The sequence below is a fragment of the Humulus lupulus genome, chromosome 1, assembly GCF_963169125.1.
Source record: "Humulus lupulus chromosome 1, drHumLupu1.1, whole genome shotgun sequence".
NCBI classification, from domain to species: Eukaryota; Viridiplantae; Streptophyta; class Magnoliopsida; order Rosales; family Cannabaceae; genus Humulus; species Humulus lupulus.
The window spans coordinates 49,070,062-49,214,240 of NC_084793.1; the positions used below are offsets into that span (position 1 = coordinate 49,070,062).

General features: G+C 40.6%; 3 protein-coding genes and 1 non-coding gene across 11 annotated transcripts; all 4 read right to left on the reverse strand.

Moving 5' to 3' along the window:
- Positions 1 to 406: 406 nt before the first annotated feature.
- On the reverse strand, positions 407 to 5,257 carry LOC133825785 (uncharacterized). Its single transcript, XM_062258706.1, has 2 exons — positions 3,487 to 5,257; positions 407 to 2,748 (listed from the first exon to the last, which is right to left on the reverse strand). The coding sequence occupies exon 2, from the start codon at positions 1,583 to 1,585 to the stop codon at positions 665 to 667; it is 921 nt and encodes a 306-aa protein (XP_062114690.1). The 5' UTR covers positions 1,586 to 2,748; positions 3,487 to 5,257; the 3' UTR covers positions 407 to 664.
- A 24,578-nt stretch (positions 5,258 to 29,835) lies between these two features.
- LOC133792066 (F-box protein At2g27310-like) lies at positions 29,836 to 119,298 on the reverse strand. 8 transcript variants are annotated; one of them, XM_062229989.1, is made up of 3 exons: positions 118,929 to 119,291; positions 116,166 to 117,238; positions 29,836 to 29,854 (listed from the first exon to the last, which is right to left on the reverse strand). In XM_062229989.1, the coding sequence occupies exons 2-3, from the start codon at positions 117,236 to 117,238 to the stop codon at positions 29,851 to 29,853; spliced, it is 1,077 nt and encodes a 358-aa protein (XP_062085973.1). In that variant the 5' UTR covers positions 118,929 to 119,291; the 3' UTR covers positions 29,836 to 29,850. The 8 variants fall into 8 exon arrangements, with proteins under 8 accessions (XP_062085973.1, XP_062085958.1, XP_062085987.1 ...); XM_062229974.1 differs by lacking the exon at positions 29,836 to 29,854 and adding an exon at positions 34,899 to 35,061 and having other exon boundaries at positions 118,929 to 119,298; XM_062230003.1 differs by lacking the exon at positions 29,836 to 29,854 and adding an exon at positions 57,293 to 57,311.
- LOC133813551 (small nucleolar RNA R71) lies at positions 55,580 to 55,686 on the reverse strand. Its single transcript, XR_009884561.1, has one exon. It is a non-coding gene; the product is annotated as a small nucleolar RNA R71 (small nucleolar RNA).
- A 2,768-nt stretch (positions 119,299 to 122,066) lies between the features above and the next one.
- Positions 122,067 to 122,995, reverse strand: LOC133792109 (outer envelope membrane protein 7-like). Its single transcript, XM_062230025.1, has one exon. It carries the CDS (start codon positions 122,600 to 122,602, stop codon positions 122,384 to 122,386), a length of 219 nt encoding a protein of 72 aa, XP_062086009.1. The 5' UTR covers positions 122,603 to 122,995; the 3' UTR covers positions 122,067 to 122,383.
- Positions 122,996 to 144,179: the final 21,184 nt, after the last annotated feature.

Below are 144,179 nucleotides of genomic sequence, written 5' to 3' on the forward strand. Positions count from 1 at the left end.
TGCTTGTGCTCTGCTTCTGTCCGAGAGTATATTAATATATCGTCAATAAAGATGATCACAAACTGGTCCAGGTAGTCCTTGAACACTCCGTTCATCAAATCCATAAATGTTGTCAGGGCATTAGTCAATCCAAATGACATCACCAAAAACTCATAATGCCCGTACCTGGTGCAAAAAGTTGTCTTCGGTATATCCTCCTCTTCGATCCTCAACTGGTGATAACCAAATAGATCTATCTTAGAGAACACCATTCTACCCTGCAATTGATCAAACAAATCATCAATCCTTTGCAGAGGATATTTGTTCTTGATAGTCAACTTGTTCAGTTCTCTGTAATCGATACACATCTTTAGAGAACCATCATTTTTCTTCACAAAAAAATACCGGTGCGCCCTATGGCGAGAAACTGGGCTTGATAAAACCCAAGTCTAGTAACTCCTGTAGTTGAACCTTCAGTTCCTTCAGCTCAGCTGGAGCCATCCTGTAAGGTGCCCTAGACAATGGCTCTGTCCTTGGCACTAATTCAATTACAAACTCAGTCTCCCTATGTAGAGGTAGCCCTGGCAGATCTTCTGGAAACACGTCCAGAAACTCACAGACTAATCGGGTTGTTCTGGTCCCACTGGCACGACCTGACTGGTATCCACCACGCTAGCTAAGAGCTTTATGCTTCCCCCTGCAATAAGTCTCTAGCTCTAAGCACCGATATAATAGGTATACGAGGTCCATGCATAGTGCCAACAAAAACAAAAGGATCCTCACCCTCTGGCTCAAAGTTTACCATCTTCTTCTTGCAGTCTATCATTGCCCCACACTTCTCTAACCAATCCATACCAAGAATTATGTCAAAATTGGTCATCTTCAGCTCAACCAAGTCAACTGATAACTCCCTGACATCCACTGTAATTGGTAGTGATCTAACCCATCTCTTGGAAACCACAAACTCCCCAGTAGGCAACATCCTACCAAACCCCACAGGATAAAAGTCACACGGTCTACACAGCCCATCTATAATTCTACTAGCAAAAAAAGAGTGTGTAGCACCCGAATCAATAAGGACAGTACAAAAGGTTCCAGCACTAGAAAGCTGACCTATAACTACCGAGGGACTAGCCTCGGCCTTTTCCTTAGTCAAGGTGAACACCCGAGCTGACATCAAGCTATCCACCTTCTTTGGCTCCTCCTTGCTGGCTCTCGGGCAGTCTTTCTTTAAGTGTGTTGTACTACCACAAATGAAACAGGCCTTCGCCCGACACTCCCCAACATGGCGCCTCCTGCACCAAGCACACTCTGGAAATTCCCTCCATGTCTCACCGCCACTCTGGCGGCCCATCTGTGTGCACCGTGGCCTCCTATCTGGCCTTGGAGCTGAAACTGTGTTCGGAGTCTTCCTCTTCTGATCACTGGGGCCTCCGCCCCTACCAAAACCTGAGAATGGAGGTCCCGGCCTCCTAGAATCCCTTCTGGCTGCATTGTCATGCCAAAACTTGTTCTCTGCGCTCTCAACTGTAAGTGCCTTCTCCACAGCCTGTGCATAGGTAGTCACTCCTGGCATAGTAGTAATACGAAAGTCCCAGGCTATCATAAGTTGTAGCCCCTAAAGAAATCTATCTCTTCTGGTCCTATCAGTAGGCACCAGATCTCCAGCAAACTTTGCCAACCTATCAAACTTCAAGGCGTAATCAGTCACTGTCATATTACCCTGAAGTAGCTTGTTGAATTCCTCAGCCTTTACTGCTTTAACTACGTCATTGTAGTACTTCTCATTGAATAAGGTCTTGAACTCTTCCCACTCCATGGTGGTAACTGCTTTGGTATGGGATACCACCTCCCACCATATTCGGGCATCCTCCGGAAAAATATAAGTGTCATAGGCCACTCTCTCGTTACCACCTTCCCTTATAAAATCCAAGATTGTGGGTATTATGGTCATCCACTGCTCAACCTTCAGTGGATCTGCCTTCCTAATAAGCACTTCCTGATATCCATCAACAATTAATAATGCACATAAACATATCCAAGTATTTTCACAAGTCTAACATAGCTAATAAGCATGTTCTTTCATTCCCTGCCAGTGTTAACAGTGTTAATAAGCATTTCTTGGCATATATACAAATAATAGTGCCAATAAGTGGTTCCCTTGCATTCACAAGAAGTAATGATGCTAATAAGCATGTTCTTTATCATTCATAGAACAGTCAAGGGCCAGGCCCTACCACACTATCTCATGTTTCCTAAACAGGCATGCAGATAAGGCATTCGTATCATGTTTAAGCATTTAAACATATAAACACATAATAATTACCGAATCGTGAGTCGAGCTTGTCTTTAGTGGCGAGTGTACATGATTGGCCAGTCTTCAGGAACCCTTAAACCTTGGCAGCTCTGATCCAGGACCGTTACACTGTGTACTTAAAATTGTGTCATACTTGCTAACCAAGTCATTTGGTTTAAAATGTGTAACTAAAGTTAATGTCAAGGGTTAGGGTTAATTTTTTTGGTCAAATGAACCATTGACTTTTATGTAAAAAGTTTCATACAAACATAGGATCCTAAAACATTACAACTAATTTATTAAAAAGGTGAATATTCATCAAAAATTACATTCAGTCGGCCTAAGTGGCAAAAACAAGGCTATAACCCTAGTTCCTCTGAGATAACCCCGATTGTGGTGGTCGAGCAGCCTATGTACACGCCCCCGTCGAAGCTCTCCAACTCATGGATGGTCAAGCTTTCCTTTCCCCTTACCTGCACACAAAGCACCAGTGAGCCAAGGCTCAGTAAGAAAACACAACATGTGCATAAATAGATAGTATAAACTTCCAGATACTTATTTAGCATGTCCAGCAGTAATAACCTACAGATAACATCATTCAGTTACAAACAAGTGGTCATTGGACCAATTTGGGGCCGCTGCCGTAAACAATTGACTATAGGGTCAATCCCGGGGCCCTATGCCCAAGCTACGTGACCATAGAGTCACCTGGGGCCTTTGCCCTTAGCCTTAAGTAACTAGCCATAGAGCTAGTCCAACGTACCTGGAGGTTTAATATTTCATCGACCATAGGGTCGGCCAACATAATAATACGTTGCTAGTTCAGGCATAAGCCTTTAGACCAGCGCGCAATGCGCTATTGCCGTCCTTGACTAATAAGTCCAGCCCTGATCTAGGAATACAAACCTTAATACAAAAATAGATATGGATAGGCATATCCCAATAGAATAACACGTATGCATGTTAATCACATAACACCATCGAATAACCATTCTTGTGATGCTGATCATACTTATTTAACGGGGCCTTATGCCCTAACCACGAAATGCATACAATAATAATAATAAAGCACTTAAGTAGATATCAACCAACATATGAAGCATTAGCTTAAATATAAATGTTCTTATGGCCCAAGCCTTAATCATGATAATTGATAGCAATCGGGCCAAGCCCTAATCATATATAACACGTATTGGGTGCAGTTTTGTTACCTCAGGTCCGAGTAAAGCGTAGATAAGAAGGACCCTCGAGCACGATCACGGTTTCAAGCCCCTAGCGGTAACCTAATCACAACTATAAATAGAATTCCATAAAATATGATCGAATAAAGGCTTTCGGACTGAGTCCTAGCCTCCGGGGCCATGAGTTCCACTAAAACGGGTAGTGGAATCGATCCCATGGCCTAAGAAAAAGGTTCCCTTTTAAAATAAACTCCCCAAGTCCAAAATTCCCAGGCGGACTGCGACGGGCTCAGAGGGTCACGACGCGCCCTTCATATCAGCAAGCCTCATCCTCTATATCAAGTGCACAGGCTGCGACTTGCCCTAACGGGTTGCAGCGCACCCCCAAGGTAGAGGCTTCCCCAAGGCCCTAGGCTCAAGCTAAGTCGCGACTTGGCCCCTTGAACCCAGGTTTTCATCATTTTCAGCAGCTAAATCCACTCCATACTAACCTAAATTCAATCCAAAGCTATAATTCAATTACCACAATAGTTCTAACATGTTCCCAACAACAAAACCCGATAAAAATTCAGTCCGAAAACTCCTTATATCACCAATTCAATTCATAAGCTAGATGGTTCAAGAGCACCTCAAGAACACACTAAAACAACCATGGAAACATAGAATTTCAATGGTAAAAACATGGCCTAGATCTTACCTCCACTGATAATTATTCCCAAAAACTGCATCAGAATTAATCCCCCAAGTTTAAGCTTCAATTCTCTGATTTCTTGCCCAAAAATTCCTTAGTTCCTCAATGGTTTGCTTGGGAAAGCTTTGAGATCACAAAAGTTAAAGAGAAGAAGAGAGAGTCGGTTTAGTGGGAGCTTCTAAGTGTTTCCTTTTTGTTTCCTTAAGCTTAAATGACTTAAAGCTAATCCCGACACTCGGGGTACTGAAAACGTCCCCGAGGGAAAACTGGTCAAATTCCCCAATACTACCTCCTAAACTCACTAATTTCAAATATATTTCCAATTATTCATTTCCATAACTCGATAATCCAATTAAATGCCTAATACCTAAAATACCCCTCGACTCACCCCAAGTCAGGTATTAAGTACAATTATGATTTTCCCTCTAACTTGCTCCCTAGGATCGCCTCGTGCCGAGTAACCCACATAATAATGTGGTCTCCCTCATATATCACATAGATAAATAATTATGCCCGCAACGGGGCAAATTATCATAATTGCCCTTTTCATAAGAAGCGGTCCCACATGCATATTTAATATATCTAAACATGCACAAGTAGTCATATTATCACATATTCCACATAATTACAATTAAATATAACACTTAAGCATATAATTACCTATATTACCATAATGGCCCCCTAATCAAGGCCCTAAGCGTTATTAGGAAATTTTGGGACGTAACAACTTTCTTTGAGCAAATCCTTCAAGCAAATAATAACTACAAAACCAAGGCTTATACACGTTGAGAAACAGTTTCCTAATACTCTATTTCCCAGCCACCATTGACGCTTAAGGCCTTCTCTTGAGGAAATTAGGATTTAAATTGAACAAGCCTTCAACTCTCTAAGTCAAGCACTTTCTTGGAGAGTTCTTGGAGAAAACTAGAGATTCTTGGAGCTAGAGAGAAAGAGAGGGTAGAGAGAGATTGGAGAGAGTGATCAAGTCTCTCAAATCACTATTTTTGACCCATATATAGAGTAGACACCATCATTAGGTCCAACCAATAGGATTAGACTTGTAAAACGTGTAATTTAAAGCATTTACGTAAATCCACATAATACAGGAGGCGATGCATCGTTTGCTAGGGTTTCTGGAAACCCTAGCCTTCAGAAAATGTGACACCTCTTGGGTGGCGACGTATCGCCACCCCTTTTGACTTTGGACACTTCCAAAAGTCCCAAAACGCTCCAAATGCCACCAGACCTTTTGGGAACCCTTAGATACTTGTGTGTATCACTTTGGACCCAAATTTGCATTTTATTAGTGCTTACAATTTGAAACTCAAATTTACATTTTCTCTATTGGAATTCTACTAAGTGTTTATACCTTGCTTTTATTTTAACACTTATCATTTATATTTAACCAATCATAACGATCCCCCACTTGGTTAAATACAAGCCACATTCTCTACCTTAAACAATTTGGTGCATAAAATAAAGTTCCTTTCGATTTGAACTTTATCTTAGTGAAAATACCACAAAGTATTATCGAAATCATTAGTAGCTTAATGCTTGAACCAAGTATTCCATATGATAACACTGGTGATACTTCACACACCTCCACAACATCTTTTGTTTTCCCACTTTCTCACTTAGCACTATCATGGCCATGTGCTCATCTCTTCATAGACTTTCCAGGGAGAAACTCCAACTCCAACGAGAGGCGGCACCACCTCTAAGTCCACATTGGTGAAGTTCTTACAACATCTTTGCTACCTTTATAGATGCTTGTTGCTCTCAACTAAACTTCATTAAAATCCATAGGCTTAACCCTAACTCGGTTGCAACCAACACTAACCATCTCGGATGGAACTCATCATAAATCTTAATTTTGAAACTATTCACTTATCAATGACTTGTTCTTACATGTTTTACTCTTTCCCTTGAATTGTACAAGTCGAGAGTTGGGTTTCCCACACTTTAAGATAACCAATGTTTGGTTTCTTTCCTTTCCATAACTCATATGGAGGTATATTATTTTTCTTCATGGTAATACGATTCAAAATATGACAAGCGGATAGCAAGGCTTCACCCCACAAACGAAAATTCAATTTAAAATGTAATAGCATAGCATGAGTCATCTCAATAAATGTTCTATTCTTTCTTTCTGCTATACCATTTTGTTGTGGAGTATAAGGGGTTGTACGTTCATGAATTATTCCATGTTCTTCACAAAACAATATAATTTCATTTGAAAAATATTCACCACCCCAATCCCTTCTAAGTATTTTAATTTTCCTTTCAAGTTAATTTTCAACTTTCACTTTATACACTTTAAAGACATCAAATGCTTCATCTTTATTTTAAAGCAAATATACATATGAACCTAGAGCAATCATCAATGAAAGTAATAAAATATCTATTTCCTCCTCTAGTCAACATTCCACTAAATTCACATAAATCACTATGCATCAAATCTAACAACTTAGATTTCTTTCAACACTAGGAAAATGTTTCTTTACCATTTTAGATTTAACACATAATTCACACTTTTCATGCTCAACATTATCACAATCAACAAATCCTTATTTGACCGCCCTTTTAATTGTACTAAATCTTATATGTGCAAGTCTAACATGCAACAAAGTAATAGAATTTGAATCAAGCATATAACAAGAAGAAGAAACTTTATTGTTCACATGGTCAATGAAAGTACAAAGTTTGAACTTGCCATCACAAGCATATCCCTTTCCAACAAAACATCGTCTTTAGATATAATAAGCTTGTCAGAATCTATCATAACCTTGATTCTTGATATGCCAAGTAAATTTCCACTCACAAGGTTTCTACTCATTTCCGATACATACAAAACATTGGTGAGTAGAAACTTCTTGTCGGATGTGAAGAACAAGTCAATAGTTCCATTTCCTTCAACCTTGGACCTTTTTTACATTGCCCATGTAGATTTCATGCCATTCCTTTGAAGATTCAAAGGTCTTGAATAAAGATCTATCATAGGTTACATGAATGGTGGCACAAGTATCATACCCCTACCCACTCACCTTTCCATGTATGACATTAACCTCACTTATTGTTGCCACTAGTTCCTCTTGGGCTAAGTTGACTTTTGCCTCATTGTTATGACTCCTCTTGAACCTACAATCTCTAGCAAAGTGGCCATTCTTGCCACACACAAATCAAGGTCCCATGGAACTTTCCAAATTGCCCCTCATTCTTCTTGGGCCCCATGGGTTTTTGGCCCTTGCCCTTGTTCTTTCCATTTCTTATGCTCTTGTTAGGAGGATTTTACACTACATTGGCCTTAGAAGTCTCTCCATTGCACTTCTCATCATTCAAATCTCTAGAACGAGATTCCTCCTCAATTCTCAATTGTTGGAGAATTTCCTCCAAAGAAATCTCTTCATTTTTTTATGGAGCATATTTTTCCTATAGCCTCTCCATTAAGGAGGTAACTTGGCTATAATGGCACAAACAAGAAATTTTTCCTGCAATACAATTTTAAGAGTAGACAATTTATTCACAATAATTTGCAGCTCATGAATTTGAGCGAGAAGGGGTTTATCATCATAAAATTTAAATTCCATATATTGAGTAATAAGGAATTTCTTTGTACCTTCCTCTTCCACTTTGTACTTCTTTTCTAAGACCTCCCAAATTTCCTTGGCAGTCTTGGTGTTGGTGTAGAGATCATAGAGCCTATCTAATAGAGCATTGAGGATGTGACCCCTACAAATAAATTCATCTTCTTCGCGCTTCTTCCTGTCTTTGACAATTTCTTGAGTTTCATCTTCCTCGGGCTCTTCCAAGGCTTTTAGGTCTTTGTCCAACACATAGAAAACATTCAAAGTGGTGAGCAAAAATCTAATTTTGTCTTGCCAAAGAACAAAGTTAGTCCCATCAAATCTATCTAATCTAACAAAGTCTTGTGTCATGAATCTCAAAGCCGAAAGAGAGTTAGATTCTTCCATGATATGTTATCTCAGATTATAGAGTATTAGAATGTTGGAGAGAGTGAAATAACACCACCACAAAAAATAGAATCTACACAAAATTTGGATTGACAGAGACTTAAAAAAGATTGAGAAAGAACTTGCAAACCCAAATAGATCAATGGAGTTCTTCAATCTTTGATTGAACTTTACAACCCTCGGCTAGACCACCACTTTCTTTGAGCAAATCCTTCAAGAAAATCAAAACTACAAAACCAAGCCTTATACATGTTGAGAAACGATGTCCTAATACTCTATTTCCCAGCCACCATTGATGCTTGAGGCCTTCTCTTAAGGGAATGAGGATTGAGATTGAATAAGCCTTCAACTCTCTAAGTCAAGCACTTTCTTGGAGAGTTCTTGGAGAAAACTAGAGATTCTTGGAGCTAGAGAGAGAGAGAGAGAGAGAGGATAGAGAGAGATTGGAGAGAGTGATCAAGTCTCCCAAATCATTGTTTTTGACCCATATATAGAGTATGCACCATCATTAGGTCCTACCAACATGATTAGACTTGTAAAACACATAATTTAGAGCATTTATGTAAATCCATGTAATACGACAGGTGATGCGTCGCCTGCTAGGGTTTCTGGAAACCCTAGCCTTCAGAAAATGTGTCGCCTCTTGGGTGGCGATGTATCGCTAGCCCCTCTGACTTTAGACACTTCCAAAGGTCCCAAAATGCTCCAAATGTCACCAAACATTTTTGGAACCCCTAGATACTTTTATGTATAACTTTGGACCCAAATTTGCATTTTATTAGTGCTTACAATTTGAAACTTAAATTCTTATCTTACTAAGTGTTTATACCTTGCTTGTATTTTAGCACTTATCATTTGTATTTAACCAATCATAACACAAAGTATGTCCAAAAGATTGTTTCCGCTGCCTCGAATTGATCACTCGTGGATGTAACCTCGGGTCATGACATCATGTCATTCATCTACACATATTCTAGATATAACCAGATAGCCAAGCATGCACTCGACCAGAAGCATACAAGCTTCATGACCGATAAAGGTTTGTATTTTTACAACATGATTCCCTTCGAGCTCAAAAATGTTGGGGCTACGTATAAGAGACTGGTAAATAGAATGTTTTTCGAATGGATAGGAAAAAACTTGGAAGTGTATGTGGAAGATATGTTGGTCAAGTCCAAGCACAATAATAACCATGTCGATGATCTCGCAGAGTGTTTCGCTATACTTCGAAAGTACAACATGAGAATTAACCCACAAAAGTGCTCATGTGGAGTATTTGCGGGAAAGTTTCTTGGATTTATAGTAAACGCTCGAGGCATAGAGGCAAACCTGGATAAGATAAAGGCCATAATTGACATGCTTTCACCTCAAAATCATAAAGATGTCCAGAGTCTAATTGGATGAATGGCGAATTTAAGTAGATTCATCTCAAAATCTACGGGTAAGTGCCTACCATTCTTTAATCTTTTGAGAGGGGGGAAAAGTTCGAATGGTCAGACAAGTGCGAGCTCACTTTTCAGGCTCTCAAAAAGCGTCTCGTTGAGCCACCTATCTTATCCAAACCAGTCACAAGGAAAATATTGTACTTATACCTCACTATGACTGAGCATGCAATTAGTGCAATACTTACTTGGGAGGATAATAAAGTACAAAAACCTATCTATTATGTCAACAAAAGGTTACTGGGGGCATAATCGAGGTATCCATTGATGAAAAAACTTGCATTGTGTTTAATACATGCGTCCTGAAAACTTTGACCTTACTTCCAAGCACACCCCATACACGTTCTGACTGATCAGTCTTTGAGACAAATATTGTCGAAACCTGAAGCATTCAGAAGACTATTGAAATGGGCGAACGAACTTGGGCAGTTTGAGATAACATATCACTCAAGCACATCGATAAAGGGATAGTCCTTAGCTGATTTCATAGTCAAATGTATAGGAATAACCAACAAAGACGTCGTAACCCCAACCCACGAGCTATGGAGACTATATGTTGATGGATCTTCTAATGAGAACGGATCAAGGGTAGGCATTATCCTAATAACCCCACCAGGAAACAAGTTTCATTCAGCCCTAAGATTTGGTTTTGAGGCCTCCAATAATGAGGTCGAATATGAGTCATTATTAGCAGGGCTACGAATAGCTTCTGAGCTAAAGGCAAAAGCCATTCACTGCTATAGTGACTCTCAATTGGTCGTCAACAAAGTTCTAGGATAATACCAGGCTCAAGGCACTAAGATGGAAGCATACTTGAAAAAAGTCAAAGAGGCACTTGGAAAATTCAAGTTCTACGCGATTCAACAAGTTCCACAGAAGCAGAACTCGAATGCAGACATTCTAGCCTGACTCGCAACAACAAAAGAAGTCGATACACTTAATGTGGTACTAGCGAAATTCACCAAAACCGAGTATAACCAAGCCTGACGAAGTCGACGTCGACATGATAGACTCACAACCTACTTGGATGACACCAATAATTGAATACCTCGAGACCGGGTGCCTCCCAGAAGACCAGAACGAGGCTAGAAAACTGATTTACAAAGTACCAAGAAACACTATCCTGGAAGGGAGATTGTACAAAAGAGGATATTCCATGCCATTACTAAGATGTGTAATTCCACCTGAGGCTAAAAATATCCTAGAAGAAATCCATGAGGGATTTTGTGGAGATCACACCGGAGGGCATAGTCTCTCAAATAAAGTAATTAGGCAAGGATATTTTTGGCCTACAGTAAAGGCAGATTCGTTCGAATATGTTAAATGTTGCGACAAATGTAAAGGATTTACCTCAATCTCGCAAGCTCCACCAACCGAAATCACCATGATGAGCTCCCCGTGGCCATTCGTAGTATGGAGAATCGACCTCATAGGATCCTTACCAACAGAAAAAGGGGGAGTCAAATATGTTGTAGGTGTTGTCGATTACTTCACCAAATGGACTGAGGCCAAACCTATAGCTACGATGACCTCGAAGAAAGTCTTGGACTTTGTGTTAAAAACCATAATTTGCAGATATGGGATACCTAGGAAAATTGTCTCAGACAATGGAACCCAGTTCGATAGCGAACTGTTCACACAGTTCTGCGAGAAAAATGGGATAATTAAGAGTTTCTCCTTAGTAGCTCATCCACAAGAAAATGGCCAAGTCGAAGTCATAAACAAGACTATAAAGAGCTTCATTAAGAAAAGGCTCGAAGAGACTAAAGGCAAGTGGCCAGAATAATTACCACAAGTCTTATGGGCTTACAGAACAACATCTCGGACCTCAACTGGACATACACCCTCCTGCCTAGCCTATGGCTGCAAAGCAATGTTGCCCATTGAGGTCAAAGTTCCTAAAATCATACGTGAAACATACAATCAAGACTCAAACCAATCTCGTCTTGAAGAAACCCTAGATTTAATTGAAGAGAAGTGAGAAGAAGCTCAACTTAAAAACGTTGCATATCAGCAAATGGCTACAAGATACTTCAATAAAAGGGTTCGGGACAGACATTTTGGATTAGGGGACTTGGTGATTAGGCACATAATTTTGGCCACACGAGACCCCTCTGCAAGCATGCTCGGGCCTAATTGGGAGGGGCCTTACCAAATCGAATCCATCATTTGACCTGGAGTACACAAACTAGCGAGATTGAATGAAGAGTTGGTTCCACGACCTTGGAACCGTGAACATCTATAACCTTATTATCAGTAATGTAAGAATGATGTTTATTTAGTTGTAACAAATCTTGTACTCGCTGTATGCTTTTCATTAATAAAGCGCTATTTCTTATTCCAAATTTATTTTTAATTGTTATATATTTTGCAAGCTCACAAAATTCAATAACCTAAGTGTTGACTGCCTTTTTTGCAACCAACTCTAAAAGGAGAGATTAAAGAAATAAATGAATAGAACATAATGGGTTTTACATGGTTCAGGTTATAAAAGAACCCTAGTCCGCGAGTCTCTGGTATTAAGAGGATTGAAAGCTTGTGAGGGTAAGCTCAAATTGAGTATTCTCAGGCAACGTTTAGATTGCTCTGAGTACAAGGTGTTTTTTTCTCTAAAAAACTGAACCCTTTACAATGAGACTCCCAGCCTTATTTGTAGAGGTTGGGGTCATTAATACTAATCATAAGTAATTAATGCACATTCTTCCCATTATCGGGGGATCAATACCAATTCAATGCATTGGGCTGGATTGAATAGAGACCATGGCCAAACGAGATTTACGGGGACCACTAATGAAAAGCACCTACTTTATAGGAAACATGCCCTAGGTACTGTCAGGGCATCCTGTAAGTACCTCCAAGTCAGGCGGCGTAGTGGGTGTGTGAATTGTCGAGTCGTACACTCGACAACACTGCTGACGGATCGCCCATAAAGGTTGTCAAATGATCCTTTGGCTTTGAAAACCCGCATTTGCTGACACGTTGCGCCTTATCTTAGGTTCGAGAACTAGAACCTTGGACCTGGGAGACGACTGGGAGACGAGAGCCCTCACTTTAAATGCTCGAGCTGGAGAATCTCCATCTCTGAGAATGAACATCGAAGAGTAATCTACTAAGGCACCCACGTCCCATTGTCAAAGACAAGGTTTCACCAAAGAGAACCCTTGCTCCGTCTAGAGGCCTCAGGCAGTAACATGCCCTGATGATGTATATGAACATCTGAGCTAGTCACTGGGGGTCACCACATGTCGAAGGTGAAAATACGGACAACATTTTCCCGCCAAGTCTCTACTCGTCCTCGGACAGTGGAGACTTAAAACTGAGGAAGACTTCGAAAAGTCCTCGGATAGGAAACGTTTGGACTTCTGTTGATGTCACTCTGAAAAGAAAAACCACGTGCCCGAGCACAAAATGTTTCCACAATCAATGTAAGGACGAGGACCCAAGAGCCGACCAGGGAGCTTGTCATTCGTCCCTACCTACAAGTGGCGGTAAGGCCTGAATTCCAGAAGATTGGGGGCTCACTATGGAGGAGGTAAACAGGGCCCCCACTCCACACCCTACGCAAAAATACAAGGGTGATGTGTTCAAAGAAGAGGATTACCACTCTCTTCTTTGACACCTCGATGCCCTCGAGGCGATCATGAGGTATTACTCGGTCAGAAACAGATGTCTCATCCGCTTCTGTCGGGAGTCCGAGAGAGTGCATCGCAGCGTCTACGGCCTGGGCACTTGGAGCCAGGCCCACCTGATGGCAGGGGCTACCCTATCCCTCAAGCAATACTTGGTGAACTTCCTGAAGTTCATGGGGATAGCCCCCTTCCAGCTTTCCCCTAATGGCTATAGAGTGCATGCGGGGATGTACATTCTATACTGGAAGCATAAATGGCCTGAGACCTCACCAGTAGAGATTCTTTATTTCTACAGTTTTAAAACCACTCCTCAGAAGAAAGGCTCCAAGCGAGATGGATATTATGCCCTGACGAAGTACCCAGCTTTGTCACTCAGCTACAGCGCTCCCCACCATAACGAGAGTCACTCTCCAGACTACAAGGATGCCTTCTTTTTTACAGATGGCTTCCCGACCCGTAGCAACCCGACCTTGATTCTTGACTTCGCCTAAGTATGTGAGTATCTTTCTGAACGCGCTAATTCTTTGCCTCACTAGGGCCTTTCTGTATTTGATACTTAGTTATTTCCTTTTGAATATGTCCTTTCCATCGAACTCCCTATGTCCAGCTCTTCGAGGATCATCTCCAGGCAATGAGGGTTCTCCCCAACTGGGACTTGGACCTTAGCGTCCTGGTAACAGATTTGAACCTTATTAGGTTGGGAATTCTCTACGTCAAATAACGAATAAGCAACCTGGAGCTGACCAAATACCGTCTGTCCAAAAAGTCTCAGGAGTTGGCGTCCCATCATATCAATTACATAGAAGGGCGGGCCAAGAAAGCGTTTCATAAACAGCAAGCAAAGGAAGGTTGGTGAACGTGCGTATTGTACAAGAGGCCCAAGAGGCACAAGAGGATCAAGAGCTCGAGGAAGAGCTTCAAGCCAAGATGGAAGCTTCCCACATGGACTCAGGTAAATCACCTCTCACTCTGACTTCTACTTCCCGAGTAGGTGATAGGATAAGTCCCAAGCATGTTTGGGCTTCCCCAGCACTCCTTCGTTGTGGTCGAATCTCACATTGGCATTGGACTAGGGAAGAATTCCAGGATTACCTAGATCTCATAGACAATTATCTCCACCACCCTAGAAGGCAGTCCACTTCTCATAGATTCACACCCTTAGACCGAGTGACATCCTTCCCCTCGAGCTGGTTTTTCCAATATGGTACCAACTTTATTTGTTAGGCCGAGAATAGGATAATACACCCTCAATGTTTTCACCAAGGCTCAACTCATGGTGGGCCTCCAAGTAGCTTATTTTATTGCTTTATCCAATTGTGTAGAATGTATGCTAACTATCTGATTTGTTCCTCTATCTCACACGGGATTGGCGGACATTGCCCGATCTGCGCTAAGGTTAGGAGTGCCCCCCAACTCTTCGGCAGGAGAAGGGTCGTCGCATCCTCGGGAGCAAACCGAGCCTTCTCCTTCTACCAAGAGGCGGAGAGTCTCCATTCCCTCCGTGGATGTTCTTATAGTTGATTTGCCCCCGGTGGTGGAGATCCCTTCCTCACCCGGGTCAGACGAGGCGATACAAGAGCCAAGTTAGGAGGAGGTCCCAGCATTGGATCAAGGGTATGTTCAAGACTCGAAGAAAGAGGTGGCACCACCCCAGGTCTTTCTCCTTATGTACCCCAAGAAGTATGAGGGGGCCTTACTGGAGCAGTATGAGAAGATGCTCTGACACTTCGATGCGAGGCTAGAAGATGGCAACACAGCCTTGAATGAGATGGTCGAGGCCCTACATCAACTAGAGCCACCCCGAGAGAGGCCCCCCATCCCTCTAATTGGTCGGGCGGAACAAGAGACCTTGTTCTCTGACAAGTTAAGGGAGGACGTTGCTCCACTCATCGCTGAACTCCTCCAGGGGGTCAGTTCCACCATGTGTGAGCTGACCACCCAAAGCTTAACCCAACTTGGTGAAAGTGATGAGGCTTCTCTCGTGGCCTCATGTCGGTATGCCCCCGTCTGGGTAAGATAATCATTCTGTGTTTTAATTTAACTCAACAAGGTGTTATCAAGCTATCACTTTTATAAATTGTAACGACCCAAATTTAGTAATAAGGCTTAAGGGCCTTGCTTAGTGTGCCTGAAGGGCATAAATAGATTATATATGATTTAAATGATTAAAAGCATGTTTATATGACTATTTGGATATCTGCGATGCATGACTATGTCTATTAGTATGCATGTAGGCCCTGATTAGGTTAGAAGGGCATATTCATAATTTTGGCCCGTTGATGGCATAAATGTAAATATCTGCGATAATTTGTTGAGACCACATTATTATGTGGATATATTTGTAGCTTATGACTCGAGGCGATCCTAGTGAGCGGTTAAGTGAAAAAGTAAAGACGGGGATTTATACCCGGCTCGGGGCGAGCCTGGGGGTATTTATGGGAATTTAGGAAATATATTGGAGATTAGTTGATATTAAGGATTATAGTTGGTGATTAACTAGGTGTCGGGAAGTAAGCGGTAAATATTAGAGACATTCGAGGAATTAGCGGGAATTGGGCGTAATGACCAAAATGCCCCTAGAATGATTTAATGACTTAGGATTTATGGGAGGGCAAACTGGCCATTTGAGTTAAAAGTAGGGATAAGTGTTATTTTTCTTTATTACCTTAGTGGAATGTGTAGAAAGCAGTGGAAGTCTGAAAGAAGGATTGAGACAAAGGAAAAGAAAGAAGGAAAAACAAAAGTCTTCTTTTCTCTCTATCGATTTGTTTTTTCTCTCATCCTTTCTGCTGGAAATTGAGGCTGAAATTAAGAGGAGTTTAGGCTAAGAATTCATAATTGGCCCCTTGATTTGGCTTGAGGAGTTAGCAAGAGTAATCCAGTCCATTTGAGGTAAGTTTCAAGGTTGTTTTTCAGTTCATGGTTTTTGGTGTTGAACTGGTTTTCTAAGTTGAGTTTCTGTGGGAATTCTAGGGAATTAAGCCTAAGTATTTGAGGAGGTGAAAGCTAAGGAAGTGTGGAAGATATCCTAGGTCGAATTCATCCATCAAAGGTAAGAAGTTCTAGCTTTAAGTTCTGAGATTTCTGTTGTTCTGCTGAGTTTTGAGCTTTGAGCTCAACCATGGTGATTTCTTTATTTTGGGGTGCATGTGATTGAATTTCATATGGTTAGTTCATTTGGGGTGAGTTGGAGATGTTGATAGGTTTACTTTGGGGTATGGTTGAGGTTTGGTTGAGTTTTGGCTTGGGGAAGTTCGAAGGAAGGAAAACTGAAGTTGGGTTGTGCTGTGACTAGCGCTGTAGCGCTAGTCATTGGGCGCTACATCGCTAGGCCCTGATGCTTCAGAGCTTTTTGGCTCTGCATGTAGTGCTATAGTGCCCTCCTTATGGCGCTGTAGTGCTACCTTGTTTCCAGAAGGAGGTTTTTGGGATATCTCTTAGAGTTTTTTCCTGGGGGCTTGGGGTTTGATTCCACCCCCCCCCCCCATTTGGTGGAATTAGGGCTTCTTGAGAGCTCGGGATTGGTCCCGAGGCTAGGTTTTGGAATTGAAGTTTGGTGTTGGTTCTAACCTGTGACCGTGACTAGTTATAGGCTAGGGCTTGGAGGGGATCGTTCTTGAGGGTTGTCATCATCGATCAAAGCTACCGGAATCCAAAGTTAAGAATCTACACCCGGTTATGTGTTAATGATGGGACTAAGAGCTCCCTATACATATATTGTGTCATAGATGGTATTATGCCATGGGACATGTGATAAACGACCTAAGAGTGTCAGAATCAATATTCGCGCACAGGGCACGACTCGGTCACTGGTAGCTGAGGACAACTTAATATTCACTAAGCTCAGCTTAAGCGGGCGGGAGTCAGTGGGGTAAATAGAAGATGCGGCCTAAGGGCGTCGACCCTATGTATTATGTGAATTGGTTATAAATGTTTAATGATGAGTTTGGTATGTTGAATATCTAATTATATGAACATTATGGATTGTTGGGTATATGGCTATGCAATATGAGTTAATTAATTGCTGATTTGCAACTTGATTGGTTAATGATTATGCTCTGTTATCTCTGGTTTCTTGCTGGGCCTTGGCTCACGGGTGCTACGTGGTACATGTAAAGGCAAGGGAAAAGTGGACCAGTTCTGAGATGGAGAGCTTTGGGGCTGATGTACATAGCCAGCTGATCGGCCGCCACGACCGAGGCGTAGTACAGGACGGGAAAAAGCCTAAATGTCTGTTTTGCCCTTAGAGTTGCTAGTAGCTGTACTTTTATCCTGAAATTTTGTAAACTGTCTTTTAACGTTATTACTTTTGGGATCCCATGTAAAAATGTTTGATTATAAGAAATGTAGCTTTTGTGGCCGAAATATTTTAACCTTAGTTCAACTACAGATTTAGTAACACATTTCTAACTAAATGACTTGATTAGCAAGTCTTGCACCTTAATAAACACACAGTGCAATAATCTTAGTTATCTAGGGTGTTACAACTTGGGATCAGAGCGTCCTAGGTTTAAGGGTTCCTAAAGACTGGCTGGTCATGTACATTCATCGTTAAAGACAAGCTCGACTCAGGGTTTGGTAATTGTGTATACATGATTATATGCTTTAATAATTAGAATGGAATATGAATGCTGATATTTACTTGATTAATAGGTAGCATAAGACACTGATAGGGCCTGGCCCTTGACTATTGCGTGATGATATTGAGGCGTGCTTATTAGCATTGTTATGCATGTGAATGAAAATATTTGAATACTTGGATAAATTTTTATATCTTGATTGTTTGTGAATGTTTGAGTTCCAATGGTGGATCATGGAAGGATTATTACCCTGTCATCATAGTCTGACTGCCAAGTCATTGATTGCAAATTAAATTGGATAACTATGCGTCCAAGGAAATCTACGCGACTAGCCGGCACCAGGTTTGAGACTAGAGATGATGACCAGGGCCAGACCCCTCCGCCAGTCCCTGAGAACTGGCAGCAACTTATGGTAGACATGCAAGCACGGCTACAGAGCCAGGATGAGCAGATCCCCATTCTACAACAGCAGGCTCCATCAGGGAATGCTGCCTCTATTGTGCCACCTGCAGTGGTACCAGTTGTACAGCCAGTAGAGGTTGGGAATAGATGGGACCCATTGTATGAGAGGTTCAGGAAGCAGCAACCCCCAATCTTTGAGGGAGGACCTGACCCACTGAAGGCTCAATAGTGGATGACCATGATTACTACTGTCCTAGATTTCATGAGGGTAGAAGGACATGACAGAGTGGCCTGTGCCACATATATGCTGAGAGAGGATGCCCGTATCTGGTGGAAAGTGGCATCAGAGACCGGAGATGTTACTACACCGAGTTGGGAAGGATTCAAGGATCTATTCAGTCAGAAATACTATAATGTTGCCATCAGGGCAGCGAAGGTAAATGAGTTTGTGGGGTTGGTTCAGGGCAGCATGACAGTTACAGAATATGCCCTAAAGTTTGACAGACTTGCAAAGTTTGCACCAGATCTTGTGCCTACTGATGCAGCTAGGCAAGACAGATTTATCAGAAAGCTTACTGCTATGATAGCCCGAGATGTGAGGATTACAACGGTTCCTGGGGGGACAACTTATGCCCAGGCTGTAGAGAAGGCTCTTGCTGTTGAGGAAGTGGAGAATAAGGTATGGAGGGAGAGTGCAGCAATGCGGGAGGGCCATAGGGCGGTGCCTCCATATTCTGGGTCTGGTAGGGGTGGAGGCCCCAGTGATCTAAAGAGAAAGACAGCTTATGCTTCGACTACTCCTGTTCCTGATAGGAGAGGGCGTGGTACTCAAGGTGGTCGTCAGGCAGTGATACATGGAGGACCTATCCTAAGTGCACGAGGTGCAGAAGACGCCATCCGGGTGAGTGTCGGGCTAGGGCTTGTTATGTGTGTGGGGTGGTGGGACACCTCAAGAAGGACTGCCCAGCAGTGAAGAAAGGAGATGCAGGGAAGATGGACAGCTTGACTCCAGCTCGAGTGTTCACCCTAACGCAGGCGGAGGCCGAGGCTAGTCTTTTAGTAGTGACATGTCAGCTTTCTAGCGCTGGCTCTCCTTTTACTGTATTGATTAACTCTGGTGCTACACATTCATTTGTTTCTAGTAAGGTAATTGATAGACTGTGTATACCTAGTGAGTATTATACTTCATGGTTTGGGACTATTTTGCCTATAGGAGAACTGGTAATTTCTAAGAGGTGGATTAGAGCACTGCCAGTGATGGTTGATGGTAGGGAGTTGTTAGTAGAATTGATTGAGTTGGGTATGGAGAACTTTGATATGATTTTAGGCATGGATTGGCTGGTTAGATACGGAGCTACTATTGACTGTAGAAAGAAGATGGTGACCTTTGAGCCGGAGGGCGAGGATCCCTTTGTCTTTGTGGGAGTGGTGCATGGACCCCGCATACCCATGATATCAGCGCTGAGAGCCATAGATCTGTTACAGGGAGGATGTATAGGTTTCCTCGCTAGTGTGGTAGATACCACTAGGGTTTCGCCAACAAGACTGGAGGAGACCATATTGGTTTGTGAGTTCTTGGATGTGTTTCCTGGGGACTTACCTGGATTGTCACCACGTAGGGAGATTCAGTTTGTTATTGAGTTGGCGTTAGGGACAGAGCCAGTGTCAAGGGCACCATATAGAATGGCACCGGCAAAACTGAAGGAATTGGAGTTCATCCGGCCTAGTTACTCACCATGGGGTGCTCCAGTTCTGTTTGTGAAGAAGAAGGACATGACTCTGAGAATGTGTATAGATTACAGGGAATTGAACAAGTTGACTATCAAGAATAAGTATCCCTTACCAAGGATTAACGACTTGTTTGTTCTGCTGCAGGGTAAAATGGTGTTCTCGAACATTGATCTTCGATCTGGTTATCCCTTGCTGAGGATCAAGGACGAGGACATATCGAAGATGGCATTCTGAACGAGGTATGGGCACTATGAGTTTCTGGTCATGTCATTTGGTTTGACCAATGCCCATGCAACCTTTATGGATCTAATGAACAGAGTGTTCAAGGACTTTCTGGATCAGTTCGTTATTGTCTTCATCGACGACATCTTAGTGTACTCCAGTTCAGAGGCGGAGCATGAGCAACATCTACGATAGGTTCTACAGAGATTGAGGGAGCATCAGTTGTATGCCAAGTTTAAGAAATGTGAATTTTGGCTACCAGAAGTGACATTCCTTGGACATATTGTTGGTGCAGATGGGATTAAGGTGGATCCATCTAAGGTGGAGGCAGTTAGGGATTGGCCAAGGAACACCTCGGAGGTGTGGAGTTTTCTTGGTCTAGCGGGTTACTACCGACGGTTTGTGGAAGGGTTCTCGAAGATAGCGGCATCGATGACAAAATTGACATGAAAGAATTTGAAGTTTATATGGTCAGAAAAGTGTGAGAACAGTTTCCAAGAATGAAGCGATGATTTATTACCGCGCCTGTGTTGAGTCTTCCTTCGGGGGAAGGGAAGTTTTTTGTCTACTACGATGCGTCGAGGTTGGGTTTAGGTTGTGTGTTGATGCAGAACGAGAAGGTCATAGCTTATGCATCACGACAGCTGAAGGAGTATGAGTAGCGGTATCCTACCCATGATTTGGAGTTAGCAACGATGGTATTCGCACTGAAGGTTTGGCGGCATTACCTATATGGGGAGAAGTACGAGATATACACCGATCACAAGAGCTTGAAGTACTTCTTCACACAGAAGGACCTGAACAAGAGGCAGAGACGTTGGCTAAAGTTGGTGAAAGACTATGATTGTGATATTCTTTACCATCTGGGGAAAGCCAATGTAATGGCAGATGCATTGAGCCGGAGAGGCCCAGGACAGTTATATAGTTCCACCCAGATCTCGAGAGAGTTAGCTGATGAGATGGTCAGAGCGGGGATGGAATTGGTGGTGGGCCGGTTGGCCAATATTACTCTACAGTCGACCCTGCTAGAGTGGATTAAAGAAGGTCAATCGGTACACGCTCAATTACAGGAGGTTAGAGGGAATGTCTTAGCAGGAGTAGCTAAGGACTATTCTATTTCTGAGGTTGGTTTGTTTTGATATCAGGGGCAGATTTTTGTTCCTGCTGATGAGGGGATCAAACGAGAGATATTGGATGAGTCACATACGATGCCGTACTCACTTCATCTGGGTACCACGAAGATGTACCAAGATCTACAAATGTTATATTGGTGGCTTGGGATGAAGAAGGATGTGGTGGAGTACGTAGCCAGATGTTTAACCTGTCAGCAGGTGAAGGCTGAGCATCAACGACCAGCATGGTTGCTTCAGCCTTTGGGTATTCCTGAGTGGAAATGGGAGGATATTACGATGGATTTTGTGGGAGGTTTACCTAGAACATTAGGGCTTCATGACTCGGTGTGGGTGATAGTCGAAAGATACACCAAGTCAGCCCATTTTCTTCCAGTGAGGTCAACATATACTGTGGATCAGTATGCAGAGTTGTATGTGAGGGAGATCGTACATCTCCATGAGGTTCCTTAGTCTATAGTGTCAGACCAGGATCCTATCCTTACCCCCAAGTTTTGGGGTAGTTTGCAGAAGGCTATGGGAACTCAGTTGAAGTTTAGCACAGCCTTTCATCCTCAGACTGATGGACAGTCTGAGAGGACGATTCAGGTATTGGAGGATATGCTTCGAGCGTGTGTGAATGATTTTGAGGGATCTTGGAGTAAGTATCTTCTGTTGATGGAGTTTTCATACAACAACAGTTACCAATCAATGATTGGAGTGACTCCCTACGAGATGTTATATGGGAGGAAATGTAGATCACCCATTCAATGGGGTGAAATGGGTGAGATGAAGTATTTGGGGCCGGACATGGTTCAGAAGACAAATGAAGCTATAAAGAAGATCCGAGCTAGGATGCTCACCTCATAGAGCAGATAGAAAAGCTACGCTGATCCCAAGCATAAAGATGTGGAGTTCTAGGTTGGGGACCACGTATTTCTCCGAGTATCACCACTGCGAGGGGTGAGGAGGTTTGGAAAGAAGGGCAAGCTAAGCCCTAGGTTCATCAGACCTTTTGAGATCCTAGAAAGGACCGGTCAGGTGGCTTACAGGTTAGCTTTTCCACCATCATTGTCAAGAGTCCATGACGTATTCCATGTTTCTATGCTCCGGAAGTACGTCTCAGATGCGACACATGTGTTGAGGTATGAAGACTTGGAATTGCATATAGATTTAGCTAATGAGGAGCAACCGGTTCAGATTTTGAATCGGAAGGAAAAAGTACTATGGAATAAGACAATTCCTCTAGTTAAAGTATTGTGGAGGAATAGTAGGGTCGAAGAAGTGACCTGGGAGCTTGAGTCAACGATGCGGGATCAGTATCCTGAATTATTCAGGGACATTTCAAGGATGAAATTCTCATTAGGAGGGGATAGTTGTAACGACCCAAATTTACTAATAAGGCTTAAGGGCCTTGATTAGTGTGCCGGGAGGGCATAACTGGATTATATGTGATTTAAATAATTAAAAGCATGTTTATATGACTATTTGGATATCTGTGATGCATGACTATGCGTATTAGTATGCATGTAGACCTTGATTAGGTTAGAAGGGCATATTCGTAATTTTAGCCCGTTGAGGGCATAAATGTAAATATCTGTGATAAATTTTTGAGACCACATTATTAGGTGGATATATTTGTAGCTTGTGACTCGAGGCGATCCTAGTGAGCAGTTAAGCGAAAAAGTCATGGCGGGGGTTTATACCCGGCTCGATGCGAGCTTGGGGGTATTAATGGGAATTTAGGAAATATATTGGAGATTATTTGATATTGAGGAATATAGTTGGTGATTAACTAGGTGTCGGGAAGTAAGCGGTAAATATTAGAGACATTCGAGGAATTAGCCGGAATTGGGCGTAATGACCAAAATGCCCTTAGAATGATTTAAGGGCTTAGGATTTATGGGAGGGCAAACTGGTCATTTGAGTTAAAAGCAGGGATAAGTGTTATTTTTCTTTATTGCCTTAGTGGAATGTGTAGAAAGCAGTGGAAGTCTGAAAGAAGGATTGAGACAAAGGAAAAGAAAATAAAAAGAAAGAAGGAAAAATAGAAGTCTTCTTCTCTCTCTATCGATTTGTTTTTTCTCTCATCCTTTCTGCTGGAAATTGAGGCTGAAATTAAGAGGAGTTTAGGCTAAGACTTCATAAATGGCCCCTTGATTTGGCTTGAGGAGTTAGGAAGAGTAATCCAGTCCATTTGAGGTAAGTTTCAAGGTTGTTTTTCAGTTCATGGTTTTTGGTGTTGAACTGGTTTTCTAAGTTGAGTTTCTGTGGGAATTCTAGGGAATTAAGCCTAAGGATTTGAGGAGGTTAAATCTAAGGAACTGTGGAAGATAACCTAGGTCAAATTCATCCATCAAAGGTAAGAAGTTCTAGCTTTAAGTTCTGAGATTTCTGTTGTTCTGCTGAGTTTTGAGCTTTGAGCTCAACCATGGTGATTTCTTTATTTTTGGGTGCATGTGATTGAATTTCATATGGTTAGGTCATTTACGGTTAGTTGGAGATGTTGATAGGACTGCTTTAGGGTATGGTTGCGGTTTGGTTGAGTTTTGGCTCGGGGAAGTTCGAAGGAAGGGAACTTGAAGTTGGGTTGTGATGTGACTAGCATTGTAGAGCTAGTCATTGGGCGCTACAGCGCTAGGCCTTGATGCTTCAGAGCTTTTTGGCTCTGCTTGTAGCGCTATAGCGCCCTCCTTATGGCGCTGTAGCGCTACCCTGTTTCTAGAAGTAGGTTTTTGGGATATCTCTTAGAGTTTTTGCTCGGGGGCTTGGGGTTTGATTCCACCACCCCGTTCGGTGGAATTAGGGCTTCCCGAGGGCTCGGGATTGGTCTCGAGGCTAGGTTTTGGCATTGAAGTTTGGTGTTGGTTCTAACTTGTGACCATGACTAGGTGTACGCTAGGGCTCGGAAGGGATCGTGCTTGAGGGTTGTCGTCATTGATCAAAGCTACTGGAATCCAAAGGTAAGAATCTGCACACGGTTATGTGTTAATGATGGGACTAAGAGCTCCCTTTACATGAATTGTGTCATAGATGGTATTATGCCATGGGACATGTGATAAATGGCCTAAGAGTGCCGGAATCAATATTTGCGCATAGGGCGCGGCTCGGCCACTGGTAGCTGAGGACAGCTTAATATTCACTGAGTTCGGCTTAAGCGGGCCAGAGTCAGTGGGGTAAATAGGGGGTGCGGCCTAAGGGCTTCAACCCTATTTATTATGTGAATTGGTTATAAATGTTGAATGATTAGTTTGGTATGTTGAATATCTAATTATATGAACATTATGGATTGTTGGGTATATGGCTATGCAATATGAGTTGCTTGATTGCTGATTGGCAAATTGATTGCTTATTGATTATGCTCTGTTATCTGGTTTCTTGCTGGGCCTTGGCTCACGGGTGCTATGTTGTGTAGGTAAAGAGAAGGGCAAAGTGGACCAGTCCTGAGATGGAGAGCTTTGGGGCTGACTGTACATATCCAGCTGATCGGCCGCCACGGTCGAGGAGTAGTACAGGACGGGAAAAAGCCAAAATGTTTGTTTTGCCCTTAGAGTGGCTAGTAGTTGTACTTTTATCCTGAAATTTTGTAAACTGTCTTTTAATGTTATTACTTTTGGGATCCCATGTAAAAATGTTTGATTATTAGAAATGTAGTTTTTGTGGCCGAAATATTTTAACCCTAGTTCAACCACAGTTTTAGTAACACATTTCTAACTAAATGACTTGATTAGCAAGTCTTACACCTTAATAAACACATAGTGTAACGGTCTTCACTATCAAGGGTGTTACATATATTTTTTTTGTAGTCCGTGTTGGCCTGCCAACACCTATGTGACATCATGATGGAGAAGTCATACGAACTTCAGAAGTCCCAGGGGAAGATTTTCTCCCTTAAGGAGAAAATGAAAGGCTCTCGGGAAGAAGTTGCCTGAGCCAAGGCTGCCCTCGAGGCCAAGTGAAAACACTCTCAAGAGCTTGATGAAACCGTCCAGAAGGCCTTCGAGGATATGCAGCAAGCTAAAGGGGATACGAAGGCAGTCGTTGAGGGCGTGCAGCGAGCCTTGGAGGAGGCTAAGAAAGACATAGTCGAGATCGCCCGAGTGGTCCTGGAGACCTCCCAGCTTCAGGAGCAGGCTAAGGAGGCTATCAACCAGGTTGAGCTAGCCGAGAGGAAGGCTCTCCAAGTGATGGAGATGAACAACTTTGCTCGATGCCAGGTGGAGAAGCTCCAACGGGAAACCGAGACTATTGCTGAGGACGCCTTCTATGTGGCTCGGTATCATAACCAAGACATGGACTTGGACTTCACTAGGGAGTCCGAGAAGTATAGACTCCTCTTCAACGAGCACCTCTAAGCTTCCCAAGCTGCCGAGGCGACCAAAGTGGCTCCAGCTGCCGAGGCAACTCTATCTGTCGAGGCAACCCAGCCCATTGAATTGACCCCAGCTGCTAAAATGGCCCAGGAAGGGGGTGCCCCGAGTGGAGATCCAATCATCGAACTGGTGGTGGAAGTCCCCAAGGATTAATTGTAATTTTCACATATAGGCCCGCGTGCCATAAACTTATTGGGGTATAGACAAACAACAACTTGAGCCCCCGAGCATAGTTGTATTTATTTACCCGTTTAAGAATTATGTAGCTTGCCCTGCTTTTTACTTGGTTTGGTTCTATGAATTCATCGTAACTTAAATTTCCACGGGAATAAGCACTCAAACTGTTTTATACATTTGGTTCTATAAACTAAACATACAAGAATGTTACGAGAACAAGAACTCAAACTGTTTCAAACACTTGGTTCTATAAACTCAATGCAACACGAATGTCGCGAGAAGAAGAACTCAAACCGTTTCAAACACTTGGTTCTATAAATTCAACGCAACACGAATGTCACGAGAACAAGAAATCAAACAGTTTCAAACACTAGGTCCTATAAATTCAACGTAACATGAATGTCAAGTCGCATGTTTTAAATAGTTGGTTCTGTAAATTCAACGTAACACTGATGTCACGAAAACAAGAACTCTAACTATTTTACTGGTGGCTCCCATGTTTAGTCCCTTGTAGGCGCATAGTCCTAGAAGTAACTTTGACACATAATTTATCGTTGGTCTTCACTCAGCGTCTTATGCCCCACAATCCAAAGATTTGGGATTTTAGGGGTCTTAGCATGTGAAACCACCTGCTCTTGAGTATACACTACTCGAGAGGTTGCGGGTTTGAACACTGCTCTCTGAGTGCATATCTTATCACTTCCATACCATCTTACACCACCCCGGGGGTAATGTTAACGAGGCGCCCAGGCGTAGGCTACCTGGGCATCCATTTGTATCGCATATATTTGGATTTGGTTATTACTCTCCGGGCACGCGCTGTCCTTGAGAGGTAACCTAAATTCTTAGTGTGTGTTACACTGAGTTTTCTGGATATGGGATAGTGACATTAGGGGTGCTTTGCTCGTCAACTTGCCAAGCTCCCCATGTCACAGATTTCCCGAGGCAAAGTATGAGGTACTCGGCCTTCCGTTCGCATCTCGAGACCAAGAGACTTGGTCAGAGCTCCTCGGGCCCGATTTCCACGGGAGGTGACAATAGTTTAATCTCGCACTACTTGGGTTATCTAGCTTCTGGATGCAAAGCTTATTTATTCCAGGAACAAGCCGCCTTCTAGGCTAGACTTAACTAGTTTCTGAGGATTTTCTTTGTGAGGCGTAGTGCGGCCCTAACACCATGCCCCTAAGTGATCGGGGACTAGTCTGCGGTCACTTGTCCCGGAGAGCAGGCGTTCTTACACAATATTAACAGAATATAAAGGAAAACTAAGAGCATAAGCAAAACAAAACTAAAATTCTTACCACGTTTTATATACACGGTTTCCATTACATGTGCCCGAAGGATACAGGGGTATTACAGAAACAGACAATGTTTTACTGCTCATATTACTGGTAATACCAACGAAGATGCTCGGCATTCCAGACGTGAGGAATCAATTCTCTACTAAGTCAGGTTAATTTGTATGTTCTAGGACATACAACCCTCTCGACTTGGTATGGGCCCTCCCAGTTGGGTCCCAACACTCCTGTACCGGGGTCTTGGGTGGCTAAGAAGACTCTTCGCAACACTAGATCTTCAACCCCAAACTTCCTATCTTTCACGTTGGAGTTAAAATATCTAGCTACCTTCTGTTGGTAGGACTCTAATCAAAGATGAGAGGCTTTGCGTAGCTCGTTCACGAGGTCCAGGAACTCCCGGAGTAAAGCATGGTTTGTGGTCTAATCATACGTATCCTGTCCGTGTGTGGAGATTGCTACTTCAGCTGGGAGCATAGCCTCATACATGTAGGCCATCGAGAAGGGAGAATGGCCAATGTAGCTCCTCAATGCCCTAGGCAGCTCCTCGGGTCAAGAGCCTTTTGCCTACTCTAGCCTTTTCTTCAAAGTGGACTTGAGTGTTTTGTTAATTGCTTCAACTTGGCTATTGACCCACGGATGGGCCACGGAAGAGAAGCTCTTGATGATACCATGGCATTGACAGAAGTTCGTGAACACTTCACTATCAAATTGCAATCCGTTGTCGGAGACTATCTTCCTCGGAACCCCATACCGACAAACGATATTTTTTATGACGAAATCCAAAGCCATTTTGGAGGTGACCATGGTGAGCGGCTCGACCTCAACCCATTTCGTGAATTATTCGATGACCACTATGGCATATTTCACCTCTCCCTTCCCTGTAGGCAGGGACCCTATAATTTCGATGCCCTAGACAGCAAAAGCCCATGGGCTGGTCATCTGAGTAAGCTCGTTTGGAGGCAATCGGGGGATGTTGATGAAGCGCTGACATTTGTCGCATTTCTTGACATAGTCCATCGCGTCTCCATTCAAGGTGGGCCAAAAATACCCTTGTCTTAAGATTTTCCTGGATATGCCCCCCAACGTGATCTCCGTAGAAACCTTCATGTACCACTCGCAATATTTACCTGGCCTCTTGCTTGGATACGCACCAAAGCAAAGGCAAAGAATAACCTCGCCTATAAAGCCTACCATCTATAATTATGTACCTCAGTACTTGGTATAGTAAATTCCAAGCAGCCTTCTTATCATGGGGCAACTCCCCGGAGACAAGGTATTTAACTATTGGCTCCATCCACCCATCTTGGGGGTGTACTGACTCCACCTCTTCTGGAGCTGAGATACCTGGAGATTGCAAGTAGTCGATGGGGACCACATTGATTAATTCAGCATCTTTGGTCGTGGCCAACTTAGCTAGGGTGTCTGCATTGGAATTTTGCTCCTGCAACACTTTCCAAATAGTGAAATTTAAGAAGTTATGCAATATTTCTTGAACTCTTGCCAAATACGTTGTCATCTTTGTTCCCTGGGCCTGGTACTCTCTGAGAACTTGGTTCACCACGAGTTGGGAATCGCTAAATACTTTGAGTCCTTTGAACTTGAGCTCCAGTGCCACGTGGAGACCAATGATCAAGGTCTTGTACTCTGCTTCGTTGTTAGAGGCATTAAATCTAAAACGGAGGGCACTATGCACCCTATGCCCCTTGGGAGACACCAAAATAAGTCATGCCCTGGCTCCATTTTTGTTGGAAGACCCATCCACGAACAAATTCCATGTCGGTTTGACCACTGGGGGGCACACATTCCTTCCCTGATTCCCAGTGCACTCGGTAATGAAATCAGCAAGTGCCTGACCTTTTATGGAATTCCTCGGATGATAGGTGATGTCAAACTAACTCAGCTCCATTGACCACTTTAAGAGCCTTCCCGATGACTTAGGCTTCTGAAGGACTTGTCTGAGTGGATGGTTTGTGAGGACTTTAATTGGATAGGCCTGGAAGTAGGATATTAACTTGCGAGAGGCAACCACCAAGCAAAAGGTTAACTTTTCCATCAACGAGTACCTAGACTCTTCCCCTAGGAGTCTTTTGCTGACATAATAGATGGGGTGTTGAACACGAATTTTTTCTCTTATCAACGTGACACTGATGGCGTCTTCCGAAACAGCCATTTAGAGCAAGAGAGGTTCTCCGTCTCTTGGCTTGGACAGGATCAGAGGGTTTTCCATGTGCGCCTTGAGTTGTTGGAATGCCTGTTCGCACTCCTCCATCCATTAAAACTCTGACTCCCTCGGAGAACATTGAAGAAAGGGATGCACTTGTTCACTTCCTTGGAGACAAAATGACTCAAAGTTGTAATCCTTCCTGTCAAGCTTTGAACATCTTTATGTTTCCATGGAGATTGTAATGCCCTGGATAACCAAGACCGTTATACTTTGTATTTGAAATAATGCAGGACTTGCTAGTCAAGTCATTTGAGTAAAAATGTGATCCTAAAGTCAATAATCAGGTTAGTGTTAAAAGGTTTTGATCGTAAATGGTTAATTTTTATTATAATATATGTTTAGTACATGGGATTCCAAAAACAGGGTTTAAGAGACAATTTACAATTTTCAAAAGTTATATACAATCAGTGACCACTCTAATGGAAAAATACAATTTTAGGCTTTGTCCCTGTACTTTCCCTCGACCGTGGCAGACAAGCAGCTGATAATGTACACCTCGCCCCCAGAGCTCTCCAACTCATGGTTGGTCCAACTTACCCTTGCCTTTACCTGCACCACGTAGCACCCATCAGCCAAGGCCCATCAAGGAAATCATAATAGCAAATACATGTAGCAACAGTAATATTTAACACTCAACTAGTTCAATCATGTTGACGGTGAGAACTCATCAACGATATAAGGTTATAAAACTCAAACTATATTGCAGCAGGTATGTGAGAAGAAGATGGAAATAACTTCAAGGAACAAAAAATGCAGAACTACAATGGAGCAAAAATTGTATATTCCTCAATTATCTTTGTGTACAAAGAATTTTCCAGCCCCTTAACTTGAAGGGCCGAAGCCTATTTATAGATGGGCTCTGTTGGCCCCTGATAAAAGGGGGTACCATGGGACAAGAACGTACGCAGGTCCATTGTCAGGGTAGTGGCGCAGGACATTGTGGTGTCGACTCTGGCATTGTCAGGGTGGTGGCGCAGGACATCATGGTGTCACTCTGGCATACAGTCGAGGGTGCTCAGGTAGTGCCTCCACTCTCCGTATGGGTTCGCACTGCCACTATTTTTCAGACGCAGATGTCAGGGCCATGCCCCTTTCCTCCTCAGGGCTGTACACCCCATACTCATGTACGTACCTTGTACCTAATGCTCCTTTTATATATCCGAGACACATCATCTCTCCAAGATTTCTCCCATTTTGCTAAGTGTCGTTGATCTTGGAAATTCATCTCTATGGTATAGTGGGTTTCCCCTGGATGTTTAGCCATATAGTGGATGCCATGTCCTCATAGGTGTGCTCTATACATATATAAACGAACCACCATATCCACCTCATGAGTAATTAACGTGCCATGTGAGGGGTTCGTAACATCGGGAATGCACATGTGTACAGGCCAATCCATAGGCAGGTGACATTGGTGCCCACGAGGCCTAGCCCAGATCTTGCATAGCTAGACTGGCCCTCAGGAGTGCCTTCATCGAAAGACCCCAACGCATGTCGCATGGGGAGCCTTGTGAGGGTCTCGCACAGTGAGACCTTCCTTCGGGTGTTCTCTGCAAGACACCCTTAGCAATTGACTCCATGTGCGGCTGTCCCTTGTGCCTCGACTTCTCGTGCAGCGAGCCTCCCTTACGTCTCGGCCCCTCGCACAGTGAGCCTCCCTATGCGTCTCGGCCCCTCACGCAGTGGGCCTCCCTTGCATCTCGGCCCCTCGTGCAATGAGCTTCCCTCGCATCTCGGCCCCTCACGCATTGAGGCTCCCTCGCGTCTCAGCCCCTCACACAGCGAGCCTCCCTGCACGTCTCGGCCCCTCGCGTAGCAAGCCACCCTCGCATCTCGGCCCCTCGCATCTCGTCCCCTCATGCAACGAGCTTCCCTCGCATCTCGGCCCTTTGTGAAGAGAGCCTCCCTCGCGTCTCGGCCCTGTAGATAGGTTAGGCCTCGCATAGCGAGACCCTCTATAGCATTGGCCTCACATGGAGGCATCTAGGAAGGTAACTCTCTACATAGCGTGAGGCCTCCATACACAAGGCCTTCCTCCCAGTGGACCAACTAATGGAAGGCTTCTCTTACGTGAGGGGCTACGTCCATGACCCCTAACATAGCGGTCCCTGTGGCTTCAATCTTGTTATGCGAGCCAGGGGCGTCATGGCACCTACGTATCCTTGATTCTCATATAGCGAGGCTATTTCATCCTTCATCATGAAGGCTTGTGAGATAGTTTACAAATGGCTAAGCATATGATCCTTCGATGATGATCTCTACATTAAATTCTTCCTGGGAAATTATCCAACATTCACACTTGCCCCCGAGAATACAAGTACACTTTTATGTGTTCTTGTAGACTTTTTCTTCTTCTCTTGTTTGATATGGATGGCAAGTTTTGGGAGGCTCAACCTTGGTGCGTTATCCAATGTTGCTTGAAGAAACACAAAGTGCATTTAGATGGTGTGTTTATTTATAGTGTCCAAAGAAACACAAAAGCCAACCAACTTTTATGATGATCCAAGTGTGTCCCTAAGATTGAATATGGGCCAACCATTTCCAATTGCGAATCCCAAGGTTGCCAATGCTCTTTATCTCCACCATTCATGTAGATTTGATCCAATGGCTAGGAAGCCTTGAATTTCCTTATAAATACCCCAAGACTAGAACCCACTTCTCCACACCAAATTTATTTTAGCATAGTGGTATTCCTTCTAAGTCATTTCCAAGAGCTCCAAGGTTCTATCCTCCATAGAAACATTCTTGTGGTAATTTTAGCCCCTTTTAATTTATTCATCATATTTTTTTACTTATTTCTTTTCATATCGGGTTTGTGTTGTAGTGGTGCTAGGCGTTCTCTTGCAGCTAAGGACCCGCCCTCGCTTGTCGCTTGGCCGACCTTAGGCCCCCAAAAGTCTGTCCTCACACACTTTCGGATCCATACATACACCCCCAGGTGTACCTTCTTCCTCCAATGATACGCATGTTTCCTTTATCAATTATACGGGGGTAAGGTCATTGGCAATAATGCACTCATTCTTTAGAGGTTGTCATTCTTTTTTCTTATGGACCTTCAAGTACATATGCGTAGGTCCTTTTCTTATACCCCTCATACTCTTTTTGTAGATATAGGGTTATCTTTATGCACATACATCTTCGAGTCTTAGCTGGCCCATCGCGTCTAGGCGATGTCCCGAAGGTTCATCTAATGTTGAATTAATCGAGCTGTCATCCTCTGATTCTGAGGCCAACGTTCACAGTCCCTCCAACCGTGAGGGCGTGTGAATGCTCTACCTACATAGACTTTCCTACCTCAAGCAGAAGGCGCCGGCCTGGAGAAGGAACTAGAATCTATTACTAGTGACGAGGGTTTAGGTTTCTCCCCATGGCATGAGACTTATGTTTCCCAGCTACAATCAGCCTTTTCAGGATTGCCTTTATGAAATCGCCTACCTAAAGGAAAACTTGCCCCCCGAGCCTTTTTCCTTCTGTGGTGACGAGTCTTCCAGTCATAGGGGTCCCCTCCCTGAGGGCGTTAACTGTGAATCTATTGAACTTGAGTTTCTTTCTATGATCCCACCCATGCTTCCTCCCCTGCCCCCGGTCTTACGTCCTAGGGTCAAGCAGAGTGCTGGTAGATGTAAGACGTGTGGGGGATCTTCCAGGGCCTTGAGAAAGTCTATAGCTCACAAATTGCCTGTCTCTGTCCAGGTACACAAGATGCCAAAGAGGACCTCCGACACTTGCGAAGACGTGCGCAGGTCTACCCTTACTAGCGTTAAACTTGTCAACATGCTAAAGGCCCATCAGCTATCGTCAAATCTCAAGTTCATAATCCTAAAGCGCAAGGACCGTGCGTCGGAGCCGCCCAAAGGGCTCGTGGCCTTCAATGACTCCATAATCAAATCTAGTGGGGCTCTGCCGCTTCACCCCTTCTTCATCAAAGTACTTATCTATTTCGAGCTGGCGCCTCTACAACCGTCCCCCAACTCTTGGGTGATGCTTAGATGCTTATACGTGTTGTACCAACAGGTGCACTCCAGAGGCCATTCCATGAGTGAGGTCCATTACCTCTACACCCTTAGGGCGAATTCATTTGCTCCCGGCTTCTATCATCTCCAGAAAGTCGTGGCCCATAAAGGGTCTCCCCTCGTGGAGGGCTCTATTTCAAACAGGGGATCGTGAAAAACTGACTACTTCTTCACCCATAGCGTGTCCACCCAACACACTCACTTCAATGGTTCACGTAAGACAATTCTCACCTTGAGTTCGTATATGAGAGATTTCTCTTTTACTCCGCTTTTGTTTTGTTTATCTAACTACAGTTATTTTTTTTCTCTTGACTGCAGGTCTCGTAGGGGTTGTTGGTCCTACCTTGAAATTGGCGGCTCGTGATTGAGTGATGAAGATCCTGGACTTGCCAGCTGAATGCAGACTAGCTTGTGCCCTTTTCACTGAGGGCAATCTTCACTCGTACAAGCTACTGTACCCGGACCAAGTTGTCTCTTTATGTTCTGTCTCATATGAATCCACAAGTCTATGGCTATATGGCCATGATGAAGGTAATTACGATGAGGCAGCTGATACGGACTATGTTAACCCGTCAGGAGATCATATGGAAACAGAGGAAGCACTGGAGTCTGAGAACTACTCGTGCCTGCACTCTTTGGCAGGTGGGGCTAGGGACGTGGCAGACGACAGACATACCGACGTTGTTACTTCTTGCGTGCAACCATCGATGCCCGGCGACAAGTTTGCCTTCAACGCCCCTATCCCCCACCCTTCTATGCCTAAAAGGAATTTTGTTATTCCTTTTTTTGGTGAGGCTCCTCCACCCTCGGGGGGGTGTTCTAGGTGGGCGTCCTCGGGCGCCTCTTTACCTAAAAAGATGACTCCGCGCTCCTCTTCCCCCATGCACCTCTGCAGATGGATCAAGACCTTCTCGGTCCCCTTCCCTGTCAAAGCGTGTCTCGGCTGGTGCACACACTTCCCCTTGTCGAGCTTTTGCTTCCGCTTCTCGAGGCCATTCTCTGGCAAGCCAGTATGGGGAAGCCATGAGCCATTATCTGGGAAACATTCTTGAAGGCGAGTGGGGATCCATGCATGGCATTCCCGACGCTAATCTGGAAGAGGCTTATATGCGAGCCTCCTTGTAGGTATTTTCCAAAACATTCGATGTATGTTTCTTTTATTTTTGGTTTTGATATCGCTTGACCCTATGTTTTTGTCCTTACTTAGGCTTCTATCCTGGGTCACCAACTTATCGCCTCGAGCTCTTCATCGACCCAATGGCTACAACACAAGCTCGAGGAGGCAATGGGGAATCTCTCGATGGCTGAGGCAGAGAAGGATAGTTTGTCCATATGGGTCCGTGACTTGGAGGGTCAATTGGCCGAGGCGGTTCGCCAGAGAGATGTTGCTTTATGTAATGACCCACCTACTCTAGACTTTTGGACCATTAACGAACTATACATACAAATCCTTAATAAAACTTACATTTTGCGAAAATACCATAACTTTATTAGAAACTTATAGAAATAAAAGTTACTTTCATAAAATATCAAGTAGGATATGGGATCCCATTGTTTGAAAAACAAAACATAACATGATTTATAATAAAAAGGGATTACATAATAAGTGCGGAAAATACATATAAAGACCATAAAAACAAGACTACATCCTCGAAAATCGAACTCTCGACTCCTTGAATCCATTCACCACCGATACACATTCCCCAAGCATCCACGAACCTTACCGCCACTATAGCTATTTTCCTGCACATATAAACAAAAAGGAATGAGCCTAATGCCCAGCAAGGAAAAATCTAACACATAGTTCATATACATAAATTTCATAAGAAACATAAAAACTTAACATAAGACTTATATCATGCACATACTATAATGGCCATTATTACTTGGGGTCCCATAGACTAATCAAGTCATATGCCCATTAGATTAGTGGGGTCCTACTAGCTAAGTAGGTCATATGCCCATAATCTATTTGGGGCTTGTTAGTCAAATGGGTCATATGCCCAAGCCTACAAACATACATATTTCATAACATATTTTATAACATATTTCATAGCATAAAACATAAGATAACATAAGCATATAACATATAGATTCTATCCTATTTTCCTTACCAAAGTTACCGGGAGGTGAGGACAGAGTTGGGACTTTTGGAACACTCCTAAAACCATATATAACAGGGTGAGTAGATTTGAAGAAAAAGAAATGAAAGGAATGGAAGGACTAAAACTTTGAGAAACATACTTACCAAAACCTTTTTGCTCAAGAACTTAGATTTCCTAACCAAATTACAATTAAGGTTAGAGGCTGAGTAGAAGACTATGAGAACTTGAAAGAAAAGTACAGAATTGAACTAGAGTTTTGGGTTACCTTGAAGACTTGTAAGACCAATCTACACCTCAAACTGAAATACTATAAAACCTTACTTCCCCAAGTGTTTGATAAGCTTATGATGATCAAGCTTATGATTTTCCCACCCAGTGTTTAACTCTCACACTCACCTAGCAACTTGCAGCCTCTGAACTTAGAGTAAAAGGTGAATAATGGCTGGGTACTAGGTCCTATTTATAGAGTTTAGGAATGAAAGGATCTTAATTTTTACATGAATAAAAATAATGGCTTTTTAGGTGAAAATAATTTGAATAATCGTTCAGCAGAGGCTGAAGACTCGTTCAAAAAGGTGCTGCACTTATCAAGAGGTTGAATGGCTGAATGGAAAAAGAATTAAAAAACTTTCAAAATAATCTGAGAGGGGTGATATATCGCCCCTTGTAGGCGATATATCGCCTGGGCCAGTATGCCCGAGGCTGTCGTGCATCGTTTTGTGTTTTCCGTATCTATGTGCTGCGATATATCGCCCCCTATAGCTGCGATATATCGGCACACGCTGATTATTTAAACACGAAATTACACATTTTTAGCTAAGTTTGAATGGAGTAAACAGTCTTGACTAAGCCCTTAAACGTATTCAAAGATGCTGACTGACCTTAGAGCATTCAAACTATACCCTTATTAAATTTAATCCTTAAAATACCTAATCCTTAATCACCCATTCATAACATGTGCTTAAAATCCTATTGGTTGTTATCTAAACCTTATAGTATAATAAATATTATCCTTAATATCAGTCATATTAATCAAACCTTAGATTAACATCAATATTCTTAAACTATAGGTTAAACTTAGAAAATCTACAAGTACTACTATGAGTGTCCAAATAATTCCCGGTCTGAACCAAAAATCCACAGTTATAAAGATAATACTATAAATACTATAATACTACTATCTAACTAGCTAAGTAAAGTTCTTGGACTCTACACTTTAGCCCAAGCTGCGTCGACTTTTCACTCCAACAGCAGGCTGGAAGCTACCATCCATACCTTAAATGAGAGGATTACTGCGCTCGAGGCTGAGCTTGTGTAACAACCCAAAATTACTAATAAGGCTTAACTGCCTTGAATAGTGTGCTGGGAGGGCATAATTGGTTTATGTGTGATTAAAACGATTAAATGCATGATTATGTGATAAGCATGCTTACATGATTATATGGATATATGATATGCATGATTATGAGTATTAGTATGCATATAGGCCCTGTTTAGATTATAAGGGCATATTCGTAATTTTGGCCTGTTGAGGGCATAAATGTAATTATTTGCGATAAATTTTTGAGACCACATTATTATGTGGATATATTTGCAGCTTGTGGCTTGAGGCGATCCTAGTGAGCGGTTTAGCGTTATAGTCACGATGGGGATTTATACCCAGCTCGGGGGAGCCTGGGGGTATTTTCCGGAATTTGGAAAATATATTGGAGATTATTAGGAATTGGGGAAAATAATTAGAGATTAGTTAGATGATGGGATTTAAGAGGTAACGTTATGGACACTCAAGGAATTAGCGGGAATTAAGAGCAAAAGACCAAAATGCCCTTAAAATGTTTAAAGGCTTAGGTTTTAATGGGAGGGCAAAATGGGCATTTGATGGTTAAAAAGAGGATAAGGGTCTTTCTGCCTTTTAGACTTAGTGGGATTTGTAGAATATGTTAGAAGCTGAAGGAAAGAAAAGGAAGAAAGAAAGAAGAAAAACAAAGAGACTCATTTTTCTCTCCCTATCGATCACTTCCTCTCTCACTCTCCTTGAGGATTTTTGAAGCTGTAACTCAAAGGAAGCTTAGGCTAGAGTTTGGAGCTTAGGTTCTTGGTGAAGCTAGTAGATTTAGCAGGAATTAGCTACCCAATTAAGGTAAAGTTTAAAATTTTGATGAGTTTTCTGAGTTTTGTTGGATTTGATTTCTGAACTTGAACTTTGGATGGAATTAAGGGATTTGACCTTTGGGAACTGAGGAGCTAAAGGCTGGAAGGGCATAGAGGGCAACCTAGGGTCGAATTCTCCATTAAACGTAACAATTCTGGACTTGATCATTTGAGTTTCTGGGTTATTTCTGGTTTTTCTGTTGAGTTTTTTAGCTTCAAACTCAATTCTTGTTTTTCTGTGTTTAATGATGCATGTGGCCAAGTTTGATGTTGTTGGGCCATGTGGTATGAGATGTAGTGGATGGTAGGCTTGGTTTGAAGTGTGTTTGAGGTTTGGAGGGGATTTGTGGAGGTTTGGCTAGGGGAAATTCGAAGGAAGAACTCAGAGGACTGATGGTGCTGTTTGTAGCACTGTATCTCTAGTCTTAGAGCGCTATAGCGCTATGCTTGGTTCTGGGGGGCATTTTTGCTTCTGCTTGTAGCGCTATAGCGCCCACCTTGTGGTGCTGTAGCGCTACCCTGCCTCTAGAAGAGGGTTATGGGTATTTTTCTTAGGGTTTTTGCTTGGGGGCTCGGGGGTTGATTCCACCACCCCGTTTGGTGGAATTATGCTTCCCGAGGGCTTGGGATTGGTCCCGAGGTTGGGTTATGGTATTGCAGTTTAATGATGGTTCTATTATGCGGTTGTGACTAGGTGTACGCTAGGGCTCGGACAAGATCGTGCTTGAAGGTCATTTTCATTAATCAAAGCAATCAGAATCAAAGGTAAGAAACTGCACCCAATTATGTGATTATGTTGGGACTAAGGGTTCCCTTTATTTGTATGTGATGTCATAAGATGGTATTATGCCATGGGGACATGCGATAAATAGCCTAACAGTGCCGAAATCAATATTTGTGCACAGGACACGACTCGACCATTAGTAGCTGAGGTTAAGTACATAGTCACTGAGCTCGATCTAAGCGAGCCGGAGTCAGTGGGATAATCAAAGGGTGCGACCTAAGGGCGCCGACCCTGGATATAGTGTGATATGTTTATTGTTGTTTAATTGATGATTGTGACAAGTTTGTTATCTAGATGATTGATTATTATCTTGTAGATTGATATCTTTGATTATGTGGGTAGTATGACCTACTGTATATCTGATTAATGATTTGTGAAATATCTGACTGTAGAATATCATTTATGCTCTGTATTATGGATTTCTTGTTGGGCCTTGGCTCACGGGTGCTACGTGGTGCAGGTAAAGGCAAGGGAAAAGTGGACCAGTCCTGAGTTTGAGAGCTTTGGGGCTGAATGTACATAGTGAACTGATCGAATGCCACAGTCGAGGTTTGGTAGAGGGACAGGAGAACCTAAAGTGCCTATTTTTCCATTAGAGTGGCTTTCGGTTGTACTTAAATGTTGAAATTTTGTAAACGTTTATTTTAATGAGGAATTTTCTGTTTATGATCAAATTCTTTTAACCCTAACCTAATTACGACATTAGGATCACGTTTTCAATTATATGACTTGATTAGCAAGTCTTGCACCTTTATAATCACAAAGTGTAACGATCTTTGCTACCCAGGGCGTTACAACATGGTATCAGTGCGTCCTAGGTTTAAGGGTTCCTGAAGACTAACTGGACATGTACATTCGCTGCAAATGACAAGCTTAACTCAGGGTTTGGTAACTGTGCATACATGTTTATATGCTTAAATGATTGGAAAGGAATATGAATGCTGATATCTATTTGATTAATAGGGAGCATGAGATAATGATAGGCCCTGGCCCTTGACTGTTGTGTGATGATATTGAGGCATGCTTATTAGCACTGCTGCTGAATGTGAATGACTATTTGAATAAACTGTTATATCTTGATTGCTTGTGATTGATTGAGTTCCAAGGGTGGATTATGGAAGGATTATTACCCTGTCATCATAGTCTGATCGTCAAGTCGTTGATTGCAGATTAACTTGGATAGCTATGCGTCCAAGATGATCTACACGACTGGTTGGCAATAGATCTGAGACTAGAGAAGATGACCAGGGCCAGAACCCTCCACCAATCCCTGGGAACTGGCAGCAGGTTATGGAAGATATGCAAGCCCAGCTTCAGAGCCAAGATGATTAGATCCGACTTCTGAGGCAACAGGCTCCATTAGGGAGTGTTGCCCCTATTGTTCCACCTACAGTGGTACCAGTTATACATCCCGTAGAGGTTGGGAATTAATGGGAGTCGTTGTATGAGCGGTTCAGGAGATAGCATCCTCCAACTTTTGAAGGGGGACCAGATCCACTGAAGGCTGAGCAGTGGATGAGTATGATTACTGTTATTTTGGATTTCATAAAGGTAGAGGGTCATGATAGAGTGGCCTGTACCGCATATATGTTGAGAGAGGATGCCCGCATCTGTTGGGAAGTGGCGTCACAGACCAGGGATGTTACTACTTTGAGTTGGGATGGATTCAAGGATCTGTTCAGCCAGAAGTACTACAATGTTGCCATCAGGGCAGCGAAGGTTAATGAATTTGTGGGATTGGTTCAGGGGAACATGACAGTGACAGAATATGCCCTGAAGTTTGATAGACTCGCAAAGTTTGCACCGGATCTTGTGCCTACTGATGCAACTAGGCAAGACAGATTTGTCAGAGGGCTTAATGCTATGATAGCCCGAGATGTGAGGATTACAACAGTTCGTGGGGGGACAACTTATGCCCAGGCTGTTTAGAAGGCTCTTACCGCTGAGGAAGTGGAGAACAAGATCTAGAGGGAGTGTGCGGAAAGATGGGAGGGCCACAGGGCGGTGCCTCCATACTCTAGGTCTGGTAGAGGCGGAGGCCCCAGTGATCTAAAGAGGAAGACCCATATGCTTTGACCGCTCCTAGTCCTGATAGGAGAGGTTGGGGTACTCAAGGTGGCCGTCAGGGAGGCGGTGATACATGGAGGAGCTAACCAGAGTGCACGAGGTGCAGAAGACGCCATTCGGCCGAATGTCGGGCTAAGGCTTGTTATGTATGCGGGGTGGTAGGACACCTCAGGAAAGACTGCCCAACAATGAAGAAAGGGGAAGTAGGAAAAGTTGACAACTTGACTCCAGCTCGAGTGTTCACCCTGACGCAGGCAGAGGCCGAGGCTAGTCCCTCAGTGGTGACAGGTCAGCTTTCTAGTGCTGGCTCTCCTTTTACTATGTTTATTGAATTTGGTGCTATGCGTTCATTTGTTTCTAGTAAGGTGATTGATAGATTGTGTAGATCTGGTGAGTACCGTACTGCAAGGTTTGGGACTATATTTCCTACAGGGGAACTGGTAGTTTCTAGGTGATGGATTAGAGCACTGTCAATGATAGTTGACGGTAGAGAACTTTCAGTAGATTTGATTGAGCTAGATATGGAGGACTTTGACATGATTATAGGAATGGATTGGCTGCTTAGATATGGGGCTACTATTGATTGTAGAAAGAAGATGGTGACCTTTGAACCAGAGGGAGAGGATCCTTTTGTTTTCATGGGTGCAGTATGTGGACCCCGCATACCCATGATATCAGCACTGAGAGTCAGTGACTTATTACAGGGTGGATGTATGGGCTTCCTGGCTAGCGTGGTGGATACTACCAGGGTGTTGCTAGCAGGGCCAGAGGGGACCAGATTGATTTGTGAGTTCTTGGATGTATTCCCTGAGGATTTACCCGAAGACGGCCTTCCGAACGAGGTATGGACACTATGAGTTTCTGGTCATAACGTTTCATTTGACCAATGCCCCAGCAACCTTCATGCACTTAATGAATCGGGTGTTCGAGGACTTTTTGGATTAGTTCTTCATTGTCTTCATCAACGATATTTTAGTATATTCCAGTTCAGAGGCAGAGCACAAGCTACATCTTCGACAGATCTTGCAGAGGTTAAGAGAGCACCAGTTGTATGCCAAGTTTAAGAATTGTGAGTTTTGGTTACCAGAAGTGACATTCCTTGGACATATTGTTGGTGAAGATGGGATTAAGGTGGATCCATCTAAGGTGGAGGTAGTTAGGGATTGGTCGAGGCCAAGGAACGCCTCAGAGGTTTGAAGTTTCCTCAGGTTAGCGGGTTATTACAGATGGTTTGTAGAAGGGTTCTCAAACATTGCGGCACCGATGACAGAATTGACACGGGAGAATTTGAAGTTCATCTGTTCAGACAAGTGTGAGAACCATTTTCAAGAATTGAAGCGGTGACTTATTACTGCACCTGTTCTGAGTCTTCCCTCGGAAGGAGGAAATTTTGTGGTTTATTGCGATGCATCGAGGTTGGGTTTGGGCTGTGTGTTGATGCAGAACAAGAAGGTTATAGTTTATGCGTCACGACAGCTGAAGGAGTGTGAGCAGCGGTATCCCACCCATGATTTGGAGCTAGCAGCAGTGGTATTCGTATTGAAGGTCTGGCAACATTGTCTGTACGGGGAGAAGTGCAAAATATACACCGATCACAAGAGTTTGAAGTACTTCTTCACGCTGAAGGGCCTGAACAGGAGGCAAAGGCGTTGACCAGAGTTTGTAAAAGACTATGACTGTGATAATCTTTACCATCTGGGGAAAGCCAATGTAGTGGCAGATGCATTGAGCCGAAGGTGCCTGGGTCAGTCATATAGTTCCACTCAGATTTCGAGAGAGTTAGCTGATAAGATGGCCAGAGCAAGGATAGAATTGGTGGTGGGCCAGTTGGCTAACATTACTCTATAGTCGACCTTGTAAGAGCGGATTAAGAAAGGTCAGCTAATGGATGCTCAATTACAGGAGGTTAGAGAGAATGTCTTAGCGAGAGTAGCTAAGGACTATTCTATTTTTGAGGTTGGTCTGCTACGGTATAAGGGTCGGATTTGTGTTCTGACTGATGCGGGAATTAGACGAGAGATATTGGATGAATTGCATACCACGCTGTACTCACTTCATCTGGGTACCACGAAGATGTATCAAGATCTATGAATGTTGTATTGGTGGCCCAGGATGAAGAAGGATGTGATGGAGTATGTGGCCAGATGTTTAACCTATCAGCAAGTGAAAGTTGAGCATCAGCAACCAGCGGGGTGCTTCAGCCTTTCGGTATTCCCAAGTGGAATGGGAGGATATTATGATGGAATTTGTGGGAGGTTTACCCAGGACAGTAGGGCTTCATGACTCGATGTGGGTGATAGTGGACAGATACACCAAGTCAGCTCATTTCCTTTCAGTGAAGATGACTTATACGATGGATCAGTATGCAGAGTTGTATGTGAAGGAGATCGTACGTCTTCATGGGTTCCTAAGTCTATAGAGTCAGACTGAGACCCTATATTTACCTTCAAGTTTTGGGGTAGTTTGCAGAAGGCTATGGGGACTCAGTTGAAGTTCAGCACGGCCTTTCATCCTCAGAGTGATGGATAGACTGAGAGGACGATTTAGGTGTTGGAGGATATGCTTAGGGCATGCATGATTGATTTTGAGGGATCGTGGAGTAAGTATCTCCCGTTGATTGATTTTTCATACAACAACAGTTACCAATCAACGTTTGGAGTGGCTCCATATGAGAAGTTATATGGGAGGAGATGTATATCACCCATTCATTGGGATGAAATGGGTGAGAGGAAGTGTTTGGGGCCAGACATGGTTTAGAAGACAAATGTAGCTGTTGAGAAGATCTGAGCTCGAATGCTCGCCTCACAGAGCAGACAGAAAAGCTACGCTGATCCTAAGCGTAGAGACGTGGAGTTCCAGGTTGGGGACCACGTGTTTTTGCGAGTTTCACCATTGCAAGGGGTGATGAGGTTTGGGAAGAAGGGCAAGTTGAGCCCTAGATTCGTCGGACCTTTTTGAGATCCTGGAAAAGATCAGACACGTGGCTTACAGGTTAGCTTTGCCACCGTTGTTGTCGGGAGTTCATGACATATTCCATTTTTCCATGCTCCGAAAGTACGTCTCAGATACGACACATGTGTTGAAGTATGAAGACTTGGAATTGTAGACAGATTTTTCTTATGAGGAACGAGTAATTCAGATTTTAGATTAGAAGGCTTAAGTCAATTCCTCTAGTCAAGGTATTATGGAGGAAGAGTAGGGTCAAGGAGGCAACTTGGGAGCTTGAGTCAGAGATATGGCATCAATATCCCAAGTTATTTATGTAAATTTCGAGGACGAAATTCTCTGTAGGACGGGATAGTTGTAACAGCCCAAAATTACTAATAAGGCTTAAGGGCCTTGATTAGTGTGCTGGGAGGGCATAATTCGTTTATGTGTGATTTATACGATTAAGTGCATGATTATGTGATAAGCATGCTTACATGATTATATGGATATATGAGATGCATGATTATGAGTATTAGTATGCATGTAGGCCCTGTTTAGATTATAAGGGCATATTCGTAATTTTGGCATGTTGAGGGCATAAATGTAATTATTTGCGATAAATTGTTGAGACTACATTATTATGTGGATATATTTGCAGCTTGTGGCTCGAGGCAATCCTAGTGAGCGGTTTAGCGTTATAGTCACGATGGGGATTTATACCAAGCTCGGGGGAGCCTGAGGGTATTTCTAGGAATTTGGAAAATATATTGGAGATTAATAGAAATTGGGGAAAATAATTGGTGATTAGTTAGATGACAAGGTTTAAGTGGTAACGTTAGGGACACTCGAGGAATTAGCGGGAATTAAGAGCAAATGACCAAAATGCCCTTAAAATGAGTAAAGGCTTAGGTTTTAATGGGAGGGCAATGGTTAAAAAGAGGATAAGGGTCTTTCTGCCTTTTTAGACTTAGTGGGATTTGTAGAATATGTTAGAAGCTGAAGGAAAGAAAGAAGAAAAACAGAGAGACTCATTTTTCTCTCCCTATTTTGGGATTGGTCCCGAGGTTTTAGATATTTTTCTTAGGGTTTTCGCTTGGGGGCTCGGGGGTCGATTCCACCACCCTGTTTTGTGGAATTAGGCTTCTCAAGGGCTTGGGATTGGTCCCGAGGTTGGGTTATGGTATTGAGGTGGTTCTATTCTACGGTTGTGACTAGGTGTACGGTAGAGCTTGGACGGGATTGTGCTTGAAGGTCATTTTCATTAATCAAAGCAATCAGAATCAAAGGTAAGAAACTGCACTCGATTATGTTATTATCTTGGGACTAAGGGTTCCCTATATTTGTATGTGATGTCATAAGATGGTATTATTCCATGTGGACATGCGATAAACAGCCTAAGAGTGTCGGAATCAATATTTGCACATAAGACTCGGCTCGACCATTGGTAGCTGACGTTAAGTACATAGTCACTAAGCTCGGCCTAAGCGAGCCGGAGTCAGTGGGATAATCAGAGAGTATGGCATAAGGGCGCCGACCCTGGATATTGTGTGATATGTTTATTGTTGTTTAATTGATGATTGTGACAAGTTTGTTATCTAGATGATTAATTATTGGCTTGTAGATTGATATCTTTGATTAAGTGGGCAGTATGACCTATTGTATATCTGATTAATGATTTGTTAAACATCTGACTGTAGAATATCATTTATGCTATGTATTATGGATTTCTTGCTGGGCCTTGGTTCACGGGTGCTTAGTGGTGCAGGTAAAGGCAAGGGAAAATTGGACCAGTCCTGAGTTGGAGAGCTCTGGGGCTGAATGTATATAGTCAGCTGATTGGCCCCACGGTCGAGGTTTGGTACAGGGACATGAGAACCTAAAGTGCCTATTTTGCCATAAGAGTGGCTTCCGGTTGTACTTAAACGTTGAAATTTTGTAAACTGTCCTTTAAAACCTATTTTGTGATGCCATGTATTAAACGTTTATTTTAATGAGGAATTTTCTGTTTATGACCAAAATCTTTTAACCCTAACCTAATTACGACATTAGGATCACGTTTTCAACTATATGACTTGATTAGCAAGTCTTGCACCTTTATAATCACAAAGTGTAACGTTCTTGGCTACCCAGGGTGTTACAGCTTGTGAATGCCGAGAACAACATAGTTGAGCGTACGATGCATGCCGTATGGAGGACCAACCCTGTCGTTGACCTGTCTCCCTTAGGAGATTATGTAGTTAAGAAAATCTCTGAGTGGAAGGGTCGGGGTGGAAACTTGCAGATCCCTCTGCATCCGGCTTATCTGTACACATATATGTTGTCGCAATGTAATCCCCCATATTATTCCCCATTTTTTGTGTTTATCAAACTTAAGGGACTTTGGTAAGTCCCTCTTATGATTATTATTCGTGGATTACATATCCCTTCCTTGATCTAATGATGATAATCTTTTTGGTGCACCTTGACTATACTTGTAAGGACATGTTAACCCATTGGGTTCTTGGGGTCCTTTTATATTCTTTGTGCGTGCTTGTTACTTTTTGCAAGAAGCGTCGTTCTCATCATTATACATAGTACTATTTCTTCAAGGGTCTCTTTTAGGATCCTTTTTGGCTAGCCGGCTTAGTGTCCGTTCTAGACTTATTGGGAGATTCCTTCCTTACGGCCTCACCCCCTGTGGGGGCTTCAGCATTTGGTCGGAGGTCATCTCTTTTGTTACTATTCCCTTGATATTCATAATGGTAGCTAATCCTTTTGAATATAAGAGAAAGGAATTTATTTATTTATTTTTCCGATACGCGTGCCTCCTGTCCTACCCCCCAAGTGCCTCCTGTCCTAAAAGCGAAATTGACAATTTAATTAATTAAATAAGCTTAACTTTTATTCATAATAATTTTTTAGATTTATTTTTATTGTGCAATTTTTGAGAAAATCCTTGTTATATCACCAATAAAAAAAATGTGTGTGTTTTAATTTTTCTTTTGCTTGAGGACTAGCAAAACTTTAAGTTTTGGGGTGAGATAACTCTACCAAATAGAGTTATTTTACCATATTTTTATACTAATTGTTGTTGTAATGCCCCAAATTTCCTAATAAGGTTTAGAACCTTGATTAGGAGGCCGGGAGGGCCATAATTGATTTATTATGCTATTTAATGATAATATGCATGTTTATGTGTATTAAATATGCATGTGAACCCATTTCTGATTAAATGGGTGATTTTCATATTTTGGTCATTTCGGGCATATTTGGCATATATGTGATATGTGTATGGTGCTTTATTATTATTTTGGTTATGTCAGGGTTACTCAGCACGAGACGATCCTAGGAGGTAAGTTAGTGGAATATTCACAACGGGATTCATTCTTGGCTCGGAGTAAGTCAAGGGGTATTTAGCATTACCAGGTTATTGGGTAATGGAAATAAATATTTGATGATAAATTAGGAGTTAGTAAGATCAGGGGGAAATTCTGGAGGTTTTGACTATTTTGTCGCCGGGGGTGTTTTCGGGACCCGGAGCATTAGGATTTTTTTTAGCTACTTAAGCTTGAAGTTACCTTTTAAAGGAATAAATAGAACGTTCAGTAAGTTCTCTCTTCCTCTAAGTTCCATTTTCGTCTCCCAATCGCATTTTCGAAGGAAACTTGAGTTCTAAGACTCGGATTCAAGCGAGGATCGAGGCATAGCAATCCTAGGGAAGATTAGAAGCTTATTAGCCGGAGGATTTAGTTGGGAATAACTCAATTTGAGGTAATTCATGTTTTAAGTTCTAAGTTTTTTAAAGTTTTTAAGCTTGAATTGGACTTTGTGTTTTGATGAGTTTTGTTAGGTTTGAGGCTTAGGTTTTATGGGTTTTTGATCATGGGGATGTTTGGGAACATTGATTTTTGAGTTTGGAGATGTTTGGATAGGTTTTTGGAAGGATTGAAAATGGAGAAATCGGAGAAAAATGGCTGGTCCGAGGTTGGGCCACGGCCCAGGCTCAAAGAAGCAGGTGGAGAGTTTTCAAAGGGCTAGGGGCCGCGGTGCTTGGATAGGGGGTCACGGCGCTTGGTGCCGTTTATGGCAAAATTGATGTTTTTTTTCAGTGGAACTCAAACCTTAGGCCCCGGGATCGTTCCTACTACCTGATTTAGTGGAATTCGATGTCTCGGAGGCTAGGTCTTGATTCTGGGATTGGTTTTAGAAATTGAACTTATTGGATCACCGTTTATGGTTGTGACTAGGTTATCACTAGAGGCTTGGAATCAGGATCGTGCTTGGACCAAAGGTAAGAAAAATGCACCCTATATCTATGACATGCATGGCTATTATTGAGGCATGTCGAGTGTTTAAATGTGATGCATGTGATGCACAAGAAACATGTGGTTAGGGCATGCCATGGATGTTAAATGTGAGATTGATCAGAGCTTGAGTCTCTATGTTTGTGCATGATCCTAATTATGCTAGCAATTTTTAAGTAAGTATGTTGAATGCCTTGTATTCGGATATTTGACATATGATATATGCCTGGTAGCATTGCTTACTTGTGTGTGGCACTGACTAACTAGTCAGAATCGGCAATGGTGTCAAATCCGTCTGTGAAGCTGTGATTTACTAGTCAAGTTCACAACGGTTTGAACACTGGTCGCGTGTTACTGACCTAAGAGTCAGAAATGGCATAAGCGTCATGAACACAGAGCCGAAAAAAGATTAGATCTAATCGACATCTGCATTGGATGACTCAATATGAGCATTAATGTCGGACCGACCCTAAGTTCTATGAAAACTAAAAGCGCTTGTCTAGTCTATGACTAGTTACTCAGAGCCAGGGCCAAAGGCCTAGGTGACTATTTTATCACATGGCTAAGGGAGTGGTACCCATGATTGTGACTCTATGGTCACTCGGTAGGTTTATGTTGGTGACTATTTCATCAAATTCCTACCTTGTATAAGCTAGTGAAAGGATCGCTTATTTGTAAAGCCCAGGTGACCCTATCGTCACATGGCTAATGGGAACAGAACCCACCTTAGTGACTATTACAACTATCACTCTTCTATTTGGGGCTAACAGCGCTGGATGATTATTATGATCATCGGTTGATGTTTTATACCCATCATTACGTGAACTTATTTGCATGCGTGACTAAGATTGTTATTGCTAGGCACGCACTTTATGATTTGTTGACATGATATTATTGATCATGAGCATATTGAGTTTTCTTGCTAGGCTTCGACTCACGAGTGCTATGTGGTGCAGGTAAAGGCAAAAGAAAGCTGGACAATCCTTGAGTTGGAGAGCTTAGGTGACAATGTGTACATATGCGGCTGCTCGACCGCCACGGCTGAGGGTTGAAGGAGAAACTAGGGTTAAACCCTGTTTTGCTGCTTAGATAGGCTGATTGTAAATATTTTCTTGTAATAGACCTATAAATTATATTTTTGGGATCCCAATGTATACAGTTTACATTCTAATGAAACGTTATCTCTTAACCAAAATTTGTAATCCCTAAACCGCTAATCATACTTAGCTACACATTTATGGCCAAATGACTCGATTAGCGAGTTTAACACTGTTTATAATGCGCACCGTAACGGTCCCTGGAGTTTAGGGCGTTACAACTTGGTATCAGAGTGAGCCAAGGTTTATGGTTCCTGAAGACAAGCTGGGCATGTACACTCGTCACTGAAGATAGCTTCACTCAAGGAATGGTAACCATTTCTGTAGTTATGTGTTTAACTGCTTAAATAGAATGTAAATGCTTTACCTGCACATTGTATTAGGGAGCATGAGATTCTGATAGAGCCTGGCTCTTGACTATATGATTGTATGCTCCGTGAATATATATATATATATATATATGAATGTGATCATATGATTACCTGCTCCATGAACATATATAATTGTGATATTTGTATGCTGGAGTTGGAGGCATGGTATGAATGTAGGAAAAGCAGGGATTATGATTGATGTATGAATGTCATGGGCATGTTTATAGCACTACAAGTGGTTTGTGAATGTGGTGTGGTAAGATTGTTCCCGTAGGGAAGACTCTTGATGTGCTCATCATGTTCAATGGGTCAAGTTATTGACTGCAGATTCAATCAGCAAGTTTATATCCAAGCTAGATAATGAGGCCTGGTTGTGGTTATATAGAGGCTGGGAGTTACAGCCAGGGTTTTAGTTCTTCATCTGCTCCTATGAATTTTCAGGAGATGTTCACAGATTTGCAATCAAGATTGCAAAGGCATGAGGAAGAGATCAGGTGTCTGAACTAACAGCGGAAGCTGTCGTGAAACACTTCTTCCTTTGTTTTTCCAGGAGTGGCACTAGTTTTGGCTCAGCCTAGGGTTGAGAGTAGGTGGGAACTTCTCTGTGGAAGATTCCAGGAGTATTACCCTCCAGTCTTCGAGGGAGGCCTAGATCCATTCAGAGCTGAGCAATGGATAGGGATGATCAGTTTCATTATTGACAGTATAGGGCTGGTGGGGCACGATAGGGTGATCTGTGCGACATTTGTATTGCGGGATGATGCCCGGACATGGTGGGAAGTAGTACCCCAGACACGAGACACAGCTGTGATGGATTGGAAAGAATTTAGGCAGCTGTTCAATGAAAGGTATTACTGTGATGAAGCCAAGACTACTAAGGTGAATGAGTTTTTGAATCTCGTTCAGGGAAATGCAATAGTAATCAAGTATGTTAATAGATTTGATGATTTGGCCAAGTTCTCTTTTGACATGGTACCCACAGATGTAGCTCGGAAGGAAAGGTTTGTTCAGGGATTGAATTCCAAAATAGCTCAGGGCATTAGAGTTGCCCCAGTGCATGAAATCTCTACCTATCTCAGGTGGTAGAGAAGGCTCTTATTGTTGAGAGCATAAGAAATGAGAAGAAGAGTGCTAGAGATCACGGAGCTTAGATAGTGGTACCTCCACTTATTGGAGAAAGCAAGAATGAAAGCTGGAAGACTCGTCCAGTATGCACTCGGTGCAAGAGGCGTCGTCTGGGAGAATGCCGAGCAAAGGCATGTTTTTTATGTGACATGGTTGGGCATATCAAGAAGGATTGGCCAAGGCTAAGAGAGGATGAGAAAAAGGGCTCCAGCTCAAGTGTTCGTTCCGATGCAATCAGAATTTGAGACTGAGACTAGTTCCTCAGGGGTGGCAGGTCAGCTTTCTAGTTCTGACTTTTGTATTATGCTGATTGGTTTTAGTGCCATGTTGTTCTTTGCTTGTTGCATATAGAGGGGCATAATGATGATATGCAGATCACATGGTTATGTTATGATGGGAATGCAATACTGTACTGGTAATTTAAGAGATGAGGTGAATTATTATGGAAAGGACTCATCAGTTGATATGATAAGGTTGGTTATGATTGATTTTAAGATGATCCTGGATTTGGATTGGTTAGCCAAGTGTGGGGCAATGCTAAATTGTAAGGAAAGGATAGTAACTTTTGGGCTTGAGAGTGGGAAGCCTTGAGACAGTTGGATAGTGTATGGATTCTGTATGCTTATGATATCTGTATTGAGAGCTAGAGTTTTATGGCAGGGAGATGCATGGAACTCTTAACTAGTGTGGTGGATACCACTTAGATTGTGCCAGTGGGATCAGGACAGACTGGATTAGTCTGTGAGTTTCTGGATGTGCTTCCAAGGGATCTTTCAGGGTTATGTTTGCATAAAAGGATAGAATGGTGATTGGATTGGTGCCAGGAATGGATTCAGGTCTAGGGCACTGTTTTGAATGGTTTAGCAGAGTTGTAACAACTTAAGGTTCAACTATTGAGTAAGATGGAATTCTCAAAAGTGGATCTTTGATCTTGTTAGTACCAGCTAGAGATAGGGAAGAGAATATGCAGAAGTCTGCTGTTATATTAGATACGGGCACTGGGAGTGCTGGGTTATGATTTGAGAGGGTAATTAATGTTGATTTATCTTGATGAATTAGATGGACAGAGTATTCAAAGGATTATTTGAATGGGATTTGTGATCGTCTTGGACAATGATATTGTGATGTATTCTCTGCGGAGATTTGCCAAGGTCAAGGAACACCTTAGGGACAGGAGTTTCCTTGGGTAGTGAGGATATTACATGTACCTTGGGAAAGGGTTCTGAGACATCTTGCAGATCAAAATCAGTTAGTAGGTGGTTATGACATTTCAGTAGCAGGGAGAAGTGATTGCTTATGCAACATGTTGGTTAAAGGATCTGACCAGAACTAGAGTAATGTTTCTGGTGGGCCAGGTGGCCAGTTGTATGCTTGAGATTACTATCTCAGAGAAGATCAAAAGGAAAGACGATTGAGTGGACCATAGATGGGAAAGATTGAGTGGAAAGTCTTAGCTGGATTAGCTAAGGGTTTTGCAGTTTCAGGTATGAATTTATTGAGGTATAAGGATCGGATTTGAAATCCGATGGACACTTAGATTAATTGGGAGATTCTAGATGAATCTTATGATACTCTTCTTATTCTCTTCATTCAGGCATCGTGACAGTATACTAGGGTTTGAAATGTTTATATTGATGGCCTGGGATGGAGAGGGACATAATGGAATGCGTGGTAAAGTTCTTAACCTGTTAGCAGGTCAAGATAAAGCATCAGAAATCAATGGGGCCATTGCAGCCTTCAAGTATTTTATAATGGAAATAAGAAAGCATCGCGATGGGTTTCGCGGTGGGATTGGCCAGGTTAGTGGGTTAGTATGAGTTGGCATTGGGTCATTATGGACCAGTTTTTTTTAAGTGAGCCACTCCTATCAGCAAGGATGAATAATACAGTTGATCAGTATTCAGATCTCTATGTGAAATAGATAGTGCGCCTTCTTGAGAATTCAAGGTCTATCTTATCAGATGAAGACTCTATTGTTATTTCCAGGTTTTGAAAGGGTTAAAGAAGGCGATAAGTATATAGATGGAATTCAGTACAGTTCATTATTCTCAGAGTGATGGTAAATCAGAGAGAGAGAGAGAGTTATCTAGTGTTGGAAAGGTACCTTATGAGACAAGGTATGATAGAGAATGTTTATCACCTGTTCATTGGAATAAGATGGGTGAGATGTTGATTTTGGATCCTGAGGTAGTTCAGGGGACCATTGAGGTTATTTGAGGTTAGAGCTTGGATGCTCACTTCTCAGAGTAAATGGAAAAGTGTTACTGAATTGAAAAGTAGGGACATGGAATTCTATGCAGAAGATTGTATCTTCCCTAAAGTATCGCCATGAAAAGGGTGAGGAGTTAAGGGTAAGTTGAGCCCTAGATTATTTTGACAGCTTGAGTCCTGGATTGACCTTATCTTTGGCACTGCCACTTGTATACAGTGTATTTTGTATTTCCATGCTGAGGACATGGGTTAAAAGAAACTCATGAGTTGAGTGGTCAGAATCTGGGGATTTGAGGCTAAGTTATCCTATAAGGAATAGCCAGTCAAGATATGAGACAGAAAGAGTAAGGTATTGAGGAACAAAGTGTACCTTGAGTTAAGGTAATGTTGCAGAAACAGTGAGGTCGAGGGAACGACCTGGGAAACTGGAATCAGTTATGCGGAATTTATATTACTGGTTGTTCAGATAATTTCGAGGACGAAATTTCTGTAAGGAGGGGATAGTTGTAATGCCCCAAATTTCCTAATAAGGTTTAGGACCTTCATTAGGAGGCCGAGAAGGCCATAACTTATTTATTATGCTATTTAATGATAATATGCATGTTTAGGTGTATTAAATATGCATGTGAACCCATTTCTGATTAAATGGGTGATTTTCATATTTTGGCCATTTCGGGCATATTTGGCATATGTGTGATATGTGTGTGGTGCTATATTATTATTTTGGTTATGCCAGGGTTACTCAGCACGAGACGATCCTAGGAGGTAAGTTAGTGGAATAGTCACAACGGGATTTATTCTTGGCTCGGATTGAGTCAAGGGGTATTTAGCATTGCTGGGTTATTGGATAATGGAAATAAATATTTGATGATAAATTGGGAGTTAGTAAGATCAGGGGAAATTCTAGAGGTTTTGACTATTTTGTCGCCGAGGGTGTTTTCGGGACCCCGAGCATTAGGATTTGTTAGAGGCTACTTAAGCTTAAAGTAACATTTTAAAGGAATAAAAAGAACGTTCAGTAAGTTCTCTCTTTCTGTAAGTTCCATTTTCGTCTCCCAATCGCATTTTCGAAGAAAACTTGAATTCTAGGACTCGGATTCAAGCGAGTATCGAGGCATAGCAATCCTAGGGAAGATTAGAAGCTTATTAGTCGAAGGATTTAGTTGGGAACAACTTAATTGGAGGTAATTCAAGTTTTAAGTTCTAAGTTTTTAAAGTTTTTAAGCTTGAATTGGACTTTGTGTTTTGATGAGTTTTGTTAGGTTCGAGACTTGGGTTTTATGGGTTTTGGATCATGGGGATGTTTGGGAACTTTGATTTTTTGAGTTTGGAGATGTTTGGATAGGTTTTTGGAAGGTTTTAAAATGGAGAAATTAGGAAAAATAGTTGGTCCGACGTTGGGCCGCGGCCCTGTTCTTGGGCGCCACGGCCCAGGCTTGAAGAAGCTGGTGGAGAGTTTTCAAAGGGCTGGGGGCCGCGGCGCTTGGTGTTGTTTATGGCCAAATTGATGTTTTGTTCAGGGGAACTCAAACCTTAGGCCTCGGGATCGTTCCTACTACCCGGTTTAGTGGAATTCGATGTCTCGGAGGCTAGGTCTTTGTTCCGGGATTAATAATCTTTCTTTTAACACTTATTCTCAAATCATTATTGGTTTATTTTTATTCTCTTAAATAGTTTTATTTTCAGTCTTTTATTTTATGTTCATAACATTAAAACTCATCAAGCTTATGGCGCCATTGCCGGGGAGTTGCCAAGAAGAGAAACTATTTGTGTGAAGGTGAGTAAATTTCTTCTACTAGTTATTTTACTTTTTGCACTTAAAAAAACTATATATACAAATATATATATTTAAAACTATAAAAACTAAAAATAGAAAGATAAAAAGAAAATTTGGGATGGTTCTACCACCCATAAAAAAAACTTACTTATATATTTATATTTATTGTTTTTTTTAGTTGACAGCACTTGTGCCTCCTATCAATCTGTCTTTTTAATTTTTATAGTTGATGGAACTTGTGCCTCCTAATTTTGTTATAATTTTCTTGTCATTTTTATTCCTTGTAATTCTTTGTTAGTTGACGGCACTTGTGCCTCCTAACCTTTGTTGTAACTTTCTTTATTTATCTTGTTGTAGTTTTTATTTTATTTTATTTTTGCAAGTTATTAATTGATGGCAATTTTGCCTCCTAGTCTTTTATCTTATGTTTTAGTTGATGGCACTTGTGCCTCCTAATTTGTACCTTATTTTTGTTATGGTTGATGGCATGCTATGCCTCCATACTCTTGCCTAAATTTTAGTCTTATTTAATTTTGCCTTTTTTTTTTTTATCTTCTATCATATTATTCTGTAATTGTAAAAAAAAAAAAAAAAACCTAAATCTTGTCCTTTCACCATAAGCAATTTTTGCTTAAAGGAAATTTGAACAAAATTCTCAATCTGCCTCTACTAATTAACCTAAAGGAGTTGTTAGTAGTGTGCGAGTAAGTGGAATCAAATAGGCCTAGGGACAAGTGAACCATAAAAATTATATTGTTGTGAAATCTCTAAAAAATTCTTAGTATGCTCTGTGGTTGCAGTTTTTACTGATCTTCCACATCAGAAAATTGTTTGTTTGAGATTATCTCTGTTGCTTTGTGAAAATTGTATGCATCATTGGGAACGTAACTCTAAAAATTGATTAGTAAAAAGACGTTTATCTTTGTTTGAAATTGAAAGTGTTAGTAAAAATTTGAGCATCATGGAACCAATTGCTAATCATGTTGATGAAAATGTTGTGCCTGAAAAAACTTGCTCGAATATTTTGCACCTATTTCATCTAATGCTCCTTCATGTATTGTTCTTCCTACCACTTCTGCTACCCATTTTGAGCTTAAGCCATCAATCATTCAATTATTGTCATCTTTTTACGGGTTAGATAGAGAGGATTCTTACATGCATGTCAAAGATTTCTTAGAAATTTGCTCAACATTTAAATTTCAAAAAAATTCTGATGAGTCGGTCAAACGAAGATTGTTCCCTTATTCATTAAAAGACAAATCAAAAGCTTGGTTAAATTCTCTTCCCATGTGGTCTATAACTACATGGGATCAACTTTATAATAATTTCTTGCTGAAATTTTTTCTTATGTCTAAAACTGATAGTCTAAGGAGAGAAATCTCCGAGTTTTTTCAAAAAGATAATGAAGAGTTTTATGAATGTTGGGAAATATTTAAAGATTTATTATTAAAATGTCCTCATCATGGTTTGAAAAATGGAGACTTGTAAAATATTTTTATGATTGTTTGACTCCCTCTAATCGTCAAATGATTCAATCTATGAATATTGGAATTTTTTTAAAATTTCAAGGACAAGAGGCTTGGGACGCCCTTGAAGATTTATCTGTCAATTCACAACAATGGAATTATTTTGATCCTAGGTCTAGGTCAACTAATTCACCAAAAAGAGGAGGAAGGTATGAAGTAAAAGATGCATTAGACTTAAGAACATCCTTAGACAAATTAGCGAGAAAAGTAGAAGCTTTAGCCATAAGCCAAACTATAAACTCTCCAATACAACCAAGAAAGATGTTTGTTCTATATGTTCTAGTCATTTCCATAAGCCAAACTATAAACTCATGCCCCACAAAATTAACCATATCCTCAACAAAGGAAACCTTTCTTAGAAAATACTTTACAACAGTTTATGCAATCCACTCAACAAATCCTACAAAATCAATCTCAATCAATTACCAAACCCGAGACACAAGTAGGACAACTCGCTACTACTTTAGCTGATAGAGAAAAATGAGCTTTCCCTAGTCAACCTATCCCTAATCCAAAAGGTCAATATGAGATAGGAAAGTCTAATCATAATGGAGAAGTCAAATAAATTTCAACTCTTAGGTCCGGAGAGAACATTGTCAAACCCAATTACATACTCGAGGTTGAAAAAGAAAAAGATAAAGAAAAGAGTCAGCCTTCTAGTTCTAATGACTCTTCAAACAAGGAAACTCCAATCCATCCTTTCATTCCAAAAGCCCCATTCCCACAAAGATTACTTCCAATTAAAAAAGGCGGCCAATATAATGACATCTTTGAAGTTTTCAAACAAGTTAGTATCAATATCCCTTTCGTAGATGCCATTAAACAAATTCCCGCCTACTCTAAATTTTTAAAGGATCTTTATACTGTTAAAAGAAACACTGATGTTCCTAAAAACACGTTTTAACTGAACAAGCTAGCTCCATTATTCAATATAAGAGTCTTGTTAAATATAAAGATTCTGGGTGTCCCACAATTTCATGCATTATTGGTGATCATTTTATTAACAAGGCTTTACTTGATTTGGGTGCTAGTGTGAATTTATTGCCTTATTCTGTTTATAAGCAACTTGGTCTTGGTGAACTAAAACCTACTTCTATAACTCTTCAATTAGCCGATAGTTCTATGAAAATTCCTAGAGGCATTATAGAGGATGTTTTGATAAAAGTTGATAAATTTTACTTTCCCGTTGACTTCATTGTTCTTGATACTCAACCTGTAGAAAATGTGCATGTAACGCCCTACTTCCTTAGAGCCGTTACTAAGTGAGTTTAAAACATGCTTTTAACTCGCTAATCGAGGTCTTAAGGCAAATGTGTAAACAAACCATAAACAGAGTCATAAACTTTGAAAATAATTCCATGAAATGTTTAGCATTTGGGATCCCAAAACACTGTTTATAAACATTTACAACTAAAAATGTACTTGAAGTCGACTATACGACAAAATAGGGTTCTTTATAAACAAACTCCAAAAATACCCCTGGCCGTGGCAGCCAGGCAGACCAGACAAGTACGCGTCGCGTCACGCTCTCCATACTCATGGTCGGTTGACTTTCTCCTTACCCTTACCTGCACCACAAAGCACTCGCGAGCCGAAGCCTAGCAAGAAAACTCCACATAAACATATAACATACGCATATGAACCATTTAGCATACAACCAATTTGTCAACAAGCCAAACACATACGGCCATGCCGTCTCAGGCGCTTTACCAGGCCCTGAGTTATGGTCTACACCATAAGGATATCCCAGGTATCCCTCAGGATCCTACCCTGGCAACTCGCACTCCGCGTGCTAAACGTTGCTCCCGGCCCCTTGCCGTTCTCGGCCTTTGCCATTCCCGGCCTTTGCCGTTCCCGGCCTTCACCGTTCCCGGCCTTTGCCGATCATTCACATATTTGCATATACAGCATAATTAAAACATAACTTAAACATATACTAACACAATCAATGAGCTACACCCAACACATAATCATGTGGGGCCGTGCCTTGCAACACAACTATGGGGCCTCGCCCTGCTCTATGGGTACAACAACTTTCTTACCTGTGTCCCGAGCTTCTTGAGCATTGAACCCTCGAGCATGATTCTCTAATCCAAGCCTCACTGAGAACCTAGTCACAACATATAGATAACACTCCTATTACTAATCAATTCAAAAACTTCCTCCAGAACCGATCCCGAACTCTCGGGACCTCCTGGATCCCCACATAAGGTGGCAGAAGCGTCCCCCGAACCCCCTGGGCAAAAGCCTAAAAACTAAAATTTCCCCCTGCCCAGAAATGGCCTAGCTCTGCGGTGCCCAGAAGGGCCCCCGTCCACTGATGCAGCCTAGCGCCGCGGCACAGAAGAACAGGTCCGCGGCGCCCCTACGCGACCCAGAATTCTGGGTTTTCCCCTGCATTTTCCCCAAGCCAAAACACTTCCAAATCATTCCAAGACTTGCCTAAGTCCCAAATTCAATTCAAAACCTGAAATAAGCCATCTAACAACCTATAAACATCAACAACAGGCCTAGATACACAATCAAACTCAAGAATCTCTTAATAGTTCAAAATTCTCAAAACTTAAACCAGCCTTTGCAAAGTTTAAACCAGCCTTCAGAATTCTTAAACCAAACAAGAAATAACTTTCAAATATGCATGGAATTCATACCTCAAGATGGAATTCGACCTTGGGCTTCTTCTTACTCCAACTCCAAGCTAAATCTCTTTGATTCCCAGCTGAATTCTCACAAACAACAAGCTGCAAATTCAGCTTCAACCCTCATTCTCAAATCCTCAAAACAAGCTTAAACTTTAAAGAGAACCCATGGATGAATTTCTTACCTCTGTAATTGACACACCATTAGCTAAAGCTTGAATTCAATTGCTCTAATCTCGCCCTAAACCCCTTTCTTGATTCCAAGAGATTTTCCCTTCCTTCCTTTCCTTCTTGCTTTATAACTTTCCTTAACTTTCAGCAAGAGATGAATTTGTCTAAGTGTAGAAAACATGAATAGCTTTCCCACTCAGCCATAGCTATCTAAATCCCAGCCAAAAGACCCATTTACCTTTCCATCTAACACATATTCTAACTAATCCTCAAGGGCAACTTAGACCTTTCCTATCCTCTTACAAATATACCATTTTCTCACTTAGAGTAACTATCCTCAATGGTTACCTATGGTTACCCAAGCTACTAAAATACCATTAACCATTAATTAAAAGTCCCCAACTAAATTTATAATAATCCTGAAATACCCCTAGGCTCTTCCCGAGCCGGGTATTTAATCCTGTTGTGACTTTAAGCGGAATAGCTCTCTAGGACCATCTCGGAACGTGCATTGCAAATATATCACCATTATATCAAAAATATCACATATATTACATTTATTCCCTCAACGGGCTAAAATTACCAATTTTCCCCTAACTACCAAATGGGGCCCACATGCATATTTATTTCTCCTAACCATGCATTTCTAATCACATAATCATCTAATACACATATATTATCATAATAAACCATTCATTTCCCTCCAGGCACGCTAATCAAGACCCAAATTCTTATTAGCAAATTTGGGTCGCTACAACTATCCCCTCCTTACAGAAATTTCGTCTTCGAAATTACCTGAACAACTCGAGATACCGCTCCCGCATGTCTGATTCAAGTTCCCATGTCGCCTCCTCAACCTCGCTGTTCCTCCACAACACTTTCACTAAGGCGATGGTCTTGTTCCGCAAAATCTTATCTTTCCGATCAAGAATCCAAACTGGCTTCTCCTCATAGGACAAATCCTGGTCCAGCTCCAAACTCTCATAACTCAATACGTGTTTCGAATCTAATACATACTTTCAGAGTATGGACACATGAAAAACATTATGAACTCCTGATAAGGTTGGAGGCATAGCCAATCTGTAGGCTACCTCCCCAACCCGTTTTAGAATCTCAAAGGGTCCAACAAACCTAGGGCTCAGCTTGCCCTGAACACCGAACCGTTTCACTCCTCTCAAAGGTGAAACCCTAAGGAACACATGGTCACCAACCTGAAATTCTACACTTCTGCGTTTCAGGCCCGAATAACTATTCAGGCAACTCTGGGAGGCGACCATTCGCGCTCTAATCTTCTCAATCACATCATTGGTCCTTTGAACCATCTCAGGACCCAAATAACTTCTCTCACCTGTCTCGTCCCAATGGATAGGTGATCTACACTTCCTTCCATATATCATCTCATACGGAGCCACTCTGATAGTCGGTTGATAGCTGTTATTATACAAGAACTCAATCAAAGGAAGATACTTACTCCAAGATCCCCCAAAAGTCTAAGACACATGCTCGCAACATTTCTTCCAATATTTGAATCGTCCTCTCAGACTGTCCATCTGTCTGAGGATGATAAGCGATACTAAACCGTAACTGCGTGCCCATAGCCTTCTGTAGGCTCTCCCAAAACTTGGAGGTGAAGGTGGGGTCTCTGTCAGACACTATCGACCTCGGAGCTCCATAAAGTCAAACAATTTCTTTTACATATAATTCAGCATACTGCTCCACAGTATTGTCCTGACAGGCAAAAAGTGGGCTGACTTGGTATACCTATCCACAATCACCCACACCGAGTCATGCTGTCCCACAGTTCTCGGCAAACCAACCACAAAATCCATGGTAAACTCCTCCCACTTCCACTCTGGAATCCCTAGAGGCTGCAGCAACCCTGCTGGCCTCTGATGTTCAGCCTTAACCTGCTAACACATTAACACTTGGCCACATAATCCACCACATCCCTTTTCATGCCCGACCACCAATATAAAGCTCTCAAGTCTTGGTAAATCTTCGTCATACCTGGATGTAAAGAGTAGGGAGTGGTATGCGATTCATCTAAAATCTCTTGTCGGATAACAGAATCCATCGGAACACAAATCCGACCCTTGTACTTCAGTAACCCCATCTCCGAAAGAGAAAAGTCCTTAGTCACTTCGACTAAGACGTTCTCTCTGAGACCTCTCAACTGAGAATCTCTCCCCTGTGCCTCCTTGATCCTCTCAAGGAGTGTAGACTGAAGAGTGATGTTGGCTAACTGGCCAACCACCAACTCTATTCCCGCTCTAGTCATCTCCTCAGCCAGCTTATCAGATATCTGTCTTGAACTGAACAATTGTCCTGGGCCTCTCCGACTCAATGCATCAGCCACTACATTAGCCTTCCCAGGATGGTATAGGATATCACAATCATAATCCTTAACCAACTCTAGCCACCGTCTCTGGCGCATATTCAGATCCTTCTGAGTAAAGAAATACTTCAAACTTTTATGGTCAGTGTATATCTCGCACTTCTCTCCATATAAATAATGTCTCCAAATCTTAAGTGTGAATACCACCGCCTCCAATTCCAGATCATGTGTGGGATACCTTTGCTCATACTCCTTTAACTGTCTCGATGCATAGGCTATCACCTTACCAGCTTGCATCAGCACACACCCCAAACCCTGTCTCGAAGCATCACAGTAAACCACAAACTTCTCATTATCTGTTGGCAGACTCAATACTAGTGCGGTGATCAGTCGCCGCTTCAACTCTTTGAAACTATTCTCACATCTGTCTGCCCAAACATACTTTGTCTTCTTTTTCATCAATTCTGTCAATGGTGTAGCTATTCTAGAGAACCCCTCAACAAACCGCCGATAATATCCTGCCTATCCCAAAAAACTTCTAACTTCAAGAATATTGCTCGGTCTAGGCCAATCTCTAACTGCCTTAATCTTACTTGGATCAACCAGCCGGGTATTTAATACCCCTAGGCTCTTCCCGAGCCGGGTATTTAATCCTGTTGTGACTTTAAGCGGAATAGCTCTCTAGGACCGTCTCGGAACGTGCATCGCAAATATATCACAATTATATCAAAAATATCACATATATTACATTTATGCCCTCAACGGGCTAAAATTACCAATTTTCCCCTAACTACCAAATGAGGCCCACATGCACATTTATTTCTCCTAACCATGCATTTCTAATCACATGATCATCTAATACACATATATTATCATAATAAACCATTTATTGCCCTCCAGGCACGCTAATCAAGACCCAAAGTCTTATTAGCAAATTTGGGTCGCTACAGTGAATGCTCAAATTCCTATCATTTTAGGTAGAACATTCTTAGCTACATCTAATGCAATCATTAATTGTCAGAATGGTATTTTGAAATTATCTTTTGGAAATATGACTGTTGAATTGAATGTTTTTAATGTTGCTAAATCTGCTGAGTATGAGAAAGTGCATGAAGTTAACATGATAGATAGTATTTGTGAAAATGATTGAAATGACTTACATGGCTTTTGTGAAAATACTTTGGTATGAACTTGCATGTTAACGATTCTAACGATGATGAGAATTCTTTGCTAGAGTCTATACCCTTAGATGAAACCAAAGTTGAACCTTTTTCACCCTTAGATCATGTTCAATCAATTTCTGAGTCTCCAAAGTTTGACCTTAAACCTTTGCCAGAAAATTTAAAATATGCTTTTCTATGAGAGTCTGAAACCTTGCCTGTTATCATAGCATCCTCCTTAGATAAAGAACAAGAAGATAAATTGTTAGATGTCCTTAGAAAACATAAAGAATCCATAGGTTGGACCATTGGAGACATTAAAGGAATTAGCCCATCCATATGTATGCATAGAATCCATCTAGAAGAGAATGTTAAAACCTCTTGGGAATGTCAAAGAAGGTTAAATCCTAATATGAAAGAAGTGGTTAGAGAACAGGTCATAAAATTATTATATGTAGGTATCATTTACCCTATTTCTGATAGTCAATGGGTTAGTCCAGTTCAAGTTGTGCCTAAAAAGTCTGGGATCACAGTTGTTGAAAATGAGAAAAATGAATTAATCCCTACTAGAGTACAAATGGGGGTGGAGAGTGTGCATAAACTATAGAAAGCTGAATAATGTTACTAGAAAAGACCATTTTCCATTACCCTTTATTGATCAAATGCTTGAACGTTTAGCTAGCCATGCATATTATTTCTTTCTTGATGGGTATTCGGGATATAACCAAATCCCCATAGCCCCAGAAGATCAAGAAAATACTACATTTACATGCCCTTTCGGAACTTTTGCCTATCGTCGCATGCCTTTTGGATTATGCAATGCACCTGCGACTTTTCAAAGGTGTATGGTTTCAATTTTTTCTGACATGATTGAAAGATTTCTTGAAGTGTTTATGGATGATTTTTCTATGTTTGGTTCTTCCTTTGATGAATGTTTGCACCATCTTTCACTTGTTTTAATTCGCTGCAAAGAGAAAAACCTTGTGCTTAACTGGGAAAAATGTCATTTTATGGTTAAAAAAGGAATTGTTTTAGGTCATGTAATCTCATCAGAGGGAATAGAAGTTAATAAAGCTAAAGTTGATCTTATTTCAAAACTTCCCCCACCTAAAACTGTGAAATAAATTAGATCATTCTTAGGCCATGCCAGTTTCTATAGAAGATTTATAAAAGACTTTAGTAAAATTTCTTGGCCTTTATGCCATTTACTTGGAAAAGAAAATGCTTTTGTCTTTGATAATAATTTCCATGTTGCCTTTGAAAAATTGAAAAATTTGTTGACTACTACACCCATTATTCGACCCCCTGATTGGAAAATACCTTTTGAAATAATGTATGATGCTTCTGATTATGCTATAGGTGTTGTCTTAGGACAAAGTCTTGAAAAAATGCCTCATGTAATTTAATATGCTAGGAAAACTTTAAATGATGCTCAATTAAATTATTCCACAACCGAGAAAGAATTGCTTGCTGTTGTTTTTGCATTGGAGAAATTTAGATCTTATTTGTTAGGGTCTAAAATTATTGTCTATTATGATCATGCTGCATTAAAATATCTTTTGTCGAAAAAAGATGCTAAGTCTCGTTTGATCCGTTGGATCCTACTTTTACGAGAATTCGACTTAGAAATATGTGATAAAAATGGATCTAAAAATGTTGTTGCTAATCATTTATCTAGACTAGTTGTTGAAACTATTCATGACTCTACTCCTATCACTAAAACTTTGCATGATGAACAATTGATGCATGTTTCTTCTTTACCTTGGTATGCTGATATTTTTAATTATTTGGTCACTAAAGAAATCCCATCTCATTGGTCTAAGCACGATAAATATAAATTTTATTCTGAGGTGAAAAACTTTATTTGGGATGATCCTTACTTGTTTAAATATTGCCCTGATCAAATAATTAGAAGATGCATTCCAAAGTGTGACCAATCTAAAATCATATCTTTTTGTCACGATCATGCATGTGGATGACATTTTAGTGGTAAGAAAACAGCTGCTAAAATTTTACAATGTGGTTTTTATTGGCCTACTATCTTTCGTGACACATATGTTTATTGTTGTAGAGTCCCATAATATTTACTTAACTAGCTAGATAGTACTAGTAGTAGTAGTAGTTAGTATTAGTTTGTAGTAAGTTAGATTCCGTGGATTTTGGTTCAAGTTGGGACTTAGTTGGAAACTCATAGCAATAGTTATGAATTTTATAAGTTTAACCTATAGTTTAAGAATATTAATTATAACATAAGGTTTGATTAATATTGCTGGTCCTAGGTGTATTATTTATTATAACCTAAGGTTTAGATAGAGCCAATAAGAATATGACACTTTTCATAAGCATGATTATTAGGGAATTAGAGTTTGTTATTTTATGGTTAGTTAAGAAATTTGTGGATTAGGTTGTTATTTAGATAATTAAATAGATTTTCCCGTAACTTTAGGGTACTGTAACTTCCGACCTATTTTTGATGAATTTCAAAAAATAGTATTTCTAGTAAGTTGTAGATAATTGAATTAGCTTTCTAACGGTATAAAGATGGTCTAAATCGGAGTCCTACAGCTCCAGTTATGTTGATTTTACTACATGTGAGTTTAGAGTTACGAGATTTAAGAAGTTAGAAGTTAGGATTCTATTTTTTTTTTAATTTTTTAAAACAAGCTTTGACTCCTTAGACCTACCTCTGAACGATTTGACCGAGCCCTAAGCCTTTGACTGTCGAATATTCAAATATTTTAAATTAAATTCATTATTTTTATTCAATGCCAAAAAGAAGATTTTTATTCCTAGAACTCTATAAATAGGACTTAGAACCCAGCCCTTCTCCTCACTCTTCAGCTATGATCATACTCCAAGGTGCTAGTACTACCATAGAGTGATAAACACTAGGGTTGGGAAAAAGCTTTGCCATTCTTAAGCTTTATAAAATACTTGGGAAGTAAGGTTTAGTGTATTTCGGTATTAGAGTTAGACCAATCCATAAGGTCAACTAATGTACTCTTATTCTTTAAGTCCAATTATTTAAAACTCTTTAGTTTTCTTTAGTTCCTTTTATTCAGATCCTAACTTTCGTTATTGGTTCTTGATTAGGTTCTTGAAACTTAAGTTCTTTCTTGGTAAGTTTCTTCTTGATGGTTTAGTTTCCACATTCATTCTTTATTCTTTAGAAATACTCACCATTTGTATTGTTGGTTTTAGGAGTGTTCCAAATCCCGTCCTTGTTCTCATATCCCGGTGTTGGTAAGGAAAATAGGATAGATTTTATGTGCTTATATGTTATGTTATGTTATGTTATGATATGCTATGTTATATGTTTATGCTATGATATGTATATGTATGATATGTTTTAGTTCTTGGGTATATGTTTTGTTTAGATAACAAGCATATAATTTGTTTAGATAACAAGCCCCATAAATTTATATGACTTGTTTAGATAACTAGCCCTGTAGAATTATGGGCATATGATTGCCTAGCTAGCAAGCCCCAAGATGTATGATGGCCATTGTAATAGATGTTTTTGTAGCCATATGTTTTATAGTGTATGCTTATGATATATGATATATGTTTTAGATAGTCTTATGTTCTTTTATAATATTTGATGTAGTCTTATGCTTATGTTTACGATGTATGTTTTGTTTTTAGTAGATTTTCCTTGTTGGGCATTAGGCTCATTCCTTTATTTTAGTGTGATGCAGGAAAATGATTATGGAGGCGGAATGATTCTTGGTAGCATGGCATGTGTGTTGAGGATGAATGGAATGGATGGGCTGTGTGTCGATCAAGGATGACGTTTATTTTATTCTTTTGAAATATGTCTCTTTTGTAATTCTGCATTCAGATTTTTTTGAACTTGTTTTTAAAGCTATGTTTTATATTTTGTAAACAATGGGATCCCATACCATACCATATCACATTTTATTTTACATTTTTAATAAAGACATGCTATTTCTTATATTTTGGGTTTTCAATAAAGGCATATTATTTCTTATGTTTGTATCAAAATAGTAGCTATGTCTAGTAGTTTTAATGGTCCAAGGTCTTAGAATAGTTGGGTCATTACAATTGTAAAGCTTGTGATAATGCCAAAAGTTAGGAAGTTTGACTAAAAGAAACATGATGCCTTTGAATCTTATTCTTATTATTGACATATTTGATGTTTGGGGCATTGATTTTATGGGACCATTTCCTAACTCTTTTGGTAATCTTTATATTCTTGTTGGAGTTGATTATGTGTCTAAATGGGTTGAAGCTATTGCATGCCACACTAATGACCACAAAGTTGTGCCTCAGTTTTTGAAAGAAAATATATTTTCCCATTTTGGTTCACCATGTGCTACCATTAGTGATAACGATACACACTTTTGTAATAATCCATTTGAACATTTGATGAAACAATATGGCATTACACATAAAGTCTCAACACCATATCACCCACAAACTAGTGGTCAAGTCGAAGTGTCTAATAGGGAAGTTAAGCACATTTTAGAAAAAACTGTGAATCCAACTAGGAAAGATTGGTCCTTAAGACTCACCGATGCATTATGGGCATATCGTAACGCATACAAAATGCCCATTGGCATGTCACCCTACAGACTTGTGTATGGGAAGGCGTGCCACTTACCTGTTGAGTTAGAACATAGAGCCTTTTGGCCAATTAAGCAGTTAAACTTCTCTTTGGACAAGGCAGGTGAGAAAAGAAAACTTCAATTAAATGAACTAGACGAAATTAGGAATGATGCATATAACTATTCAAAAAAGTATAAGGATCGTATGAAATTTTACCATGATAAAAATATTTTTCTCCAGGTCAGAAAGTCCTTTTATACAACTCTCCTTTTCATTTATTCCCGAGAAAGTTACGCTCTAGGTGGTCCGGTCCTTACATTATTCGGGTTGTTTTTCCACACGGAGCTATTGAAATTGAAATTCCTAACAATGGTGATATTTTTAATGTTAATGGACAAAAATTAAAACCATTTTTAGAATTAAAAACTGATGAAGTGGATGAGATCCTCCTTGAGGACCATGTTTACCAAGCTCTTTGATTCCTATTAATCTTGATAACTTGTGTTTTATTTGTTTTGTTTGTTTTATGTGTGATTTAATTTTTTTTTGTTGTATCTTTTACTCTCTTGGTGATGCACCATATCAAGGTAGGACTATTCTAAATTCTAGCCTCTTTTACTTTTCAAATTATAATTGTATTTTAATACATTGAGGACAATGTTTAAATTAAGTTTGGGGATATCGAATTTATGTGGTTATTATCATCAGGAGAGTATATTTTATTGTGTTTATGTTTTTGTGCTGTTTTTTTTTTACATATGTTTTGTGTTAATCTTTGTTTTATTGTGTTTTGTGTGGGTTTTTTGAAAAAAAAATAAAAACTTTATTAATTTTTGTCTTGTTAAAAAAAATAGAAAAAAAAATTTCAAAATTTTTCATTCTCTTAAAAAGTCAAAAACTAAAAAAAAATTGGTGTTTTTTTTATTTTCAATGATAAAAATCTTGATTGAGTTTGAATTTAATTCTCTTAAAAATATGAATAATTTTTAATCTTTTTCTTTAATTATTGGGTCAATTTTGTTTGTAACAAAAATTACATTTTTCATAACAAGAATACTTTTTCCTATAAGCTTAAGTGAAAATTAATTTTAATGAAAATCTTTTTTTTAAAAGCGAAATTGACAATTTAATTAATTACATAAGCTTAACTTTTATTCATAATAATTTTTTAGATTTATTTTCATTGTGTAATTTTTGAGAAAATCCTTGTTATATCACCAATAAAAAAAATGTGTATTTTAATTTTTCTTTTGCTTGAGGACTAGCAAAACTTTAAGCTTTGGGGTGTGATAACTCTACAAAATAGAGTTATTTTTTCACATTTTTTATACTAATTGTTGCTTAGTCTTTGAGTTTTTAAGTAATTTATTAAGTTTTTAAGTAATTTTGAATTTATTAGGTTTATTTTAAGTTTATAGATTTTTGTGTATTTTTATAGTTATATTATTGAAAAATATTACAGTTTAATTATTTGAAATTAGTCTTTTTAAGTTAAAAGTAAAAACATGCACTTTTGAGATTTAATGTTTAAGTAAATTAAGTTTTAATTAATATTTTCAAAGAATTAATATGGTTTATTTTATAATTGAAAATATTTTATCATGACTTAATTTATACTTATTTTGTAGGAATTATGTTGCATTTTTTTGGCTCTTGAAATCCAAGAAAAAGAAAGAAAAAAATGGCATTTTTCCAAATGCCTTGCTGAAGCCTTTGCCTACGCCCACACTTGCCCAGGCCCGCCTACCTCAGCTTCCCCTGGCCCAACCACGCCTTGGGCCCGCCTCCTCTCAGCTGCTAGCACCAGATGCCTCCTGCCCCAATCGACATGTTCCTCTTCTCCCAGCTGCCAACACCAGGCCCAATCCGCCCCTTTGCACACCACAACTCGCCTGGGCTGCCAGCCACCGAAGCCCATAGGGCCAATCCGCCCCAACTACTGCAGCAGCCTCTCCAGCCCACCAAACCAGCTACCAATTGTCCTTAAGCCCATCACTTGTCCCTTTGTCCAAAAATGCCAACTTTTTACCAATTTTTTCCACATATTTCACCACAAACATTATCATTACACCATATAATTTACCTCTACATACCATATTTTCTTTATTTAATTAATCTTATCAATTTAATTAATTTAAGGTGATTATTTTAATGCTCTCATTTTGGCTATAAATATGGAATTTCAAGACCATTTTAGGGTGCTAAACTTTTTGGGAACCATCATCTTTTCTACCATTTGCTCTCTACCATTCTCTCTTCCATTTTGGGTTTTTCAAGAGCATTTTCAAGTATGTATTTTGTTTATTTTGTAATTTATATTCTAGTTATGTGCTTCTAATCTTTTTCATAAGATTATTAAGATCATGATGAAGCAACTTGTAACTAGATAATATTTGTTGACGGTGAGAACTCGTCAACCAAGTTAAGTTAGAAAAATAGAAACGCAGAGATTATCAAAAGAAAAACCTTAAAGATCTAATTGGAAACTCAAAGAACACTTGCAGAAGAAAAATGGTGAACTGAATTTCTATTTCTTATGGTGTAGTGCTACAGTATTTTTTCCAACCCCCCTCCATGTGGAAGTGGAGTTCATTTTATAGTAGGCTCTAATGACCCATGATATAGTGTGGTCCAGGGGACCAGATGGTACACAAGTACATTCTCAAGAGAGTGGTATCAGGTGTAGTGGTGTTGGGAGAGTGATGGTCGGCTCTGGTGCATGTCAGAGACGTGAAGGTGGTGCTGCCATTTCTCGTACTACCCCTAACCGCCACTACTTGTCGGGTACAGGTGTCAGGTCTGTCCCTTGATCCTTGCAGACATGCATGTACCTATTTAGAGGTACCTTGTCCGTATTTTTTGTCTCTTGTGGGCCACCTTGAATGACATATCTGGTTGGCCTTCTGGTAAGTGGTTCCAATTGGCTAACTAGAGAGAGTGCACTTCATTGGTGGCCCCAACCTCACCAAGCGACGTAGGGCCTTTTCAACGAGGTGGGTATAGCATGTTATAAGGCTAATGAGGTTTCGCGAGGACATGGGGAGGTCCTGGAACCGTGTGCACCCGCAAGGCATAGGGTGTCATATATACCTTTGAAGCAACATGGCCACGAGGCAAGTGGCTGTGGAAGCACCTATGCGCATTGGCCCCTGGGCGAGGCCCTTTGGGGCGAGGCCATCGTGCACGCGAGGCCCTTGGGAGAGACCCTTTGGAGTGAGGCCATCATGCACGCGAGGCCCTTGGGCGAGGCCATCACGCATTCGAGGCCCTTGGGCAAGACCCTTCGGGGTGAGGCCATCACGCACGCGAGGCCCTTGGGTGAGTCCCTTTGGGGCGAGGCCATCACGCACGCGAGGCCCTTTGGGGCGAGGCCATCATGCACGCGAGGCCCTTTGGAGCGAGACCACGTGCACGTGGATCCCAAGTGGCATCGTGAGGCTAGCATGTGCATATCCCAGGCGGCATCGCGAGGCCAGCGCGCGCAGATCCTAGGTGACGCACGATGGGCTCTTTGCGAGGCGAGGCCTCGCTGGGTGCATGGGCGCTCAACACGCTGAGAAGTTCCGTCGAGGTGCACGGGTGCTGGGCATGCCGAGAATAGCCTCATGTGCCTCCTTGCGAGAAGATGATGTCCCATGGGTTTCGTGGCAGAAGTAGGTGTCTAGACGTTTGGGGGACCTTGGCGTGTGCTTTGGACCTTTCACAAGCATGGAGTTTTGAGCATCCACACTTGCCCCCCAGTCTAGGAGAGGACCTTTAGGTTCTTTGGTAGACTCTTCTCTTTAATTCTTATAAATAGGCCCCCATGTTAAGCCTATCATTTACACTTCATCTCCTTAGCTTAGTGGCATTTAGATCATTGCTCCTTTCAAGAGGTAAGGGGTTCAATCCCCCACCACCTCACTTTTTCTATAGTTTTCTCCTTTTTTTTAATATATATTTGAGCTAATTTTTGGTATGTCTATATCCCTTCATATATTTGGAGGCTAACACATCTTTTCACTTTATTTTTGCAGACGCGTACTTTCGACCATTTGGCTCTTTTTTACCGTGACGGTACTTTTGGCCCCCAACCTCCTTTTGACCATGCCAGCGTTTCATTTTTCCTACTTGAGGTATATTCTCTTTTTCCCTTATGTTTATTGGGTCCACATTAGCACCACTCGGGATGGGGTATTTTGGCCTGAGCCCGTCGTGAGTTAGCCTTGAGGCATCCCCTTTATTCACACCCCATAGTGGGTCATTTAGAGTGTTTGTGCCTAGAAGTTTTGAGCCCATTCCTTTGTGTTTTGTAGCAATCCTCTCATTTATACATGAACCCTTTTTGCTTTCGGGACGAGGTCTCATGGCAAGTGACGGTCCGTTCGGCATTCCTCCGGGGGTTGATTTTGTTGACTTTCTTCAGACTCAGAGTCCCCTGAGGAAAACCATTACCAAGACCATGACACTTTAAGGCAGGCCCGTGTTCGTCATCTTGAGCTCATGGCTGAACTTAGCCGTAAATTTTGGGTGGTAGAGAGCGAAATTGACTCGGTGTTGAGGGGAGACGGAGCACCTTCCCCTCCTGACCTTAGTGACCATGTAGCGAGCCTTAGGGTGACCTTTTTAGATTTGCAGGGGGAGTTGGAGTTTATGGAGGGACATCTTCCACCTGAGCCTTCTAGCCCATCCTTGCCTGATGACTGCCATGGGGCCGCTTCTGCTTCTCTTCAGCCCTTATTTTTTATCTTCCCTAGCTTAGCGCTTCTGCAGCCGGTGCCCCGATGGAAGACTCTTGCTAGGAAGAGAAAATGGAGGGTCAAGTGTTCTGTCTCTTCCTCACCCTTTTCTTTTGGTTTTGCAGATATACCGAAGGGAGGACGACGACAGGTGTCCATTAATGAACAGGACGATGCCCCTTTATTGGCATCCACCCTGGTGTCCCACGTGGTAGAAAATAAACTGAGGGAAATTGTGAAGCACTACCGTGTTCCTCCGGAGTACGCCTTATACACCCCTTCGGACAACTGCCGGGCTAACTGCCCTAGTCCTGGCTTCGTGGCCCTTAGTGAGCATATCTTGAAGGCGGGTGGTACCACCCCATTACACCCGTTCTTCGTTGCGGTCCTCAACTACTTTGACCTTGTTTTAACCTTGCCATGTTACCAAGACTCTTTTTTAATATATACATATGCGGTTATTCATCTCTTCTTCCTCTGTGCTTGAGGTCTTTTTGAGCCTGTATGATGGGGTTTGGTAAGTTCCCCTCTTTTATTTATCAGGCTAGAGGTCCTTTGGAGCCCATCTGAAAGGGTTCAATGAGTCCTTTTTTGGTGCCCCTTGACTATTTCTATAAGGATATTTTGACCCCTTGGGTTTTAGCTATCCTTTTATATATTTTTGCACACGCTTATTATTTTTTGCGAGAAGCGTCCTTCTCGTCATTATTCATAGTACTATTTTTGAAAGGGTCTCTTTTAGGACCCTTTTTGGCTAGACGGCTTGGTGGCCGCTCTAGGCTTATCGGTGGGTGCTCTTTCTGGGGATTCTCCCTTTGAGAGAGTATCTGCCTTTATTTGGGAGCTTCTTGTTGTTGTTGTTGTTGTTGTTGTTTTAAGACCTTTTGGCCTCCTTGACGTTCGTAAGAGTAGCTAATCCTTGTGAACTTCAAGAGATGCCTTGCAAGGTCTCCTCCCTGTTTGTTAGGGTTCACCATGCATTTTTTGAAGAATTCGTTTAAGGCCTTGATATAAGGGGTCCTTTTGGGTTTCTCCTAATAGAGGGTCCTTTTTAGGATTCTCCTGATATAAGGAGTCCTTTTAAGGATCCTCCTTTTTAGGAGCCCTTTTTAGGATCCTCTTGAGAGAGGGTTCTTTTTAGGATGCGAGGAGTCCCTTTAAGGAACTCATTTAAGGCCCTGATATAAGGGGTCCTTTTTGGGTTCCTCCTTTTTAGGATCCTCCTACTTGTTGTATGCTTTGCCTCTTGTCCTACCCCCCCCCCCCCCAAGCGCTTGGTGAAATTTATTTCAGCAAGCACTTTGGTGGGTGCTATAGAGAAGAAGAATGACACATGAAGTTGCGAACAGTTTCATTCATAGTATGTGGTTTACAACGGCATATAAAAAAGGGTTACATCTAATTGGGAGGTTACCTAGGTAGCCTCTTTGATTCTTACTCACTAAGCTAACATAACAAGGAACACACTAAACATAGGTCTTCTTTGCACCAGGTGCAGAAGCCTCACTGGTAGCATTTCTTGAGGTGTCCCGTAACTCGTGGGTCGAACTCGTGCGGATCACGCCTTCATACACAACCATTTCCATCGGCCCCGATGGTTTTTTGAGGGACATGTTATAGCATTCCCTCGCTTCCTTCTGCTCCCCTTTCATGCGTGCTACTCCCCCAGGGGTTGGGAATTTCATAGCTAGGTGATACATAGAAGTTATCACCTTCAATTCTCTCAGAGAGGGTCTCCCTAACATCGCATTGAAGGCTGAGGCACAATCCACCACGACAAAGTTTTCCATTATGGTGGTTTGCCTGGGTTGTTCCCCCATGGTGAGGGCTAATTCAATTGCACCTAGGGGCTGTATCGAGTCCCCTGTGAACCCGTAAAGGGAGGTATTGCAGGGTTTCAGGTGTCGGACGCTCAGTCCCATCTTCTCCAAAGCAAGGAGATGCAGGATGTCTACAGAGCTTCCATTATCCACTAGGACCCGATGTACTCTCATGTTTGCAAGCTGGACAGTTAGTACGAGGGGGTCATTATGAGGGAAATGTACCCCCTACACGTCTTCTTCAGTGAAGGTTATCGAGTCATTCTCGCCCTTGAAATTCTTCGGGGGGTGTTGCTCCGAACTTAAGACGCACGGTGGTGGACTTTGTCTGGCCTCCTTTGCATATTTGTCTCGTCCCTTCCTTGAATTGCCTCCGAATCCTGGTCCTCCAAAGATGGTCCTGACCTCTCCCTGTACTTCTGGGGCCACCTCCCGTGCCTGCAGTGGGGACGCTCCTTCCTCTGGCCTCTGGTTCTCCTTGCGCACATATCTGCCCAAATGTCACTTGCGGATGAGCTCCTCGATTTCCACCTTCAAATGGTTGCATTCCGCAGTGGTGTGGCCGATATCTTTGTGATACTGGCAATACTTGCTGGGGTCTCTTTTAGACCGGTCTTTTTTCATTGACGGGGGCCTTTTGAAAGGGGCCTGGTTTTCGTTCGTAACGAAAATATGCTCTCTCGCATGGGTGAGGTCAGTATAAAAGGTGTAGAGGCTTTGTATGCGCTCATCAGAGAGTTGATGCTTCCGGGGCCGATCATCTCTCATTCCCTCTTAGACCCCCTTCTTCTTTGCACCGCTTTGGTTTTCTCGGATCGAAGGTTTTGGGGGCGACTGGCCTTTTTTGGCTTTGAGGCTCTCGTGACCATCCTCCACGCGAATATATTTTTGTGCTCACTCGTAGAAATCATCCAAGTCTGTGACCTCCCTCTTGATCATGTTATCCCATAACTTGCTTCCCGATCGCACTCCAGCTGTGATGGCCATTTTTAGCTCTCTGTGGGTCAAGTTCCCTACTTTAGCTGCCTCCATATTGAACCTGTGAATGTAGCTCTTTAGACTCTCATTTTCTCCTTGCTTCACATTGGCGAGGTTGGTGCCTGGCATCGTGTAGTCTCGTACGGCGTGGTGCTGCTAGAGGAATTCATCAGAAAACTGTTGCCAGGATCTGATGGACCCCGGTCTAAGTCATTTGAACCATTTGTACGCAGGTCCTTTCAATGTGACAGCGAAGCAGTGGCATCTGGCCCCTATAATAATTCCCCTCAGTTTCATTAGATTGTTAAATGCGTCTAGGTGGTATTTTGGATCTGTGCTTCCTTCGTAGGGGGTCATATGGGGCTCCTTAAAGTTGGTTGGGAGCCGGATGGCTTGGATCTCCTTGATGAAGGGCGACTCATGGTCGAAGTCATCCTCAAAGGCTTGACCTCTAGAGGCAAGGACAATTTTGCTCCGTAGGCTTCTCATTTCCGTGTCTAGGTCTTGCCTCCTCTTGCTCAAGGAATCTCTCAGCGTGGATGGGTTAGGATCCCCTCTTCCTTCGCCTCCCCGGGGCGCCGCAGGGGGTGTGGTCCTTTTACCCGCCCTCTTTTTGTTGAGTTCTTCCCGTAGATCTGAGGTGACCTCGACATCGTTACGAGGGGCAGCATTGGTCTTCGGCCCTAGCCCCTGGGGCTGCTTCGGTGGTCCAGGGCGTTCATGCTGCTTCGTTCGAGGGGTGTTACTAGTGGAGAGTCGGGTCTGTCCATCATCTACTGGGATGGTGGTTTCTACCCCCTCCTGACCTCTCTCTTTCCGCTTAGGGAGTGTCACATGTGATCTCCCTTGCAACAGGCCATTTAGCTCCTCTTGCATGTTCTCCAGGGAGGTTTCTAGCCTCTGATTCTTATGGTGAAGTTCTCGTATCTCATCTTCATAGAATTGAGACTTAGAACTCGAGCTCACAGAATGGACCCAAGGGAGCTTGTCAGCCTGGCGCTTTGATGGGCCTGGGTCCTGCCGACCAGGGTTGTGCACCTGCGGCGGCCTTGGAGGTAGGAACTCATCGGCGCCCCTTGTTGGGGGCAGCCACCGACCTTGGGCGATCCTCCTCAGGAGGGACTGTCGGGGATGAGGCCTCCCTTTCGTCTCTGGGCACCTCAGGCTCCCTTGGAGCCTCCATGTTGGCAAGTGGAGGAGGATCCTTCATGGAGGCCTTTAGCTGACCTCCGTCAAGGTGGACTTCCACCTCGCGTGACTCTCTCAACCGTTTCGAACGTCACGACATTTTTTCTTATTGGAATCGACGGAAGAACAGTGACTTGCAATCTATCGTTCCCACAGACGGTGCCAAACTGTTGACGGTGAGAACTCGTCAACCAAGTTAAGTTAGAAAAATAGAAACGCAGAGATTATCAAAAGAAAAACCTTAAAGATCTAATTGGAAACTCAAAGAACACTTGCAGAAGAAAAATGGTGAACTGAATTTCTATTTCTTATGGTGTAGTGCTACAGTATTTTTTCCAACCCCCCTCCATGTGGAAGTGGAGTTCATTTTATAGTAGGCTCTAATGACCCATGATACAGTGTGGTCCAGGGGACCAGATGGTACACAAGTACATTCTCAAGAGAGTGGTATCAGGTGTTGTGGTGTTGGGAGAGTGGTGGTCGGCTCTGGTGCATGTCAGAGACGTGGAGGTGGTGCTGCCATTCCTCGTACTACCCCTAACCGCCACTACTTTTCGGGTACAGGTGTCAGGTCTGTCCCTTGATCCTTGCAGACATGCATGTACCTATTTAGAGGTACCTTGTCCGTATTTTTTGTCTCTTGTGGGCCACCTTGAACGAGGTGGGTATAGCATGTTATAAGGCTAGTGAGGTTTCGCGAGGACATGGGGAGGTCCTGGCACCATGTGCACTCGCGAGGCATAAGGTGTCATATATACCTTCGAAGCAACATGGCCGCAAGGCACGTGGCTGTGGAAGCACCTATGCGCATTGGCCCCTGGGCGAGGCCCTTTGGGGCAAGGCCATCATGCACGCGAGGCCCTTAGGCGAGACCCTTTGGGGCGAGGCCATCATGCACGCGAGGCCCTTGGGCGAGGCCATCACGCATGCGAGGCCCTTGGGTGAGACCCTTCGGGGCGAGGCCATCACGCACGCGAGGCCCTTGGGCGAGGCCATCATGCATGTGAGACCCTTCGGGGCGAGGCCATCACGCACGCGAGGCCCTTGGGTGAGGCCCTTTGGGGCGAGGCCATCATGCACGCGAGGCCCTTTGGAGCGAGGCCACGCGTGCGCAGATCCCAGGTGACGTACGATGGGCTCTTTGCGAGGCGAGGCCTCGCTGGGTGCATGGGCGCTCAACATGCTGAGAAGTTCCATCGTGGTGCATGGGTTATGGGCATGCCGAGAATAGCCTCATGTGCCTCCTTGCGAGAAGATGATGTCCCATGGGTTTCGTGGCAGAAGTAGGTGTCTAGGCGTTTGGGGGACCTTGGTGTGTGCTTTGGACCTTTCACAAGCATGGAGTTTTGAGCATCCACAATATTTATGTTGTATGTTAATTTCCCTTGTAATACAACAAAGTTTATGGATTTTTCTTCTTCATGTATGTCTTTCGTCTTTAATGTCTCATATTTTGGATTGTTAGATAATATGCACTTTGTTCTTCATTTTGTAAAACATAATATTCTTTGTGTAAGATGTGTCATTCAATTGTACACATCCAATGCTTAGAACAAAAATATTATGTTTTGTCTTATAAATAATGTTATTTGATTTTTTGTTGTTTCATTAGATTGATTCACATTAAATACTTTGAAATTATACTTTTGAAAAGTGAAGAAAAATCCTATCTTTTTTAGAAGTAATTTGTGCTTAAAATTATAAATCTATTTTGAAAATGATAGTTTGACTTATTTTAACTATCACTAAAACTTGGGAATTAATATACTAATAAGTATTATTAAACTTACATTTTGTGGATTCCAGTATCTTAATAATCTTTCTTTTAACACTTATTTTCAAATCATTATTGGTTTATTTTTATTCTCTTAAATAGTTTTATTTTCAATCTTTTATTTTATGTCATAACATTAAAACTCATCAATCTTTGGAGCTAGGTTAGAATTTATTAATTTTGGTTTAAAATAGTTTTCTTTTTCATTTTTAAACAACTCCTTTGGGTTCGATCTCGTGCTTACACGAACACTATATTTCATATACGATTCGTGCACTTGTGAGTTATAAATTTTTAAAACATACCCGTTTTGGGTCCATCAACCTCTTTGATTCTTATCTACTTAGTTAGCATAACATGCAATAAACAAAACATGGATATTCTTTGCATTGGATATGGAAGTCTTACTGGTAGTATTTCTTGAGGTGTTCTGCGTTCCATGCTCGAGGTATTATGGTGTTATCCATGCGTGCCAATTTGTAAGTGTTTGGTGGTATGCATTGAGCGACTTGGTAGGGTCCTTCCCAGTTAGCCCCTAGTACCCCCGCTCCCGGGTCTCGCGTGTTGGGGAGTACTTTTCTCAGTACCAAGTCTCCTGCCCTGAACATTCTTTCTTGCACTCTCGAGTTGTAGTACCTTGCTGCCCATTGCTGGTATACCGCCACTCTCATTTGCGCCTTTTCCCTTCTTTCTTCCAACATGTCTAAGCTTTTGGCCATTGCTGCATGGTTGACTTGGTCCTCGTATGCCTGTATCCTAAAGGAGTTAGCCTTCATTTCAATCGGGAGAACAGCCTCACATCCGTACACTAAGGTGAAAGGGGTCTCCCCAATGGTTGTGCGCGGGGTGGTCCTATAGGCCCAAAGCACATTAGGTAGCTCCTCAACCCAGTCTTCCTTCATCTTCTCTAGATTTGTTTTTAAGTTCTTCTTAAGGACTTTGTTAATGGCTTCCACCTGTCCATTGGCTTGTGGATGGACAACAGCTGAGAAGCTTCTCCTTATTCCTTTTTCCCTACAGTACTCCTCGAACGTTTCCTCCTCAAACTGGGTGTCGTTGTCAGAAATGATTTTGTAGGGCACTCCGTATCTGCAGACAATGAATTTGTTGACAAAAGTGGTGATATGCTTGGCCGTTAATTTTACTAGAGGTTCTGCTTCAACCCACTTGGTGAAGTAATCTACGGCTACGACTGCGTACTTTGCTCCACCCCTGCCTGCAGGTAGGGCATCGATCAGGTCTATCCCCCAGATAGCAAAAGGGCAAGGGCTGGTTAGGCTAGTTAGCTCATTCGGGGATTTCCTGGAGTAGTTTGCGTGTCTCTGGCATTTGTCACATTTTCTCGCGAAGTCACTTGCATCTCTTTCCATGGAGGGCAAGTAGTACCCTTGCCTCATGGATTTCTTGGCCGTGGATTGTCCACTCGCATGGTTGCCGCATTTGCCCTCATGTATTTCATATAAAACTTTCATCGCCTCCTCCTCACCAACACATTGCAAGAGCGGCACAGAAAACCCCTTCTTATACAATACCCCGTCTACTAAGGTGTATCGGGTAGCCTTATACACCAGCCTCCGAGCCTCCCTCTTGTATGTTGCAGAGCTCCATCCTTCAGGTAGCTTATAATTAGGTCGGCCCACGACAACTTTGGGATGCTAACCATAAGAACGTCTGAATCAATGATGCTTGGCCTTGGTAAGTATTCCACAGGTACTGATTCAAGGGTATCTCCATCTTTAGTGGAAGCCAGCTTCGCGAGGGCATCAGCATGGGTATTCCTCTCTCTTGGAATTCGCTCTATGTTGTACCCCTCCAACTTCCCCAAATAGCCTCTTACCCTTTCTAAGTATGCGGCCATCTTAGGATCCCTTGCTTGATACTCGCCCTTCACCTGGAACACCACCAACTGTGAGTCACTAAAAATGTGTAAATGTGTTACCTTTAGCCCCTGGGCCAATAGCAATCCACCTAGGAGTGCTTCGTACTCCACCTCGTTGTTCGAGGCTTCAAACCCAAATCGTATCATGCAGTACATCTTGTGTCCCAGGTCCATTCATCACGATACCTGCTCCAGCTCCCCCTTCATTGGATGCTCCATCAACATGTAGGCTCCATTTGTAACGACCCACTAATCTAGACTCTTGGACCATTATCGAACTATACATACATATTCTTACTAAAACATATATTTGCGAAAATACCACAATTTATTATAAACTTGTAGAAACAAAGGTTACTTTCATAAATAATAAGTAGGATATGGGTACCCATTGTCTTTAAAACAAAAATAACTTAAAAACTAAAAAGAGTTACATAGAAAATGCGGAAAATACATTTAAAACCATAAAAGCATAAACAAGACTACATCCTCGAATCGAATAACGCTCGGCCCCTTGACTCCATTCACCATCGATACACATCCTCCAAGCGTCACGAATCTTACCGCCTCTAAAGCTTATTTCCTGCACATAAACAGAAAGGAGTGAGCCTAACGCCCAGCAAGGAAAATCTAACACATAGTCATAAACATAAACATAATTTCATAATAACGTAAAGACATATCATAACACATAATTCACTTATTATAATGGCCATTATTACTTGGGGTCCCATAGACTAAACAAGCTTATGCCCATGAGATTAGTGGGGTCCTACCAGCTAAATAGGCTTATGCCCACAATCTTTTTGGGGTCTTGTTAGTCAAATAGGGCATATGCCCAAGCCTACAACATACACATGCACAACATATTCATAACATACCCATATCATATCATAACACAAAAGATAACATAAACATGAACATATATATTCTAGCCTATTTTCCTTACCAAAGTTACCGGGATTATGGACTGAGTTGGGACTTTTGGAGCACTCCTAAAACCATAAGAAAGAGTGAGTCTAAAGAAAGGAGATGAAATGAAAGAGATGGAAAGACTAAACCATAAAAACATACTTACCAACTTATATGCTTAAGAGCTTGGATTCCCTAACCAAAATAAGAATAAGGTTAGGGGACTGAGTATAAGGTTTTGAAATAACATAAAATACAGAAAGGAACTAGAGTTTTGGGTTTACCTCAAAGATTGCAAGATCAATCTAACCTTCACCGAAATACTATAGAACTCACTTCCCAAAGTGTTTGATAAGCTTATGATGTTTAAGCTTATAGTTTTTCCCCAAACCAAGTGTTTACACTCTCACACTCACTTAACACTAGCAGCTTCTGAACTTAGAGCAAATGGTGAATAATGGTTGGGTACTAGGTCCTATTTATAGAGTTTGGGAATGAAAATATCTTGACTTTACTTGAATAAAAATAATGGCTTTTTAGGTGAAAATCATTTGAATAATCGTTCAGCAGAGGCTGAAGACTCGTTCACAAGATGCTGGACTGTTGAAGGAGTTTGAATGGCTGAAAGGAAATGAATTCAAAAGAGTTTGAATCCATGCTGAAGGAGGCGATATATCGCCCCCTGTAGGCGATATATCGCCTGGGCCAGTATGCCCGAGGTGACCGTGCATCGTTTCGTGTTTTCCGTATCTACGTGCTGCGACATATCGCCCCCTATAGCTGCGATATATCGGCACACGCTGAATATTTAAACACGAAATTACACATTTTTAGCTAAGTTTGAATGGAGTAAACAGCCTTGACTAAGCCCTCAACGTACTCAAAGCTGCTGACTGACCCTATAACATTCAAACTTTACTCCTTATTATATTTAATCCTCAAAAATCTTAATCCTTAATTACCATTCAAAACATGTGCTTAAAATCCTATTGGTTGATGTCTAAACCTTATAATATAATAATATAATCCTTAATATCAGTCACATTAATCAAACCTTAGGTTATACTTAATATTCTTAAACTATAGGTTAAACTTAGAAAATCTATAAGTACTACTATGAGTGTCCAAATAACTCCCGGTCTGAACCAAAAATCCAAAGTAACAAAGATAATGCTATAAATACTATCATACTACTATCTATCTTAGCTAAGTAAAGTTCTTGGACTCTAAAATTCTCCCCTACTAAAAAGAATTTCGTCCTCGAAATTTACTTATCACATAACTCCGGATACCGGCCTTGCATGTCCTCCTCCAACTCCCACATTGCCTCGCATTCAGAACTATTGCTCCATAGGACTTTGACTATAGGAAAGCTCTTAGACCGTAACTACTTCATCCATCTATCTAGGATGCTAATCGGTCGTTCCTCGTAACTTAAGTCTTTCTGGAGCGCTATGGTATCGTACTTGAGGACGTGAGATGGGTCTGACACATATTTGTGTAGCATCGAAATGTGGAAGACGTTGTGACTATCGGCTAGTGCTGGCGGTAGGGCTAGTCTATACGCAACTATTCCCATTTTGTCCAATATCTAAAAGGACCTATGAATCGGGGACTAAGCTTGCCTTTCTTCCCGAACCGCTTGACGCCTTTCATAGGAGATATCTTCAAGAAGACTTGATCTCCAACTTGGAATTCCACATCGCGTCGCTTGGTATCCGCATAGCTTTTCTGACGGCTTTGAGCAGCCAGCATACGCTGTCTAATAAGCGTTACTGCTTCTTGAGCTTGTCTAATAGCTTCGGGCCTTAGAAGCTGCCTTTCTCCTACCTCGTCCTAGTGCCACAGTGATCGGTACCTTCGTCCATATAGCAACTCATAAGATGCCATTCCGATCGTTGACTGGTAGCTGTTGTTGTACGAGAACTCGATCAGCGGTAAGTACTTGTTCCACGATCCTCCGAAATCAAGTATACACGCGCGTAGCATACCTCTAAGATCTGAATCGTACGCTTAAACTGCCCATCTGTCTGAGGATGGAAAGTTGTACTAAGGCTTAACTTAGTACCCATATCTATCTGTAAGTTTCTCCAAAATTTTGACGTAAATACTGATCCTCTATCTGACATTATCGTCTTGGGGATTCCATGCAATCGTACAATCTCTTGGATGTAGATGTCTGCATATTGGTCTGCCGTATAAGAAGTCTTAACCGGCAGAAAATGAGCCGACTTGGTTAGTCTATCTATGACTATCCAAGCATAATCATGCTGCTTATTCGTCTTTGGCAGACCCGTCACGAAGTCCATGGCTATATCGTCCCACTTCCATTCCGGTATGCTAAGCGGTTGCAATAATCCTGCAGGCCGCTGATTCTCTGCTTTCACTTGCTGGCATACCAGACACTTAGATACATACTCCGCTATGTCCTTCTTCATCCCTGGCCACCAATAGACTGCCTTGATGTCATGAGTCATCTTGGTAGACCCTGGATGAACTGAGTACGGGGTATTGTGCGCTTCTTCTAGGATTGTCTTCTTAATACTTTGATATGTCTGGCACGCATACCCGATCCTTATATCTCAATAATCCTTGTCTGGATATTGAGAAATCTGTAGTCTTTCCTTCTCTGACTGCATCCATATGTGGTGCTAGCGATTTCTCATGTCTCTGACCAATCCGTATGTCCTATTTGATTGGATAGACAAGTTAGCCAGCTTGCCTATAATCACATCTATTCCGGCACCGATAAGCTCCTGCTATAGAGGCTTTTCAATTCCGGATAAGGCTGCTAAGTTCCCATAGCTTTTCCTTACTAAGCGCATCGGTAACTACGTTCGCCTTCCCTGGGTGGTATAGGATTTCGTAGTCGTAATCCTTGACTAATTCTATCCACCTGTGCTGCCTCATGTTGAGCTCCTTCTGTGTAAAGAAGTATTTTAAACTCTTGTGGTCCGTATAAATCTCGCACCGTCCTCCGTAAAGATAATGGTGCCAGATTTGCAACGATCACCGCTGCCAACTCCATATCGTGAGTTGGATAGCGTTGTTCATACTCCTTCAACTGACGTGAGGCGTAGGCTATCACTTTGTCATTTTTGCATCAACACGCTTCCCAATCCTAGCTTTGATGCATCGCATTAGACAACGAACTTATCGTCGGGTGTTGGTACACTAAGTACTGGTGTTGAGCAAGGCTTATCTTTTAGTAACTGGGAGCTTTCTTCACACTTATCGTTCCAGTTAAACTTTTGTTGCTTCCGGGTCAGGTTGGTGTGTGGAGTGGCTATCTTAGAAAAAGCCCTCTACAACTTTCTATAGTAACCTGCTAGCCCTAAGAAGCTTCTTATTTCTGACGCGTTCTTTGGTCTAGGCCAATCCTTCACGGCCTCTACCTTCGATGGATCTACTGCAACTCCGTCTTTCGATATGATGTGCCCGAGGAACGCCACTTGTGAGAGTCAAAACTCGCATTTCTTGAACTTCGCGTAGAGTTGGTTCTCCTTCAATCGCGTCAAAATCATCCTCAAATGTTCCTCGTGCTCTACTTCATCCTTGGAGTATACTAAGATATCGTCGATGAATACAACGACAAATTTATCTAAGTAATCCTTGAAGACCTTATTCATTAAGTCCATAACGCGGCTGGTGTGTTAGCAAGACCAAAAGACATAACCAACTCGTAATGTCCATAACGAGTCCTAAAGGCTATCTTAGGAATATCTTCTCCTTTTACCTTGAGCTGATGATACCCGGACCTTAAATCGATCTTAGAGAATACAGTCGCGCCTCGGAGTTGATCGAATAAATCGTCAATCCGAGGTAGCGGGTACTTGTTCTTAATCATTACTTTGTTCAGCTCACGGTAGTCTATGCACATCCGCATACTTCCGTCCTTCTTCTTCACGAATAGTACCGGAGCTCCCCATGGTTAATGGCTTGGCCTAAGTCTAGGAGTTCTTGTAGCTGCGTCTTTAACTTCTTGAGTTTTGTAGGTTCCATCCGATATGGTGCCTTAGAGATAGGCTCGGTGCCTGGTACTAATTCTATCGTGAAGTCTATTTCTCGCTTTGGCGGCAATCCTGGCAAGTCATCGGGAAAATACCTCTGGAAATTCTGGTATAACTCGAACATCTCCATCCTTAAGTGGCGTCTCCCTTTCCACGTTCGTGCTGCTGGCTAAGAACGCTTGCCATCCTTTCTCTATCCTTTGTTGAGCTTTGAGAGATGACACTAACGGGGTGCGTAATCCTGAAGCTTGTCCCATGAAGCATCGTCTCTGGCCGTCAGGGGTCTCGAACATCACCTTCTTGCGTTTGCAGTCGATCGTTGCGCCATGCCGTGCTAGCCAATCCATGCCTAGTATTACGTCGAAGTCCTTGATCACTAGCTCTATCAGGTCTCCTTCTAGTTCTATGTCCTCAATCTTGATCGGTACGCCTCGTACTATTCGTGATGATAGAACTACTTTGCCCGAAGGCAACTCGGTCACAAACCTAGTTCTAAATCTTTCACTAGGTTTGTCTAGTTTTTCTATCATTCCTAACGAGATCTACGAGTATACAGCTACCAATCAAGTGATACTAGAACATATACTATCGAGGATAGGATCTGACCTGTAAATCCTTGTTACTAGCATGGGTTCCTCCTTGGGTCAATGCAAAGAATTTGGTCTGGAACCATCGTTTAATCCTTCTTCTCCTCACTAACATTCATCAGAAACCTTTCTACTTCGATTGCCGTTTCTAGAACATTGGCATAGGTAGTGGTTCCCAGGTTTGCTAACTTAACCCCTAATTCCATCTTTGGTCTAAGTCCTCTGACGGACTTGGTCAACCTCGTAAAGTCGGTTGGGACCAACTCTGGTGCAAACTTGACTAATCTGTTGAACTGACGAGCATATTCTTCTATCATTAGCGATGACTGCCGAGGTGTAATAATTCTTGTGGAACGGCTCCACAAATCTTGTCCATATCATGGTGGTGACATCGTTAGTCTGCTGAACTAAGTCCCACCATATTCTGGCATCCTTCCTGAGTAATGACGAGACGCAGGATATGCGGTCCGTATTACTGAGGTTCATGTGCGTAAGAATTGGCTTCACATTCCTTAGCCACTCTTCTGCCTCAAAGGGGTCTATAGTCCCTTCGAAGTTTGGAGCTTGCTGCTTGCGGAACCTTTCATACACTGACTCCATATTTGGTACTGGATGTGGCGCGTAGTTCGTCACTGGGCATCCCCCATATGGACCAACTTGTTGGGGTGCTAGGGCCATTTGTTGTAGCTGCGGCTGCGGTTGCGGCGGAGGCTGAGGCTGAGTCTGCGCCTGTTGACGTTGTTGCTGCAAGAGTTCCTCGACTTGTTGTCGCCGTCTAGCGATTTCCGCGGTGTTGTCAGCTGACGCTATCGGCGCGTTGCGGCTAGTAGTAGTACGCACTCCTCTTCTGCGAACTGGAGGGCATCATTGATCGTTGGAACAACGTTGGAGGCGTTTCCGTTGGTGCGTGCAGATCTTCGGAGCGACATCTTCACCAAAAGTTCTAACAGTCGAGAACTTGTTAGAACTTACCCTAATAGGCTCTAAGGCAAAAACTTATTCTAAAACAAACATATCTCGGACCTATTTATTATGACTTCTTATGAAAAATTATATAGGTCTTTATTTATTATTAGAGTGGGTTTCTATACTTAGAAAAACAAGTCATCTTTATTTTCTAGGTGTGTTTCTAATCATCCTATATGACTTAATTCTCAGGCTCGAAACTTATCTTTGTTCCAAAGTTAACCATATTGAGGGAGGGCTGGGATCAGTAAAATCGTTCCCACTACTAAGGCCCCCTAACTCTCAATAAGGAAACTTGGTTCATTGATTTGTATCCACCCTCACTGAACTTGGTCATTATTCATTTTATTTATTACTTATTATGATTGCGAAAATAAAATCAAACTCATACATGATAAAATAACATGAAATTAATTTGGAAAAAGATTTTCACTTATTACAATCATAAAATAAAGAAATAAACAAAACAAACAATGAAAAACTAGCTATTCTAAAAATCAGGATCTTCTACATCCGATCATTCATCTAGCATATCATTATCTATCTCCTTATAATCATCATTGTCTTGAGCCTCAAAATTTCCTCGGGGAAGATTCAAGAAGATCCTATGTTGTTGCACATTAGTGAATTGAAACTCTAAATCATAGGTGAACTTAAGTATGAGAGAATAATATCTTAGGGCTGCTTGTAAGTCATCATCATTATTTATATTCTCCCATATTTCTTCTAAAGTTAAAATTGCTGAAGGAAAATCTTTTAAAAGCCTAATTACTAGGACATATTGTTCTGCAGCTCTCATCATGATTTGCTTAGACTCTTGAAGGTGACCTATCTCTTTGTGGAACAAGATCAATCTTCGAGTGATCTTTTCTAGTGCTCCTACGGTGTTTCTTGGCTCCCTTATTCTTTTTAAAGCCTTAATGGCTCGGATATCCTCATTGCTTAAAGCTCCATTCATTCTTAACTGAAACATAAACACTAAAGTCGTTAGCTATACACATAGACAAAGTAACTTGTAACTTGTAACTTAAACACTTACTTGGCGGTCCGATTCGGAGCTTTGAGCATGTGTATCAAGGAGAACTTCATGCGAAGGAACCGTTTGCTCTGATACCAACTGTAACGACCCACTAATCTAGACTCTTGGACCATTATCGAACTATACATACATATTCTTACTAAAACATATATTTGCAAAAATACCACAATTTATTATAAACTTGTAGAAACAAAGGTTACTTTCATAAATAATAAGTAGGATATGGGTACCCATTGTCTTTAAAACAAAAATAACTTAAAAACTAAAAAGAGTTACATAGAAAATGCGGAAAATACATTTAAAACCATAAAAGCATAAACAAGACTACATCCTCGAATCGAATAACGCTCGGCCCCTTGACTCCATTCACCATCGATACGCATCCTCCAAGCGTCACGAATCTTACCGCCTCTAAAGCTTATTTCCTGCACATAAACAGAAAGGAGTGAGCCTAACGCCCAGCAAGGAAAATCTAACACATAGTCATAAACATAAACATAATTTCATAATAACGTATAGACATATCATAACACATAATTCACTTATTATAATGGCCATTATTACTTGGGGTCCCATAGACTAAACAAGCTTATGCCCATGAGATTAGTGGGGTCCTACCAGCTAAATAGGCTTATGCCCACAATCTTTTTGGGGTCTTGTTAGTCAAATAGGGCATATGCCCAAGCCTACAACATACACATGCACAACATATTCATAACATACCCATATCATATCATAACACAAAAGATAACATAAACATGAACATATATATTCTAGCCTATTTTCCTTACCAAAGTTACCGGGATTATGGACTGAGTTGGGACTTTTGGAACACTCCTAAAACCATAAGAAAGAGTGAGTCTAAAGAAAGGAGATGAAATGAAAGAGATGGAAAGACTAAACCATAAAAACATACTTACCAACTTATATGCTTAAGAGCTTGGATTCCCTAACCAAAATAAGAATAAGGTTAGGGGACTGAGTAGAAGGTTTTGAAATAACATAAAATACAGAAAGGAACTAGAGTTTTGGGTTTACCTCAAAGATTGCAAGATCAATCTAACCTTCACCGAAATACTATAGAACTCACTTCCCAAAGTGTTTGATAAGCTTATGATTTTTAAGCTTATAGTTTTTCCCCAAACCAAGTGTTTACACTCTCACACTCACTTAACACTAGCAGCTTCTGAACTTAGAGCAAATGGTGAATAATGGCTGGGTACTAGGTCCTATTTATAGAGTTTGGGAATGAAAATATCTTGACTTTACTTGAATAAAAATAATGGCTTTTTAGGTGAAAATCATTTGAATAATCGTTCAGCAGAGGCTGAAGACTCGTTCACAAGATGCTGGACTGTTGAAGGAGTTTGAATGGCTGAAAGGAAATGAATTCAAAAGAGTTTGAATCCATGCTGAAGGAGGCGATATATCGCCCCCTGTAGGCGATATATCGCCTGGGCCAGTATGCCCGAGGCGACCGTGCATCGTTTCGTGTTTTCCGTATCTACGTGCTGCGACATATCGCCCCCTATAGCTGCGATATATCGGCACACGCTGAATATTTAAACACGAAATTACACATTTTTAGCTAAGTTTGAATGGAGTAAACAGCCTTGACTAAGCCCTCAACGTACTCAAAGCTGCTGACTGACCCTATAACATTCAAACTTTACTCCTTATTATATTTAATCCTCAAAAATCTTAATCCTTAATTACCATTCAAAACATGTGCTTAAAATCCTATTGGTTGATGTCTAAACCTTATAATATAATAATATAATCCTTAATATCAGTCACATTAATCAAACCTTAGGTTATACTTAATATTCTTAAACTATAGGTTAAACTTAGAAAATCTATAAGTACTACTATGAGTGTCCAAATAACTCCCGGTCTGAACCAAAAATCCAAAGTAACAAAGATAATGCTATAAATACTATCATACTACTATCTATCTTAGCTAAGTAAAGTTCTTGGACTCTACACCATTCCTCAAAATTCTTTTCCTCTCCTTTTCTGACTGGCTGTAACGCCCTACTTCCTTAGAGCCGTTACTAAGTGAGTTTTTAAGACGAAACAGTGTGCAATGAACTCGCTAACCGAGGTTTTGAACAAAAGTGTGACTAATTAAAAGTTAAGGCTGTAATCTTTGAAAATGCGTCGTTTCATTAAAACTTCTATCATTAAACATTTGGGATCCCAAAATAAGGTTTGAAAACTAATTACATCTTGAAATAAGGTTACAGTTAAGAAATCATAAAATCATAGATTATTACAGCCATTTTCGAATAAACCCCCAACCAAAGCAGTCGGGCAGGCCAAACATGTACGCGTCGCTTCACGCTCTCCGTACTCATGGTTGGTTGACTCAGTCCCTGCTTCTACCTGCCACACGGAGCACCCGTGAGCCGAAGCCCAGCAAGAAAACCCAAATAATACATAACATATGCAATTCATATAGCTGGCATAATTCACTTGATAAATAGGAAAACCATCATAATAAACAAGCACGGCCATGCCGCCCCTAAGGCCTTACCAAAGCCTGGGGTTTCGGTTCTCACCACGAGGATAACTCATGTATCCCTTGGGTCCCACCCTGAATATAAGCATCCCATGTGCTGTGTGTTACTTTCGGCCCCACGGCCGCCCCGGCCTACGCCGTACTCGGCCCTTGCCGTTCAATTCATCATAATCACACATATAGTACATTCAAAATAAACATTCACACACATCACGGTTCATTTAAGGTTAAGCATTTGAACGTAATACAATCCGGGGCCATGCCCTACAATCACACAGTGGGGCCATGCCCTAATCTCGGGTGTTACGGTTTTCTTACCTGTATTCCGAGCCTCCTGATGCACTCAAGCCGCGAGCACGGTCCTCTAGCACGAGCCTCACCAACAACCTAGTCACAACACACAAGAAACATCCCTCAATACTAATCAACCCAAAACCACTTCCCGGGACTAATCCCGCACTCTCGGGACCTCTAAAACCTTAAAACAACACCCCGGAGACATCCCCCGAATCCCCGGAGCAAAGGCCTAAAATTTCCTAAAAATGATGCCCTGAATTTAGCCTTGTGCCGCGGCACCCATCAGTCAGAGGCTCCCTCGCCGCGACACGAAAAACCTGTGTCGCGGCACGCCTTCGCAGACCCAGAATTCTGGGTTTTCTCCTGCGTTTTCTCCGAGCTAAAACCTTCCAAATCACACCAAACCAATACCCAAACCCCAAAACCAATTCCAAGCTTCATATGAACAACTTAACAACCTATAGGCACTATATACAAGATCAAAACATCAACACACCCAAGAATCCACCCCTTGATTCCTATTTTCAGCCACCCAAACCAAAACTCAAACAACTAACTCAAAACTTCAACAAAAACAACTCAAGCTCTAGATTTTACCAATCAAAACAGAAATCAAAACTTAGATGTGTCTAAAAACCTTACCTCAAATGGAGAACCCACACAAAGTCCTTGATCTCCTCCTAGACTCCCACTTCTCCTTCTCTTCTTCTTCTTGCCCTAACCTTCTTTCTCCTTCTCTTTCTTCTCTTCAATTTCTATCAAGCCTCAAGTGGCATAAATGCCCCCAAACCGTATACCCCCAAATCCCAGCTGCCATTTATCTATATCCCAACCAAATGACCAATTTGCCCCTCCTTGCCTATCCTTTCCTACTTAAACCTCAAGGGCACTTAAGTCCTTTCATTTCTATTTCATTTCTACCATTTTCTTTCTAAAACTTGTTACTCTCAGCAGTAACTAATGGTTACCCAGGTTACTAAATCTCCAATAACCATTACCCGCTAAATCTCAACTTAACCATAAAATCCCGAGGTACCCCTAGGCTCCTCCCGAGGCGGGGATAGAAATCCTGTTGTGACTCTTAAGTTAAATTGCTCTCTAGGACCGTCTCGGCACGTGCATCACAATAATACAACCACACCCACGTGGTACCATTCACAGAATACAATTATCACACATCAATACCGTTATGCCCAACATGGCCAAAATTACAATTATGCCCTTCTAACACGATCCGGGCCTACATGCATACTAGTAAACATAGCCATGCATCTCAGTTAAACAAATAGCCAAATAACATGCTTTAAATCATAATCATGCATTTAATTCATAAAATCACACATAAATCCCAACCTGCCCTCCTGGCACACTAATCAAGGCCCTTAAGCCTTATTAGTGAATTTGGGTCGTTACACTGGCTGTCCCTCTTCTGTATCTTCTTCTTCATTTGGTCGATAGGTGAACTCCACTATGAAGTCTGCAAGCACTTGCCCATTGATGGAGGTCCTTGGGGTATATGTGATGTTGAATTGACTTAACTCAATCGACCATTTCATCAGTCTCCCCAAGGTTTCAGGTTTGTGCAAGACCTGTCTTAAAGGGCTATCAGTGAGTACCTCGATCGCATGAGCGTGGAAGTAGGGCCTTAACTTCCTTGAGGCCACAACTAATGCGTATGCTAACTTCTCTATCTCTGGGTATTGGTTCTCCACATCTACCAACCGTTTGCTGATGTAGTACACGGGCTGCTGATGCCTCTTCTCTCCTCTAACCAGGGCAGCGCTTATGGCATGCTCAGATACTGCTAAGTATAAGTATAGTCTTTCGCACTTTTCAGGTTTAGCTAGCAAGGGTGGCTTCCCTAGGTGTTCCTTCAGCTTGGTAAAAGCGTCCTCACAATCTCCATCCCAAGCAAACTTTTTGCTCCCTTTTAGGATGTTGAAGAAGGGGAGGCACTTGTCCGTAGACCTTGAAATGAATCTGTTAAGGGCTGCTACTCGTCTCATTAGACATTGCACCTCCTTATTGTTCTTGGGTGGGCTCATTTCTATTAGTGCCTTTATCTTATCAGGATTAGCTTCAATGCCTCTAGAGTTGACCATGAAACCCAAGAACATTCACGAGGAGACGCCGAAAGTGCACTTTAGTGGATTCAGCTTCATTCGGTACCTCCGGAGTGTGTCAAACATCTCACCTAGGTCCCCGTTGAGTTCTTCAGCATTTTTGGTCTTCACCAACATATCGTCAACATATACCTCCATGTTCCTCCCTATCTGGTTAGCGAACATTTTGTTCACCAATCTTTGATAGGTGGCACCTGCGTTTTTCAATCCAAAAGGCATCACTTTGTAGTAGTAGAGTCCTTTATCTGTTATGAATGATGTATGCTCTTCGTCAGCTAGGTTCATAGGTATCTGGTTGTATCCAGAGTAAGCATCCATGAAGCTAAGTAACTCATGCTCGACCGTTGCATCCACCAGCTGATCTATTCTTGGAAGTGGAAAATTGTCCTTAGGACAAGCCTTATTGAGGTTTGAGAAGTCCACATAAGTCCTCCATTTTCCATTCAGTTTTAGGACTAGTACAGGGTTCAATACCCATACAGGATAGAATGATTCGCGGATGAACCCATTTGCCTTCAGTTCTTCGACCTCCTCCTTTAAGGTCGCGTACCTCTCCGAGTCAAGTGCTCGTCGTTTCTGCCTAATGGGCCTTCCCTCGGGGGCAATGTTCAAATGGTGGCCTTCCCCACCATGTGTTCATGACTCCAAGCGAATACATCCAGATTGTCCTTCAAAAACCTCACCAATTTCTTCTTCGTGTCATCTTGAAGGTTTTTTCCCACCTTCAACTTTCGTAACGGCTCTTCCATCACCACGATTTCATTTAACTCCTCCACAGGTTCAGCCCCTAGCTCCTCCATGATTCTGGGGTCTAGTTCCTGCAAGTTTGTGCCTCCATGTACTACCATCGCCATTGGTTCTCACGGTTTCACAGACATGCGGAGGGAGGTGTTATAACACTCCCTTGCTTCTCTTTGTTCTCCTTTCATACTCGTTATTCCACCATGAGTTGGGAATTTGAGGGCTAGGTGATATATTGAAGTTATCACTTTCAATTCTCATAGGGATGGTCTCCCCAATACTGCGTTGAAAGCTGAAGCACAGTCAACCACGATGAAGTTTTCCATGATTGTGGCCTGTTTGGGTTGTTCTCCCATGGTGAGTGCCAATTCGATCACCCCTAAGGGTTGTATTGAGTCCCATGTGAATCCGTATAGGGAGGATTTGCAAGGTTTCAAGTGTCTGACGCCCAAACCCATCTTCTCCAAGGAGGGGCGATACAAGATATCCATGGAACTTCCATTGTCTATGAGGACCCAATGCACCCGCATGTTGGCCAATTGGACCGTCAACACCAAAGGATCATTGTGGGGAAAGTGCACCCCTCATTCATCCTCCTCCGTGAAAGTGATTGAGTCATTGTCTCCCTTAAAGCTTTTCGGGGGTCGTTTCTCCAGACTCATGACACACGGTGGGGGACTCCGTCTAGCTTCTCTAGCGTACCTGTCTCGACACTTCCTGGACTCTCGTCCAAACCTCGGACCTCCGAAGATCATTCTCACTTCTCCTTGTATCTCCAGGGATCTTTCTTAGGCCTGAGGTAACACTGGCTCATCCTCTGATTTCTGATTTTCCCTTCTGACATATCTGCCTAGGTGCCCCCTGCGTATGAGCTCTTCAATTTCTTCCTTCAAATGGGTGCATTCTATCATGGTATGGCCGATGTCCTTGTGGTACTGACAGTATTTGCTAGGGTCCCTCTTGGACCGGTCTTTTCTCATCGACGGGGGCCTCTTGAAGGGAACCTGACCTTCATTCATGAGGTAGATATATTTTCTGGTGTCCGTCAGGTTTGTATAGAAGGTGTAAAGCATTTGCCTGAGGTCGCTTCCGCTTTTGGGCCTTCTCTGATGGTCATCTCTCAGCCCCTCATACGCCCTCTTCTTTTTTTCCCCATTCAATCCTTCATGGGCCGAGGGCTTAACATGTGATTCTTTTTTTCCTGCCTTCAAGTTCTCATGGCCATCCTCGACACGAATGTTCTTCTGTGCCCTTTCGTAGAAGTCATCTAAGTTGGTGACTTCCCTTCTGAGCATATGATCCCAAAGCTTTCTACGTGGGTGCACTCCAGCCGTGATTGCCATCTTGAGTTCTCCCCTGGTCAGGCTTCCCACCTTGGCTGCCTCCATTTTTAAGCTTTCTCCTTCACCTTTCTTTATGTTAGCGAGACTGGTGCCCGATATGGTGTAATCTTGCACGACAAGATGTTGTTGGAGAAACTCGTCAGAAAATTACTGCTATGACCAAATGGTCCCCGACCTCAGCCTCTCAAACCTTTTGTAAGCAGGCCCTTTCAGTGTGACAGCAAAACTATGTCACCTTGCTCTGCTATTGATCCCTCTCAGCTTCATTAAATCATTGAAGGCGTCCAAGTGGTACTTGGGGTCCGAGGTACCCTCGTATGGGGTCATATGGGGTTCTTTGAAGTTGGCCGGGAGTCGTTCCAACTGGATTTCTCACGTGAAAGGTGACTCATAGTCGAACTCTTCATCGTTAACGTGCCCCCCTAACGTCGTGACAATCTTGCTCCGAAGGCTCCTCATCTCGGTGTCTAGCTCTTGTCGCCTCCTATGTAAGGAGTCCCTTATCTCGATGGGATTGACCTTTATCTTTTCCCCGTCCTTCAAAGGGGCCACAGGGGGCGTCATCCTCACTTCTGACCTCCTCCCATTGAGCTTTTCTCTTAGGTCAGGCATCGCCTCATTAGAGGTGACTTCAGCCTCATTCCTATGACCACCGTTGTTCCTCCGCCTTTGCTCCTGGGGGTATTTCGTCGGCCTAGGTCCCTCATGGTATTTTGTCTGGGGGTGTTGCTGGTGGAAAGTCGGGTTCTCCCATCATCCATGGGGACAGCGGTTTCCCCTCTTTCTCGCTCTTTCTCATCGTGCTTCGGAAGGGTTAGGCTCGACTTTCCTTGCAGAAGGTCATTTAAGACCTCCTGCATGTTCTCTAGCGTGGCTTCCAACTTTCGGTTCTTCTTGTGCAACTCGCAAATTTCGTTCACATAGAAGTGAGTCCTCAAGCTGGAACTCACCAAGTGTACATGGGAACTTTTTCCTGGCCTCCACGTCGAGGGACCCAGGTCTCGGTGGCCGGAGCATGGTGCCACTGGGGGCTGGGTATGTGGAGGCGCTGGTGGCTCTGGGTGGCCTCCGTCGGGCCGGATAGCTGGGGACGGTGCTTCCTTCTCCTCCATTGGTGGAGGACATTCCTCCATCATATCCCTTTGCTTAGGCAGAGGGGGTTCCTTCCGGGAGGCCCTCAGCTCCTCTTCGTCCAGGCGAACCTCAACATCTTGTAGTTGACATAGGCATTTCGAACGCCTTGGCATTTCTCCCTTTCTTGAAGTGATGAAAGAACGTTGGCTTGATACTCGTTCTTCCAACAGACGAAACTCGTCAACGATATAAGGTCAAAAAAATCGAATTATATTGCAGAAGGTATGTGAGAAGATGGAAATAACTTCAAGGAACAAAAGACGTAGAACTACAATGGAGCAAAAATTGTATATTCCTTAATTTTCTGTGCGTACAAAGAATTTTCCAACCCCTTAACCTAAGGGGTCGAAGCCTATTTATAGATGGGCTCTGTTGGCCCCTGATACAAGGGGGTCCCAAGGGACAAGAACGTACGTAGGTATAATGTCAGGGTAGTGGCGCAGGACATCATGGTGTCTGGCATATGGTCGAGGGTGCTCAGGTAGTGCCTCAACTCTTCGTATGGGTTCATACCGCCACTACTTGTCAGACACGGATGTGAGGACCATGCCCCTATCCTCCTTAGGGTTGTACATCCCGCACTCATGTACGTACCTTGTACCTAATGGTCTTTTCTATATATCCGAGACACATCATCTCTCCAAGATTTCTCCCATTTTGCTAAGTTTTGTTGATCTTGGGAATTCATCTCTACGATATAGTGAGTTTCCCCTGGATGTTTAGCCATATAGTGGATGCCATGTCCTCATAGGTGTGCGCTATACATATATAAACCAACCACCATATCCACCTCATGAGTAATTAACGTGCCATGTGAGGGGTTCATAACATTGGGGATGCACATGTGTACAGGCCAATCCATAAGCAGGTGACATTGGTTCCCACGGGGCCTAGCTCAGATCTTGCATAGCTAGACTGGCCCTCAGGAATGCCTTCATCTAAAGACTCCAACGCGTGTCGTACGGGGAGCCTTGCGAGGGTCTCACACAATAAGACCTTCCTTCAGGTCTTCTCAGCACGACACCCTTAGCAATCGACTCCATGTGGGGCTGTCCCTTGCGCTTCGACCCCTCGCGCAGCGAGCCTCCCTGCGCGTCTTGGCCCCTCGCGCATCGAGCCTCCCTCGCGTCTCGGCCCCTCGCACAGCGAGCCTCCTTGTACGTCTCGGCCCCTCACGCAGCAAGCCACCCTCGCATCTCGGCCCCTCGCGCAGCGGGCCTCCCTCGTGTCTCGGCCCCTCACAAGGTGAGCCTCCCTCGCGTCTTGGCCCCTCACGCGGCGAGCCTCCCTCGCATCTTGACCCCTCACGTAGGGAGCCTCTCTCGCATCTCAGCCCCTCGCATAGCGAGCCTCCCATCGCGTCTCGGCCCTATAGGCAGGTTAGGCCTCGCATAGAGAGGCCCTCTATAGCATTGGCCTCACTTGGAGGCATCTAGGAAGGTAACTCTCCACATAGCTGTTAGGAGTGTGTCCTAAAAGCATGTAAAGACATTTGTTTTTTCTGTGAATAAATAAATACAATGGTTTATTATTATTGTCATATTTAGATTGTTAAATTATTGTTTGAATAATTTTGTAAATATCAGAAAAATTCCATATTCATTATTGAGGATGTGATCTTGTATTAGTACGAGAGAATTAAGATTACATGAATGAATAAAAATAGTCAACAACAACAAATTAAAGTTATGGTATTCTTTAATTGGAGTTGTAAGTACAGTTTACTGAGTATCATAATGATACAAATAATCTAGATTCGGATTATTGATGTGGTAAGACATCTCGGTAAAGGTGATTTATATAATATGATTATATATGACATGGACCGATATGAATTAAAGTCTTTATCCAAAAACCATTTAACAATAAAGACTTGTAATTCATATCATAACTGATGATCATTTATAGATCAACCTAAATCCTGAGTGTTCATGAACTCCTATTCATGTTTATTAAATCTTTTGATTCATTCGTTAAGGTCTCTTCAAAGAATGAGGCTAATGACTTTTGTTTTGGAGATTTAATATCATGGATGGCTGGGAACATGTATCAACAATACGGAATCTAATCTTTCCTAACGGATCGTATATTAGTTCCCTTAAGGGTTAATTATGGAACTGAATGATTTTGAGCTCAAATCTATAATTAGATTATAGATTAATTATTCACTAGTGAATTAATGGTACTTAAGGAATAAGAAGTAAATTAGAAAGGTTAAATGGTAATTCTTCCATTCTAATTTATGATTCTCTCAGAGAAACTTTTTAGGGATAGAAAAATATCTAGGATTCTCTCAGAGAAAAGTGAACAGTGACAAAAACAAAGGTCGTTGTTCTTCACAAAACCTAGGTCCAAACTTTATCAGATCTCATGTGTTGAGAACATCTGATAAATAGTTATTGCCTATTATTTTTATAGCGAGCCCACACTCGTTCTTTGTGTGCCTGAGAACATTTTGGAAGATCTTGTTGTGAGATCTCAAGGATTCAGCCATACGAAAAGATAGCAGCAAGGAAGGACCTGAGGTAATTTTTCTATTCTTGTCCTTAATTCAATATATATATATGAATGTGAAGAAGTAGATCTAGAAATCTTATGGGATTAATCTGACAATTTGATTGTTGTTCCACTGCGCATAATCTCTGATTTGATCAATAAAACCCAACAATAGCGTGATGCTTCCATGCACAAGGCCTTCCTCCCAGTGGACCAACTAATGGAAGGCTTCTCTTAGGTTAGGGGCTACGTCCATGACCCCAAACATAGTGGCCCATGTGGCTTCGATCTCATTATGCAAGCTAGGGTCGTCATGGCACCTACGTATCCTTGATTCTCATATGGCAAGGCTATTTCATCCTTCATCGTGATGACTTGTGAGACAGTTTACAAATTGCTAAGCAAAAGATCCTTCGATGATGATCTCTACATTAAATTCTTCTTGGGAAATTATCCAACATTCACAAATCACTTAACCAAAATTCAACCATAACCCTAAACAGTAGTAAAAACTTCATCTCAAGTACATATCATAGTCAATTACAAAAATGCTCAGGGTTGGCACACTTAGGCTGAGCGCTCTGTTTATCTAGCTGACCCCAACTCACTTAGACCGAGCTGCGTTCACTACGCTTATCATCAACTCTGACACTCTTAGGTCGATCATTTTTGTATACATATCGACTGGACAATCACACAGTACAAGCATTCAGTTATTGGGAACCTTAGTCCCGTTCACAACCACAAGGGTGCAGTTTTCTTACATTGAATTTCGAGTGAAAGATACAGAACGGTCTCGAGCACGATCCTTAGTCCTGAGCCTTGACGATAAACCTAGTCACAGTGGCCAATGGGTAATCATCAATTTCTAATCCACATAAATACTTAGGAGACAAAACTAGCCTCTGGGACCTCGGTTTCTACTAAATCGGGTACTAGAAATTGCCCCGAGCGCCTAGGTCATAACCCCCGAGCCTTACCAAACCTAGAAACCAAACCAAGGAAAAAACCCTAGGCGGGCTGCAACCTGGCCCTAAGGGTCGTGGCTTGTCCCAAGTCAGAGACCAAAATCCCCAAGCCTCAGGAGAGGCGGGCCGTGACTTATCCTCAAAGGTCGCAACGCGCCCTCAAGACAGAGAGCCACCCAGAGCGTTCTGGGCACGCGGGCCGTGTTGCCCCTGAGCTGGGTCACGGAGCGCCCCCTTGAACCCAGAATTTCTAGGTTTCCTCTTCACTCTTCCTAGCCAGATTCCTAGAAATTCAAACCAAACTAACCTTCCAACCAAGACTAAACTCAGCTGCGAATTCAGGGCTTCTAATCACCCAATTTAAACACAAAACCACAACAACAATAATAAAGCTAACACTCCAATTCAGCATCAATTCATTACCCAAATACCCAGAATTTTCTAACATATTCAATGACAATAACTTACCTTAATTAGCTGCTACACTTCCCAGCTTCAATCCTCACTCCTTGAGCTTAATTCTCCTAAGTTCCAAGCTGAACTTCCTGGATAGATGCTTCAATCCCTCAAGATTTCCCAGTAGAATTTCCTTAAGCTATAACCCTTAGTTCCACAAGAACTCCTCAAGCATGAGAGAGAGGTAGAGAAAATCGTGTAGAAGGGGAGGGAGAGAGTGTGTGTTTATGGATTCTTTGTGTCTAGTGGATTCTAACCCCTTCTAATGACTTAGCTGATCACATCCCCAACAACAAAATGACCAAAATGTCCTCCCTTAAACTACTTAGCCACTTAATACTCTAGGGGTAAAATGGTCTTTTCTCCCCAGTTCCCGCTAATTCCTCAAGTGTTCCTAACATTCACCAATTAATCCCATCATGTCCAATTAATTACCAAAACTTATTCAATATCTAATAAATCCCAAAATATTCTCTAAATTCTCAAAAATACCCCTAGGCTCCTCCCGAGCCGGGTATTAAACCCCGTTGTGACTATTTCGCTAATCCACTCACTAAGACAGTCTCAAGCCAAATACTGCAAATATATCCACATAATAATGTGGTCTCAACTATTTATCACATTTAATCACATTTATGCCCTTAATGGGCCAATATTACAAATATGCCCTTATAAGCTATAAAGGGCCCACATGCATATCTAATACTCATTATCATGCATATAATATATCCATATAATCATATTAATCATGCATGCCACATAATCATGCATATAACCATTTAAACATACATATATCAATTATGCCCTCCCGACACGCTAATCAAGGCCCTTAAGCCTTATAAGTGATTTTGGGTCATTACAGAGATGGCATTTCGATTAGAGCCTTGATCTTCTCGGGGTTCGCCTCAATCCCCTAAGCACTTACGATGAAGCCTAGGAACTTGCCGAAGGCAACCCCAAATGTGCATTTTTGGGGGTTGAGCTTCATCTCGAGCCGGCGGAGCACCACAAAGACCTTAGTTAGGTCGCCCACATGGTCTGGGGCAGTCCTGGACTTGATCAACATATCATTCCACATATACTTCCATGTTCTGTCCCAACTGGTTTTTGAACATCTTGTTAACCAACCTTTGGTAGGTGGTGCCAGCATTCTTCAACTCAAAAGGCATCACGATGTAACAATAGATACCCTTGTCAGTTTGAAAGCTAGTGTGCTCTTGGTCAGCGACGTGCATGGATATCTGGTTATATCCCGAGTATGCATCCATGAATGATAACAACTCGTATCCAGAGGTGGCATCGACCATCTGATCTATCTCGAGAAGCGAAAAGCAATCCTTCAGATAGGCCTTGTTAAGGTCCGAGAAATTGATACATGACCTCCAAGTGCCATTCTGCTTTGGCACGAGGACATAATTGGATAGCCACCTGGGATATTGGGCTTCTCAGATAAACTCATTGGAGAGGAGCTTGTCCACTTCGGCCTTGAGAGCCTATTTCCTAGTTTGATCGAACATTCGTTATTTCTGCTGGGCGGGAGTAAAGCCAGGATCGACATTCAGAGCATGGCATATGATATTTGGGTCAATCCTAGTTATGTCAAAATGTGACCATGCGAATACGTCTTGGTTTCCTCGGAGGAAGCCCACCAATGCCTCTCAGACTTCCGTTTTCAAGCTTCCACCACTTTTATTTTCCTGTCGGGGTGGAGGTATCAAGAACTACCTCCTCCACCTCCTTTATTGGTTCAATGGACCTCTCCTCTTGAACCATTGGATCTAATTCGTCTGGCACCGAATCCTTGACAGCTTGTACCTCCAAGGCCTCAAACCTCTCGGGACCTTCCTCCCTCACCATCATCACTGGAGCCTTGAAAGAGACGTTATAACACTGTCTTTCCTCTTTTTGTTCACCATGGACTGTGCCGATACCTGTGTCTATGGGGAACTTCATGCATAGATGATGGATGGAAGTGATGGCCCCAAACTCCACCAGTGCAGGTTGCCCCAAGATGGCATTATACGCCGATGAACAGTCCACCACCACAAAGGTGCAGTATTTGAAGGCTTGGCGAGGTACCTCTCCAAGCGTCACAGGGAGTTTTATCTGCCCCATTAGGATGAGGGCTTCTCTCGAGAATCCATAGAGTGTCGAGGCGCACGGAGACAAGTCTGCCATGGTCAGCCCTTTCTTCTCGAACGCTGAACTAAATAGGATATTCACTGAACTCCTTTGTCTACTAGATTTCGTGCCACTATTTTGTTGGAGACTTGGCTTTCAATCACCAACGGGTCGTGATGTGGGAAATGTACTCTCCGAGCGTCATCTTCGGAGAATTTTATGACTTGATCAGTCATTCGTGGCATTTGGGCAGGCAGTTGGGCCAAGGCCATGACCTCATCGTCGTGATTGAAATCCCACACATACCTATTCTGCGAGCCTCGTGAATTCCCTCAAAGTGAGGCTCTCCTGAGATGGTTCCTACCTGCCCGTTTACTGGAGGAGGTCCTTGGGCCACTAGATGTTGGGGGGCTACTGGTGCTGCTGCTTGGGTCTGTGGTGCCGCATGTGGTACCACCGCTCCTACCACGAGAGGTTGTGTCGGACGCGTTCCAACCTTAGCATATTGGTGGAGGTGTCTCAGCTTGATGAGATTCTTAATCTCATTCTTGAGTTGACAACACTCATTGGTGTGGTGTCCTATGTCATTGTGGAAACGACAAAATTTCCCAGGGTCTCGCCCATCCCTGTCTCTTCAGATGGGCTGCGGCTTCCTGGAATGAACGTGTTATGTCGTGGCCATGAAGATATTTTCTTGGGAGTCTACCAAATCAGTGTACTCGGAATATTGCAAGACGTACTTCTCACCTAATGTGACTCCCTGCTCGAGTTGTGCGGTTTCACTCCCTCTGGGTTTGCGACCCTTACCCTTCCCTCCGCGCCTAGTGTCGTTGGGAGTTCTACTGGATTCAAACGGCTGGGAGGGGGCAACAACTCCAACACTAAATGTAGGCTGAAAAGTGCTATATCCAATGGGCGCTGCTCCGAACCCTGTTGGAGCCATGCTAAATCCAGGAGCAGGCATGACGCTGTAACCGGAAGGGGTGGCGCTCTGGCTGGGTTGGACTCCTCCCGAGCCCTGGTGGATGGGAACATAGGGAGAATATTGGATCCATGAGACCATGGGGCCAGGTGCGGCTGATGTAGGGAAAAGGGTGGGCGCTTTGAATGCCCCGATCTGGGCATCCTCCCAGCTAATGTTCTCTTGTGCTCGACAAATGAAGTCGTCAAGATGTTGGCATCCCCTCTGCTGGAGATCATCCCAAAGTAGGGACCTTGCGTGTATGCTAGCCTGTAATGCCATCAACTGCTGGCCATCATCGACCCTCCTGGTTCTCGCCGCTTATTCTTTGAAGCGCTTAATGTAGGCCTTGAGGGTCTCGAAAGGCCCTTGCTTTATGTTGGCAAAGGCGTTGACCTCAAAGCTTACCTTTCAGACTCATATGAACTGTCTTCAGAAGGCGGATGATAACTGGTGCCATGACTGAATGGACCCTGGTCGGAGCTTTTTAAACCATTCATCTGTCGGCCCCGTCAGGGTAAGTGGAACACATGACACTTAGCATCGTCGAAGACACGATGCACCGACATTAACCTATTGAACATAGACAAGTGGTCCATGGGATCCCAACCACCATCATAGGATGGTATGGATGGCATTTTGAAGCCTATAGGTAGTGGGGCCTCAACAAGATGAGGGGCACATGGCTCCACTTCTTCATCCTTCGAGTCAAACTCATGGCCCTGCCGCCTGGCCATCCTAAACATTATCTGCTTCAAACCTTCCAACTCTGCACGTAGCAGGTGGCGATCCCAGTTGACGCTCTGAGCTGGGTTATCTCTTCTTCGAGGGTTAAGATTATCTCCAAGATCTGACATACTTCTCCCAACAGGCTCGTGTCTTCCTGCCTTATTGCACCTCCGGGCATTGAGGTTGTCTCACAGGTTAAGTTGTCCCCGAAAGGCACCATTATCCACTGGGTGAGCCACTTCGATCTCTCCATTGGACTCGACATTTTTATTTACCGAGATATTGATGCCACATTCTCGGTTTTGTGGGACATTCCTTGGGCGGATCCCTAGAACGTTATTCCTATGGGGCTGGTTAGGTCCCGAGGGGACACCAGCTCCATGCCTTGAGCGATCTATATGGGCGCGTCAGGGCAAAACACCCTGAGCCCCACGGGCGCTGACTGCCTGGCGGTGTCCTCGGGTCCCTGTGTTGTTATCTTTGCCAATCTGCCAAGGAACCTGGTGGCCTTCGGGTTCTTGACGGGCCCTCTTCAACTTTGGAGTAGGATTATCGTCACCATTTCCCTTACCACGGTCCTGTGGTGGCATCGGGGCTCCAACTCCTGCCAGGTGCCCGACGGGCACCTCAACTGGCAGATCTCGCACCTCTATGGTTGGGTGCTCAGGAGGCACCCCAGCTGCATTGACAGGTAGCACTCCAGCGAGGTGCGCAGGTGGCACGCCAGTTGGATGCCTAACTGGTACGTTTTCATTGGGGTCCACTCGCAGCCCCTGGGCTGGAAGAGTGGCCTTCATTGAAAGTACCATATCTTGAAGGGCGACGATGTTACCTTCTTGAGCGTCAATCTTTTGTTGCTGGGTGGCCACCTGCTCATGGAGAACCACCACCTTCGGTGTCTCTTCTGCAACCATGAGCTGGGGGTATTCTTCCTCATAATACCCCTAGCTAACACCATTATCCTCGCCGTCATATTCGACGTATTCATCGTAGTCCTCCATCATCTCAGGCGCGTCCTGAGGTGGTTGCCTACTGGGTTCTCCTCCTTCAACTCTAGTAGGAGGGACCACGTCATTCATAACATTTCTTCGTGTAGTTACCATGGATGTGAGTGTTTTAAATGCTTTCTTCAAGCTCTCAATGAAAGCACCAAAATATTGACTACCTTTTTCGCAACCAACTCTAAAATGAGAGATTAAAAAAATAAATGAATAGAACACAATGGGTTTTACGTGGTTCAGGTTATAAAAGAACCCTAGTCCGCAAGTCTCTGGTAGTAAGAGATTGGAATCTTGTGAGGGTAAGCTCCAATGGAGTATTCTCAGGAAGCGTTTAGATTGCTCTGAGTTGTGACAGTCAGAATCCCATGATTTGTAAGGGGAAAGACCGGGTAAGCTGTGCAATCCCACACTGCCTAGGGAAGGTCAAGTGTGATGATTCTATGACTGTGTAGGTATGGGACTACACAGTTAAAGAGGGCTTAAATGGATTGATGGGTACTACCTATATCAACAAGATGCATCTTCTTTTCGGTAGCCCATCACTTGAGAACTCCAAAGTTAAGCGTGCTTGACCTGGGGTAATCTAGGGATGGGTGACCTCCTAGGAAGTTTTCCTAGGAAGCATGTGAGTGAGGACAAAGCACGCTGAAAAGACTCGTGTTGGTTTGTAGGGCCAGTCGTCATTCCAGAAAGTAACCATAGTGATGTGGGGCGTCACAAAGTTGTAACGCCCTGGTTACCCCAGAACCGTTACGGTGAATGGTGAACCGGAAATTTGACCCGCTACCCGAGTCCTTTGGTTAAAAATGTGTTCTAAGTGTCATTAACAGGTTAAGGTAAAAACCAACAAAAAGGAACGGATATGTTTTATTATATGCATAAAACTGTTCATGGGCCCACAAGAACATTGACAAGTTATTTACAACTCAAAAAGGTCATTACTGTTTCAAAATTTCAAACCCGCCGACCTAAGCGGCAAAAATAGGGTAAACCCCCTAGTTCCTCTGAGAACTCCTTGGTCGTGGTGGTCAAGCAGCCGCATATGTACACATCACCACCTAAGCTCTCCACTCAAGGTTGGGTGAGCTTTTCTTTCCCTTTACCTGCACCACATAGCACCCATGAGCCAAAGCCAAAGCCCGGCAAGAAAACACAGTGTTGTATATAAACATTATCAAAATGATTATCATTATAACCACACAGAGCTTATAGCTCTTAAACAGATGAGTGAATATCACTTGAGGTTCTAGAAAATCATACTGAGTGACTGACAAGCAAGTCACTAATTTAAACAGAAGAGTGGCTGATGGGTAAGCCACTAGCCTTAAACAGATGAAAGACTGATAGGTAAGTCTCTAACTTAACAGATGAGTGGCTGATGGGTAAGCCACACAAGCGCTTATAATATTCGTCGAACTTGAGGTCGGTCCGACATTAATGCTCTTTGAGTAATCCAATGTAGATATCGATTAGATCTAATCTTTATTGGCTTGCGTTAAACACGCTAAGGCCGTCCTGACTTATGAGTCAGCACCATGTGACCAGTGCCCAGTACCACTGCCGAACTTGACTAATGAGTCACAGCTGATACCGACACCTTTGCCAATTCTGACTAATGAGTCAGTGCCATACATAAGTGAGCAAGATTTGCTATACATTCGATAATCAATCAATGTCCACATTTATACAATCAACATGCCTCAAGAATAATCACGCATGTCACATATGGGGTGCAGTTTTCTTACCTCTAGTTCGAGCGAGAAATAATAATAAGAACGACCCCTGAGAACGATCAACCTTTGATTCCTTAGCGGTCACCTAATCACAACCAATTATAACCTCCATTAATGATAATCAACAAGGATAGGGTCTTAATCTAAGCACCACTCTTGGGACCTCGAAACATACCCTCATGGTGAGTAGATTCGATCTCGAGCCTTAAGGATTGAAACCCCAAGTCAAAAACCCTTAAAAACACTCAAAACGGGACTTTGAAGGAACAGAGTAGCACTACAGCGCTGATCCCTAGCACCCCAGCGCTATACTCAGAACCCCCAACACGCTCATTTGCCCCCTGAGTAGCGTTGTAGCGCCCTAGGGTGGGCGCTATAGCGCTACCTCCAGACCAGATGCCCCCTGAAACCCTCTTCTTCAATTCCTTCGATTCTAATCTGATTCCAATGCTTCCAAATCCCATTTTTGGTGCCAAAAGAACCCAAAAACCATCCCAACTGTAATGACCCAAAATTATTAATAAGGCTTAAGGGCCTTGGTTAGTGTGCCGGGAGGGCATAATTGGAGGTTAAGAGAATTAATGGTAAGAGAGCATGAATATGGGTATTGGATAAGTAATGCGGGCCCTGTTTGGATGGTGAGGGTGTTATTGTAATTTTGGCCCGTTAGGGCATAAATGTGAGTGTGTGTGATAAATCGTTGGGACCACATTATTATGTGGATAGATAGATAAATGTTTATGTGTGTACAGGTGTGTGCATTTGTAACTATCGGCACGAGGCGATCCTAGGGAGCAGGTAGCGGGAAAAGTCACAACGGGGCTTAATAGTTGACTTTGGATAAGTCAAGGATATTATAGGTATCGGGTAGTTATTTAGACTATTGAGTTATGAAAATAAATATATGGAGATATATTTGAGGTTAGAAAGTCTAGGTGGGAATATTGGGGAATTTGACTGTTTTGGCCTCGGGGACGGTTCCGGCACCCCGAGCCTTGGGAATTAACTTAGCAGATAAGATAAACTTAAGGAAACCCCTAGAGGAAAATAAACCGACTCTTTTTCAGCTCTATACTCTACTCTCTCTTAAGGAAAAACAAGGCAAAAGGAACACTGAAATCTAAAGGGAAACAAGCTGGGAATTTCTGGAAATTGAGGCTGGATCTTTGGGGCTTAGTTCAAGAATCATCCAAGGAATAGAATCAACACTGAGGTAAGCATTGAATCTTCTTTTCTGTGATTATAAATTCTGGGTTTTGGTTTGGTTTTGAGGTAAACACGGTTTTGATGTTTAAAGACAGAATTAAGGAGGAAAGCTTGGGAATTAGTTTGGTTTTGGCTTGGTGAAGTGGTTCAGCAGAAGAGGTAAGTTCCAATTCATGGTTTCGTGGTTTTAATCTGAGTTTGAATGGTTAGATTGAGTGTTTGAGGTTCTTGAGTTTTAGAAGTTGGAGATGGGGTTCTAGTAGGTTGTTGGGCTATAATTCTGTTGAATTATGCTGTTTAAATTATGCTAAGAGTGTTGGGAATGATTGATAATGAAATAGAGAGCTTTGGGATGATCTTGGGTAAGGTTTAGAGGTTGGAAATGGTGGAAATTCTGGGCTCGAAGGGAAGGGTCGCGGCTCTGTTCTAGAGCGCTGCAGCCCTAGGTTGAAGATAAGCTAGGAGGGCTTGGCCAAGGGGGGAGCGCCGCGGCGCCCAAGGCAAGGGTCGCGGCGCGTGTCTTCTTTCAGGGAGGGCCTTGGTTCTGTTTAAGGGCAGGGCTGCAGCTAAGCTTTAGGGGCCGCAGCCCTTAGACGCATACTTGAACGTTCAAGGTTTTAAAGTACGGGGATCGAGCCTAGGGTGCTCGGGATCAATCTCACCACCGTGCTTGGTGGGATTCGACTTCCCGGAAGCTAGTTTTGTACATGAAAACCTATATGTGAATATTAATGGAATCCATTATCTTGGTTGTGACTAGGTGATAAGCTAGGGCTCGGGAATGGATCGTGCTCGAGGGTCGTTCTCTCTAATTAAAGCACTTGGAATCAAGGTAAGAAAACTGCACCTGTGTATGTGGATAGGATGGGACTAAGTGTTCCCTATAATTGAATGTATTATTATGTGATCATAATAAACCATGTGAATATGTTGGGACTAAGAGTTCCCTATAATCGTATGAATGTCATACGGTGGTATTGTGCCACGGGGACATGTGGTAACGGCCTAAGGGTGTCGAAATCCATGCTTGCGCATATGGCGCGGCTCGGATACTGGTATCCGAGGACAGCTTATTATTCACTGAGCTCGGTTAAGCTGGCCGGAGTCAATGGGCATGTCACTGGAGTTGGCCTAAGCGAGCCAAACGCAGTGAGTTAAACAGAGGATGCGGCCTGCGGGCGTTAACCCTAGTTATTGCTTAATATGTGTTATAGTGGATTATTGTCTGTGACTTAATGAGTATCTGGAGCTGGATTAATGATTATTGATCAGTGTGTTGCTTTGAATGAATTTTATGGCTTGATGGAACCGAATAGTATTTTGTGGTTATTGTACTATGCTATGTGAACTGTTAGCTATTAATACTGTTACGTTATGATATTATGTTTTCTTACTGGGCTTCGGCTCATGGGTGCTACGTGGTGTAGGTAAGACAAGTTGACCATGGGTTGGAGAGCTCTGGGGGCGAGGTGTACATTGTCAGCTGCTCGGCCACCACGGTCGAGGATTTGTACAGGAACGGGAACCTAAAACGTATATTTTTCCATTAGAGTGGCTCGGTTATTTACTTGTAATTAAGAATTTTGTATTTACGTTATTTAAACCCTGATTTGGGATCCCATGTATTAAACATCTGTTTTTATAAAAGTTTAATCGTTTATAACCAAAATTCTTTGAAACCTAATCTTCTTCTGTCATTAGGAACACATTTTGAATTAAATGACTTGATTAGCAAGTCTTGCACTATTCTAAACACACGGTGTAACGGTCTTGGTTATCCAGGGCGTTACACCAACATACCCCAAACATCCCAACCATAGGAACCTTAGCCAAAACTCCCAACAAAACCAAGATCTCAACCTAGAAATCACAGCTGCAAAACGAAACTAAACAGAGCAAACCAGGGGATTCTATGGTTAGAAACTTACCCAAAGCTCAACTTATGATACTCTTCAATGGAGGAACACACTCCCAAACTCCCAAGGCTTACTTCCCAAGCTTGAATCCTCAAGAATGATTCAAAAATCACAAAGAAAACTGAAGGGAAGATGGTACGGGAAAGCTCTTGAACGTACTCTGTTTTTCTACCTCTTCCTCATCCAAAAATGGCTTATATCTATCCTAGGGGTGAAATGACCATTATACCCCTAGGTCAATTAATAGTTTCTAGAGGCTCCCAAGGGCAAATTTGGTATTTTCCTCCTATCTCGTTAATCATAATTAACGCCCTCCAATTCCTGCTATTCTCGATAATCTCAAACACCAATAATTCACATCCCGTTACCCTTTAATACCCGGTAACGCTCTAATCATTAAAATCACCCCGAGACTCAACCCGAGCCCCGAACTTAAACCTGTTGTGACAAGACCGCTAATCAATATTCCAAGATCGTCTCATGCCGAATGGCTCAAACAAACCCACATTATAATGAGGTCTCAACATATATCATCGACATGCATACAAGTATACAATTTTACCCTGAACGGGCCAAATTACTATCACACCCCTGTAATTAAAAATGTGGACTCACATGCATACATTTAACATCATATTATAATATAATTCACGTATACATGCATAATATCATTTAATGGCATAATTAAGCAAGTATGGCCCTCCCGGCCTACTAATCCCACCATTAAACCACATTGGAGAATTCGGGGCATTACATGAGTACAAGGTGTTTTTTCTCTAAAAAACTGAACCATTTACAATGAGACTCCCAACCCTATTTATAGAGGCTAGGGTCATTAATACTAATCATAAGTAATTAATACACATTCTTCCCATTATCGAGGGATTAATACCAATTCAATGCAATTAGCTGCATTGAATAAAGACCATGGCCCAAACGAGATTTGCGGGGCCTACTACTGAAAAGCACCTACTTTATAGGGAACATACCCCAAGTACTGTCAGGGCGTGTTGTAAGTACCTCCAAGTCAGGCGGCGTAGTGGGTGTGCGAATTTTCGAGTAGTACGCTGGACAACACTGTTAACAGATCGCCCATAAAGGTTGTCAGACAGTCCTCTAGCTCTGAAAACCTGCATTTGCTGACACATTGTGCCTTATCTTAGGTTCGAGAACCAGAACCTCGGACCTGGGAGACGACTGAGAGATGAGAGCCCTCACTTTAGATGCCCTCGCTAGAGAATCTCCTTCTCCAAGAACGAACATCGAGGAGTAATCTACTAAGGCACCCACGACCCACTGTGAAAGACAAGGTTTCACCAAAGAGAAACCTTGCTCCGTCTAGAGGCCTCGGGCAGTAACATGCCCCGATGATTTCTATGAACGTCTGAGCCAGTCAGTAGGGGTTTCCACGCGTCGAAAGTGAAAATACGGACACCACTAAGATTTCACAATCATAGGAAATTAAGAGGGCATAAGTGGTATACAATCATACCATAGGCTCGAAAGAATATAGCATCAATAAAAATAAAATTAATTACAGTTCACGGAATACTACTAACCAAGCACGAATTCAAAAAGTCTGGAATAAACCAGCAAAAAAAAATCGACACGAATAAATTTGGAATTCTAGATAAACTTGCAATATTCATAAATCGAGATAGATGTATTTGTATAGATAAACAAATATAAAAGCAAGTCCTCAGTAACATGCTTGAAATATTTTGATCTTGGAATATGATACATAATATTAAGGGAAAAGCTGAAGATAGATAATGTGCAAAATAGTTTTCAAACTGAAAATCATGGGCATAAAAACTACCAGTAAAAGTGTAGCATTCACATAAGATAATAAAGTAGCTCGAACTTGGGCTATAATATAAATTGTCTCGGCCCCAAAGGACTGAATTGAATGTATATATTGCAAAAAATAAGGGACACAACACTTTGAAAAAAAAAAAAAGGTACTCCTTGGCAGCAAAAGCAGACTAGGCTTTCTCTCCTTTCTCCTCTTCTTCACCTGCCTCCATGGTGGTGCCCACAGTCGCCTCCTCTTCCGCCAACCGAGCCTTCCATTTGGTCACAAATTCTTCCTCTTTATCCAGTAAGAACGAGGTGTTGATATCCAAGTTTAGTGACCACATTCGATACATGGCTCTATCAGTGGCCCGCTCATTCTTAGCTACAAACTCTTCGAGCATGCACTTCTTTTCATCCCCGAGGATCTCGTAGGCCACATTCTTCTCTTCTTTGAGGCGCTCGATATCCGAAGCTATTTTTTCGAGATCATCTATGGCGGCATCAAAATCGGCAGTCTTAGTGTTGAACTCCGGCTTCAAATGATTAACCTCAAACTCAGAGGAGGCGAGCCTGTCTTGAACCAATTTAAGGGCTTCCTCTACCTTGTTCTGGGCTTCCCTGGTCTCTTTGAGGGAGTTTTCGGCCTTGGACTGAGCTCCCTTAACCTCTTTCAGGCTGTCCTCGACTTGGATTCGAGCTTGGTGGGCGTCGTTGGCCAATTTCTCGCTGATCGCGACTTTCGAAGACAGGAGGGATCATTGTCGCATAAACCCGAGGAGAGACTGGAAGAACAAACAATGGAAGTTAGAGAATAAAGACTTAGAAAATAAAGAATTAGAGAGTGAGGATACTTACAGAGACCCCCGAGCTCCATGGACTGGTCGAAGAGGGCGGTGGTGTCGTTTCCTCTAAGAAATCTCTACACGTTGGAATCTAGGTTGCTGCACGATTGGCCAGTTCGAGACAACAGGTTGGAGCACAGGACGACTCCTAAGCCTCCAGCCTCGTTTTCCCAAGGATATTCTGGCATATGAGTCATGGCGTAGAATTTACGGAGCACGGTGGGAGTTGGAGCATCCGCTGGATTTGAAGCTTTGAGATCCATGATCTTTTTACATTTATCCCCGGCAGGGACTTTGTTGGGGGGAGGAGGAGGAGGTGGAGTCTTCTTCTTCAGGGGATAAGGCGTCTTGGTTCTTGGTTCGCTAGGAGCAGCCTTTGAGGTCACCAAATAGGGGTTCTCAGTAACCCTCGCGACCTTAGAAGAAGGATCATCCTTCTTTGAGAACACTCGACCCCGCTTGCTACCTCGGGCCTTAGGCGACATCCCGAGAATGCTGTCGATATCTGAATCCATATCACCTAAAAAATAAGATAATGTATATTAGCAACTGGTTATTGCAGCATGATCAAAAACAGTTAGTGGGGAAACCTAACTAGAAGATTTTGTCGAGCTTTGATTCAGGGACAAGGAAATCCTACTATCTTTATATGATTCTAATGGGGTTCCCTCTCGGTAAGTAGGAGACATTCTCGATAAATCCCTATAGTCATTAGTCCGTTATTGGATGACTATCCATTCCCAAACCTCGCTTATGCTATACATGGTTTGGTATTCTCCTAACCAGCTATCGTCTCTATGTACCTTAAGATCTACCCCTGACCAGGTCATAAAATTGTTCTGGGGATCATTAAAAAGGACTACGACGTTGGGTTCTTGTTTTAGAAGGGTTGGAGACCACATGGATAGGTCTATCATGACTTTACCTCTATCAGTTGAGCTTGGAGAGGCCTCGTCTTGTGCTTCAGTTCCTGAGCCTGAAGGTTCAACTAGGCGAGGGATAGAGGCCCGAGAATGCGAGCTCAAGTGCTTCCTTTTGGAGGGAAGCTTGGCAGTCGGGACAAGGAAATCTTCCCATCTCACATACTTATGAATCCCAGCATCGTCTGTAGTCTCATCTTCGTCGAGGAGACCGCATTGTCGGAGGTTGTCCTCATGAAGGAGCTACTTGAGGGACTGTTGACCATACGGAAGCTTCAAAATTTCTTCCTTGTGGTCTTTCATGGCCTTAGTGGTTTCTGGATGGTTGTAATTGGCTGCACAATTGATTTGAATGAGCATTTCGAGCTCGAAATGAAAAATTGAAGAAGAAAGCTATGAAATAATACTTACAGATACGCTGAAAAGACTAGAAGCTAGACGAGTCGAGACCGCCTGTCCAAAAGAAAATGGTCCTGAAATTTGGAGGGTGGTTAGGTATATCATTGAATAAGCTCATCTCCCTTGGATACCTCGACAGGTAGTAGAAGCCATCCCCACTATGAGCTCGAGAAGGGTTGCTTTTCAGGCAAAAGAGATACAGAATCTCGCGCGCCAAGGGTCCATCCCATTTTTTTCGTGGTATAGCGACCTCAATGCTGCTAGGACCCTGTACGAGTTGACTGGAGCTGGAAGGGCGATATCGACGTAGTTGGTAAACTTCCTGAAGTATTCTTTTAAGGGAAGTAGTGCCCCGGCTCGCATATGTTCGCGACTCCAGGCTACGAGCTTGACTTTCCTATCTGAGTCGTCTTCACCTAGAGCAAAGCAGCTCCTTTCGTGGGAGCTGGCGGGCCGGCATACCAACTTTCCGGACAACTTTAGCCCGTGACAAGACAGGAGGTCTGAAATCTATCTTGTGGAGGTGATTGAACTCTGTTAGTGTTCAACCTCGAAGAAAGAGATCTCCGAGATCGGGCAAGAAGGAATTTCAGATGTAGGTTGGTTGGATGGTTGATTTGATGTACTCTCCATGAATTCGAAGGAGAGCTCGCCCGAGGGGAAATGCTACTGTGACCTTGCACTCAGGATCTAGTGGAATTGGTCGGACCTCTGGGTCTGGGTTAGGATACACGACAAACTATAGTCTCCTTATTTTCCCCTCTTCGACCCCGTCAGTCTGAGCTCGGAAGTGGGCTCGAATGTCTTCCTGTTTGAGGCACTCTTCGTGCTCCCAAATCAACCGCTAGTTTTGAGTAAGTGGAGACTCAACTTCAAGGAGACGGTGGGTGGTAAAGGATCGCAAGCTTGGGCCCCCACCGATTCTCTAAAGACTGCGACATCTAACAGGAAAAGAAAAGGTGAGGGCCCATTATTTATGAAAAATAGGAAGAAAAAAATCTTGATTTCAAATTCGGGAGCTCGAGATGACGAGATAGAGTAAGTAAAGTCTGAAGACTTGAAATAGTGAGACTACTCATAGGTCATGATCGAGCTATTATAAGCTTAGGGAATCGAGAGTAAGTTCACACGAGAATGGGACGGTTACTTCCAATTTGGGGTATCCCGAATTTCTAGGAAGAAATGGACAGTTACCAAAAAAGGAGATGTCATCAAGTAATGTGCATTAAAACCCTAATTCAAAACCCTCTTCCTTGCACTACACGAAACCTATAACCTATTACCCCATAACCTAAAAAAAATGCCATTTTTGTCGAATTTTTGCCAAATTTTTTGCCTCAACAATTCTTTATTCACAAAGCATGCTCACTCATAGAGATCAAAAACTTCTTTTTACAAAAAAGATTTCAAGAACATAGCACGAATCAGAAGTGTTTTCTCATGCATGAAAATTAAGAGAAAAAAATATGATAAACAGAAAAAGTAAGGGTTATGGAACTTACACAAAGCCTGTCTTGGGAGTAAAGAGATCGTGGATTGGAAAATCGGAAGCATGAACGATCTTGTGGAACCAAAGGTGTGGAGGTTGTGTTGCTTTTTTGGCTTGGAGAACATGCGAGAATTCGAGGGCTCTGGTTCGAGTTCCTTTTCCAAATGATGAGATTGTAGAAGTGAAGATGGAGGAGATTAATGAGAGGTAAAATAGGCAAAAAGGTGGCATTGGGGGATTAATTTGAGCCCTTGAAACGGATTAAAACGTGGTCCATCAGAAAGGACTTGTGCAGAGAAAAGAGTACTTGAGTACTCTCAATATCTAATCCTGTATCGACATGTGTCTACACTCGAGTGTGGTAGGTGGGCACGTTTTCCAATAGTGAAGTTCAAAAGTTTCCTTCTCAAAGGATTCGAACCAACACTTTTGAGGGGGCAAAATGTTACACCCAAATTTCAAGAATAAATAAGTAGCCTTGACATATAGGCTCGTAAAGTGTAAGCTAAGGATTAACAAGTGTTAGCGTTATACTTGTACGAATTTTCACAGAGTTCCAAGGCTGTCATCAGCGTTCGACCATGAGTTGCAGGCTCAAAGGCATTAACTTTCTCCAAGGGATGAGCTCGATAGATAGATCAAGTGAGGAGGTGGCAACAACTAGAATGGTGAGCTCGAAGTTTTGGGTGATCTCGAAAGTGCGTTAAGGCGGTGATCAAGCTCGAATACGTGTTAAAGTGATACACGGAGAGGCTGTTATGAAATCCCTATTTATGTGGGATTGGTTAAAACCGTGTGCAGATAACCCTATTTTTAAGGGATCTTTTATTTGATAATGCAATTAGTTTGTGCTATTTAGATATTCATTTGAATTTAAATTTGAATATTATTTAGTAACTTCCCGAAATTTGTGGGTTGTAACCAAGTCTATAAATAGTTTGGATTTAGTCATTTGTATGGAGGCGCAATTGGGCACAATTTTGTACTAAAAAATGCTCTGTGAAATTGCTCATTCCTGAAACTTTAACGTAGACAATTTAATAAAAGTGACTCGTGAACATAGAGAGATTTAAACTGCTGAACCACGTAAAAAAAAAAAAAAATTTCCTAAATAATTGTTTATTACTCTACATAATTAGGTTGAAGAAAAATGATATCAACAATTAATAATATTAATTATTCATATTAATATATATAACCTATTATACTGAGAGTTTATTTTATAATATTAATGATGGATTGAGTTTTCATTGGAAAACAGTGTTAACTCCTGAATATCAAAGAAAAAAAGATATTGAAATATATTTTATTGTAGTTATAATGCAGGTTGACTTCAACTTAATATTATATAACATATAATATATACAATTTTACTAGAATAAATATTCGGTAATTATATTAATATAAATTTAAATATTATAAAATATCATTATCATAATAATATTTAATACAAAACTAAATATTTAATAATTATATTAATATAAATTCACATATTAAAAATATTATTATTACAATAATATATAATACATAATAAATATATTATATATAACTGTCATATGTGTACAAATAATATAACTGAATAACTGAATCAGAAATTAGAATAACGTTTATTATCTATCAAGAATAAACAAGTTTTTTTTCTAATTATTGAAGTGTGATTTGAATAATATCGCGAATGCTTTGCTCCTTAAATATGGTAGTTTCTTTTTATCTAAAAGGTTATCGTATTATTTTTTTTAAAAAAACTATAAACAATGTTTTGATTTAATTTTTCTTTTAATATGTTTATGTCACTTTTTTTATATATAATATAATTTATTTATTTAAAATTTATATGAAAATCATAAAAACCTAATAAAAATAATTAGTAAATTTTCTAAATAAAACTAAACAAAAATAGACATTGCTTGCAATTTATTTTTTCTTATCCTATTTTTAAATTTTGAAGTAATATTTGATATAAGATTATATCAATGACACATGCCCTTAAATATTACTGAACAAAATAAATCATAAAATTTTGAAACTCAACATAATTAAATGAATCATAAAATAAAATCTTATTTAGTCTTAATCAATTATTCTTTAGTTTCATACTTTTGAAATTTTATATTATCTCAAAGTATTATTTAGTACACAGAAACATTTGTGTATTCAAGGATCGAACCCAAATTATGACTTGAAATTTAAGATATTAAGATGATGTCGACATTGTAAGGAGACAATGTCTTAAAATTTGTAAATATTGGCATGGGAAGAGCCAAATAGACCAGTAGTTTTTTTCTTGGTGGTAGTTGCAAGAAGTTTTGTGTTATTTACTAAACCAAAATTTGAATTCACATAAGAAGAATACATATACGGCAGCCTGGTTAGATATGTGTAGCATGGGAAAACATGTTAAAATAAAATAGGCATCTTCATAGAACATAGTACCAGAACGTTATAAATGCAGCAATGCCGCATAGGATACAGAGTCTATCTAACCTGCTTTCATTTCTCATCTTCTCCTCTTTCAACTGGTTCTGCACTTTTGAGTACAAATGACAAGATTCAAGTACTTCGCTGTAGTTTTTACTCCGACGGCAGCTTAGTGCCTCTCTTAGAATAAGCAAACTGTTTCTTCCATTGACATGAGAACCTTCCATGTCTTCCAACTGCATGCTTACCTCTGTTAACTTAAGAGTTGTCTGAACACCCTCTCCTTCAGTGTGAACCACTCTAAACTTCATACTGAGTATGCATTCCACTAATTGACAAGGAAGAATGTCTTTTGCAGGAAGTATGGATCCAAAGCGTATCACAAAATCTCTGTCTGTTGGCCAGTGCCTTTGCCCGCCAAGAGCACTCCAGCTGGCGAGATTAGCAGCTTGCTTCATTTTTTTGTTCACAACAATCCAACTAAGTTGGAGCCCATCACGAAGCTCCCGCCATAATTTCCCGTCTTTCCTTTCTCTCTCCAAAGATGTGATTGGTGGCAAACCATCAGAAACTGAAAGTATAACTTCACCATAATCATCATCATCTCGGGCTGCATAAGTGAGAAGATCAATCCGAAATGGACAGTTGTAAAACCAACCATTGAAGCTATTTGCATTTGGAATGTCCCAGAGAACTTTTGAGCAAATTGTTTTCTCTTTATACCTTATATCTACAATAGAAACAAAATCTGAAGGTGAAATACTCTCAACTCCATCCATGTCACCATAGTATTCAGCCTCGGTCCATTCTTCTGGATACTCCCAATATTCATTCGATTGATAATCAGAAACTTCATTATTCACAATGAGGGGAAAACAATCTGCGTAGAACTTTCTGAATCCACCTATAGAAGATATCAGATTTTTTACATCTTCCCTATTGGTTGAAGGCCACAAAGAGGAACACACATCTTCCCATAATTTCTCTTCTCTTGAGATGGAACAGAAGGCAGCACAAGTGCATGCTGCACTAGCCAAAGTGGGTCCATCAAGACGCCTCAATATATCATAAAAAATATCTGTGCTCAATGACGCCATACAGTCCACTGGTGCAACTGATGTACCCATAGATCTCAGCATCTAAGAAAACAAAGCACGAAATAAATATCAAACAATACCTCAATAGGGAGACAAGCTTCATGGACATTTGTCTACAAACCAGTAATCACGACACTTAATCTGACAAACTTCTAACATTAACTACTAAAAGCTTACAAGGGGAAATGAAATAAGATAATCCGACAAATTTCTAACATAAACTGTTTAAAAATTATTAAGGAAATTGGAATAAGATCTACTTCAAAATTTGGCCAAACCTTGAAATATCTATTCACTACCAATTGAGCACAAGGCTATCAAGACTAAGTACTGCTAAATCATAAAACTTCATAGAAGATAAAAAGACCAACTAAATCTTCCCAACATAACAAATTGAATGTGTTGGTAATTTTATGAAAATGTTGATGAGGTGCATCCACTGCGATTCTCAGCCACCAGCTATACATATCAACAAACAGAATTCAGGGAAACACAACCCATTATTGCATATAGACAAGCCCTATGAACGTTCACATAAAAAAACCAAAATTACTTCAAAATAGAATCATCACAATGTACTTGTGACATATAGCATATAAGATACAGAAACAGACTACATAAAAACGTTTTTGAGTTTCATCAAAGCCAAGAAAGTTAGAAATTCAAATAACAAACCAGCACGTCACCAGTCCCACTCCCGCATGACTCTAAATACCCAATTCTTCTGCTTTTATAATCCACCATTAAAGAAAAAAAAATTAGAAAAAAAAATAATAACCAAGTTTTCAAAGCTTCATAAGAACAAAGTTTTTATTTTTTATTTTTTATTTTTTTAAGAGGAAAAAAAACAAGAAAATAATAATCAAGTTTTAAGCATCAAAAGAACAAAGTGGAAGAAGAACCTTTCCTTTAAGGAAAAAAAATGAGGAGAACAAGAACAGAGGCTGTTATTCTTCAGAACGATTAACTATTTAGACCGATGTAGACAGATACCGGTGCTGTCTTCAACTAAAGACTCGGGGTAATGTCTAATCACCGAACTTACGCAAATTCTTGACTGTAGCTAAACAGGCCATATCAAAAAAACACACACACAAATCATATCATGTGCAATGTTTCACAATAATTTGATGGGGCCACAGCCGCTAGATTATTAGAATACGCAGAATTACAGCAATGGTGTGATGTGAGAAATCACAAATAGTAAGCTTTAGAATTAGGCAACAGCTTATTTACCAATAAGAACAAGGGGCTAAAAAAATATTAGTAAGAGAATATAAAGTTAACAAAACTGAGCAAAATAAATTCTGAGAATATAGCTTGCAAAATGGCAGACTTATGCAACGAGTACGGCGTTCGTTTCCCAGAGCCCAATTTTAGATTACAAAAAACAGTTGCGAAAGTAGTTAATATGAGGATTTCGATGACCCTTAACAAAAAGAGGAGATTTTTAAGGGAAATGATCTAAAGAATGAAATACAGAATCAAATGTTCCACCAAATGCATCATAAAGAAAATTATCAAGACTTTTGTGGGTGTATATTTCATATAAGAAATAAAGAGCTCAGACAGAGTAATTGAGAAGACCCTTAAGGTGGGAAGAGAAACACAACTCCAAACAGATCAATAGAGCAAGATCAATTTTTTTTTAACTACCCAATATACAATTCAGCAAAATTAACATAAAGGTCCAAGGTGGCTGAGAAAAGATGAGATGGGTTAGAATTCGAACCTCTCATAGATTAGCCATTAGCACAGTAGTAAGGAGCAAATAGCCCTTTACAAGGATGCCCCCTTTGACTTTGTGGATGGTACCCAGGAGAAAACAACTCAGAAGAGGAATCCAACGGTGACCCAGCAATGAGAAGAAGTGGAATCTAAAACCAAATACAAAGATGATGATGATGATGATGATGAATTCTGGGTTGTGGCAGATAATAAAAGGAGGATGAGTTCACGAGTCACTTTCTACCAACGCTAGAAGCTTTTCTTGGGCACTTGAGCATCTTATATCTTTGGTTTTGGCACGAAACTATAATAAGCTACCAGTTTTAAAAAACATAGAAGACAAAACAAAAGGCTTTGGCTTTTAATAAGCTCTTTTTTTAATTTCTTGAATGGCTATGTGTGTATCTTTCAATCACCACACAAAGGTATGCCACCTCATCACTCACATTTATTAAATTAGACCAACCTTCGTGTCTTTACATCTGTACCCATGTCATTCAAATATCTTTCATTATTACAAATTTTTTATATAAAACAACAATTATAGGTTTTTTATTTTATTGTACTTTTCTTGAATCATTGATCAGGGGATTTGAACAATACACCTAAAATTACTTTTCCAAAATATAATAGTAATATGTTGTTCAACCTTCAATATTTATCAAGATTTTATCCAGTCATTTCGTGTGAGTAAAACTTTTTCATCTTCTCTTTTCTCTTTTTTTTTTCTTTCACCAAATCACAGCTTGTCTCTTTGTTTTTATATAGAAAACATAGAAAACGATTGATTATTTATTATTGTTCAGAAGATTACTAGTCACAATCTGTAGTCAGTCTATTCTCTATTGTCGTTTCACGGGTTTGGACACTGGAGCTTTCTATGTTAGCAACCACATCCAGCAATATATTGTGATGTTTTTATGTACTAACTGGTGTTTGAATCCATTAATTTCTATATTTGTCTTCCTCAACGAAATTAGATTTCCCAAGATTTTATTCACTTTTGAGATTTAATTCACTCGCTTAGGCCTCTCCTACAAGCCCACAAAGTTTGGTGAAATGTATGCCAAGTGGGCGTGTTCGAACGAGCAATGCCATTACTGACCTAACCTCTTTCTGGACAATGAATCATTTTCAGCCTTACTATGGTAGTTAAGCATTACTCTTTGGGTAGTTTTTTTTTTCTGAAAGACACAAGAATAAATGCTCCTCTGACTCACCAAATACGTATCTTTCAAGGCCTGATTTTGACATCTTTATGTTTCTCTTTTTCTTCTTTCTAGAAAAGATTATCCAGCTCAAGTAATTTTTCAAAAAAAAGTAAAATAAAATAACTTTCATTCTTATGCTATGTCTCTTAGGCGGGAGAGAATGCACTAAGCAATGAGATGCATTGAGAAAGGGAGAAAACACTATCCACTTATTGAGTTTGGCACGAAAGTGATGAGAAAAGAACAAAATCCTTACCTTAGTTTGGTATGAGGGGGAAGTGAAATGAATCATTATTACTCTTCAACACATTGGAAATTTGTATAATAATTCTTTAATTAATTTTTTATTCATATTTCCATTCCACTATTTTTATTACTCCACACCAAACAGAGTCTAATCCAGTCTGTTAATCCCTTCGTATCAAGCATCCACCCACTATTCTTTTCTACTTCTCTTTTCTACCGAACAGAAGCTTATGGTAAGAGAAAGAGAAAATAGGAAGAAATGAAAGACGCTCTATTGAGAAATAAAAAATAAGAATATTAAAAGAAAAATCACATTAAATTTTCTAATTGATTGTGTGAATTTAGTAAGGGTGGGAGATAATATACATAAGGGTGGCTCTATCTCCTAAAATCACTTCCATTTGAAAGGTTGAAAATTGGTTGTAAAGGATTTGTCAACTCTTTTCCCTTCTAAAATCATTCGTACCAAACAACCAAACCACCTACACTAAATCCATCCAATATAATCCAGCAAGTCAGGCCTCATCCCTCTCCTTCCTCCTATTTCTCCCTCTTAACAAACACACACAAGAATACAGATCCTCAACTAACCTATGAAACATAAAAATGGTAGAAAGATAAATAAATTTGGAATCCCTTTCATTAAAAATGAAAACAATAGGTTATATTAATGGTATAATAAAGACAAAGGCTAAGCTTGATGTTGAGGTCAAACTGCTTAAAGCATGATTAATTATGGTAGGGGTAAGTGTACACGTTACTTAATATGAAAACAACCAGCCTGCTAATTAACATCCTAATTTAAAAAAGTCATGATACCTACCTATATGGTATTAAGTAAAGAGTTCAGATAAGATTGCATCTAAAATGGAAAATAATAATAATAACACCAATAATGATTGAATCAATTATCTTCTTTTCTTTTTCTTCATCAATAATTAACCATATGATATTCATGTGGTGAGTACTTCGGGAGAACTAAATGGTGAAGCACTTATGATGATAATATTAATAACCACTCATAATAATCAGCCTAAACCTGAAGCAGTCCAATTGTACAAAGCCACTTTAATCATACCAATCATTAGATCATAGGATAAGATCCATCATTTGTTTCCTTTTCTTTTAATCCCTAAAATGATTCTGCCATAATACGCTTAAAATCAATCAATTCAGATAGTTGGTACCATGTCAAAGTTATGGGTTTCACAAATCACCAAATCATCATTAGAATATAAATGAAACTTAAGGACTGGTGACCTCCAAGATATAAGTTCATAAAATTTATAGAACATTATATTATATATGGTTGGAACTTGGAGTTGAATTTTTCGTCACACCTTCCACAAGGCTATACCAATACAATACAATAGTCTCGTCGACTAATCTCACAAGCAGTCCAGTTGTTGATGTACAGCTAGTCCAGTTGACTAATCTCACAAGGCAATACTAGTAATCGAAATGGTGAAAAGGACAGCCTAATGCTCAATCTTATTAATACTATCTTTATTCAAGTCCAGCTATCAAATCAAAGTTACGTAATGTACTTTATTCTATGAATATTATTATGATCTAGAAACCTCTTCAACTAAGGGTATGGATATTCCACTAGGGTAAAGTAGACAAGTAACTTTTCTTAACTTTCTAGTTCAGCTACAATTTATTGTGCATACTTTTGGGAAATATCAATATGAATGTTTAAGACTTTATTGAGCAAAACAAGTATGCGCAAGTACAATCAATGATGAAGAAGCTTTACAACCAAATGATTATTTCTTTTCGCACAAAAATACTCATTGATTAGCATAATAGAACTCAAGAGCCTAAAAAAAAGTGCCATCATATAACAGAGAGCTAATTAAAGGTTTTTTTTTCTTCCTATAAACAAATCCCATTTGAAAAATAATAATAAGTAAACTCGTTAGTTTTCTCTTTGATTATTATATTATAGCCTGGAATTTCAAAAAACCCCCAAGAAAATCAAATTGTTCCAGCTTATACCTCAGTCCTCAGTGGTAATCTCTGAATCAGCTGAAGACTTGCGAGCAGCCTCGTCGACGACGGCGTGATCTTCGTCCGGGTCGCGAGCCGGGTCGGACTTATCCATTGCGGCTCGGGCCTTGTCAAGAATGGGTTTGAAAGCCAACTCAATCGCCAGCCACCCTAGTGATAGAGCTCCAAACACCACCATCGCTTGTTTCGCAGCCGTCGATTTCTTCATCTTGCGCAAGCAATCGAGCGAGAGATAACTATTTCTTGCACTGTGAATTGGGGGCAAATGGATTTTACGTTCCTTTCGATGTAAGAAAAGGGTACTTTCGAGTTTATTATGTGTGAGAGAGAGAGAAATAGTGGCAGCGCGTGAATGGAGTGGAGAGATGAACACCCGCCAAATGAAGATTCTTTGCTATAAAACCGTGTCAAATTATAAATAGCAGCTGCGGTTCTCAGTTTTCTTTAATGGGGTTCTTCCATCCCTCACTTCATTTTGAAGGATTAAGTCCTCATTCAGTTAGAGCCCTTCTGATTTTCCTTTCCACTATGGACGGTTGGATTTTAATAACGTTATGAAAAGGTGGTAAAATAACAATAAACACTTTTTTTAGCCCCTTGCAACCGGCGACCGTTTGCTTTTTATTTTTATATTCCCTTTTATTTGAAATCTGCCAAAAAAAAAAAAAACTTGAAAAGCTTTCATTCCCTCCGACTCCAAAATGAACCTTTGAACAGTAAAAGTTCTTCGAGATTTTGAGGGCTCACGCGACATAGGTTTCGCAAAGAATCGATGGAATGGCTTAGTCGTGACACATATGTTGAAGGCTCCGGCGCCGTGGGTTCAAGCTAGCACTTTCGTTCTTTGCCGTTGTTTTGCGTACTGGTAAGTTCTTCTATCTCATTTACTAAATTTGTGTTGGGCATTATGCGTTTCTTGATTCTCCTTTCTGATGTACTCCATGAATGTGTAATTTGTATGAGTTACATGTAATTATAAATTTATTAAATTTGCATTGTATTCGGCTTCACCTCAAGCTCTAATGAAATTTCTGATATAGCGATCAAAGAAATTTGCAATGGGCATTACCCAAATTTTGAATTTTTTTACATTTGATAAGTTAAGAAATTGAATATGCATCTGCTTTTAATCTGATGCACGTAGATAATGTTTCATAGAAATTTCAAATTGGATTTTGGATTTTGTCGTTGTAGGAGGTATTGTACTTCAAGGAAGTCTTATTGAAAAAAAAAAACATTTTGGGATATTATATTTATAAGCATGGGTTTGTTCAATGTGAGTTACTAGACAATTTGTATGACCACTGAAACTTTAAATTAATGACGAAAATGGATAGATTGGAGATGAATCTTTTTGAACAATATTTTTCATTCGATCATTCGCAACATTCAGAAGATAGTTGTCGAGGTAAGTCTAATATTTATTGATATGATAATAGAGTATCAACTTGAGTAGATTTCTCTTTTCCAAATGTATTGTGGTAATACTGGAAGAATTTTTGAGATTGTGTTTTGTCTTGAACATATGAGATCGTCTGGTGGATAGGACAAGTTAAAAGAAAAGAGAAAAGGTTAGATCTTTCTCTCATGTTTTGCTTAAAGCTGGGTTTTTTAACTGATGTTTTGCTTGAAGTTGAGAATGTAAAATTGAATTGTATGTTCGGTGATTTTATAGTCATTTAGGATAATTTTGAGTTTGTTATTTCAGCATTTATTCCTTCTGTTTGTAAATAATGCAATTTATTCCATTGAGCTTGTCGTTGGTCAACAAGGCCTTTTGTTTGGTTCCTTATAGATCAAGTACAAGAAAAATATAGAAGTATGTACTTTCTTGGCAATCATATTATTGTATTTACAAGCACTTTGAGTATTAAATGATAATTACAAGCATTGGATGAATGTAACTCCCTATTCAGTTTAACCTTCTCAATAAATTATAGCAAAATAAGAGTTATAAACAGCCATTGCCATTTGTTCATGTTATTTGATTTTCTGAAGCGTGATGTGAATGTTGGTATTAGTTATGGTGGTTCTTAAATCCATTAGTACAATGCTAAACGTGGGGCTGAATGTTGTGTTCAGTGCAGGATTTGACATGATGATTAGCTCACTTGTTGAAGATCATTTGCACTTTAGGAGATAATCATTCCAAGTTTCAATATACTATGGAAGATTTTATGAAAGGAAGCTGGAATTCAGAGGATATAAGGGGTTGGTTCTGTCTGCAGCCTTTTATAAAGTGCTTAACAAAAATACATGAAGTAGTATAAATTTAGCTACTTATGTGTGGTGCCCTTTTTACTATTTGTTTCTTTTCCTTTATATATGTATATATAATCTTAATCTTATGGTCCTCATTTCTTATAATATATATACAATCTTATGGAGAATCCAATTCTATAAGTTAATAACAACTGTATTTTCAATTGCAATTAATTTTTCCTTTATAAAGAAAAAAAATTAAGATCTTTGGATTTTGGATTTTGTGGTTGTAAGAGTTATTTTGCCCATACATTGTTCATTACTCTTTCTGCAGGAATATAAAATGTATTTGTTGTGAGCTTTGTTTGAATTGAAATTGTATAAGTTCTGTTGGAGATATCTGACTTTGGGCAGGTTGAAAACATTTTATTGGGAGCCTTTTTTAATTCTTCTATAAAGTAGAAAACTCATTTCTATCTTTTAGGCTATGTTTGGTAGGAAGGATGAAGAGTAGGATGGATGGAGAATTTAAGAAGGATTGGAAGTAGGATAGATGAAGATGATAGTTGCTCTTCTTTATGTTGTTTGATATTAGGGGTGAAGTTGGAAGGATGGAGAGCCCAGTTGCTCTGCTTTATGTTGTTTAATATTAGGAGTGAAGTTGGAAGGATAGAGAAGAAATTAATTATTAAAATTACTATTTTATCTATTTAATATAAATATTTATTATTTTTTAAAAGGGCATATATATGACTTTTTATATATTGTTTTTGTCTTTTTCTTGAATCCCTCTATTTTTTGAAGGATTGAATTTTTAAGTTTTGGAGGGAGAAGGTCTCCCTCCATCTCTCCTCTTCCTTCCTCTCTCCCTCTTGCCAAACAAAAAGAACTAAACCTCTTCTCCCACTACTCTCCCTTCACCCCTCTCCATTCACTCATCTCTTCTCCCTACCAAACATAGTGTTATGCACTTTTTAGAGTATGAAAAAGTATATATGTAATTTAGTTTGAGTAGTGGAAATTAAAAAGATTGCTTTAAGTTTAAATTATTTATTTTAAAATTATAATTTTATGACTGAGAAATAATTATAATTTAGATAAATTATAATTATTATAGCTAGTAATTTATGTGATATTATTTTTAGTAAATAGTTTTAAGTTTTTTTATTAAATTAGAATATAGTTTTATTAAAGAATAATGCATATATTATTTGGTGGTCTAAGAAGTATACATGTGACGTTAAATTTAGTCTAAGTTATTTAAATATAAGGTGTATAGCTGAATTTCCCTATGGTATTATTAGGTGGAATTTTTGTGAATTTATTTATTAAGTAAGAAGAGTTATTTTGAAAAATCAAGTAAGACATAGCATAGTCATAGATGTGTAGCATAGAAATAGGCTAGATTTTTGGCTCATTTTAAATTTACATGATAGGTGTCACACTAAGCTTGAACTAGGTGATTAAGTTGGTGATAGTTGAAACCATTTGAAGAGTTTGAATTTAAAATAGTACATGTGTAGGCATGAGAGAGTTTTTGGAGGAACAAGATGAGACCTTGACTACTTATAGTTGTAGATGAGTATGTGTGGCATTAAGTGAGTGTTTATAGCACTCTGAATGAGTAAAAAGGGGGCTGGCCAAAACTATATGGTGGAGGGAAGGTTTGAAATTTAAAAACTTGTTGAAGGATAGTGGAGATAATTAAGGAAGGGAGTTGAGACCTAGAGCCTATAAATAGAGCATTAGAGTTCTTCATTTTTCGCACACAATCAAAGCATCAAAATCTCTCTAAATTTCGAAATCCATAGCTCCCAAAAAGCTTCATCTCTTGCTCATTATTTTTCTTATATAGCCGAAATCACTAGAGCACTTATAGTGATCAGAATTTTCTTTCTTCTATTTTTAATAAAACCTTAAAACACGATAGTCATTATACAACCCCTATATAAGCCGAAACACTCTAAACTTTTCAACTCTTGATATAGTCGAAATTGTTCTAAGATTAACTCTATACATTGTTGTTGAGGATAGACATTTTTGTGGAGGCTCGGGATTTTGGAGGTATTGAGATTTCGTTTTAAAGGTGAAGATATGACTTTATGAGGTTTAGAATTTTTGGAAGAATAGTTAAAGTATAAGTCTCTAATCTTAAATTTTACGTCATATATAAGGTTTTGGGCGATTCTTTATAGCATAAGCAATCTCTATTTTTCTTCTCATTCTACATTCAAGGTAAGGAAAATTAGGTAGTTTAGTTTATGACCTAATTTGTGATATGTATGAACCTTATGTTTCACGTACAATAAGAAGACTTAAGGTGTTCAAAAATGTATGACGAACCTAAGTTAATGTCTGATAGGCTCGGTTGCCAAAATTGTATGACAGACTTATGTTTGGGGCTTAATTGTCACCCCTGTATAAGCATTCATCTCTTTTCCTGTCTTGTTCTTATGACCTATGTTATGACCTAGAATATATTATGATCTTGTATGATTATTATAAATTAGCATTGTTATGAACTTTTGTATGATTTATGATATTATGACTACTTGTTATATGATTTTTATTTGTATTTTCCTTACTAGGCTTAGAAGCTCACTCCTTAGTATATTGATGTGTAGACAATTGAGGATATTAAGGTCGGTGGCAGGTGAGACCTAAGAGCTTAGTGATATATTCGTAGGGACCATATAGTCGAGGAATAATCAACGTACTCTAACATTATTTACAAAACATTTTCATTAAGATTTATTTATTTTTATATCTTAATTTTGCTCATTTTATCTTGTTATAAAGCTTATTTTATTTTTAAAGATATGAGATCCATTTGCTTATTATGATTTTCTTAAATAAAAGATCAATATTTATGTTTATGATACAACATTGTTCTCAATAATATTATGAGAAATTAGGGTGTTACAAGTGATATCAGAGCCACAGCTATGTTGGTCCTGAACGTTCTCACGAAATACACGATAGTTACAAAAGACCAACTCGCTACCAAGTAAATATACTCATTTTCGAAATATGTTTGTAATGTTTCTCTTGTGTTATTTTCAGAATTTAGCTCAATGAACCCAAGTGTTGTTAGAAAAGTTAAGGTGATAAGAGAATATCCGACCCCGATGGTGAGAATGAGTTCGAAAATGTGTTTCTTAGAATTAACCAAATTCACAAGGAGATATAAAAGATTATTAGTAGGCGTACAACCTTATTAAAATCACATGAGAAGTTCATAGTTCTCATGCACTCAGCCAAATTACCTCTAGCAGAACCGACTTTAAATATAGCATGGAACGAAGTTTTATATGATCATGATATACCTGTTGAAGATAAATACGACATATTTATAGATATGTTTGCACGAAATTTTAGAATATTATAAGATGTCATATTACCAAATGGAGAAATAGGAGAAAATGTACATCAGTTAGCAGACAACTTTAGGGAAGGATTTATCTACCTCTTTCGGATCTTCTTAGGTGTATATAAATCTTGAAGTGAAAGGAACATTACTAAGAAATCCTTCCCTAAGGTTGTCTGCTAACTGATGAACATTTTCTCCTATTTTCCCATTTGGTAATATGACATCTTCGAATATTCTAAAATTTCGTGCAAACCTATCCATAAATATGTTGTATTTATCTTCAACAGGTACAACATGATCAAATAAAACTTTGTTCCATGTTGTCTTAAAACTCAGTTCTGCTAGCGGTAATTTGGCTGAGTGCATGAGAACTATGAATTTCTCATGTGATTTTAACAGAGTTGTATGACTACTAATAATCTTTTCTATCTCCTTGTGAATTCGGTTAATTCTAAGAAACACCTTTTCGAACTCATTCTCACCATTAAGGTCGAGTATTCTTCTTATCGCCTTAACTTTTCTAACAACATTTGGGTCCATTGAGCTAAATTCTGAAAATAACACAAGAGAACCATTACAAACATATTTCGAAAATGAGTATACTTACTTGGTAGCGAGTTGATCAATTGTAGTCGTCTTGTATATTTCATGAGAACATTCATGACTAATATAGTTGTGGTTCTGATACCACGTGAAACGTCCTAATTTATCATGATATTATCGAGAGCACAACGTTGGATCATAAATATTACTCTTATATTTAATAAAATAAAATAAGGTTTATAAGAAGATAAAATGAGCAACATTAAGATATAAAAATAAACAAAAACTTAAAAGAAAATACTTTGTAAATAAGGTCATAGGCCCGTTGATCATTCCTCGACTATATGGTCCTCACGAATACATCACTAAACTCTTAGGTTCCACTCGCCACCGACCTTTTTATCCTCAATTGTCTGCACGCCAACATAATAAGGAGGGAGCTTTTAAGCCCAATAAGGAAAATACAAACAAAAGTCATATAACAAGTAGTCATAACAGACATATCATAAATCATACAAAAGTTCATAACAACACTAATTTATACTAATTATATATAATCTTTGTTGGCTTGCGTTGAGCACGCTAAAGCCATTCATGACTTATAAGTCAGTACTGTGTGACCTGTGCCCAATACCACTGCCGAACTTGACTAATGAGTCACAGCTTCACAGTTGATACTGACACCATTGCCAATCCCTGGCTAATAATTCAATGCTTCCTCATTTAGGTAATACAAACAGACATATATCATATCTCAAATATTCAGATATAAGGCATTTAGCATGCTCATTAAGTAATCAAAAGCATAATTATAATCATGCACAATTACAGAGACTCAAGCTCTGATCAATCTCATAATCAACATTCATGCCATGCCATAATCTCATGTATCTTATGCATTTTCAATGCAATCAATGTCCACATATAGAGCACTTAACATGCCTCATGAATAAGCATGCATGTCACATATGGGGTGCAGTTTTCTTACCTCTGGCTTGAGCGAGAATTAGAACAAGAACGACCCTTAAGAACGATCGATCCTTTAATCCTTTAGCGATAACCAAATACCAGCTCCGATTAATGAAAATCAACAATAATAGGATCTTGATCTAAACCCCACTCTCGGGACCTCGAAATGTACCCACACGGTGAGTAGATTCGATCCCGGGCCTTAAAGATTGAAACCCCGAGCCAAAAACCCTTAAAAACACTCAAAACGGGATTCTGGAGGAACAGAGTAGCGCTACAACACTACTCAATAGCACCCCAGCGCTATACTCAGAACCCCAAACTGCCCAAACAAAATCCTGTGTAGCGCTATAGCGCCCTCTGATGGGCGCTGTAGCGCTACCCCCAGACTGATGCTCCCCTGAAACCTCCTTCTTCGACTCCTTCAATTATAACTCGATTCCAATGCTTCCAAACCCCATTTTTGATGCCAAATGAACCCAAAAACAATCCTCACATGCCCCAAGCATCACAACCACAAGAACCCTAGCCAAAACTCCAATCAATTCCCAACTTTCTAACTCAAAAACCAGCTGAAACTTAACTAAGAAAATAGAGCAAAAGCAAGAGTTCTAATGGCTAAAAACTCACCTCAATCTCAGCAACACACCCTCTTCAATGGTGGAGCATAACCCTAGCTTATCCCAACTTGGTTCCTTGGCTTGGTTCCTCAAGAAGAGCTTGAAAATTCAAAGAGAAAAAGAAGGAAAAAGAGGTACGGGAGAAGAGGAAGAGATGCTCTATTTTTTGACAAGCTTCTACAGCCTTAATGGCTGATATCTATCCTAGGGGTGAAAAGACCAAAATACCCCTAGGTCAATTAAGGGTTTCTAAAGGCTCCCAAGGGCAAAATTGGTATTTCCCACTTATCTCGTTAACCATAATTAACGCTCACCAATTCTCACTATTCTCAATATTCTCAAACACCAATAATCCACATCCCATTACCCTTTTATTCCCAGCAAGGCTCTAATCATTAAAACACCACGAGACTCATCCCGAGCCCCGAACTTAAACTTGTTATGACTAAATCGCTAATTAATATTCCATGATCGTCTCATGCCGAATAGCTCGAACAAATCCACATTATAATGTGGTCTCAACAATATGTCACCGACATGCATACAAATATACAATTTCGCCCTCAACAGGCCAAATTACCAAAACACCCCTGTAACGAAATGTGGACCCACATGCATGCATTTAACATCATATTATAGTAAAATTCACATAAACATGCATATGATCACTTAATAACGTAATAAAAAAATTATGACCCTCCCGGCCTCCTAATCAAGGTCCTAAACCTTATTAGGGATTTTGGGGCATTACAGTTGTGTTGTTTGGTGGTCTTTGGTAACCCCATCACGAAGTCCATGGCTATATCTTCCCATTTCCATTTGAGAATCTCTAATGGTTGCAATGTTCCAGCGAGTTTTTGATATTCGGCCTTAACTTGTTGAAATGTAAGGCACTTAGCAATGCATTATGTTGTGTCTTTCTTCATTCCTGGCCACCAATACAATACTTTGACATCGTTATACATCTTAGTTGACCCCTAATGAAGTGAATCACCTTTGTCTGGCACACACACTCGGTTTCTATATCGTAGTATGCCTTTCTTTGTCATTGAAAAGTCAGTATTTTCCGAGCTTTGTAGTGTTGCCCTCTTCTTAAGAAGAAACTCATCCTCTTGTTGTTTCTCCTTAATTTCCTCCATCAGTGTTGACTTAATCGTGAGGTCAGCTAGTTGTCCAGTTATTAACTCAATTCCAGACTTCTTAATATCATTTTGTAAGGGTTGTGCTATCCATCTAAGTGTTGATATGCTTCCATAACTCCATCTACTAAGCGTGTTTGCCACGACATTAGCATTTCCCGGATGATACAAAATCTCACAATCATAGTCCTTAACTAGCTTTAGCCACCTCTGTTGCCTCATATTGAGTTCATTTTGCATAAATACGTATTTTAAACTCTTGTGGTCCGTATAGATTTCACATTTCTCCCCATATAGACAATGCCTCCAAATCTTTAGAGAAAAGACCATAACTACTAATTCCAAGTAATGGGTTGGGTACTGATGCTCGTACTCCTTTAGCTGTCTCCGGGCATATGCGACTACTTTCCTGTCTTGCATTAAAACGCATCCAAGTCCCTGCTTCGACGCATCGCAATATACTACAAACTCGCCCTTATCATTTCAGACGCATAGCACTGGGGCTAATATAAGCTTGTCTTTTAGCATTTGAAAGCTTTCTTCTCACTTCTCTGACCATGTGAATTTCTACTGCTTCCTTGTCAAATTTGTTAAGGGTGTAGCTATTTTGGAGAACCCTTCAACAAATCGTCTATAATATCTCGCTAAGTCCAGAAAACTCCTCACCTCAGTGGTGCTCTTGGGCTTGGGCCAGTCCTTTACTGCTTCTATCCTTGTTGGATCTACTTCTACGCCATTTTTAGACACAACATGTCCTAGAAATGCCACCTTCTCTAGCCAGAAATCACATTTCTTAAACTTAATGTATAGTTGATGATTTTTGAGTTGTTCCAACTTTAGTCGCAAGTGCTCTTCATGCTCCGCTTTTGTCTTTGAGTAGATCAATATGCCATCTATGAATACCACAACGAGCTTATCCCAGTAGTCCTTGAATTCTCAGTTCATAAGATCCATGAGCGCGGCTGGTGTGTTCGTTAAGCCAAAAGACATTACTAAAAACTCGTAGTGTCCGTATCTGGTTCGAAAAGCCGTCTTTGGGATATATTCTTCTCGTACTCTTAGCTGGTGATATCCTGACTGAAATCAATCTTCGAGAACACCGTTGTTCCTTGTAATTGATCAAAAAGATCATTTATTCGGGGCAAAGGGTATTTTTTTCTTGATCTTCACTTTATTTAGTTCTGGATAGTCAATGCACATCCTCATGCTCCTGTCCTTCTTCTTGACAAAAAGCACTGGTGCACCCCAAGGTGAATAGCTCGGTCGGATGAAACCCTTGTCTAATAGCTCCTGCAGTTGTATATTTAACTCCTTACTCTATAGGGAGCTTTCGAGATTGGTGTCGTATCTGGTGTCAACTCTATTTTGAACTCGATTTCCCTACTCGGTAGATCTTCTGGAAACACCTCAGGAAATTCACATATTGTTGGGTAAATTTAAGCAAATAAAATTGTGTAAGTGTACACAGTCGGCAAACTAGTAATGAAGTGATAAGTGATTATTGTCTCCACAGGAATTGTGTTAGCAATAAATTGTGTAAAATCAACACTTAACAAATTGGAATAAAGCAAATGATAAAGATTTGATTAAATCTAAAAACTAAACAAGAAAGTAAATAAAATAAACAAATGAACAAGTAAGCAAGACAATGATGATGAGCTAGAATAATTAATTCTTCCTAAAATATAAATCTGATGCTAATGCTGCAATAATGCTTTTGCAACTGGGAATAATTACTCTAGAATTCCAATTTAGTTCACAGGCTTCCATTGAAGTCACCATGGTATCAATTATCTAATTAGACTAACATATGTCTATACTACTCTAATTACAAGAATACATTCCCAAGCACCAATTCCAAAAGATTATGCAAGGTAATAATATATGTATATATAGTTACAAAATTAAAATCAAAAGAAATTAATCTTGCACCATTCAAGTCATATGTCTATTAAATATAACCATTTTCAGCAGCCACAATTAATTCAATTACTCACTAAAGGTGATAAAGCAATAACAAGAATTAAGCATGAAAAATAATTGAATGAATAAAACTCAATCAACATTTAGCATCAATAACAAGTATCAACATTACATAATAGAGTTCATTAATTATCCTAGCAATGAAAAGTTTAGCTCATAATCAATATCTCAAAAACACCCATTACAAAATAAATCATAGTTTAGAAAATACAAGAAAAAGAAAATAAAAAAATTAAGGAGAAGGGTAAGAGAATCAAGCCAAAATGATGTTCCCAAAATAGTCATCCTCTCTTGAATCCTTCTCTTTCTTTTTCTTCATTCTCCTCCTTGTTCAATGGTGGCTGCCTCTTTTTCTCCCTTTGCTCTGTACGTGTCTCCCCCCAAATTGGGAATGAAGGTTATGATATATGATATTAGGGCATTCTCCCCTTACCCCACGTGAGCTACTTTTTTTTCCTTTTTTTTTTTTTTTGTGTTTTGCTAACATATGGATCAACTCATTTAAAGGCCCAAATCTCTTCATTTACTTTCTAGCCCAAGTCAAGTTAATTAAAAAAAGGTTGATTTATACTACTTATGTGACAGCTCCTCATGCTGACCCAAAATTGCTTGTCGCCAAAACACAATGCTTCAACGTTGCTGCAACATCCTGAGAATTCTTGTACAAAAAATTATCATTTTAAATCACATTAACTCCTTTCCAATTCACTTTCTCTATCAAATTTACCATTTTCTTACTCATTTTACCTCATAAAACCAAAACTAACTCCTAACACAGGTAAGAAGAAAATGACTCAATTCTATAGACAAAGACACGAATCACTCATCTTTTTAATAAAATTATAAGCTAAAAGTCTTAAAGATAACTCTATATTCCAGAGTTATCACACCTCTAAACTTATCTCATTGCTCGTATTGAGTGATGACTCTAAAATCAAAGAACAGAAACAAGGAAATCCAACTCAAAACAAGACAAACACACAAAACAACAAAACACTACAAAAGACACAAATGAGAGGAAATGATTAACTTAGTATTATGCTTAACAAGAGAAATGCTCTCCGAAATTTATTAAACATATGATGAATGATGATGATGATGCCTCTTGCAAATGCTTTCAACCAAATTCTTCAAATGTTAATGATGTTATCAAGTTAAGAATCAAGCGTTTCTCTCTAAAGTGTGTACATAGCTCTTCCCAAATTATTCTCAAATCTCCCCAAAGAAAACTATCTCTTGATCCTAAAGCCTAATTATTGTCTCCATAGGTTACCTTAGTGATACCATCTCCACTAATGTAGACAAACACCAATGGGGGGACTAGGGATAAAAAGTATAGCATGATTGGCTCGAAAGGTTCAAACGGTCCAAAGATGGCCTAAATCATGTCCTCGGTTTAGTACTTTCTAGGATTTTGCCTCAAAGGAACCACTAAGAAATTCTAGAAACTTAGGCTCTCCCAAAAGTCTAGCTAGCTAGAAGGGTTCAACAAATTATTAGTCAAGCTATGCACACAAAATAAGGATCGACACTATCATCATGAATTTTCAAACTCTATTAACACTAGTAGTCAATCACACAACAAGAAGCAAAGCAATGGATTTTATTCAAAATTTATATATATATATATGGTTCATCATCAAGCCCCAAGTTAAGCACCGGCTAAAGAAACACAAACCCTCTCAATAAAATGACAACAAAATACAAACTAAGACAAACTAGATAACTACACTAAAACACAAAACAACTATTTGACTAGCAACACAAACAAGATGCAGAGAACTAAAATCTTGGTTCCCACTCCACAAAATCAACAAAAAAAAAACATCAACAATTACTAATTATTCACAAAAGAAAATAGAAAATATAGCAAGAAACAACTTGAGTTGCTAATAGAGAAAAACTTCATCTAGCACAAAACAGAATATAATCATCAACAAACAAAATACAAATTGATCACAACAAAATCACAAATAAGAGTAGAGTTAAGAAATTCTCATTGGATGCTGCATTGAATCCTCAACTAGATGATTGAATTGTTCTGACCAAAAGTTCACACCATGAGGAGTTGCCCAAGCTCTGAATGAAATCCCTCAACACAAAAGGAACCCAACCAAGCATCATATGAGAACTATGGTGTTGCCAGTAATGAGCTAAAAATATGGCCAACAAAGGACGACCTTGGGTTACTCGGCTAGGACGAAGAGGATGTGCGAGGCGGTAGTTATTGGGCTCGAAAACGACAAGGCATGGATGAAAATGGAAGCTCAAGGTCGCTGGTCGGAGAGGTGTGGCAGTGAGGTGGAGGCGACGGAGCTCAGGGCTAGGCTTTACGCCTAGGCTCTCGCGCGTCTGGGAGTTGGGTTCTTTGGACTGGGTCATGATGGAGAAGATGGAAACTTCAATGATGGTGGTGATATGGTCGATTTCCTGATGGACAAGGGAAGGAGTGGCTCGACCTGGAGTGCGAAGGGGGCAGGAGGCTCACAGAGATAGGCGTGCATGCCTGGGTTTCTCGCAGATGGGTTCGGGTGGTGGGCTTGCTCATCTAGTTAGGTTCGCGTGTAGGTGCTGGGCTAGGAGGGGCGAGATGATGCAACTGAGCTCAGAGCAGCGGAAGTGACGGTGGGGCGAGTTGGTAAGGACATTGGAGGATATGGTGGCCTCGGGGTGGGTGAAGGTTGGCGGCTGGAAGTGATGGTGGTGGTGAAAGGTGGCTAGGGTGTTGAGAGGATGGGAAAAGGAAAGGAAGAAGGAGAGTGTCGGGTTGGGCATTTTGATTTTCTTTGTTTTTTTCAATTTTTTTTAATGTGGCAATCCCACGCCTCTTCTCTGCAATGTATTGCAAAGCCTTCTATATTGTGCCCAAAATTTTAGCCTTAAACTTGCTCACTTATTGCCTAGTTTTTGGCTTACCACAATGTTGCAGCATCACTGAGGGGTCTGTAGCATTTCCACAGCAATGCCCCATAATTTCAGATTTTCTTTCTTTAGCTCCCCACTTTTTGTTCACCATCCACACCTCCAAAACATTCCAAAACTCAAATTGTTCACTCCAAATCACTATCATTCTGAACCTGATTCCTGTACCGTAAAATGAAACACCAAAGACCAAGTGAAAGATGATCAAAAAAACAAGGAAAACTATTTTTTTTTAACAAAAAATATATATTCAATAAAGGAAATACAATGAAATTAACTACATTACTAAAAAAATTAAAAACAAAGTTTAGAAACTTGGGTTTCCTCCCAAGAAGCACTTGATTTAAAGTCGTCGACTTTACTTTGTTGAAAAGTGCTCATCAAAGAGTGGCTTTTGCCCATAGAGAGTGACATATGCCTTCACACAAGGTTCGTCATTGTGGACACCCTCATGCTTGGCGAGATGTGGAATTGAAGAGCTCATGTACTCAACTTAACTTGCTTTTGATGAATGTGCATGATGAATTCCAACCTTGCCAATGGTGGTGGAGGTGGTGGTGGCCAAAAAGGATCTTCACATGCATACTCTTCTATGACCATCAACTCATTAAATTGGAGACCAAAGACTTGATTATCTTGGAAATGCATTTTCTCTCCTTTTTCTTTTCTACTTTGGATTGAAGTGGGATTGTTTTGCCTTTCCCAATTTTCCCAAAGCATCCCAGAATCTTCACCACTTCTCAAAATGACCTCCCCACTTTGTTCTTTCCCCCTTGAATTTTTCATATCTCTAAGCACATCATCGTGGGGTCTATTACACAACTCATTGGCCAATAGCTCAACTTGATTCTCTAAATTCCTCTATGATGTAGCTTGGCTTTGAATTAAGGCATCATTTTTAGCCATAAACTCTATCATCAAAACCTCTAATGAACTTGATTGAGCCACTTGGTAAGGTTCCTCATCTATGATTAATTCTTGAAAATCCAAATTCTCCTCATTTTTTTTCTTGTGTATAAGTGTCAAAAGTTGGTTCCATATTGTTGCAATTGCTCTCCCATACACGGTTGGTCATAGAACAATTTTGATTCCACCACTCATTGTATTCCATCATGTCTTCCAACATCTAATAGGCTTCATCCACATATACTTGGTAGAAATTGGTGGTACCATCTCCTCTTTCTACCCATTTTCTTGTTGCGACATTCAACCCATTGAGAAAAGCTTCAAGTTGACACTCTTTGGAGAAATTGTGATCTGGGAACCTCATTAGCAACTCCTTGTATCTCCACCATGCTTTGTACAAAGGCTCCAAGTCATGTTAAATGGAATTTAAGAGGACTTGTTGATGTGACATCTCAAGTACCTCGCAAGAAATCAACAAACAAAAGCGTAAAATAGAACAAGGAAAAACACAAATAAACAAATGAACAATAAGAAACCAAATTGAAAATCAATTGATTTTAACAAAAAAAAATCACTAAAATCAATCCCCGACAATGGAGCCAAAAACTTGTTGCGTAAATTTAAGCAAATAAAATTGTGCAAGTGTACACAGTTGGCAAACAAGTAATAAAGTGATAAGTGAGTATCGTCTCCATAGGAATTGTGTTAGCAATAAATTGTGTAAAATCAACACTTAACAAATTGGAATCAAGCAAATGATAAAAATTTGATTGAATCTAAAATCTAAACAAGAAAGTAAATAAAATAAACAAATGAACGAGTAAGCAAGACAAAGATGATGGGATAGAATAATTAATTCCTCTAAAATGTAAATTTGATGCTAATGTTGCACTAATGCTGTGGCAACTGGGAATAATTGTAAATCCTAAAATTGGCATATTTTATAGAAATATCTTTTTTATTAAAAGATCAATTTTTGTTTTCCTTTATTGTGATTTTCGGAATTAACTTTCCCCTTCTTGTGATTTATGGAATTTTTACATTCCTTATTTAATTTTATTTTATCACAATTTGATTATAAAGGGAAGTAATATCTTGCAAATATTTAATACTTACTCAAAGTCATTTATGGAATATTTGACATTATATTTTCGTGCAGCTCAAGCTTTTAAATTTCAGGAAACTGAATCTTTTATGTCATTAATTATTATTTCTTTCTTGAGCATTTTTCGATCCGACACAAGTCTGAGCTGTCCCCACCAAAATCGTATCTGTCGGATCAGCATCTTCTAAAAAAGGCAATTCTTCATCAATCAATAATTTCTTCAATTCTTCTTGCATTTATTAGGAGATTCTTTCTCAGCCTTTATGAGCACTAAAAAGGACTCTATAAATAGGGCTCTAAAGGCATTGAGAAAAAGTGAACTCTTACCTGCATAATTTGTGAGTGTATTGTAATATTTATGAGAGTTCCTTATTTGTATTCAAGATCATAGTATTCACGTGATTTTGTAGAAATATGAGAGTTTAGTTTTTGTGGTGAGTTTATACCACGTTCATGAGTGAATACATATTGTAATTTGAACACAACTTTTATAAGTCTTTGGGAGAGGATTTTTACAAGCTTTGCGTCGGGAGGATGCAAGTACTCGCTGGCCATTGAAGGGAGTTCAAGTGGTTGAGCGTTTCAATCAATATAAAATTAGTGAAGAGAAGTACAACAAAGTTGCAGCAAATCTCAAGAGGGAGTCTTGTTTTGTTTAAGTCAATATTTTGTACTTTTGATTCTTTACTAATTGGTTTTATTCTCTGGGCGTGGCTCCAAGGAGTAGGTTATTCGAAAGAGTTTCTGAACCTTGTAAAAATTCATTGTGTTCTTTATTGTTTTGCATTGTCTTTTTATTGTGTTTAGTTTTTGTCGTGACAAGTTCGGATTCTGTCCCGACAGAACTGAAATCTGTTTCAACATTTAATTACCATTCCGCACATTCACATGGTTTAATTAATTTGGTAATCACTAAAAATGGAATTTCAATAATTAATCTAGAATTCCAATTTAGTTCATAGGCTTCTGTCGAAGTCACCATGGTATCAATTCTAGACTAATATATGTCTATGCTAATCTAACTAAAAGAATACATTCCCAAGCACCAATTCCAAAAGATTATTCAAGGTAAAAATATATGTCTATAACGTTACAAAATTAAAATAAAAAGAAATTAATCTTGCACCATTCAAGTCTTATGTCTATTAATTATAACTCTTTTCAGCAGCCACAATTAATTCAATTACTCATTAAAGGTGATCAAGTTATAGCAAACATTAAGCATGAAGAATACTTGAATGAATAAAACCCAATTAGCATTTAGCACCAATACCAAGTATCAACATTACATAATAGAGTTCATTAATTATCCTTACAATGAAAAGTTTAGCTTATAATCAATATCTCAAAAACATTCATTATAAAATAAATCATAGTTTAGAAAATACAATAAAAATAAAATAAAATATTAAGGAGAAGGGTAAGAAAATCAAGCCAAAAAGATGTTACCAAGATGGTCCTCCTCTCTTGAATCCTTCTCTTTCTTCTTCTTTTTCCTTTTCTTCATTCTCCTCCTTGTTCAAGCTTAGTGTGTCACCTATCATGTAAATTCAAAATGAGCCAAAAATCTAGCATGTTTCTATCCTACATGCCTTTGACTATGCTATGTCTTACTTGGTTCTTCAAAATAACTCTTATTACTTAATAAATAAATTCAAAAAAAATCCACCTAATAATATCACAGGGAAACTCGGCTATACACCTTATATTTAAATAATTGAGACTAAATTTAATGCCACATGTATACTTCTTAGACCACAAAATAATATGTGCATTTTTTTTTTAATAAAACTATATTCTAATTTAATAAAAAAACTTAAAACTATACACTAAAAATAATATCCCATAAATTACTAGCTATAATAATTATAATTTATCTAAATTATAATTATTTCTAAGTCATAAGAACATACCTTAAAATAAATAATTTAAACTTAAAGCAATCTTTTTAATTTCCACCACTCAAACTAAATTATAAACTATAATAAAAACTAACATACAATCATAATTAAGGAAAAAAATAATAACCTTGGTTATTACAATTGTAGCTAGTAATTTAGATAAATTACTATTATTATTATTATTATTATTATTATTATTATTATTATTATTATAATAGCTAGTAATTTATGGGATATTTTTAGTGTATAGTTTTAAGTTTTTGATTAAATTAGAATATAGTTTTATTAAAGAATAATGCACATATTATTTGGTGGTCTAAGAAGTATACATGTGGCATTAAATTTAGTCCCAATTATTTAAATATAAAGTGTATAGTCGAATTTTTGTATGGTATTATTAGGTAGATTTTTTGTGAATTTATTTATTAAGTATTAGAGTTATTTTAAAGAACCAAGTAAAGTCTTGCTTAGTCATAGGCGTGTAACACTTAATTAGGAAGGGTTTCTATTTTTAAAAATTCTAAAAGGTCAGGTGTCACAATAAGCTTGATAAGTTGGAGATAGATTAAAGCTTGTTGAAATATTTGAATTTTAAATAGTGTAGTCTTGGGCGTGTGGCATGGTAGCAGGATGGGTTTTGACTCATTTTGAATTCTACATAATGAGGCATTACACTAGGCTTGAATCAAGTGAGTATGTTGAAGATGGTTAAAACCATTTGAACTAATAATTTGAATTTAAAATGGTCATCATGCACGTGTAGGCTATGTAGAGAAACAAGAATGGACTTTGACTCATTTTGAATCAATTGAAGACTATGTGGCATTATGGGAGATGATGTAGCAACAAGGAATGAGTGATTTAGGGCTGACTGAAACTACCTAAAGCAAGACTAAGTTTGATTTGTTGAATGGAGTTGGAGAGAATCAAGGAAATGGGTTGGGGTTGGAGCCTATAAATAGAGCTATTTTCATCTCACTTTTTCACCCACAATCAAAGCATCAAAGCCCCTCTAAATTTCGAAATCCATAGCTCCCAAAAGCTCTCATCTTTTTTCCCCATAAACACCCTATAGCCAAAACACTAAGCCATTTTAAACCACTTTATAGCCGAAAATATTCCAAGTATTAAAGCTCTTGGTGTTGTGTTGGAGATAGGCATTATAGGAGGCCCGTCATTTCGATCTTTTGATTCTAGGTAAAGGTACGATTTTATAAGGTTTCAAATTCTTGGAAGTATAGTTTTATTTTAAGTTTCTAAATTTAATTATTTTATGTTCTATATAAGGTTTTGATCAATTCTCTATAGAAAAATCAATCTCTCTTTTTCTTCTCATTTCACACACAAGGTAAGGAAAATTAGGTAGTTTAGTTTATGACCTAACTTGTGATATGTATGACCCTAACATTTCAGGTACAATAAGAAGATAAGTGTGGCTGGATTTAAGGTGTTCAGAAATGCATGACGGACTTAAGTTGATGTCCAGTAGGCTCGGTTCCCAAAATTATACGACAGACTTATGTCCGAGGCTTAATTGCCACCCTTGTATAAGCACTTATCTTTTTCTTATTCCTGTCTTGTTATTATGATTATGATTATGACCTATGACTATGACCTATGATTGTGACGTCTTATGACTTATGGTTAAGATCTAGATTATGTTTAAGTTTTAAGGTATTATGAACTTTTGTATGATTTATGATATGTTTGTTATGGTTACTTGTTATATGAATTTTTTTTTGTATTTTCCTTACTGGGCATAGAAACTCACTCCTTATTATGTTGTGCAAACAACTGAGGATAGAAAGGCCAATGGTGAGTGGGATCTAAGAGCTTAGTGGTTGATTAGTGCTCAAAAATATCATTTTATTAATCTTAAAGTGTAAAATTAATTAAGTTTTAATTAATATTTTCATGGATTTATTGTCATATATTTTATATTTGAAAATATTAATTTTAATTTAATTTATGTTTAATTTTCAGGAAATAAAATATATTTTTGACACAAAGAAAAAGAAAGGAGAAAGAATGAATTAAAATTGAAGAAATCATGAAGAAAATGGTATTTTTGAAGGAGAAATAGGCCCAAAACCAAGCCCAAAATGGAGCCCAAACCCAGCCTATGGCTGTTCTCCACGCTGCCACGTGGCAGATTCCCATTCGGCCAGCCAAGCCACGCCAGCCGAGCCGCAAGCCAGCCAGCCGAGCCGAGCCTGACAGCCTGACACATGCACCTGCAGCCTGACACACGCGCCTGACGCACTCAGCTGCCGACCAGTCAAATGCTGCCACGTCGCCTGCTGCTCCCCATGCACCCGACCAGCCGCCTGCCACAATCAGTCCCTATCTCCCACGGTTCAACACATTTTCCCCACTTCCACCAGTTTTTTATGCCACTTTCCCACTATTTTGTACACGGTTTTACACGTTTTTGAGTCCTATTTACACTATAAATAGAGTACCAAATTGTTGTACCCACATTATTTTGATATAATATAGCCATTAATCACATGATTGCATTGCATTACATATCATACAATATGTATAATTTGAGCATATGCATATTCTTATAAGTGTTTTCATGTATAAGTATAAAAGTTGTGTATGTGATGTCTATATGTATGCTCAATATTATTAACCTTGTGGCATTTGAGTTGTCTTTTATGGGTGTTTGATGTGCTCAAGATATAAGAAAGTATGAAAAATATGGACAAGGCATGGAATTAAGTGGTGAAAGTGAGATATAGAAGGAAAAATAGGTTAAGTAGTGAAAAATAGTACAATGTCGATTACTAGTATTTCGGTGTAAAATTGAGTATTTATGGATTTACCAAATGTAATCAAGGTATGATTAAGGTCTCATTGATGATGTAAAAATGGTTTTAGAACCATTAGATCAATTCTTGATGGGAGGTATACATAATCAGTGGTATTGATGCAAAGTCAAAACGAGCTTAGCATAAGTGCGCTACGCTCGATCGGGTAAGCATAACTATTGGGTATGAAGTCATATGGACCTAAGGTTTGGTGTGAGTGTTTTACACATAAGGATAATAGGCCTAGCAGATGATTAAGTCGAAATTATTGAAGTGATAAGGTTTTCATAAGTCAAAAGGTGAAATGATGAGATGAAAGGTGTCAAATTTTGATACAATAAGGCTAAATCATTGAAAATAAGGATTTTTCATCAACCTTATCACTTTGCATGACCATTACTCTGAAAAACAGAGAGAAAAGAAAACCAAAAACCATTTCTTGGCTGGTTTGAAGAAATTCTAAGGAGATCAAAGTGAAAGCAAAGCCAAAGAAGTAGATTAAACTTAGTTCTAGCCTTTTTATGGTAAGTTCTTGTACTTGGAAGTTAAACCATGTTTTTGAATTTTTCTGAGAGCTTATCTATGGTATTTTATATTTTATAAGATATTTCTTGGTGGTTTCCAAGTGGTTTGAGGTTTAGAAAAGCTTGAAGAGATTGTTTTCGCCGAAAGTTGCTCGGTAAGTGAAATTTTGTGTTTTATGAGGTTTTTGGGGTTCTTGGAGTACAAGCTAATTTTTGGTTATTTGATTGAGTTTATAAGAGAGTATATATGTTTATAAATGTTTGAATAGATGTGGAGACTCATTTAATTTGGGTGATGATCTAGGAGATAAGAATTTTATCAAAATCGGTATATGATAACTTTATGATGAATCATGTTGGTATTTGGGATATATGGTTATGGCAGGTTATTTGATGTTGATTATTGGTTAATTTTGACATTTGAGGATAGCTAAAATTAAGGGGAAACTCTGTCAAAATTTCTCTAAGTGTTTAAGATAAATCTAACGCTCGATCTAGGTGGTTTAAGGCATTTTAGGCATGATTTGGATATGAAAGTTGATATGATGTTTTATGGGTATTTTTAAATGATAGTTCAATGTCTTACTGCCTTCATTGTGATGAGAAATCCATGCCATTGTCAGGATAAGCATATCAACACTTAAGACATCACTTGTTACATGGTGAAATATATTTTGGACAAAAGGTAAGTAAAGTACTCAACTGCAACACGAGAATTACATGTTATGTGAAAGTATGCATTATATAAATATTTTGTGAGTAAGTGGTATTAACATACATTGACA

Coding starts and splice junctions, on each gene's coding strand:
- LOC133792109 (XM_062230025.1), bottom strand. CDS start 122,602: ATGAAGAAATCGACGGCTGCGAAACAAGCGATGGTGGTGTTTGGAGCT.
- LOC133825785 (XM_062258706.1), bottom strand. CDS start 1,585: ATGATAGCCTGGGACTTTCGTATTACTACTATGCCAGGAGTGACTACC.
- LOC133792066 (XM_062229974.1), bottom strand. CDS start 117,238: ATGCTGAGATCTATGGGTACATCAGTTGCACCAGTGGACTGTATGGCG. Junction 35,062..116,165: donor AAGATGAGAAATGAAAGCAG/GTTAGATAGACT, acceptor TTATATGTGCAG/GAAAATAGCTATAGTGGCGG.